The sequence below is a fragment of the Elaeis guineensis genome, chromosome 2 (genome assembly GCF_000442705.2).
Source record: "Elaeis guineensis isolate ETL-2024a chromosome 2, EG11, whole genome shotgun sequence".
NCBI classification, from domain to species: Eukaryota; Viridiplantae; Streptophyta; class Magnoliopsida; order Arecales; family Arecaceae; genus Elaeis; species Elaeis guineensis.
Window position 1 is genome coordinate 107,584,713 of NC_025994.2, and position 133,801 is coordinate 107,718,513.

The 133,801-nt window shown below is 40.0% G+C and overlaps 8 protein-coding genes, 1 long non-coding RNA gene and 1 pseudogene across 16 annotated transcripts; 5 read left to right on the top strand and 5 right to left on the bottom strand.

Moving 5' to 3' along the window:
- Positions 1–5,675: 5,675 nt before the first annotated feature.
- LOC105047478 (uncharacterized) lies at positions 5,676–7,084 on the top strand. Its single transcript, XM_010926413.4, has 2 exons — positions 5,676–6,036; positions 6,512–7,084. Exons 1-2 carry the CDS (start codon positions 5,854–5,856, stop codon positions 6,866–6,868), a joined length of 540 nt encoding a protein of 179 aa, XP_010924715.1. The 5' UTR covers positions 5,676–5,853; the 3' UTR covers positions 6,869–7,084.
- Positions 7,085–42,241: 35,157 nt separating this feature from the next.
- Positions 42,242–42,752, top strand: LOC105047486 (uncharacterized). The gene has a single exon (XM_010926425.4). The coding sequence runs from the start codon at positions 42,347–42,349 to the stop codon at positions 42,575–42,577; it is 231 nt and encodes a 76-aa protein (XP_010924727.1). The 5' UTR covers positions 42,242–42,346; the 3' UTR covers positions 42,578–42,752.
- A 933-nt stretch (positions 42,753–43,685) lies between these two features.
- Positions 43,686–46,642, bottom strand: LOC105047494 (uncharacterized). 5 transcript variants are annotated; one of them, XR_012139050.1, is made up of 6 exons: positions 46,383–46,642; positions 46,168–46,258; positions 45,977–46,056; positions 45,508–45,740; positions 44,287–44,601; positions 43,963–44,154 (listed from the first exon to the last, which is right to left on the bottom strand). XR_012139050.1 is itself a non-coding variant. In XM_010926436.4 (5 exons), exons 1-5 carry the CDS (start codon positions 46,491–46,493, stop codon positions 43,942–43,944), a joined length of 552 nt encoding a protein of 183 aa, XP_010924738.1. In that variant the 5' UTR covers positions 46,494–46,630; the 3' UTR covers positions 43,686–43,941. The 5 variants fall into 5 exon arrangements, 4 of the variants coding, with proteins under 4 accessions (XP_010924738.1, XP_019704752.1, XP_073108699.1 ...); XM_010926436.4 differs by lacking the exon at positions 44,287–44,601 and having other exon boundaries at positions 43,686–44,154; positions 45,684–45,740; positions 46,383–46,630; XM_019849193.3 differs by lacking the exon at positions 44,287–44,601.
- An 18,029-nt stretch (positions 46,643–64,671) lies between these two features.
- LOC105047503 (uncharacterized) lies at positions 64,672–65,381 on the top strand. The gene has a single exon (XM_010926447.3). It carries the CDS (start codon positions 64,768–64,770, stop codon positions 65,215–65,217), a length of 450 nt encoding a protein of 149 aa, XP_010924749.1. The 5' UTR covers positions 64,672–64,767; the 3' UTR covers positions 65,218–65,381.
- Positions 65,382–71,242: 5,861 nt separating this feature from the next.
- LOC105047513 (oleosin) lies at positions 71,243–72,057 on the bottom strand. Its single transcript, XM_010926458.4, has one exon. It carries the CDS (start codon positions 71,969–71,971, stop codon positions 71,492–71,494), a length of 480 nt encoding a protein of 159 aa, XP_010924760.1. The 5' UTR covers positions 71,972–72,057; the 3' UTR covers positions 71,243–71,491.
- A 507-nt stretch (positions 72,058–72,564) lies between these two features.
- Positions 72,565–80,569, bottom strand: LOC105047521 (protein CHUP1, chloroplastic). 3 transcript variants are annotated; one of them, XM_010926478.4, is made up of 10 exons: positions 80,418–80,569; positions 80,136–80,290; positions 79,872–79,963; positions 78,994–79,758; positions 74,623–76,020; positions 74,409–74,540; positions 73,898–74,079; positions 73,534–73,645; positions 73,106–73,249; positions 72,565–72,956 (listed from the first exon to the last, which is right to left on the bottom strand). In XM_010926478.4, the coding sequence occupies exons 2-10, from the start codon at positions 80,230–80,232 to the stop codon at positions 72,858–72,860; spliced, it is 3,021 nt and encodes a 1,006-aa protein (XP_010924780.1). In that variant the 5' UTR covers positions 80,233–80,290; positions 80,418–80,569; the 3' UTR covers positions 72,565–72,857. The 3 variants fall into 3 exon arrangements, with proteins under 3 accessions (XP_010924780.1, XP_019709921.1, XP_073108700.1); XM_019854362.3 differs by having other exon boundaries at positions 80,414–80,557; XM_073252599.1 differs by having other exon boundaries at positions 80,136–80,519.
- Positions 80,570–85,113: 4,544 nt separating this feature from the next.
- LOC140855488 (uncharacterized) lies at positions 85,114–87,976 on the bottom strand. 2 transcript variants are annotated; one of them, XR_012138406.1, is made up of 4 exons: positions 87,873–87,976; positions 87,314–87,584; positions 86,471–86,579; positions 85,114–85,278 (listed from the first exon to the last, which is right to left on the bottom strand). It is a non-coding gene; the product is annotated as an uncharacterized lncRNA (long non-coding RNA). The 2 variants fall into 2 exon arrangements; XR_012138405.1 differs by lacking the exon at positions 87,873–87,976 and having other exon boundaries at positions 87,314–87,855.
- Positions 87,977–90,736: 2,760 nt separating this feature from the next.
- Positions 90,737–96,022, top strand: LOC105047538 (cyclin-B1-2). The gene is made up of 4 exons (XM_010926497.4): positions 90,737–90,948; positions 91,142–91,242; positions 95,007–95,104; positions 95,745–96,022. Exons 1-4 carry the CDS (start codon positions 90,829–90,831, stop codon positions 95,843–95,845), a joined length of 420 nt encoding a protein of 139 aa, XP_010924799.1. The 5' UTR covers positions 90,737–90,828; the 3' UTR covers positions 95,846–96,022.
- Positions 96,023–97,422: 1,400 nt separating this feature from the next.
- Positions 97,423–104,789, bottom strand: LOC105047545 (uncharacterized). The gene is made up of 4 exons (XM_019849459.3): positions 104,395–104,789; positions 103,414–103,872; positions 101,919–102,803; positions 97,423–98,250 (listed from the first exon to the last, which is right to left on the bottom strand). The coding sequence occupies exons 1-4, from the start codon at positions 104,557–104,559 to the stop codon at positions 97,879–97,881; spliced, it is 1,881 nt and encodes a 626-aa protein (XP_019705018.1). The 5' UTR covers positions 104,560–104,789; the 3' UTR covers positions 97,423–97,878.
- Positions 104,790–109,698: 4,909 nt separating this feature from the next.
- Positions 109,699–119,283, top strand: LOC140855785 (mitogen-activated protein kinase 9-like; annotated as a pseudogene).
- Positions 119,284–133,801: the final 14,518 nt, after the last annotated feature.

Consider the following 133,801-nt stretch of genomic DNA (forward strand, 5'->3'; position numbering starts at 1 on the left):
ATTTTACCAAACTATCCCTCATGGGTCCCTCCATTATATGGGTAATTCTTTTTTGATTGGAGATTGCCAATGGTGTAAATGGGTGGCTAAACTTCAAATTTTCTTTGGTTTTTGCAATAAGATAGAAATAAAAGCTTTTAGATCCATAAAAGACAATAGCTTTGAATTTTAATTGATGCTGATCTAGTGAAAACTCAACTGGCCTTATTTGTCTATCTTTATAAGTGTACAGTTATTTTCATGTTCAATAATATTCTTTTAGTCTAAGTTTTGCTCTATGATTGAAACAAAAACGGCCAATTGCTAAATTTAAAAGGTACTACTATATTTTTTGGTAAACAAGATGTATTACTAGTTGCATAATTTATAAAATTTAAAGAATTAGAATGTATAAATTTTTGACTAATGGAAGTTCCGTATCATATGCATCACATATTTCTAGAACTAGGGGTTGTAAATGTAATAAGGTTATAAGCATGTCTAAAACTTAAATGCTGGCAAATATTATATCCAAAATCCTGATTTGTACGTAGGTGCATTGTGTATTGATAACATGGATTGTTCATTTGGTATAAATTTCTGAATTTTGGAGAAAGCAGGCCCATCCCACTACTCCAAATAAAAGATAAAAATAAAATACCAATTAAATTAGTCTATCCATGAATCTCCATAATTTCGAGCAAGTAAACACACCGTAGGTGTGACCAATGCATGTATGGTGCAAATAAGGACACCATGGTTATTTAATATTGATCTCGGGAATTAAAAAATAGAGAGTTAAAGTATTAAATATGTTCTCAAATGTCTATATAGTTGTAATAATCCAGATTAAAAAAATATAATAACAGAGGAAGACTCCTAATCGGAGTCTTCTTCCTTTCCGTTTCCGATAAAATCGGACTCGAGGAGTCCGACTAGGATAGAAAACCTCCTCTATAAAGACCCCCCATCCTCCCTCAGGATCTTTCAACAAAAATTTTCGAAAAAAATTTGAGGAATTGTGGAATTTTCTCAAGAGAGGCACCGTGAACGTTGATCGGAAGAGAAGGGCCGTCAGAGCTGTTTTTGGCCACCGAAACCAAGGTAAGGTCCCAATCCTTCTTTTCTCTCTCTTGCTCATCTTCTCACAACCCCAGACCTCACCGCCGGCCATCGATTTTGCTGGAAATAAATTCCAAAGAAAATCTCCTGTTTTTCGAAGAAAAAAAAAATCCGCCGACCGAACCCCATCGCCGACCGGCTTCACATGGTCGGCCGTCGTTGCCGGATCTCCGGCCAAACCGCCGGAGCCCGAGCCACCGAGGGGGGGACCTCACGGTCTTCCCCCGTTTCAGCCAAGGGAGGCCGCGGGAAGAAAAGAAAAGAAGAAGGAAGAAGAAGAAGAAAAGAAAAGAAAAGAAAAAGGAAAAAAAAAAGAAAAAGAAAAGAAAAAGGAAAAAGAAAAAGAAAAGAAAAAAAAGAAAAAAGAGAAAGAAAAAAATAAAAATAAAAATAAAATAAAATAAAAAAGAAGAAGAAGAAGAGAGAGAATTTTTCTCTCTCTCCTTTCTCTCTCTTTTTTCTCTCCTCTCTCTACCTTCTCTCTCTACATTTTCTCTCTCTAGATTCTCTCTCTAGATTCTCTCTCTAGATCTTTCTCTCTTTTTGTGAATTTTATCTCTCTAGAATCTTTCTACTCTCTCTGATTGCATCACAGACCTTAGGATATATTTGAATTAAAATTATGATGAATTGAGATTGCTCCGAAATTCGTGTAGTAGATCTGATCCTAGTCCGATCCTATTCGAAATTTGTAACACTTGATTCATATTGAGTCACCTTGATAGGATCTCTGATGATCTCGATCATGACTGCCTCATCGGAAGGATACGAAGGTTTCTCTCTCCACTTTCTCTCTCTACTTTCTCTCTCTAAAATTTTCTCTTTCTTCATGGATTTTATCTCTCTAGAAGTCTTATGGATCAATGAAGGATCCTGATACATAGACAAGTCCTAATTTTGGTTAATCCTAAGAGAGGTCCTCGATCTGTGTTATTAGGATCGATTATAGGTAATTTTCTCTATATATGATTTTTATATTTGATCAGGGTTATGAAGAGATGATTGTCTGCATATGATATCGAGTGGAATATTTTGTTAAAGAAATTCATAAATCAAATAAGAATATTGATTTTTGTGCTTGGATTAGTCACCGATAAAGATAAGAATCTCTGTACATGATCACTATTATATATATGCTATTTTACTGTTGGTCTTGCATTATTGGTTTTGCATTGTCGGATTTGAGATCGATGAATTTATTATATCTGAGATACTGTTATTTGATTTTGAGCATGAGTATGTTATGTCAATATATATGTATCAGAGATTGATGGCATGATTATATAGATATGACATATCTGAGTTGATCATAATGCAAGTCGAAATTGATTTGATGAAATCAATACATAATGATTAAATGAAAAGAAAGAGATATATGGTATGGACTAGTCTTGTCATATGGAACAGCCCGCCAGGAGCTTATGCCTGGGACAGCCCCCACTGACTTACAGGTGGATCAGCCGGTCAGGAGCTCATGCCCTCTCACGGACTTTCGTACGTGGGACAGCCGGCCAGGAGCTCATCCTGGGACAGTCTTGAAAGACTTTTTAAGTGGATTCGATCCGGATGATAACTGAGGTATAGACTTGGATAGTCCAGAGCCAGAAAAAAAATGTTAAAAATTATGTGATTATGAAAAGAGAAATGAAAGATAAGGCATGAAATAATTATTGAACAAAAGCATTTCACCTGTTAACATATGATGATGCATCTATTTTAACAAGACAGAAAATTTATGAATATTTGCATTATTCTGGACATTGAACATGAATTTTATATTTTATTGCTTATCCTTATTTTCAGACTATATTACTATATCAGTGTGATATGGGAATTCTTACTGGGCTGTAAAGCTCACACCCCTTCATCTTTCTTTTTCTTCTCAGAGTTACAGGATGCTTATGATTGGCTATGATCTGGATTTACGGGTGAGCAGAAGGATAAATAGAGTGTCATAGTATCTGATCAGAAAATTGAAGAAATTTAAATTATAATTATGCAAGATTTTATGAATTATTATTAAAATTAAATATTATGGTTGATGAGATTGTAATGATTTAATTTGGCCTTGCATATTCTTTAGGGCTTGCTCTAAGGAGTGTGCGACCATCACGTATCCGATCTGGGTGTTGGGTTCGGGGCGTGACAATAGTAATATTTTTGAAATCTTGTTTATGCATCAAATGTGCTCCACGGTCAGTAAGTTATATCATCTTAACTTTGATATTTGATATAAATTGATGCATAGCTTGTATGTAGGGCACTCTAGGTATTATGTATGATATCTAATAATTTAAATGCATCATTCTTCTTTTTTTTTTTTTTACTGCTGAATCAGATGTTTTAAATTCATCTACTTTGAGCACAATTCATCATATTGAAAAACAAAATATTTCTAAATTGAACAAGAATAGAATAATAACACGTCCACACAAAATCATCAGAATGAACCACCGTTTTATTCGTCTTACAATACATATGAGTTGCGACATAAGCCGCTATCAGAGCTCATATATCCACGATGACACTTCATTAGAATGAGGTCGCGACCCAATTAATAACAGTGGAGTCTTCTTCAAAAGGATATGACTAGCTTTGTTTTTCTATTCAGTAGGCATGGCAAAGGCAACCCAGATTCCCAGCCGGAATGCCGAATCCTCTTTTGCCCTTTTTGATCTTCCAAGTACCAATAATAAATCATCAAATTATCCTTCTCAATACCTTAGCTGGAAAAAAAATAATTAAACAGAACAAAAAGAAAGGGGATTTACCACTTCCTTTTTGTCTTTTTGTTATTCCATAACTAATCATTTATAGTTATTCACCTCAGGTTCTTTCCCTAGACGCACTTCCACTGTTCCCCACGTTCTGATGATCCTGTACGACTCATCATTTATTGAGCTGCCTTTTCCTTTTTGTCTCCTCACGGATCCGAACCGTCCTCTCGCCCTACCATCTCACACCCCCAATACCCTCCGAGGCTTTTCACATTATTAATCTATAACTATTGATTATAAGTCTCTTTTTATAGATCAGAATGAAAAAAAAATCACACCGTTCGATCATTAGGTATTTGTATCACTACCATAAAAACTTTCTCTAATAATTTATTTAAATAAATAATTAAATAAATTATATTTTTAATTTTTAAATTATATAAATTTTTTTAAATAATTTTTAAACTATAAAAATCAAACATTTAATCTCCAAACTTTTTGAATCATTTTAATATTACCCTTCTAACGATTTTCAGTGATTTTCTCTCAGCGATTTACTTCTTCCATCCTGAACTGATGCTTACGTGGACAATCAAACTCAATCACACTCTGCACGGATCGTAAAGCATAAAAAAAAAGAAGAACGAAGAAGACTCCTGTAAAGAATCTTTTCTTTCCTCCCGACTGATCCCTCCGACTGCACCCCCACTACACCCCCCGTCCGCTCAAGTGCACAACCCACCAGCCTGCCCTGGTGCTTGCCCCGCTGCACCCCCTCCGGCCAAACTCCCGCATGCCTCGACATCGGTGGGTTGTGCATTGGTGCCCCCACGGCCCCACCCCGCCCCCATGTGCTCCCATAATTCCCACTGCCACCCCCCTCCGATGGCAGTAGGTTGTGCATTGCCCTCCTGCCTCACCCCTCGTCACCATTGGTGGGTTCTGAGCTCCCCCCAAAGGCTCAACAGAATGAGAAGCTAGTTTGGAGCGATGGAACAGGAGCGATCAATTTGAAGGTCCTAGAGTGCACTGACGGTCAATCCTCCGTCCTCAGCCTCCACCCCAACTCCACGCGTGCATGAGTTCCCATTGCCAACCGTCGGGCCTCCATCTTCAATCATTGGGGTACACAGTAGCGGGAAGGGGTCGAGGGGGCCAGTACACAATCCACCGGTATCGAAGCGGACGGGGGTGCATTGGGGTGGGGCAGAAGCCTTGGGCACCAGAGAGAGGGTCGGAGGGGCGCCTGAGAGGGGGGGTCAGAGGGGCGGACCGTTGGATGGTATGAGGGTAGAGAAAAAGAAGAATGAAAAAAAAATCGATTTCAGCCAGTGCCGATGCCACTTGTTCAAATGAACGAAATCATGTAAGCATCGATGACTGTCACATAATTTTTTCGGTGTAAGAAAGTTGTCAAAAATAGATCAAAGGTAATATTAAAATAGTTTCGAAAGTTTGGAGATTAAAATTTAAATTTTTATAATTTAAAAATTATTAGAAAAATTGATATAGTTTAAAAATTAAGAATATAATTTATCCTAAATAATCCTTCGTAGAGGCGTTCAGGAAAAAAATTTAATTAGATTTATAAAGTGGACGACTAGAGATGTACTTTTAAAAAGTTTTTATCCGCCGCCAATGACCTTCTACACGTGCATACGAAAATAATGAAAGATCTCCACTCTGGTAACCCCTAGTAAGTTTACGTCCTCTCCTCTCTGCGATCAGGTGCCGGCACGTTTGTGCTCAAACCAACGAAACCTGAATATTAGCTCTCGCTGGTAGGTGACCATATCCGGAATTCACATACAATTATAAAATAACAATAGTTGCCGCCATAGAGTTGGCAGGTGCGAACCCATGGCTTGAAGGTCACATAAAACCCCCCTTATCCCCTCCTCTCTCTGTGCTCTGGTTTTCACCCTGGGGTTTTCCGTCAATGATCTCGCCGGCGTCAGCGGAGCCTTCGATAAGGAATTGGTGATTTCGGTTGGACCTCCTAGACCGGGCGACGACGATCGACGGCTACGATCGCATGGAGGTTTTCAAGCGCTATGCTCGGAGGAGGAGGAGAGTGAAAGAACCCAAGAAGAACTCGGCGTCAGCGGTTGCGGTGGTGGTGGAGGCGGCGATGGGCTCGCTTGATCCGTCCAGGGTGTGCGCAGAATGCCGTACCTCTCAGACCCCGCTCTGGCGGAGCGGCCCTAATGGCCCCAGGGTCCTTTCCCTGCTCCAATTCCTCTTTTACCACCTCCTCTGTTCTTTTTATCTCTTATTTTTGTTAGATCTTCTTACCATTCTTTTTTAAATTTCATATTATCTTGATCGATGGTTTAATTCATCTTTCATGTATCTTGGTGACTATGTGTATTCAGATCACTAATTCAACAATTTTCCATTTTCTTTATTATTGTTTTGATGATTGTTTATATATTTTCTCTTTCTTGTCGGTGTTTTGATGATTTCTTCTATAGAAATCACTATTTGAGAATTCCATGTGCCTGATCTTTTATTTTGATCAAATTCTTGGGGTTTGATCCGGTATTCCGCTTGGTGGGTTTCTTTTGACGTTAGGGTTAGCGACAAGTTTATCAGCTTGTATTCTCCTTTTTTTTGCGCTATAAAATTGATCCATGTCGTTAGTTATATGTTATTTTGTGATTTATTTGGGATTTTTTTGTTGGAAATTGCAGTCTCTGTGCAATGCATGTGGGATCAGGTACCGGAAGAGGAGAAAAGCTGAGATCAATGGAGAAGATAAGCATCGAAAGACTAGTGCTTCCACGGCTACTAGGACTATTAAAGGAAAAAATGGAAGCATGATTGCTTCTTTGGAGGTGGTGGGAGAGGAGCTGAGGCGGAGGCAGAAGGAGAAGCAGGAGAGGATGCTGCTGCGGCTTTTGGAGCGCCAGAAGCAGAGGAGCAGGGGGTTGACGGCGGCAGCTACGGCAGCCGCCGGGAGAGGCGCCGGCAAGGAGGAGGCGGAGGCGGCGCTGCTCCTGCTGTCACTCTCCTCTTCGGGCATCTTTGTCCATCCTAGTACTGGGTGACGTGCCCCACCACTCCCTCTCCGACCTCTCTCCTTTTTTGTTTTTTTTTTTTTGTCTTCTCTGTGGTGCACCAGAAGAGAGAGAAACAAAAGAGATAATTGAAAACAGCTTTTCTTGTTTTTTTTTTCTAATGTTGTTTTCTCTTTTTTAAGTTAATAGATGATGGTGATATCATAAGTAATTATCTTGTTAATGGAGTATTTGTTTATCGAGAAACTCTCGTACTCTCTTTGGCTTGCAATGGCTGCAAAAGAGAATTTTGGCTTTTGAGCCGAGAGCGAAGGAAATTGAGGGAATGTGAATTGTAAAGTTGGTTCTCTGGTGGAAGAACGGTTTGGTATTTTTTTATCACGTGTTTGAGCTATTTCGTCTCTTTCCTTTTAGGTTGTGTTTTGTTTTAGTTGGATCAAAATAGGAGTAAATGGGTTTATGGCAGTCGTTATCTCTGCCAAGTTCTAGAAGCGAGAATATTACTGTATTACCCTGTAGCGCTCTCTCGGAGCAAAAGTGATGGCTGCAATTCTGGGTTTTTTTCGCTTTTTGGGTGCTAGCAGACAAATAAATATTTGTTGGGCAATATGTGTACAATTTTATTATATAAAAGGAAAAAGAGGTGATGGTGGTGGTCAAATATTGGAGTACTTTTTCAGGATAATACAAAAAAAAAATTTAAATATCAAAATAATTCAAAAGCAAACTTTTTTACCAAACTAATGCAAAAGCGAAAAATACTATTTTGAATGGTGTTTTTCCCCCTTCCATGTCACCAATTTTTTTCCACGATGGCATCGTCCCAAAAAAAAAAAAAATGAAACGTCAAATGAAATGGCGTCTTTAAAAACACCATTTTCAATATGGCGTTTTCAATTTTTCCCACAAAAAAAAAAAAAAAATCGTGAAATAATGAGAAATTTTTTTTTAAAATTTGAAATTAATAAATAAATTAAAATTTTAATTTGGATTTAAATTTAAAATATAAAGATTTGAATTTGTAATTCATTAAAAAAAATATAGATTTTTTTTTCAATTTTTTTTAAAAGTTCTCAAAAAAAATCTTAAGAAATTAAAAAAAAATATCATAGAAAATGAAAAAAAAGAGAAAGAAATATGAAAGAAATAAAAATTTGAAATTTAATTGAAAAACATCATTTCAAATACTTGTCCCAAAATTTTTTTAAAAAAAAATTTATAAATAAAAATTTTTAAATAATCAAAAAAATAAGAATTATAATTTAAAATTTAAAAAAATAAAATTTTAAAGATTAATTGAAATAAAAATATTATTTCAAATTACTTTCTCAAATTAAAATTAATTTATTTTAAAAAGATTCAAAATACATTTTAAAAATAGCTTAAAAAAATTTCATAAAAACATAAAGAATTAAAAAAAATAAAAATTATAATTGTAATTGAAGAACAAAGTTTATAATATTTAATTTTAAGAAATAAGAATTATAATTGTAATTGAAATTAAAAATAATATTTTAAATAACTAAATTAATTTAAATATAATTTTTTAAGAAATATTTTAAATAAAAGAAAAAAAATACGTAATAGAATGTCAAAAAGATAAAAATGGAAGAAGACTAAAATTAAAATTTAAAATTATAAAAATTATAAATTAAATTAAAAAATATATATATCATAAAATAATAAAATTAAATTAAATTAATTATAATTTCTTTTTTAGGATATTTTATAAATGTGACTTAAAAAAAATTAATTTGAATTAAATTTTGATAAAAAAAGAAATACATTAAAAAGTTAAAAAATGAGGAAAAATATGGAAAAATAAAGTTTGTAAATTGAACTTAAAAAAAATATATTTTTTTAATTATTGTAAAAAATTATCTCAAGAAAAGAAAAAAATATTGTAAAAAAATAAAAAATACCCTAAAAAAGAAAGAAAGGAAAAAATAGAATTGAAAAAAAATAGGAATTGTAATTGTAATTGAAAAACAAAATTTTTAATTTTTAATTTTAAAAAATAGAAATGATAATTATAATTGAAATAAAAAATACCATTTTAAATAATTAAATTGATTTAAATATAATTATTTAAAAATAATTTTAAGTAAAGAAAAAGAATACCTAATAGAATGCTAAAAAGATAAAAATAAAAGAAAACTGAAATTATAATTTCAAATGATAAAAATTTTAAAATAAATTTAAAAAAAATATCATAAATAAATAAATAAATAAATAGTAATAAATAGGAATTATAATTATAAATTAATAAATAAATTTTAATTTTAATTTTGATTGAAATTTAAATTATAAAGTTTTGAATTTGTAATTCCAATTAAGAAAATAATTTTAGATATTTTTTTTTCAAATTTTTTTTAAAAGAATGTGTAAAAAAAATTTTAAAAAATAAAAATAAGGAAAAAGTTTGAAAAAAAGAAATTTGTAAATTAAATTTCCAAAAAAATAAAAATTTTAATTATAATTCAAATAAAAAATATAATTTCAAATTACGTTGTCCATTTCAAAATACTTTTTAAAAAATAATCTGAAGAAAAGAAAAAAATATTGTAAATAAATAAAAATACCCTAAAAATGAAAAAAAAAGGAAAAAATAGAATTGAAAAAGAATAGAAATTATAATTGTAATTTAAGAACAAAGTTTATAATTTTTAATTTTAAGAAATAAAAATTATAATTTTAATTGAAATAAAAAATAACATTTTAAATAACTAAATAAATTTAAATATAAATATTTAAAAAATATTTTAAATAAAGGAAAAGAATTACGTACTAGAATGTCAAAAAGATAAAAATGGAAGAAAACTAAAATTATAATTTTAAATTATAAAAATTATAAATTAAATTAAAAAAATATATCATAGAAGAAGTAAATAAAACAGAAAAAATGGTAATAAAATAGAAATTATAATTATAAATAAAAAAATTAACTTTAATTAAAATTAAAAATTATCATTCAAATTACTATCCTCATTAAAAAATTTAATAAATTAAAAAAATAGAAAAAATAATTAAACAAATTATGAAAAAAATTTTAAAAAATTAAAAAAAAAGAAAAAGAATAAAAAAATACCGAAGGGAATGGCGTTTTCTCTTTTCCCCCCTTCTTCTCTCCTTCTCCCTCTTCTCCCTTCTCCGGCATCTCTCCGGCAGCACGGCGGTGAGCTGCCTCCTCTCTCTCCCTCTTCCTCTCTCTCTCCTTCTTTTTCATTGGGCACCGACGTCAGAAGGTCGGTAAAAAAATATAAAGAATAATTTTAATTTTTTTAAAAAATATATAATTTTAAATGAAATAAAAAAAATTTCAACTTACTTTTGTCATTTAAAATTAAATTTTTTAAAAAAAATATAAAAAAAATTAAATTTAAAAAATAAAAATTACAAGAAAGAAAGCCAAGGGGTCGACTCACAGAGTGTGGCAGCCAAAAATTTTGCGTGCCGTTAAACCCTTTTAGCCATGAGTCGATTCATGGGGTCGACTAAAAAATATAAACCTATTTTTCTTACAAAATATGCTTCTAAAAATGTTGAAATTGCCTCCAATAAATTATACATCTTTTGTTCTTGCTTTTGAGACTTCAGAATCATATCTGATAAAATTCCGATTTTATCTCTAAAATACAATAAATCTTTTTTCAAGCCAAAATCATTAGTAATCCCCTCAGATGCTTTGTAACCATCAAAATCCATTCAAAGAGCAACATTCGATATATTATTATTTACGTTATAATTTTTGTAGTCCTTTCAGCATAACTTTTTCTCTCCTAATATTTTGAGACACGTTCGAGTATGTGTATCCATATGCACAAATCATAATATCCGATCATTTAAAATTAAATAATATAAAATAAAATCAACATTTAATATTATTAAATAGAATAAAAATGTCAAACGTATAAAAAAAAATAGTACAATAAAAATGTAAAAAATACTAAATACAAATATAACAAAGACTAAGTCCCACAAGGACGTCGCGGCGTCCGTGGTCGCTTGGACTTTCTCAGGAAGGTCCTCGCCGGCTGCTCCTGCTGTGATGGCTCCTCCCCTATATCAGTAGAGGAGATCTGCTGATCATGCTGCTCAGGAATAACTGATGCTGTCGGATCATCTACAGACTGAGAGACCCGCTCAACTCTCTCATCTGGATACGCGGATGGACCTGAAAAAAAAATATCATATTCATGTGGCCAACTGGTACCCGATGATGGCATCTGAGAGATGTAGGAAGAAGAAGACGCTGCCATCTGTGGATGAAAAGGCGATGGCATCTGTACAGCATCGAATGATGACATATGCGGAATATGCGGTGATGGCATATGTGAAAATAATAATTTAAATGATAATTTTTAATTTAAATTAAAATTAAATTTTTTTAAAATTTATAATTATAATTTTTATTTTATTACTATTTATTTATTTATTTATTTTATGATATTTTTTTAAATTTATTTTAAAATTTTTATCATTTAAAATTATAATTTCAGTTTTCTTCCATTTTTATCTTTTTAGCATTCTATTACGTATTCTTTTTCTTTAGTTAAAATATTTTTTAAATAATTATGTTTAAATTAATTTAATTATTTAAAATAATATTTTTTATTTTAATTATAATTATTATTTTTATTTTTTAAAATTAAAAATTATATTTTTCAATTAGAATTATAATTTCTATTTTTTTTAAATCTATTTTTTTTCCTTTCTTTCTTTTTTAGGGTATTTTTTATTTTTTTACAATATTTTTTTCTTTTCTTCAGATAATTTTTTTACAATAATTTAAAAAAAATTATTTTTTTAAAGTTCAATTTATAAATTTTTTTTTAAATTTTTTCTCATTTTTTAACTTTTTAATGTATTTATTTTTTGATCAAAATTTAATTCAAATTAAAATTTTTTAAGTCACATTTATAAAATACCCTAAAAAAGAAATTATAATTAATTTAATTTTATTTTATTCTTTTATGAAATATTTTTTTAATTTAATTTATAATTTTTATAATTTTAAATTTAATTTTCTTCTATTTTTATCTTTTTGACATTCTATTACGTATTTTTTTTCTTTTATTTAAAATATTTCTTAAAAAATTATATTTAAATTAATTTACTTATTTAAAATGTTATTTTTAATTTCAATTACAATTTTAATTCTTATTTCTTAAAATTAAAAATTATAAACTTTGTTCTTCAATTACAATTATAATTTCTATTTTTTTCAATTCTTTATGTTTTTATGAAATTTTTTTAGGCTATTTTTAAATTTTTTTTGAATCTTTTTTAAATAATTTAATTTTAATTTGAGAAAATATTTTGAAAAAATATTTTTATTTCAATTAATCTTTAAAATTTTATTTTTTTTTAAATTTTAATTTATAATTCTTATTTTTTTTGATTTTTTAAAAAAAATTATTTTTTAATGCTACATTTTATTTTTTAAATTCTTTTTTAAATTTTTTTGACAAGCATTTGAAATGATGTTTTTCAATTAAATTTTAAATTTTTATTTCTTTCATATTTCTTTCTCTTTTTTTTTCATTTTCTATGATATTTTTTATTTTTAAATTTCTTAAGATTTTTTTTCACATTTTTAAAAAAAAATTTGAAAAAAAAATATCTGCATTAATTTTTATTTTGAATTACAAATTCAAATCTTTATATTCTAAATTTCAATCAAAATTAAAATTTTAATTTATTTATTAATTTTAAATTTTATAAAAAAAATTTCCATTATTTTTCGATTATTTTTCCTTATTTTTTGTGGGAAAAATTGAAAACGTCATTTTGAATGGCGTTTTTAAAAATACTTTGTCATCGTGGAAAATAGGGGGATTTGGAAGGGGGAAAAACACCATTCAAAATGGCATTTTTTTCTTTTACATTAGTTTGATAAAAAAATTTAGCTTTAAATTATTTTGGTATTTAAATTTTTTTTTCATATTATTCTGGTAAAGAGCTCTCAAATATTGGCTAAGGTCGGCGGTCGGAGGGATGTGATGTTTATTAGTTGGGCGAACGGAGAGAGAAAGGGAGTAATCAGCTGTCAATATACTATAGTAGTCCTTGTCATTGTGGTAATCCTTTTTCCGGAAGAAGTCGGATCTCTGTTGTCTCCACTACCCTGGGAACGGAGCATGCCAACATTTCCCGATGCATTGCAGTCTCGGGATGCAAAAAGTGAGGTCTCCGTCCTAGCCGTTGAATCTCGTGAGCCAGCTAATTAGCAATTAATTTTGGCGGCGTCGCACTCGGTTATGGAAACCTTTTCGAGTGAGCTGAATTTTGGATGTAACAATTGTACATTTATCTATTTATTTATTAACCTACGGTTCTAGTTATTATATATATAGCTTATCGGGCGATAGCCCATACCCGTGAACCGCTTTTGAGCAGGGGCCAAGGCCTTTGTCTTGGCTGCATGACAAGACGCATCGATTACCATAATCTTACCTTTATCAAAAAAAAAAAAAAAAAACCATAATCTTACCTATCAAGCTGGATATTGCGTTTTCCAGGCAGCAAAAATGGATGCTATAACATTGGCAGCAGTCACTAAATCACCCGTCATAGATAATTAATAATAGCAAAATAACAGCATTACCCATGATTCACACAATATGAAAAATCAAGCTTGAAAATATTTTATATTCAAATGAGGGAAGCAAAGATATAAAATTAAAGCCACTATTTTTAGTTTTTTTCAAAACAACAGCCATTTGTAACAAGATCAAGTTAGATAATGACTCTTCCGTGGATTTGAACACAAGACGTGTCAACTAATGACTCCCTTCAGTTAGGGCAGATCTGCCTTGGGTCTGGATCTTAAGAAATACCACTTACCCAAAGAAAACCGAGCGGGTTTTACTTCACTCTTGATCTGGTTGTAGGCTTACTAATGTCACTCAAATTCTTATTAGCCTCTGCAATAATTGTCTTGGCATATCTTTAGGTCATGTTCTATGGTAGACGTCCGAAATGTGGACCTTTGAGTGATAAATTTTCGTTTTTCGAGTCGTGTATGATCAGCCCAAACAGCTCTAATGGGCTTTTAGTTGTGCTACAATTTTCAATGTAGGCAGGTGTTTAAAATTGGGCTTGAGAGCCTAATTTGTTTCTATTTTGAATCTACTCAGGCTTCAACCTAGGCCACAAGTCTACATAGACCTCACTAGCTTCTAGAAGATTAGTTTAAACACTGCTTTTGTGAATGATTGTTTTCACCAAAATCAAGGTAAAAATAGATGGTCAATAAAATGAACATGTTCATGCCCAACTTCCATGCTGGGCCTGGTTCTGGCCCAGGCTGTACTTGTTCTGACAAAATTGGCTAATCTGTCATCCTTAGGAGAACAAAAATTAGGCATGGAATGGGCCTATGATTCGTTAATTCTTGGCTCAGTGTGGTTGAGTTTGCATGGCCTGCTATCAACCGCTAGCTGGACCTAGTAGTCCAAGCAGTCAGCTCTATTTATGCCACATTTGTAACCACGTCTTGACACAGGATTAGATGCCTCAGTCTCCATTAGGTTACAATCATATACATGGTGTTAAAACATCACCGACAAATAATGTCATTTTTATTATTCTTTTGAGAATTAAGGTGGGAGCACGGCCAATCATCCCGCACAAATGATGTGGGTGGGGGGCTGGGGGTTGTGGGGTGTGTGGGGGAGGAGGGTGTGGTTGGTGGGCGCGCACGAACCTAATCAAATAGCTGAGTGAACCCCTCTAACATGAAACCGTCTCCTAATAAAAGATGGGTGCAAACCCTGGGCTATCACTATGGTACTGTGAACGAGAACCCTCGTTATACGTTCAGGGCCCTTCTAGGCACCTATTAATTGCCCAGCTTTCTTTTATTTTTTTTTATTTTTTTCCGTAATAAATCCTAGCTTCCGTGAATTACATGACTTGTATGCTATCCTGGAAGGCATTGAGTACGTTTTATATCAGAGGAAGAGTAATACTAGTTGAATCCAAAATATACGAATTCGTATAGTTGGCAAATACAAAGCTTATATATCCAATCAAGGGTTAGCAAGTGTGCAACCGAAGAGTGACTATGGGACTGTTTTGGTTTTTTCCACTTCGAGACGGTGGAAGATGCATGCACGTGGGACGACAACAGTAGTAGTTGCACGCAGGGATGATTTTTTTGTTTGGACGCATGCAATTGTAATTTTTTGAAGTCAAATTTTCTTTGTTTCGAAGGCCGCAATAAAATTTGCAATTGTATAATACTTGGTCGAATCGACATCAAGGAAGGCAACGCTCAGTTCTCCAAATCTTGGATAATGATGGGTGAGCTGCAAACATAATGGAGCTGGCGCAATGGGTCTCAACCACACGGTCATGGATGTCCTTACGGGGACTAAGCATACAGAGGGCAGGATAAGCTTTGAAGGCAACGGCCAAAGGTGAGCTGGTAGGGCGAGAAGTGGCACAGAGGATCGCGTTCCACAAGGTGTTTCCTTGGGGAATTTTATCGAACAACTTGTGGGCAGGCTCGAGACGAAAAAAGCCTGAGAAGCATTTTGAGCCGAGTTGCTCTCGCTCTAGAGGGCCCTTCACTGAAGCCGGTTGCCGGCGACTGGGAGGTGGAGGGACTAGATCGCCAATTAAAGCATCCGAACCCAAGCGAGGAAAAGTCGCGAGAGGCGGGGAAGAGAAGGTGGAGGGGAGGATAAGCCGGGACCGCTTGCGGGGGCGTAGTTGGCTCGACCCGGGACGCAGCATCTCGCCACGTAGCTAACTTGCACGTGGGATGAGTTGCTGCTCCTCGGCTCGATTTTGCGACTCAAGTTGCTGAGCCCGACGTCCTGTTCGATCCATGCAACCAAGTCAAAGGCAGTAACTTCATTGGGCCTGCAGACAGCCCACTTCCAGGAAAACAAGCAGGCCTTACGATGAGTGCAAACTGACAGAAGAGTAATACTAATTTCATAAAAAAAAAAAAAAAAAAAAATTCCGGAAGAATAATACCAAAACAAAGATAGACCCCTACAAAAATCTCAGAAAAAGAGGGCTGAGCCCACCTAAATCCTTCCTTATTGGAGGGTATGCCAACCAACCAACCAAGCACATTACTTTTCAGCTCTAATTTCAATTGCTCAGTGCTAGACTCGGTTTCCTTTATTTTATTTACTTTATATTTTTACTATTTATTATTTTATTTTATTTTATTTTTAATATTTATAAATTTATTTATTGTGAAGAATATCAGTGATGCCATTACCACGGCTAAAAAAAGGATGCCGCTTATATGAACGAACGGTTACAGAAGACTCAAAGGCTCAAGACGGTCCCCAGGTAGACCCGCCAAATCCCACGGTGGATAACACGCCACTTTAACCGTTGTATGTCACGAATTTCCGATTGCGCATTATCCATTGCGCGGGTCTACCTGGGCGTGGGTCGGGCGATAATTTCTCCTCGGGGCGTTGTTCGCTTGGTACCTATATCCTTTCCGCGAATGGCCCATCGTAGGGGTGCCAATTGCAGGTAACACCTAATGGCATGTCAATCATAATCATGGCCGTTCATTGTCACGATCAGTAACTGGTAATGTGGAGGACCACGGCAACTGAACTTCGCGCGGAGAAGCTGGTGACCAGCAGCTAGCATGTGCGGGGCCACCCTGTACAGCTTAGTTTATCTCGACTTGGTGACTGCGACCGTGACCTTGCACCAAACTGCAGTACATGACCGACTACTCTCAAAATTAAAAATTAAGTGCGCCGAATGGCGATATCCTATTGCAGGCTCTTTGTTAGGTTCTTCAAAGTTTCCCCACTTCCTTTGACCTCCAGGGTGGTTTTAGAATTACATATTAGTAGGATTCCCTCTCCACCATACTTTGCATGCATTCTTAGCATGGTTCTCATCACGGAAAGGAGCGGCAATTTCTAATCCGACCAGTTACCTGCCCCGAACGAACTCACCTAACCCGATCTATGAGGCTCATAAGCAAGCATAGATCTGCTATCTCTCTCTCTCTCTATATATATATATAGACACACGCGCACTTTGTAAACGTTCTTAGCATGGTTCTCATCATGGAAAGGAACGGCAATTTCTAATCCGACCATTTACCTGCCCAGAACCAACCCACCTAACCCGATCTGTCAGGCTCATAGGGAAGCATAGATCTGCTAATCCTATCTATATATATTGATATAAAATATATAATATATAAGTTATTGGACCGCTAATCCAATGGCTTAGAAATAAAAAGCATATAAGTTGGAGTACAAACGGTCCAAAAATAATAAAAAATAGCCGATCTATTTAATATAAAGTTTTTCAGCAGGTCGGCCAGTCAGTTATGGGTTATTGTGTTGGCTGTGGGTTGGGTTAATCGAGGTAGGACATTTTTAACTTACTCGAGGATCGCGTTGGGTTCGAGTTAGGCCCTATAGATCTGACCATATGAGGTAAACTTAACCTGGACTTGACCCCACCTAGTAATTACCATCCCTAATTTTTGAAAACTAATAGTAGGAATCTGAGTATCTTTACACACACAAACAACACTTTCTACCTATTTGCAAAATATTTGCTATATGACTGGGAAACATGACATAAAGCCTTCAATTTCGATAACAAAGAGAGGTAGATATCAAAAAAATTACGAAGGATTGACAAGCTATTAATCCTGAGATGTACAGGGTAAACGTTGCACTACACTTGAAGAGCACATTCCTCGATCCAAACGCAACGTTGACAAGAACGTTCCACCGACGTAATGATCATTTCCAGTAAATTTCCCTTGGTACTTGGACTAACCTCAAAATGATATGGAAAAAATATGTTTCGTTATGTCTCGCCGACTCTCGCTACATAATAATTTATTTAAAAACAATATATGTTCACGCAACTCTTCTTTTACCAGCTCCTACCTCATGTGGTCAATTCAATTTCCAACATGCCATGGTTTTAGAATCCTTGGAAAAAAGAAAAGAAAAGAAAAGAAAAGAACATGAATTAATGTCAAAAGATAACCAAAAGTAAAGTACTTTACACATCATTAAAGCAGCATTTTCTCTTAATACAAATTTTTATTTTGACGTAACAACAAAGAAGGAAATAGTCTCCTCGAAACTTCCCCGCCAAGCCACCTTTCTCCCCTCGCCGATCACCTTCTCTATTATTCAACTTCCACTACATATACAATCTATTGCAAAAGACGATGAAAAAAACACCATCTTTCTATAATTATGCATTAACTAAACTACTAATTGTTCTCCAAAAAAGTAACAGATTAATAGCAGAAAAACACTCCATATCGACTAACACAAAAGAAATCCCAATAACAATGCGAAGGAACCAACGAATGCTGCGCCAAGATGAGCGAGTACTGAGGGAGCCGACGAGTAGGGTGGCTGCGGGGACTTATAGTAGAAAGGGAAGTAAGGGAGGATTGGATTAGGAGGAGGAGGTGCAGGGAAATTGTTATAAGGTGGAGGGTAGCTGTACGGTACATAACCTGAAGGTGGAGGGTAGTACTCAGAATTCGGCGTCCCAGGCGGCGGAGGGTAGCCGGCTTCGGGCTCTGGTGTTGTGTATGGTGGTGGTGGAGGGCAATTTGTGACAGATGTTGGCGGTGGCAGGCACGGATACGGGCACACTGGCGGTGAATTGTCGGAGAAACTGGATCGAGGGAATCTGAATAGTATTAGAAAGAAGAGCAAAGTAGCGATAAAATTAGAGGGCTGGGAAAGCATGGCTGATGTGAGAGAGTACAAGGAGAAGAAGAGAGGGGGAGAGGGGGGTGGGGAACGAGGAGGAGGAGGGAGGTGCAAGAAAAAGATTGAGGAGAAGAAGGGAAGCAAGAGGAGATGCAACAACTACAGTGATGAGCCTTGGGAGAGAGCAAGTTGGAAGTATTATATCAGCAAAATGCCTTCAAAATGACCTTCCAAGAAGAATGCATCTCAAATAATATGCATTACCTAGCTGTAGGGCCCACGAACCTTTGAGTTGTGTGAATTTGCTTGGGTTCTTTACCTGCTGTCAAGCATTCATGTATAGTTTTTAATAAGAACGAATAAAATGTGATGTCTACGTGGTGGCGTCCAATTGACGTAAAGGCATCTTCCACCTTCTCGCTTCGCTACTTTGGACCGAGGGGCAGGATGACTCGATCACCGCGACCCCCGTGGGAAAACAGCAGCCTTCACCACGTTTTAGCTCCGGTATATTTTGTGGTATGAAACTGATTCCTTCCTCGAATCTCTTACTCTTAACAAGCTTGGAAGAACGTTCCAAAAGGATTAGAGGAAAGACTGCTTTTGCCCCAAGCATATTGGTGGAATCGAAATGGTTGTGCCTTTTGGAATGGTTGTGCTGCAAGGAAATTAAGGCTTTATGCCAGGAATAATCTGCGCAAACTTCTCAAGAGATATCTCTTTCCTCACATACGCAATGTGATCGGAATAATTCCTTCCATCTTTCATATTTGCAAAAGATTTTTTGGTAGGATGAAGCTTGTTCTATACCTCTTATGAAGCCCAACTCATTTGGGCCAATTTTGGATTGAACTTGACAAGCCTTGACAACTTCAATTTGAAATTTGAAAAAAAAAAAAAAGATCGAAATAAGGGAGTTCATAATCCCTTCTCGATCCTTGGTGCTTGGTATTAAGGCCCTCAAACGATGGACGATGCGGATTCTCCGAACCTGTATGAACAGTCAATGGCCGTTGGAGGCCAGTATAATCAGCAAATGGCCGACATTAGACCAGTCTTATCCCCTCCCGACCATTTCCTATTTAAATCCCCCTCCCCTCGTTTGGCTTCACCAAGCCTTTCACTCCCATCCCCCTCCTCTCTCACAGCCGACGAGCCACTATAGTTAAGCTCAGCCACTCAAAACTTTCTCCTCTCCCTCTCTCTCTATTCCACCATTGCTCTATTTTTAGCTTGATTTTGTACCATTTGAACCCTGGAACCTGCTATCATCAACCAAGATTCATCGCCTCCATTGATCGCCGGTGAGTCTTTTTCCCTCACCCTCTTCTATTTTTCCTCAATTGGAGCTCAATCCCTACAATTTTCAGCCAAGAAAACACCTGTTCTGTGGTGTTTTCTTTTAGGTTTGAGCCATCCTGCTTGGCCATCATCACCGTCGGCTATTTTAGCTAGCTGGTGACCCACCCCGTAGCCACAGCCTGACAATCACCAGGGCCCCCTCTTCTCCCGCTTCTCTCCTCTCTCTTTCTTTTCCTTTCCTTCCTCTCCATTATCACCCTCTTCTACTTTCTTTCTTCCCAATTCTTTCATTAATTAATATTCAAGTAAGCTTCTATACTCTGTATGCATTAGTTTTCATTTTTATTTTTTCATCTATACCTAGATATTGCTAGTATCAGCAGAATAAACCTTGACTCTGATCCAATTTTCTCTTTACCTCTATGTCTATTGATTCACATAGACTAAGCCTAATCTGCATTAATTAGGTTAATTTTTTTTAATTTATGAATTAGATCTGATTTAAGGACTTTAATTTGATCAAGTAGAAACATAGATTTAGATATCGAGAAAGCATGATTGTCCCAAATCCTCTGCATGTAGGTAACCACGAACACCATTATATAATTATTAGATCCAAAGTTGGTCAAGACCCTTGGATATACGGCCGAGTTTGACGGTTCGGACTAAAACTTGCTATAAGATAAATCAAACTGTCTATTGCTTAAGAATCTCATGGCATGTTTAATTATATTAGATTTTGGTTAATATTTAGGGTTGGTAAAGTTTCATGAAATTCTTAGATGAAAATTTGTAAATTGCCTCAACTCCTACTATGTTTTACCTCATATGTGATTTGATTTCTAAATTTATCTAATGCTATGATCATTTATTTAAATTATTTTATATACTCTACATAAAAATGCTTGTGAATTGTCAAATCAAATATACTTGATATATTTGGATATGAATTGTATTTCATATGTTACATATTGATTCTACTGTTCTCTGATCTAACTATGATCATATGGATTCTTGATGTAATCTTTTTCTGGACCTCCAGTGGGACAATCACTAATATATATCAGTTGACAGTGTATTATAGTTATGAACTAGTTTTCTTTTGGATTTAGTCAGATGAGATTGATCGCTGGCACATCATAATGATAGTATATTTTTTCGTATAATATCAAAGTCAATTTTTCCTCCAAACCTCTAGTGGGACGATCACTGATGCATGACTGGTGGACAATATGTTGTAGTTAAGTTTTAGTCTCATTCGGGATGAGCCATGAGCCAATCCTGACCATAGATAGGGGAACTAAGAGAAAGAGTGGGTGGTCGACCATTGTTTGTTTGAAAAATTTATTTTGTTCAATTGCATATATATTTTAATTCTATGTTGATTAATATGATATATTTTTGTACTCAATGAAATAATTTTTGTGAAAAATCATGCAATCTAAAAATTTATTTTTCATATAAAAAATATTTAATTGAAATAGATGTTTTGGTAACTTAGCCAAAAAGTGCACTTTTTTTTTTTTTTTTTTTTTAAGATTTAGAAGAGCATACGAGTTTTGGGGTCAAGCAGTGAAAAATATAAAATTTTAGATGTAATTTATTTAATTTAATTTTAAAATAAATTTTGATTTATCCTTGTTAATCCCTGTGAATCATTTTTATTGAACAAATATATTAGAAGTTCATTTTTATTACTAATATCTAAGATTGATATTAACTCATATGAATAAAAATACATGTCTTATGGGACAATCATAAGGATGTGTGGCTGTTTGTCGCATGCTTGGCTTGGACCATCGGATCAAGGACCAATCTAACTAGGTAGATGTACCAGAGCTAAACTCTAAGCCTGTAATCATGTCCTTTTGCAGGGCCAATCCATCTTATACAACTCCACCAAAGTTACAGAGAGTAATTTCAAAGCGGTAGCTTTTGGTGGCAGGTAAGCAACTGTCGACCGGGTTTTCAAGCTAAAGCCTAAAGCTAAGCAGTTGCAACGCGGAGTCTCTGAATGGCACTCTCTGGGAGCAGGTGCGAGCTCGCTGGAGATTAGTGGTATACCGGAGCTCAGTATGTTTAAAGTACGGCGTTGAGTTCCGGCATAATTGTATTACCTGAATAATTATACGATCAGTTGGTAATGGGGTAATAAAGAGACAACACCCTTTGGTTCCATGTTATTGCTTTTGTTTTGGAAGTAATTAGCTGTATCCAGCCGTGGGGAAGCAATAATTTATTAAACTAACAGGAATAAGAGTGTGATTGGTGAGTCATATCCTTAATGATCAAGGGCTTGTTTGATGGTTGGGTCCAAAATAAAGAAATCCGGGCCTTTGCAAGTAGCAAAATAAAAATTGTGCTAGAATACTCGCTCTTCCCAGTTTTGACCGGATGTCATTTGAATCTTGACGAGCAGGCGACAAACTGGAGGCAATACATGTGCAGCTAATTAATAACATTTTCAATTTTTTGGAGACAAAAAAGATCTCACAAAATTATTCTTACATAAATAATGTATTGCCTCTCTCTCTCTCTCTCTCTCTCTCTCTCTCTCTCTGTGTGGGTAAGAACAAGGAGCTAAGGCAGTATTAAAAGAGAACACCAAAGCATTTAAAGGACAACATACAAAGGAACTCCAAAATAGGCCCAGCAAAAGGTAAAGGCCATACAAAATGTTTAGAAGGAACACAGAAATATGCACAGTGAACCCATTGATAAGGGAGTAAACTGAAGAAATTAAACCAATGTGATACATGAAGCAGATGACAAACAACTGGCTGTATAACCTGGAGGCAATAAGGAGTGAAAACCTGAGCAAGAAGTGAGCAAACGAGAGCATATGTCATCGAAACCCCACAATAACAGCAGAACCCAACATCAGCTGTGTGTAATAGAAAGGGAGTAGATAATCGAAGAAGAAAGAACAGAGGCCACAGTAGAGAACATTGAAGAAGAAATCCGCAGAGTGAAGTTTGAAACAGCAAACATTGAAGGTGTAGCATGATAATAACCTACTTGACTGACAATATAACCCGGAAAACCAAACATGGAGAATTTAGTACGATGATATTCCTGCTGATTAGAGCCATAAACTGCAATAAGAAGTTGAGTTGAAAGTGCCATAAATACGGATGCTTCCTGGAGATAAACCAATAGCATGACGTTTGGTACTTGAGCAGAAAACCATAATATAGACAACCTCATAACTATTGAGTATGATGTAGCCAACTAACAGTAGCTCAAAGAAGCTCAGATGATGGAATAGATGAAAGAATAAACGTAAGTGAGGACGTACGCATGAAAGTGAAAGAGTGATCCCACAGAACAAAGAAAGCCTAAAGAGATGGATAAGTGGAATCTGTATATTGCTGAGTATGCAGATGTCATATGACTATAAACGAAAATACTAGATGCACATAGCATCAACCTGGATAAGCCTATTCAATTCTCCAGAAATGGGACAGAAAGGATCAAAATGGACATCATGATTCCAAGCATTCTTTGCAGTCCAATCAGCCACTACATTAGCTTCCCGAAAAATATGGCTGACAGAAAACATCGTGAGGACTTGTTTATGGTGCAAATATCTTTTAACCTGCATATTTGGAAAAAGAGGAAGAGTTAATGCAAGCAATAACAGTAGATGAATCCCCTTGCTAAAACATCTGACCATAACTAAGTGGCTTCATTGCAGTACTAAGACCAGCCCCAGCATCGAAAACTCAATAAACTCACAGAAGTGTTATTGAGTTGAACTGCCCCTACCTAATTCAAAGGCCTACCAGCAGCATCACCAATAACATAAGCAGCCGCAGGTTGACCATTCTGAAGTTGAAATTGATGTTAACAGCTCCAAGAGGTGGTGAAAGCTGCCTAAGAAAAATGGAAAAAAGAACTGAAGAAGAGGAAGAGAATGGCTTGCCCCAATACCTTGAAGGAGCTGTTACAAGATGTGAACCAGAAGATATAGAAGTATCAGATAAAAAACAAAGTAACTATTGGATTAAATGATGTGACGATGTATAGTTGCCTTCAAACATACGCTGGTTCCTAATCAAGCAGAGCAACCAGAGAGTGTTTATGTCATTACAACCTTAATCCTTTGCTCTACCAAGGCCTTGGTGAAAACAAACACTAAGACCGACAAAGAAGGGAAATGAAGGTTATATTGCAAATCCTGGCTACTGCTGACCTAACATAGGCTAGCAAGCTGACATTTGATAAATACGTGTTCCACATCCTGCTGCTGGTCAATACAAAAGTAACGACATAAGTATTGCTTATCTTTTACTGCTGAGGTTGATAATAAGCATTGGAGCAGTATTATACGTGTCTTGCATAATTTTTCTTTGTGCAATTTGTGTTGCACTATAGAGACCGATAACAGGCTACATTGCTAAAGGTACAAACCCTGTACTTCAATTTTTGTCCAAGCTTTCATTCGTCATAAATCTTAAAGAAAACATTGCTTATTAAAAAAATAAAAATAAAAGTACATAAAAATTGTACAAAATGGGTGCAAAACAAGATTTTTTTTTGATGAATTCTTACAACACGAGGTATTTAAATCTTGAAAACACTCCAACTCACCTACAACCTATGACACCAGAGGTCATATACTCTTTGGACATCATTGGTCCGGAAAAATCAGATTCTAAACTCTAAATTGAGATGTCACGTAGGCCTTGTCATCCATACGAGACATAGACAGGCAACCTCTACTAACAGTAGCATTGAATTAGGGAAGCTGGAGTCGAGATAAATTTGAGCACCCACCAATATGGCGAATTCAAACCCATTTTAATAAATAAATTAAACCTGGACTGCCTTTTTTTCTAAATGGACAACATGACATAACCAATTAGGACTGCATATAAGTTGAGCAAACTTCACAGCCATTGGCTTTAGATCCATTTTGATGATTCCGAGACAGCTTAACTATCACTTGGTGCATCTAGCTTCGATGTCCTTTTAGGTCAACTTGTAGTCTAATTTAATGTAATTAAAATTACAAAGATGTTGGAAATTTAGGCATTAAGATGAGTAAAAAACAAAAGACGTCCGAGAAGCATCCGATAAAGGGAGCAAAGGAGTGAGAGCCTCGCCGTAGGCTATGGAGCTGTGTTGAGCAAAAACAATAGATTTTTTTGACCTTCACACAGGTGAAGAGTCGACCGCTTCCGTTTGATGCAGAGCTTCAGATAAAGTTTAAGGCCTATCCCAACCCAGCCCATTAATACGAGTGTCCATGTTTCCATTTCGACTTTCGCTTTTCCTGTCAAACTCGCGAACTAACGAAGGCTTGCCTGTGCTGGTGTGCTGTCTGTTAATATTGACACTGGGAGGTCCTTGATTCGTGATAAAAATTGGAAGTGAAATACTTTGGAATTGGAATTGAAATGGTCAAATTCTTTGAAGCACTTGATTCGTTATCGAAATTATAATTGGATTAAAAATTTAAATCCATAGAGAAGAGTAGGGATTAAGGTCTATGTAGATTGGATCATTCTCATTCCATCTAAGAATCGGAATAGGACTTCTCCCAAATAAGAGTCAGTTATTCTCATTCCGATTTCAAACACCGACTCTCTCGAACCAAACACCTCCTAATTCTTTTGCTTAGGTTCATAAAAGAGTAACATGATCTTACTAGCTTCCCGCTACACTTAGCATCCTAAGGATGCATTTGGTTAGTCATTAAAAAAATATTTTTTTATTTTTTAATTTTTAAAAAATAAAAATCAAAAAATAATATTCAAAAAATCAAAATCAAAATAATCAAAATAATTATTTTATATACAAAATAAAAGTTTTTTGCTTTTCAAAATTTATTTTTCTGATTTTTTTGCTTCCACACATTTAAAATGTCAAATCAAAAAGTAAAGTGCCCGAACCCTTCTCTATCGAGCTCTTTACCTCCCCACCCCTTTCTCCCTCTCTTTCTGAATCTTTCTCTCTCATCGAGCTCTTCACCTGCCGTCCCCAAATGTTGCTTTTTGCTTTATAACAATGTAGTTATCAAATATATTTTTTATTTTTTTATTTTTATTTAATAATAAAAATTTTAAAAAATTAAAAATATTTTTAAAAAAATTAAAAATCAAAAAGTATAATCAAATGCACTCTAAGATAATGCGGATTTGTATTCAACTAAGACGACATATGCGAAAACAAGAAGAGCGATAGCATGGAGAATAAAGTGAGACATGCAAGTTATTGTGGCGACAGTGAGGTGTTAGAACGTGATCGTCGAAGTCAAACAGAGATGGAGTCAGTTGCAGCCTTCTCAAGCTCCGCTCAATGTTTTTGCCTGGCCAATTCCCAATCTCAACGAGAAAAGAAATCCATATTATAGAGCAATAATGCATGAGATAATAGAAAATTAAGAGTACATCAGGCGTGACATGGTTATGTGCAACTCTAAGCAAACATTCTACATGATCTGATTTCCTGCACTATAATTGTCCAAGTCAGGATGTTTGGAGACGCAGCAGTCAAGTATCCAGCCCATGGTCCCTTATATTGCCAATGTGAGATGTCTCACCATTTGCTAAGCCCGGTTTAGTTAGACATCTTTACATACAACCCCCGTTTACACCCTTTTTTAAGTTAGGATTCTCTCTCGCAATATCTTGCTCTGTGGAAAATAAAAATATAAAATTGAATAGGAAGTAGATTTATATGCATATCTTTAAATAATCTTGATGGTCGAGATCTTTAGCCATCTATTTGTTGTTCTTTGTCATTTGTAAACTATATGCAAGGCATGTGCAACACTATATATGTTTAATATAGTAAAACAAATTGTAAAGACTCTAGAATTTATACTAAAGTTTCTCTTTGGGAAATAACTTATGCCCAAGATTGGGTCTAATATTTTGTGATACGTAGATACGTACATATATTGACATGTTTCCACATGCAGGATCGGCGATAGGGGATTGGACAAGGTTCTATCTTTTGCAAAGATAGATACAACTTTTTTTTTGTACAAATCCACGGTTGGAATACCTACCAGTAGCTTTAAGCTTTATACACGTAGATGAATGACGGAGTTTAGAATGCTTTGAGACCTATGTGATGGGCAATCCAGCATCGGATTCATATAGAGGACCTTTGCGAAAGATACAATAATCGGTACCCAGGCTGATAGGATGGTAAATTGTTTGAGTTCTCCAATACCCATAGCATGTACTAATTTCCTTTTATGGACATACATTTGTTTTCCTTCTCCATGGTTGAAGAGGGAATTTTGGTTGCTTTTCTTTACACCCTGTAAGGGTTTAAATCGGCGCACCACGCTTTTCTCTTTTCCGCAAAGGAGAAAATTCCATCCCGACGATAGAAGTATATAATGGGAGATTCAGATGTTAATGGTTTTGTATATTTAATTTGTTTTAAAAAAGATATTTATATATTTAAGTTGCATGCGCTTGGATTCAATGCCTTGATGGGGCAGGTTCAGACTTCCCAAATTGAAAAACAGAGAGTTGGTCTAACATGTTGATTTACATGTGGTAGCCCGAAAATTAGTTTGGGTCCTCTCGGCAGGTCTGGCTAAAATTTAAGCAGTCCAAAATGTTGGTTGTTATGGATACATATCTCGATCTCGGCTGTAACATCTTCGGCACCGACCAAGCTATGGAAGATGAGCGCTCATCAGATACAGATACACGACAGAGATGAAGGTCAACGAATATGCCCCATCAGCAGTGATTTTTGACTTTTCGACCTTCGACAATCTATTTTAGATCATCCTCGACCGATCTATTCCAGATCGTGTGAAACCAACACGCACTCTACAATCTCCACGATCTCGATTTTAGATGATCTACTGTAGCTCGCCTACAGTCGAGCTATGTTCTCCACCAATAGATTCATCTTTTCCTCTCCTAAATTGGGAAGGTCCAAATAGATTGAAATTTCTCAACGATCGAGTCTCTCGTAAAAAAAAAATATCTCATCCGAATCAATCTATGCGACAAATCTGAAAAAGTATCAGAACTCCAAGATGGATATGACTCCAATTCCTCTCCTATAAATAAAGAGACTCTAAAATTTTTAAAGTAAGTTCTCGACTCTCAACTCTCTCCTTTCATTGTTCTCTATCTCCTAATTTGAGTATTGAAATGTCTTTCTCGGGAAACATTCTGATGAGGATTTCTTGTAGGTATTTGGGTGGAGCTTCAGTAGCAGTCTCTTCTTCGGCCATCTCCATCTCGGTAGCCAACTTCAAATGAAAAAATTAAGAGCAACATAGGTAATCGCCATTCGACTTATGCCCATTCCGGGCTAATTACTAATTTTTTTTTCAAAAAACGCCAGCACCAAAACTTGACCAAATAAATTTTTTTTTGTACCTAAGCTTGAACGGACTCGGGTCTTTTTTTGATAGATTTGGGCTACACTAGCTAAATTGGCCTGGCCAACTCAACCAAACAATATAATCCAGGCGTTTATACTCTTTAATGTTTCTAGAAATAATCATAAATAGGTATATTCCTTTCCCTGTATTTTTTTTTCCTAAATCCAATATCTAGTATATTTTAAAGATAACCTTAATTTTGATATTTAAAAATTTACTATAATTAACAATTACAAGATAAAAAATGAGAACTAACAACATGATCCGAACACAGTCCCAGCGTTACATTAGGCCTCAATGTTAGACCTCACATGCCCATAACCCTGTTTAGTTGGCTTGGTCCACTCACTTATCTAACTATCATCGGCAAACTGGTGGAGATATAAAATAAAGAAGAGCCTGTACTATTGAATCTATGTGCGACAGGAATTAAGGAGAACCATTTGAAGTGGATGGAACTAGAGATTATACAATAGGACATCTAGTTGTCGGTGACTCAAAAGTTCCACTGCGAACCGCCTGTAATGTTCCTCTCCCTCTAATCATTGCTCAAAAACAAACCGGATTGAGAAAAAAAAGCCGCGACCAGCACATTTATTTATTCTTATGTTTCAGATATTTAAACACATTGTAGACTAAAAGACGGATATGTTAGATCACCTGGCTCCTACCAAGCAGCTTCTATACCAGACCTTCTCCCTTGGTAATCTACACACAATAGTCACAGAAGATAAAGATGTTACCTTAATGTGGACTCCTTTCCATCCCTACCTATCTTTTTCCCCCACAACTGGTGGGCTATGGGTTGGAAATGGGTGTGAGAGTAGTCTACGCTTTCTTGGGTTGGAAATGGGTGTGAGAATAGTCTATGTTTTCTTAGTTCAAACTTTGTGACATTCCTTCCAATTGAATCTTGCCAACTACTCATTAGTAGTAACTGGAATCATCAACTAGCCGATAAGCCTACAATCACACTAAAAAAAGGCTTGTAATCAATGCACGGCTATAATGTAAGCATGCACACAGAGGGAGATGAAAAGCCAGAATATTTATCCGCAATAACCATCCACGGAACGATCGAGATCTATTTCATTTAAATTTTCTCTTACAATTAGAGCAGAAGGAACACAAATACAAACTATATAAACGGATGGATTAAAAAGCCACACAACTGAAGATTCTAGCTAGCTAGGAAACTCACAACGACCCAAACCCCACAAAGGTTAACAGCCCACACATAACAAAGACCGGCAGCAGTTCAATGCAGCTCCGACGAGCCCCCGACGTGTAGAAGTAGGGTTCCAATGGATACAGATTCGCTTTTGGTGGACCCTCTGGATAAAAATATGGAGCTGGTGGTGGATGATCACAAGGGTACTCTGGAGGTGGATGAAATACCAGCGGAGGTGGCGGTGGGCTTTCCATGCAGCCACAGGGATAACACGGGCATTTCATCTCCGAATGAGGCGCTGGTGGAGACTTGGTGACTTCCTCATGCCCTTCCGCTGCCGAGCATCCCATCAATATCGAAGCCGCCACAGCGACCAGTAGCAACAGTTGGAGTGGTGGTGGTGGCGTACGGCTAGCCTGTCCCATCTTTTCCCGAGGTGTTTGTCCTAATTCTCAAGAGATAATCCTCGGATGTTTCCTTGCTCCTCTTCCTTATAGTGTGAGGCCTTAACTGGGTTGGTTTGGGGAGGATGGGCGAAAAGGAAAGCGTGCAGAAAAGATGTTGGTAGGTGTTAGGTTTTTATATTTTTCTCCTACGTTATAGCGCGTGGAGTGGAAAGGTGGTGCGTGGCTGGAAAGAGTCGTTTAGAAATGGAATGATTGGCGTTTATGCGCTGTTCTCTATTCTGCTCGTTCGTCTAGAAAACGATCCTCAGGTGGGTGCTCTAATTACGCGGACCCATGGTCAACCCGTCAAAGCATGCTCTAAGGGTGGTTAGTTAGGTGTGACCCAAAACAAAGCATGAATCCTACGACCCTAATTCCTAGTTTATGGGAGTTCATGTGCACAACCAGAACTACTACCACATGGTTCCTCTACGAGATTTAAAAGGGTAAGCTAGATGGTCTTTGTATATGTCCAACCTTCATGGCTTAATTAATGAGCAAAAGAAAGAGACCAAACTGTTCATGCTTGCTTTAGAAATTTGGCTTTAAAACCAAATAATAGAAGGGATGCACCGAACCGTCCATTGTGCATGGGGCGCAACATTCTCGCTTGATTACACCTAACATGTTTCCACCCAATCGGCCATCGATCTTATTCGTTACACCTTCTTGGTAAGGCGTTGCCGGCGGTTGGATCTAGGTGCATTAGTTGGCCTGAGGAAAATTGATTCCATACCTTCCAGTGTAGCCACCCCTAAATAATTATTTTATGATGAACAAACGTCTTCTCATAATCAAATCTTTCACCATTAGAAAGTCTAACCTAACTTTATGACGACACTCATCCTATGTTTTCAAGGCATTCCTCCTGCCTTTTTATACAGTTGTTCAATTAATTAGTCCTCCCTATGAGTTGCTAGGGATTAGATTACCAATTCTTAAAACAGGGGCAGTGCAATCTAGTATATCATTGCAATTGGTACAAGAAATTAACAGGTCAAAAGCAATTAATTGGTGAATATAGAGTGCGCGTTGCGCTCTAATGGCATCAGCTATTGCTCTCCTGAAGGACAACATAAAAAACTGGAAGGGGAGGGAGACCCACCACCCACCCGCCCGTTCGTCTGAGGACGGAAAGAATTGAGAAACAACATGCAGGTGGGAGTGAGGCAGGGATGCGAGGGCATCAAGACATGCACCGAATGGTGATAGAGAATAGAGGGCTAAGACGTGCTCAACGCCGTCTTGGAAACATCTTCTGCATAACCCTTACGAAAATGTTTTAACTCCAAAATTCACTAAAATAGTCACTCTGCTGGTGTCTGGTCCCATTGATTGGTATCACCAAGTGCCATTTGGTGAAGCAAAGTTATTGGTGCAAGACATGAATGACCTTTTTTCTTTTTTTTCTTTTTTTTTTGTCTTTTTGGATAACCTTTCTGAGTTAGTGTAGCATTGCTATATCCATTATCTTTAAAGTCATGCAGGAATATTCAAATTGGGTTTGAATTTTTATCTATAGAGTTTTCTATTTTCATGCTGGCTGTCTCCTGGAAAAGTTCGATCTCTTTTCTCCAGGAACACTCTCTTAGAACCATAGTTAGTAATACTCTTTGAATTGTTAAAAAATTCATAAGTTATTCTCGGTTTTTTTTCTTGATTGAATATTTTCTAAAATTTTCTCCAAACATAAGTTGATCAAGAACTAGTCAATGTTCTCTTGATATACATGAATTTTAAGATTTATTCATGAATTATTGATGATTAATTTAAGAATGCCATTTACATGATCCTTGGATTTTCATATTACCATAGTTATGCAACAACTCTAATCTTATGTGTAGGCATGTAACTTGGATTCGGCTCAATGTGAACCTATCCATCCAACCTGCTTATTTGGTAAGGTTTAACTCGGGTTTTACAAATTTGAGTTGGGCTTGGCCTCAAAAATTCCAACCTGACATTTTGGTTGCTTGGTTGGTTAGTCAATCAAATCAGGCCATCTGAATCAAATTAGATAAGGGTTGGATAAGAAATTCAAAATAAGGAAAATTTTCAAAATGCTTTTGTTGATTTGAGACTCAATTATATATGAATCTGAATGGCAAGAAAATATATAACCCATACAAAACATACGGCATGTGTGTAATATTATTTATGATATATATATATATATATATATATATATATATATATATATATATATATATATATATATATATATATATATATATATATATATATTAGGTTGGGTTAGACTGGATCGAGATGTTGGGTCTGAGTTGGGTTAGGATTCATCCTCAATCTGACCTAATCGAACCAAGTTGTGGCCTTACCCAGGTCAGGCAGCCATATAAAAGAGTTGATCTCGTTCCAACTCAGTCATGAGTTGGCCCGCAAAAAGGTTAAAACGCCGAACACGGGTAAGGTCACGTGGATGGTCGGTTCAATGCTTATATGACCTATTATTAGATTAAAATCGTTACATTTGATTATTTTAAGAAGGCACCATTTTGTGAAGGAAAAAAAATATCTTCGTTTTACAGAAAAAAAGAAAAAAAAACATAAATCTTTGTTGAAGTGACATATTTTTATCTTAAATTTAAGAACGATAACTTCCAAACCAGTCCCTATTGGACATTCTTGTCAATTCAGTGAGCTCATATAAGAAGTTTGAAAAATCGAACATGCATGAGATTTTCAAATTTGAAACAATTGTACCGTTTAACGTTCGAGGTGACACATTAATTTCCACCTCAAATTAAGGCTGGACAGGTTCTCAACCAGTCCCTGTCGGCCTTTTGTCGATTTAGTGCGCTCCCATAGGATTTTTTTTTTTTTTTTTAAATTAAACACGCACGAAGTCCGCAAATTTGAACAATCGGCATCTCTTAGGCTCAAGTGGTCTTCAAAGTCTGCTAGTGACCATCGAACCACTTCAAAACCATGAAGCTTGGCAGAGAATCCTAGCATCCGAAGCCTTGCAGAAAAAAATAGTAGCAGTGCACTAGTGTCAGGCCCACTTAGACGGTCGATCCATTGCATTATTCTGTTCCTTTTGTTATTCTCAAACGCTAAAGAAAGGTTGCACGACGTATATTCTGCTCATGGATGATTCTGTTGCCTTCTGAATCCCAATATCTTCGATCATTGAATGATCTGTAACCCCTTGTAGTCTGTAAGCCTTCCCTTATTTTGGCATATCTCTATAGGAGATGAACTCTGGCTGTAATAACTCAGAATTAAAAAAAAAAAAAAATAGAGGAGGAGGAAGACTCCTAACCGGAGTCTTCTTCCTCTCCGTTTACGACAAAATCGGACCGGTAGAGTCCGATCAGAGGTAGAAAATCTTCCCTATAAAATCTTCTTTCCCTCCCTTATGTCTCTACAATTGGTTTTGGAAAGATTTTTTTAGAAATTTGAGGGATTTTTTCACGAGGATCCGCGGGTTCTTAGATGGGAAAAAGGGGTTCGTCGGAGCTCTTCTCAACCGCCAGTGCAAGGTAAGCCCCTCTCCTTCTTCCTCTTCCTCTTCCCTTTCTCCCCTGGCCCAAAGTCTCGTCGTCGGCCAACCAACGAGGGGACCTCACGGTCCCCTGTTTCGGCCCAAATGAACCCACGGGAAAAGAAAAGAAGAAGAAAGAAGAAGAAGAAAAGAAAAGAAAAGAAAAAGAAAAAAAAAAAGAAAAGAAAAAAGAAAAAGAAAAAGAAAAGAAAAAAAAAAGAAAAAGAGAAAGAGAAAAATAAAAATAAAAATAAAAATAAAATAAAATAAAAAGAAGAAGAGAGAAAAATTTTCTTTCTCTCCTCTCTCTACCTTCTCTCTCCAGTTTCTCTCTCTAGATTCTCTCACTATTTTCTCTCTCTAGACTTTTTCTCTTTTTATAGATTTTGTCTCTCTAGAGTCTTCCTCTCTCTCTGATTTCATCACGGACCCTAGGATAGAATTGAGATGAAAATAAGATGATCTGAGGTTGCTCCAAAATTCGTACGGTAGATCTGATCCCAGTTCGATCCTATTCGAAATTTGTAACACTTGATTCATATTGAGTCACCCTGATAGGACCTCTAATGATCTCGATCATGAGTGCCTCATCGGAAGGATACAAAGATTTCTCTCTCCACTTTCTCTATCTACTTTCTCTCTCTAAAATTTTCTCTCTCTTCATGGATTTTCTCTCTCTAGAAGTCTTATGGATCAGTGGAGGATCCAGATACTTAGGTAAATCCTAATTTTGGTTAATCCTAAGAGAGATCCTAGATTTGTGTTATCAGGTCGATTATCGATAATTTTCTCCATATGTGATTTTTATATTGATCAGGGTTACGAAAAGATGATCATCTGCAAATGATATCGAGTGGAATATTTTGTTAAAAAAATTCATAAATCAAAGAAGAACATCGATTTCTGTGTTTGGATCAGTCACCGGTAAAGGTAAGAATCCCTGTACATGATCACTATTATATATATGCTATTTTACTGTTGATCTTGCATCGTTAGTTTTGCATCGTCGGATTTGAGATCGATGAATTTATTATACCTGAGATACTGTTATTTGATTTTGAGCATGAGTATGTTATATCAATATATATGTATCAGAAATTGATGGCATGATTATATGGATATGACATATCTGAATTGATCATAATGCAAGTCGGAATTGATTTAATGAAGTCAATACATAATGATTAAATGAAAAGAAAGAGATATATGGTATGGACTAGCCTTGTCATGTGGAACAGCCCGCCAGGAGCTTATGCCTGGGACAGCCCCCACTGGCTTATAGGTGGATCAGTCAGCCAGGAGCTCATGCCTGGGACAGCCCGCCAGAAGCTTATGCCTGGGACAGCCTCTCACGGGCTTTGGTACGTGGGACAGCCGGTCAGAAACTCATCCTGGGACAGTCTTGAAAGACTTTTTAAATGGATTCGATCCGGATGATGACTGAGGTATAGAATTGGATAGTCCAGAACCAGAAAGAAAAGGTTAAAAATCATGTGATTATGAAAGGAGAAATGAAAGATAAGACATGAAATAATTGTTGAATAAAAGGGGTTTCACCTGTTAACATATGATGATGCATCTATTTTAACAAGACAGAAAATTTATGAATGTTTGCATTATTCTGGATGTTGAACATGAGTTTTATATTTTATTGCTTATTCTTAATTTCAGATTATATTACTATGTCAGTGTGATATGGGAATTCTTATTGGGCTGTAAAGCTCACACCCCTTCATCTTTCTTTTTCTTCTCAGAGTTACAGGATGACTTAGATTGGCTATGGCTTGGATTTACGGGTGAGCAGAAGGATAAATAGAGTGTCATTGTATCTGATCAGAGAATTGAAGAAATTTAAATTGTAATTATGCAAGGTTTTATGAATTATATTTGAAATTAATTATTATGGACGTTAAGGTTGTAATATTTATTTTGGCCTTGCATATTCTTTAGGGCTTGCTCTAAGGAGTGTGCGGCCATCACGTGGTGCGGACACCAGAGCCATTAAAAATCGGCAACATAATTTAAGTTTGATTTGGATCGAAGAAGCCTCATTAAATTGATTCTACTTCAGTTATTTATTTTCGGTCAATAAATTTTAATGCATTTGGCTTTGGGTCCATAGGGCCATACTTGGATTTGTCCACGTCACCTTTGGAGCCACCACTCTCCACATGCCAAGAGAAGAAATATGCATGCCAGCATGTGCCGTGCTCATGCCAAGTTGTGTCAAGCATCAAGCACCCACATGGAATTCCATTTCTTCTTTAGAATTCCTTAAGAGTTCTTGGCTACTTACTTATTTTGTTGAAGGCTGATTTTTTCCTATGGTAGATTATAATGCTTTACTTTTTTGTGGAGGGTTGATTTTTTTCCTTGTAAAAATAAGAGATTCCTAAACAAATAGGACCCTTAGAGTCCTATATAAATCCTTGTATCTTTCATGAAAGAAAACAATGAATGATTTTACAAACTTCACAAATACTTGTGTCAATCGCTCCGAGAGGGAGAGGGTGTGAGACCCAAAATCGCCCCACAAGAGGAGGGTGTGAGGCCCACTTTCTATCCTATTCCGTCTACTTAAGATTCAGTATTCCTGCGACTCTGATCGACTCCACCATCTACCCACGCAAGCATATTCCGTCAAGAGAAGATCTGTCTCCTTCAGAATTTTCATCTGTCGTGCTGAGAGAAGGAGTGATTTCTTATTCTACAGATCATATGCTGTCAAGGACCTTCGTTCCTTAACAGTTGATCTTTGATTTTTTTTTTTTAATCCGATGTTGGTAAAGACCTAGTTCTTTATCGATAGATCTGTTTGGTTAAAAGATTAAGAGCCCTAATCAGAGTAGTTTCTTAACTACTACGATCCGGATTCTTATCATCTTCTTGGATTTTCTCACGGGTTTAATGTTTTATTTTCTCTCATTCCATTCTTATTTCTTTTTTTGCATTTACTCGTGAGCATGTTTAATTTTTGATATCTGTTTATGAAATTTTCTATTGCTAATTGTTTACTGATCTCTCGAATGGCATTCGTCTGTATCATTTAGATTGATCTCGCTTTAGTCTCGTATCAATCAATCACGCCTCCTGAGCAGAGTATAGGCAACTATACTGTCTGTCCTGGGAATAATGAGCCCCTGGCCGGACGTGATTTGTTGTTGATGAACAGAAGAGAGCTTGATTATTAGGATTGATTTTCTTTTTTGGATTGTCCCGCATCATCACGTATCTGACCCGGATGTTGGGTTCGGGGCGTGACAGAATGGTATCAGAGCTTAGGTTGAGATCACCAGAGATTATAAAGAGATATTAAAATTTTATGTAAGATCAGTAGAATGTGACAGAGTGGCATTTGAGCTTAGAGCTTATGTTACGTTTATTCGGAGACAATGATACAAGTGATTAGGATATGACAGAACAATACTAGAGCCCAAGTTTAAAATCACTAGGGATTGTCATATAAGTGATATCAAAATTTTGGGATTATAATCACTAGAGTATGATTGATAATATCGGAGTTTAAGATTTTGATCATTAAAGGTATGATAGAATGATATTAGAGTTTAGGTTATGATCACTAGGAAATATGATTTAAGTGGTATTTGAGTTTAAGGTTATAATTATTCAGAATTATAATTCTAGTGATATCTGAACTTAGGTTATGATCATGAGGAACATGATAGATATAAAAGAGAAGTTTCAATATTTAGATTTTGAATCAATAGATATTAAGATGAAATTTATGCATAAGTGGCATATGTTATCTACAATAAAATTGATGAGTTATATCTTGGATTTCAATTAGTAGGATGGCCTGAATATAAGAAGAGTTGACCTTAGAATGAAGTGGGAGGTATTGATATGTAATGTTGAGTATACTCGCTGATTTTGGAATGCTAAACTTATATGGAAGAAAATTATGATAACTTTTCTGATTTTGATGTTAATTATTTGAGCATTATAAATTTTTGGACTTATCAAAAGAAAATTAATTAGAGAATGGTCTAAGAAGAAATTTCATCATATGAGAGAGAAATATTTTTGAGCATTGAATCTATAGGAGGATCATATATGAAATTCAATCTTAGATGAAAAATATACTTGAATTTTATTATGAGAATATGAGATACACATTTTGGTGAAATATTTGGTTACTCAAAATATCATATTCTGAATATGATTCCTTGATCTTTCAAGTTGTATTAAATTTCAAGTCAAAAGTTTACTTTTCTAAGTGGATCAAAAGTATTTTGATATTATTGTTAAATTAAAAAAGAAAATTTATTTTGTCAGAGTATGATATACAGGTTATGATGAAATCTTTAATAATTCGTATTACTATCTTTGGATTAGAATTTTTTTTTAATTTTTCTTGTGATTGTTGAAGATGGTAAAGTGTATTAATTATTCAAGTCAAAGTTTGAATTTTTTTTAAATTGAACTAAGACATCTTGCTAGTGCTAAATTTTGAATGACTTATACAAAGGACAAGATTTTGTATGGATTTATTGATTAATATTAAGGATTGTGATAAAGGGAGCTCTATAAGAAATAATCAAGTTGATTCTATTTAAGGATGTTGGCTTGAGTTCTTTTAGTTGTCAAGTTAGAATTAATTCTTTTAAAAAGAAAGATTGATTTAGAAATTATCTAAATGATTGTAAGATAAATTTAAGATTAACTCCAATTGATTCTAGATATGTTGGATTCTTGAAGAGTGATGAAACTTATGCAATGATTTCAAATAGAGGAAGTAGATCAAGATTTAATTTTTATATGCTATGCCCAAAGGTAGTAAAGATGAAGAAACTTAAAATGTTGTTCTAAGTCTTATATGAAATTTGAAGGTTGGATCTATCCTGGATCGATCTAACATATAAGGATATTTTTATCTTTGATATAATTATATAATTTGATAAATTAAGGTCAGAGTGCGCAGCAAAAGCATGGTGGTTTAAATCGATTAGAAATATTAATTCTTTGATTCTGAAGATATTATGGAATATATTAGTTGTAAATAAAGAATAATTTTTAATCTGATCATAGTCGGATAATTTTTGTTAGTAGGTTGCTTCATTGTAGATAATGCCAAGAAATCCTAGATATCTCAAGTTTATTAACAGCTTGATAGTTCTGTTATCAGTTCAAACTTAAAATGTCCTGACATAGATCTCATATTTTTTAAAAATTTAATATTATTACTTGGACTGATATAGAAGATTGAGATTTTCTTAAGATGAGAGATTACATATAAAAATTGTTGGAAGGTCAAGAGAAGAAAGAAATCGATGATTGTGAAGAGTGTCCGATGTTTGACCTTTATTTATTTTTCTATCAAAGGTAGTCTGAGACAATTATGAATTTCAAGTGAAATGTATTAGACAAATAACGGCGGTATATTAATACAAGTTCAAAATGTTACAGTTCTTCAAAAAGTTGAGAAATCAATAAGAAGGGATGAGTTTGAAATTTCAAATAATTTTTTTTATAACAAGATAATGAGAAATAAATAATATATATGATATTATCGTAAGTTTGAGAATGACATGAAGAATGTATACTTTGAAATAGGTATCTCAAACGACATAACCTAATTTCGATGACGAAATTATTTTAAGGAGGAGAGAATGTAATAACCCAAAATTAAAAAAAAAAAAACAGAGGAGGAGGAAGACTCCTAACTGGAGTCTTCTGCCTCTCCGTTTACGACAAAATCGGACCGGTAGAGTCCGATCAGAGGTAGAAAATCTCCCCTATAAAATCCTCTTTCCCTCCCTTATGTCTCTACAATTAGTTTTGGAAAGATTTTTTTAGAAATTTGAGAGATTTTTCCACGAGGATCCGTGGGTTCTTAGATGGGAAAAAGGGGTTCGCCGGAGCTCTTCTCAACCGCCGGAGCAAGGTAAGCCCCTCCCCTTCTTCCTCTCCCTCTTCTCTTTCTCCCCTGGCCCAAAGTCTCGCCGTCGGCCAACCAATGAGGAGACCTCACGGTCCCCTGTTTCGACCCAAATGAACCCACGGGAAAAGAAAAGAAGAAGAAAGAAGAAGAAGAATAAAAGAAAAGAAAAGAAAAAGGAAAAAGAAAAAGAAAAGAAAAAAAAAAAGAAAAAAGAGAAAGAGAAAGAGAAAAATAAAAATAAAAATAAAATAAAATAAAATAAAAAGAAGAAGAGAGAAAAATTTTCTTTCTCTCCTCTCTCTACCTTCTCTCTCCAGTTTCTCTCTCTAGATTCTCTCCCTATTTTCTCTCTCTAGACTTTTTCTCTTTTTATGGATTTTGTCTCTCTAGAGTCTTCCTCTCTCTCTGATTTCATCACGGACCCTAGGATAGAATTGAGATGAAAATAAGATGATCTGAGATGCTCCGAAATTCGTGCGGTAGATCTGATCCCAGTTCGATCCTATTCGAAATTTGTAACACTTGATTCATATTGAGTCACCCTGATAGGACCTCTAATGATCTCGATCATGAGTGCCTCATCGGAAGGATACGAAGGTTTCTCTCTCCACTTTCTCTCTCTAGAATTTTCTCTCTCTTCATGAATTTTCTCTCTCTAGAAGTCTTATGGATCAGTGGAGGATCCAGATACTTAGGTAAATCCTAATTTTGGTTAATCCTAAGAGAGATCTTAGATTTGTGTTATCAGGTCGATTATCGATAATTTTCTCCATATATGATTTTTATATTGATCAGGGTTACGAAAAGATGATCATCTGCAAATGATATCGAGTGGAATATTTTGTTAAAGAAATTCATAAATCAAAGAAGAACATCTATTTCTGTGTTTGGATCAGTCACCGGTAAAGGTAAGAATCCCTGTACATGATCACTATTATATATATGCTATTTTACTGTTGATCTTGTATCGTTGGTTTTGCATCGTCGGATTTGAGATCGATGAATTTATTATACCTGAGATATTGTTATTTGATTTTGAGCATGAGTATGTTATGTCAATATATATGTATTAGAAATTGATGGCATGATTATATGGATATGAAATATCTGAATTGATCATAATGCAAGTTGAAATTGATTTGATGAAGTCAATACATAATGATTAAATGAAAAGAAAGAGATATATGGTATGGACTAGCCTTGTCATGTGGAACAGCCCGCCAGGAGCTTATGCCTGGGACAGCCCCCACTGGCTTACAGGTGGATCAGCCGGTCAGGAGCTCATGTCTGGGACAGCCCGCCAGGAGCTTATGCCTGGGACAGCCTCTCACGGGCTTTGGTACGTGGGACAGCCGGCCAGGAGCTCATCCTGGGACAGTCTTGAAAGACTTTTTAAATGGATTCGATCCGGATGATGACTGAGGTATAGAATTGGATAGTCCAGAACCAGAAAGAAAAGGTTAAAAATCATGTGATTATGAAAGGGGAAATGAAAGATAAGACATGAAATAATTGTTGAATAAAAGGGGTTTCACCTGTTAACATATGATGATACATCTATTTTAACAAGACAAAAAATTTATGAATGTTTGCATTATTCTGGACGTTGAACATTAGTTTTATATTTTATTGCTTATTCTTAATTTCAGATTATATTACTATGTCAGTGTGATATGGAAATTCTTACTGAGCTGTAAAGCTCACACCCCTTCATCTTTCTTTTTCTTTTCAGAGTTACAAGATGACTTAGATTGGCTATGGCTTGGATTTATAGGTGAGCAGAAGGATAAATAGAGTGTCATAGTATAGAATTGAAGAAATTTAAATTGTAATTATGCAAGGTTTTATGAATTATATTTGAAATTAATTATTATGGATGTTAAGGTTGTAATATTTATTTTGGCCTTGCATATTCTTTAGGGCTTGCTCTAAGGAGTGTGCGGCCATCACGTATCCGATCCGGATGTTGGGTTCGGAGCGTGACACTGGCCGCCTCCATTTTCATAATAAAATATCTCACGTTTTGGTTCGCCAAGCATTTTCATAGTGATATCGGTACATCTGTTAAAAAAACTGTATGGTCATTGGAAGGGTAGCAAATCTTGTGTAAACGCGGTACATGATTGCCATTTTTTCTAGTCATTATTCTCACGTAACAATTATAACAGGCCCCCATTTTGAATAATCCATTTTCCCATGCCAAATTTGACTCCATAGCATGGTTTCCAGTGCCTGATAAGTTTTTTTTTTTTTTTCCCCTTTAAATTGAAGGTCACAGTCATAAAATAAATGATCGATTTTTGATGGGGGGCTTGCTTAGAATTTCTGACATGCTCTTTTCAAGGACATGCGATTCTGATAATGTAGGATGTCAACACTTGAATTAGTTTGGATTTATAAAAAGTCATTGACACGCTGGCTTTATACTCAAAACGAAAGCTTTATAAAGAGAGAGTTGAGGATTGGAGCTCACAAAGCAATCAGCTATTTCGCGGCAATCTCTTCATCATTTCATATTAGATGAAGCCAAATTGAAAATTAGTTTGCTTTTTTAAACTCGATTTGTATAGTTATCTTATAATTTAATAAAATGAATAAATATGCTCCGGATCCTCTGTAGGAATTTGCACCTCTCAGTAACCAATAACATTTGGAAGGAGATTGTTCTGGCTGACGTACTTATCAAGACTCAAATAGTTCCAGTCTCCTTTTCCTAGGTCCTAGAGTTTATCTATATCAGATGACGGATGAGTAGTTGACGTGCACGTCCAAGACAAGTAAGCGTATCAACGGCTATGATTGCTCTTTCTTTTGGAGGGTGGCGGTGAGGGAAGGGAATGCAGACTAGAATCATTCTTCCTGGTCGGTCATTCTGCCGCAAAACCTGAAACGTGGCAGGGAAACATTTGCCGTGGCAAGCACCAGGGAGCTTCTCGCTCTTGCAACAACACGTGGCCATACACGTGCCACCAAGTCGCGTCACGTTTCGCCCGTGTTCCACCCATAAGAACCCCGATCCCCTGTTCCGTGGACCTCCCAAACGGTTCGAGAGATTGTACCGTTCCGTCATCGTCCTCTGGTTTTCATTCGTGTCGGGTCGAGCCGAGAGGCGGTGGTCGCAATGGTGGGTGCATTCGTGCCGGTTTGCGTGCAGTGCGGGACGAGGAGCAACCCGTGCCGGTGCAAGGTGGTGGGGTCCACGCTGGGGTTCGTGGCGTTCGCGGCGGCGGCCGTGGTGGAGTGGCCCGTGGGGGCGCTCGTCTACCTCTTCCGCCACATGAAGGGCCGCCGCATCATGGCCCACCCGGCCACTGTCGTCTACCCTTCCGTCTCCAACGCCATCCCCATCTAAATGTGCATTAATTGAGTTGAGTGCTTTCGTTTCGTTAATGCATCGAGTTGTTTGAATGCCATGCTCTCTTTCTCTCTCTCTCCATCCACAGTGTAATTAAATTTATGGTGTTGCTTGGATAGGTCATCCGTGTGACACATTTAGTTATATAATTGTTGCTAATCTGTTTCCTTCATTTGCCTTTAGTTGAGCACACCGCATCAGACCCGCACTTATGTAGAAAGAGACACATAATATGAAAGACGACAATATAGATACATTACAAGCAATAGGACATTTATGAAGACATTGCACTAGTGGAGGGCCTGCCAGGCCTAGCTACATGCCTGGCGCTTCCAAAACGAATTTCTTACAGATCATCAAACTTCTGGAAGAATTTTAACGATCTACAGAAGTTTAACGTCACCAAATGTTATAGATCGTCTAATCCAACTTGAGACTAAAATCCATTTTATCCCTCCAGTTTTAAAACTAGGATATACTCGTATGCCATAATGGGACTGAAGCAAACTTTTAGACTTGAATGGGAAGATCAGTATTGAACATGACGGCTCTGTTGACACAAAAAATGTAGATGATGATGCCTCAAGGCAGGAGGATCTTATGCTTGCAATACAGTTAACCTGGCAAGAGTTTCAGTTCGAATCAGTGATAGAAGCAGAATTGCCATAGAAATAACGTAGTTTATCTTGGAAAAGGAAGTTCGTGTCTTCTGATGAATCCACATGGAGGAGATGGGCAAGTTGTTGCCGACGCCCTTGCTTAATTTGCCTCTTTTAACAATCGGAGCTCTTGGAAGCTCCGCCTTATCGTTCAACATCCAAACATAACGGTACCATATAGGGCACCACAATATCTTTGAACCAAAAGTTCCAGGGACACTTGATCATGCGACAAGCCGTAATTTAGAGAATACAAGAAATCGCAGATTCAAAGACACCTCGTTTCTGCCACACCTTATAAAAGAGCCTTGTCGCAGGACAGGAACGTGCTTGTATTTGCTTATGCTAGGATTCTTGATGAAAACTAACGAGTCAAATGCTTAAGTTGAAAGTCCAGCATGTGTACAAAGATAAGAGAAGAGAGGACTCAGAGCCCACGTTAGACCTAAACATCGAACAGCCATGAAACGCTGGAAGAGCACTGTTCAGTAAGTGGTGAGGTAGCATGAGTGCATGACACACCCCGACCACCAATCAAAGAACCATACAAACACTCAGGCAATCCAAACAACACAACAGTTGATGCAACCAACGCTAAACAAAGCCTGAACTCAACTCTTTCACTTCGAGTCTCAAAAATCCTTCTATCTACAGCCTGCAGGGCGCCGATTTCTCGGCACCAGACAACACAAAAGTAAGCCCTCAGCCGTAACCGGTGCTCCCGAACAACTCCACGCTCGACACGTGCATGCGACGTTTCCTCGTGTCCGTCGGATCCGTGTCCTCGTGGAACCTCTTCGAACTTCTGGAAGCTCCTCCAGCGTCGAACCAAGGCGGCTGCGGTGGCAGCGTGGCAAAATCCTGTGCCATCTCGGCCAACATACGCTGTAGCTCCTCCAAATTATATTCCTTTTCCTGTGATCTCGAGACCACCAGCATGGGGTACACGTTAAGCGAACCGACGGACAGCAATAAATTGTAAAAAAAATATAAAAGTACAAATTCGAATAAAACGCCTCAGTTATTAAAAAAAAAAAAAACAAATACCAGCTCTGCTGCCAGCGACAGTGGGAGGGATGGGGAATCGAGAGAGCCGTGCCGTCTCAAGGGACAACACGATGTTTTAGTAGAGCGACAAAGGAATCTATGTGATGTATGAACTGGCTCATCTCAAACTCTCCTTTATAGCGTCACTACCAAGATAAAATGACGCTCTGTCACGCCAAACGCGTGGTGAACGACGGTTAAGCGTATGCCCCAACGGACACTCAGTCCGAGATGCGCCGTTCGAAAGGACTTCGACGATGCCTACTGCAACGGCGGCGGGGGAACGACAGGAAAATATCTTCAGCGTCTGTGATTCTTTATATTTTTTCATCATAAAACGGCAGGATAAGTGGTTATTGAGTAACTGCCCAATTTTTTATATTTTTTGATTTAATTAATTTTAAATTTTAATTAATTTTAAATTTTTATTTTTATTTTAAATTTTAATCTATTATCATAAAATTTTTAAAAAATAATAATTTTTTTATAACCACTACTTCCATCCAATGATCATGATACAAACGGTCAGTCACATGACTACAGTGAAAATTGATACATTATGAATTAGTTGGCATAATATTTTTATAATTTTTTTAATTAAAATTTATATTTTTTATTTTATTTTTTTATTATTATTCCTTCTAAAATTTTATTATTTCGTACGTCATTATTGATATTTCTATCTTTATCATCATCAACTCCAAAATCTCCATCATGACTATCATCAAAATTATAAAAATTCTTCAACCATACTAAATCAATACATTTATCTTCTTAAATATCTAAAAAAAATATAAATGATGCAGATTTTAAAGAAAATAGTGATAGATTAAAATAAAAAAATAAAAATAAAAATCCTACCTACAAAAAAAAAGAAAAGGAGAAAGAAATAATAAACTTCAATTAGAAAAAATAGAAAATAAAGATGAGTTAAAATCTTAAATAAAGAGAAGAAAAATAATTAAGAAGAAATTTAAAATTTCACAACAGCTAATTCCACATCATATCAATTTTCATCGAGTATTATATAATTTCCATCATAATTTTTAAATTAAAAATAATTAAAAAATAATAATATTTTAAAATTTTAATGATTTAAAAATTGAAGTCCAGTAAAAAAAAAATCGAAATCTCAAAAAAAATCTGAAAATTTTAAAATAGTTAAGCTATTTTGGAATGCAAGCAAAATTTTAAGAAAAAGATTAACAAAATCAAACATACCATGGCTAAATGTAAAAGAATTCCTTTCTAAATCGTATTTGCCGTCCAACAAAGACCGTGAGGTCAGAAGTAACCAGGCCATCCTCAAGAACTTCTCCCGCGGAACCAAAATATTTACTGTACCAAAAGAACAAGAAAAAGTATACATATACGAAGTTGAAAATAAATAAAATTACCTCTCTCCTCACGTTGGCCATGAGCGTCAGCATTTCTTGAACGAAGTCATGAAATCCCTTTAACAAAAATTAAAACAAAGAAAACTGTGTCAGTATACATGAGATCATGATGAAATTTTCACAGCCAAATCTCCTCCACTCCGTTTAATTGATTCTCTCCGGCGCTCTCCAAAAGGAGAACACGGAAAATGCGAACAGAAAACAGAGGAGGCCTCTTCGTTTTCCATCATCTAATAGCCTAATATCTTATATTTTTATAAGGAGGCTCGAGAAAACATAATTAGAATCCGTACCTCGACTTCCTCTTCGTCGTCTTGTACTGGATCGTAAAGGCCTGCATCATGCAATGTTCTCCTCTTTCCATCCGACAACACTACCTCCGCACCAAAAAGATCAAATTTAATTATTACGATCCAAGGGAAATTTTGTACGGTACGACGATCATGAGGAAATAACCATCAATGCCACGTATATAATTCATTACCTTGGTAGGCCTCTTGGATCTGCTGGAATCTCTTGTTGGCCTCCTCTACCAGCCATGGCTCCCTCCCCCTTCTTCTATCCGGATGCCATTTCTGTGATCATTAAACACCAACCCACCAATTAATCAGTTAATAATTTACGATTACCTATTAACCCTTTTCCCCGCATAGAAAGCGCAGTTACCAACTCAAGATTAGAGGGAGGAGAGGTACGAACCATCGCGAGTTTCCGATAAGCGCTACGAATCTCCGTGGCGGGAGCGTCCGGACGGACGCCCAGCACGGCGTAATAAGATCCCGGTCGGCCGCTACGATGCTCTGTTCCCATCCTCCGGCGACACCGTCACGTGGAATGGAACCGTTTAAGATATCTGATGGTCATCAAATGAAGCAATTACATATCTAGCATTTATATAGAGAAAGATACAGAGGGGAGCATGGAATTTAGAAGAAGCGGTAGGGGAGAAAATATCTCGGTAGAGGAATCGAGAATGGGTGGGAAGAGATCGGGTCTGGAAAGTTCTGGAGGGGCGTACCGGAACGATACGTTTCCAACGTGGATCGTGTCAGAAGATATTTTCGACCACACGGAAGCGGAGTTTAAGCCACGTCACCCTCAATCTATGCAAAATCATTAAAAGCTAGAGGCACCAACAAGGCGACCCCTCCCCCAAGGAAACACCAGGGCCCACTTTGTGTTCAATGAAAGGGTGCGGCGTGAGGTGCAGTTGGAGTTGGTGATATAAAAGGTGATCCAAACACCGGAACAGGGTCCGGACGACAACGAGATTGACGTGTCGATCCATGGAGTTTATGCTGACAATCTGCAATCAGGACTCCCCGGGAGGCATGATCTAGAATTTACTAAGCGAGCGGCGGCGACGCGTAACGCTTGACAGTTGAGAAGAGCCGCGTGCCTGCTGGCTTCTTCTGACAAGCATCCATCCTTTGGAGCCGGCCAAATGATCACACTGGTTTGATATGGAGTGAACGGTTAAGATTTCGTAGAGATTTGTCATAAGCGTTCCCTAGTCGTGCACGTTTGCATTTTTATACCATGTGGCAAGGAAAATTTTGTAAACGGTGGGAACTGCCACGATATACAGGATTGAGTAAGGCCAATGGTCGGTCCTGAAAACATGGACCGGTAAACATTCCGAAGCATTTTCCTTTGGGGATTCATATATTTGAAACCCCTTATTTTGCAGAAAAATTGGATGATCATAGTTAGTCATGGACTCAAACGAGTTATGTTGTGCTTGGGTACTGAATGATCAACCACCTCTAAATGATTTTAGCCATTTGGTGTCATTATTTATGTAGCTCACTAGACCGATCTGCGATCCTTCATATGGAAGGAGATTTGCTCCCGTGCTCCTAAGATATTGGCCTTGATGTCCTGGCATGTGAAAGATGCCCTCTCAATTGACATCGCTCAGGACTCGTGGGTAGCCGATCTTCCACTCTATCGGTGGCCAACATTTATTAGCACTGAGGTTGGAGAGATGATGTGGGTTTGGAATCTTCTCCAAGCAGAGGAAAGTGGATGGGATGTGGAGCGGGTGACTCTTACTTTGGAGATCAACTAGTTGAGTAAGTTCTGGCCTAAGCAATCCTTGTCCATAGTGGATCTGACATAAGAGTTTGACAGTCATCTTGCACATCGAGAGGAGGGAGTTGTATGACTTACATGAGAGTGGGCCGACCAGGTGACTCGAGAAGGCTTGAATATGGAGGATCAAGACTTACCCTAGTGTGAGTCTATTCCTCTAGAAGGTTGTTTGGAGCCGTTGTCCTACTAGGATGTTATTGAGGGCCCGAGAGATGGATATCCTACCTTATTATCTAGGGTATATTTAGGAGATGAGACGTTGGAGCACATTTTCTTTGTTCCAGAGCTATACACATTTGACAGTTGTCCACTATTTTTCTTGAGGTGCTTTGCCTAGCACAGTCGATTCGCGACTTCCTGCAAGTGTATGGTAGAGTACAATGACTAGGATTTCAGATCAGCCAGCATTGAGATTGTTTACGTTACTTATCATATCTGGTTGGCTCAGAATAATGATATTTTTAAGACAAGATGATTGCTGATGAGATTTATTTTGATCTAAGCCATGATCCAAACTGCAAAGATCATTGACCTATTATCCATCAGCTTGATTTTCACCACTCAAAACATCTAGGATTCTCCTCACACTTATGTAGCACCTCAATAAGTCTTCACCACTTGAGAACCTTGACCCCCAAGTTTTCTCTGAAGATCAATATTGACAATAGTATTTCTAGCAACAGAAGCGGAGTTAGATTTATGATTTGGGGGTCAATCTCTAAATTGATTGTTATTGGTGGGACCCACCACTATAAGTCCACCGTGTCAGGTGCAAAGCTGCAAGTGACCTGAGAGGGCATCACATATGTGAAGTGGATTCTAAGAGCTAGCCATCTAGTGATCGAGGGGGTCTCTGCCATATTGATAGGCTGGATGTAGAGCTAGAGTAGTGGAGTGGCTCATCACCCTCTCATCTAGGATATTTAAAGGCTTTTAGAAGGGCGCAATGCTTTTGAAACTAGATATATTTGTCGAGAGATTAATAACACTGCTAACTGGATTGCTAGCTTTGTTGCTTAGTACTTAAGAGAGAGCCTATGGACCGGCTTTTCTGTTTTTTCCTTTGTCTTTTTGAGATTTTTTTTTCCTGACTTTTTAGACTGTATCCATGTTTATGTTATATGACTCTTTCAACTCATCAAAAAATAAATAAATAAATAAAAGAAGTGAGAAAATAATAACAAAAAGATAAAAAAGTAAAAGTTGGATTAAATGTAATCCAATTATCCATCTTTTTGAGCCATTGGCGGGATATGACTACTTGCCTATTTTTATATTGGCTAATTAGCAAGACAACCTCCCGTTGTCCATCTTCTAACTAATATGAAATGTAGCCTTAGCTCTTAGGATAACTTTCTGATGAGCCGGCCAAAAAAGACGATGTCACAAATCTGCAATGGTACAAAACAACTTAAGACCAATATGATTGGCATATTGAAATCCTTTTTGCTTCTATATGATGATCTAGCCTTGATAGTTATTTGTTGGATAACGTAATATGAAGTAATTGATCAAGCTTTTTCACTTTACCAAGCTATTAGTCACTAACCCAGTCGCAATTTAAACTATTGTATGAGGCTTCCACCGAAAATGAAAATAGTGACATCATGCAGCAATATCATAACATTATGGGAAACACCGGCATCGTTATTAGAAATGAATATATCATCTTGAAAAATGAAATAGGAGCACAATGACTATTAAGTTTATTAATAAACAATTAATATAGAAATATTAAAATTTACTATCTCCAAAAAATTTAATTTTGATTCTTTGTTATTTGATCACATAAGTTGCATCTTGTATGTCCTCGTTATATCTATTCTAGGATTATATTATAACATTGTCGTCTATGTGGATCATTCCCATTCCATTTAAAGTGTTAACAAAACTATTGAACATGTTCAAATATATCAGCAAATTGTTGTATCTGAAATAATGCTTTTGGTTATTTATTTTATGAACAATTTCACTTTAAACATGGTTCTCCATCCCAAGGTTTCCATAGTAATACAAGACATCTTTTCTAGTTAAAAAGACAAAAAAAGGGAACAAAAACCCAAATCAAGTGCAACAATCTCACTGCTTAATTATTTTACAACTTATATACCATACATGTTATTTGTTAATAGAGAAATTATGGACCGATCGTGCAATCGGATGGTCTGGAGCATTGTCGGTCTTGATCTGATGATTCAAGGACCTGTTTGGGTGCTGTGAGGAGTCCATGACTCCTTGTTACATGAATGAGTGTCTATTAGTTATTGTAGTTATTAACCATGTGTAGCAACCATGCAGATGAGTAAAACAATGATCAATTAAGAACAAAATTGCATCCTATAATAGGATAAAAATGTCTTGGAAGAAGATGTGCAAGTAAATTTACAATTTGGTGGTCTTGAGGATGCAGCATGCCATATCAGCCGTTCAAATCAAAGTCAAAGCTAAGTGCTAAGGCCCAATGGCCCGATACCCAAAATCATCCGGACAACTCGACCCTCCAAAAATCTATCCAGCCCTTTTACACCCTACCCAGCCCTCGGAAACCATGACTTCTCCCTCTTCCCTTTCTCCCGTGAGCAGACCCTCGCCTTCTTCTTGTTCCTCCTGCTCTTCCGGCTAGTGGGTAGGATCAGAAATGGGCTCAAGCTGGCTCGAGAGCTTTCTGGCCAGGATGGTTTCGTCTAATCCTTTGGGCTGAGCCCGATAAGATCAGGTCCGGCTGGGAGTTGACATCAAGGCCGCAAAATTCCATGTTGGGCTCAGGACTCGCCTCGGCCCGATATTAGCTCGAAACTAAGCCCACCTTGTTGCGCCCGTTCCTCTCTCTCGCAGCCAGACAACGTTCTCTCTCCCCTCTCTGCTCTATCCCTCTCTCTCTTCCCTGTTCTCTTCTCCCTCTCCATCTCTCTCTACCTCCCGATCTTTCTCTCGGCTGGCGCTCTCTCTCTCTCTCTCTCTCTCTCTCTCTCTCTCTCTCTCTCTCTCAAATACCCCCTAGCTCTCGCTCAATCTCCTTCTCCCTCCCGATCTTTCTCTCGGCTGGCTCTCTCTCTCTCTCTCTCTCTCTCTCTCTCTCTCTCAATCTCCTCTCCTTCCCAACCTCTCTCCCCTCGATCCCCGTCTCTCTCTCTCTTTCTCTCTCTCACGCGCGCGCGCGCACATATCAATGCATCTCTCCTCTCTTCTCTCCTTCCTCATGCCATCTCTTCCCTTCTATCTCGTTTTGCATTGGGGGAGAAGATCGGGTCTACTCGGGCCGGTCAAGACGGCGTGGCCTGGAATTTTAACTGAAGTTTGGATCTCGTATGGCCCGAAGCCCAAAATTTTTACAATGAAGGGCCCCCGGGAGCCGGGGTTTCTGCTGGCGCTGTAGGGAAGCCCGGGGAGGGTGTTCAAGGTGGACGCGGACGGGGGCAGTGCGGGCAGTGATATACATCAGAGGGAAGAAGAGGCTGCGTTGAGGAGTGACGAAGGGGCGGTGATGACCGAAGGATGTGAAGAGCATATTAGAATTTAACGTCTCCAGATTTGATCTACATTGAGCCCACAACAAGGTCCACGACGACAAACGGAGTCTAACGAGCCCAAGATCAGCCTAAATGGAGTCCGGATGAAGGAGATATGTTCGATAGAAGATGGCACAGAAATCGGAACAGTGAAGGCCGGCGGCGGCCGGTGGTGGGCCGGCGAAGGCCGCAATGGCGCGATCGCACGTGGTCCAGTGCGCGAATGCACGGACGCTCGCGGTGTGCGGCCCAGGCCTGGGCGCGCGCACACGTGGGCAAGACCCAGGCCCACGCAAGCGCGCGCTGCGCGACCCACGCGAGTTTTTTTCCATGCGGTCCATGCATAGTGCGTGGACTGGTAGTCCACAGAGACCCACGTGGATCGAGAGGGCATTTTTCCTTGGTTTCTCATGGTCTACCATGGACCGGCAAGCGTTTTCTTATAGTTTCTCGCAGTCTATAGGGTTTTTCATGGACCGATCGTGTGATTGGATGGTCTGGAGCATTGTCGGTCTTGATCTGATGATTCAAGAACCTGTTTGGGTGCTGTGAGGAGTCCATGACTCCTATTTTCACTCGGATTCAAGGCTATAAATGCTCCTATTGACATAACAGAGATGTGAGCGTACACTTGCTTGTTCGGCAGATGACCCAGAGCAGCAGAGGCGAGACGTCGACAGAGAGCAGGAGCAGAGTACATCAGGCAGACTGTCAGGCAGCGGACGTAGTCGTTTTAGGGGTTCAAGAGGGTCTTCTCAGAGAGAGAGCTTTTATGAGAGAGAGCTTCTTGTGAGGGAGAAATTAGGTATACGAGAGTTGAGGGTATAATTTTCTCTTGTAATTTTTCTCTTTTCTCATAATGAAGCTAGCATGCCCTATGGAGGTAAGTCTTTTTTGGCTGATCTACGTATTTGATTGTGTTTCTATTTTATTTTTTCTTTCTTCCTACTATGACGTGTAGTATCGAAAAAAATCCTATGGAGATGGTGTCCTGGCCAGACATTCCCAACAAGTAGTATCAGAGTGAGGCGGTACCAAAACATAAATTGCGGCAATGGTGAGCAAGATTGAAGATGGAGAAAATAGGCTTAATCAAAATGAAGATCAATAGATTTGATGGAAAGAGCAATTTATGCTTGTGGCAGGCAAGGGTGAAAGACGTGCGCATCTAGCAAAGGTTGATCGATACTCTCCTATGCAAAGAGAAGCCGACTACCATGGAGGTGCCGAATTAGAGGCGGCTCCAGATGCAGACGGTGAGTACCATCCGCATGTACCAGCGGATGAGATGGTGATCCATGTACTTGGAGACACTTCTCCGATGGTGTTGTGGTCGAAGCTCGAGGAGTTGTACATGACGAAGTCTCTCACCAACACCATCTTCCTTTGGAGGCAATTTTACCAGTTGCGGATGACTGAAGGATAGAGCATGCAGGAGCATCTCAGCCACTTCCATAAGATTCTTACCGACCTCCTCAGCGTTGGTGAAAAATTTGAGGAGAAGACTAGGGCACTGGTCTTGCTAACGTCGCTTCCCCCTTCGTATGAGTTCTTGGTGACTGCTCTTCTAGTAGAGAAGAGCACCATCAAAATAGACGAGGTCACCGCAGTGATTCTTCAGAACGAGATTCTCAGAAGGGAGAATCCAGCTTCGAACTCAGGTGGTAGCTCAACTTTGGTGGTTTTTGGAGGAATAGAAGGCGGTAAACGGAACGATAGGAGATTGCGACAAGAGCGGTCCAAGTCAAAGACGAGGGACTTGAGTAAGACCAGATGTTATCAATGTGATGAGTTGGGATATCTAGCCAGAGATTGCTCTTAACTTAGGGATCGGACGATGACTACTGCAGTGATGGTCAGTAGCAAGTCAGAGGGTGATGTCCTGGAGATATCTGACGAGATATCTACTTCTCTCCAATAGTAAATTTTAGATTCTGCATGCACCTATCATGTATATTGCAGAAAGGAGTAGTTTGACTCCCTCGAGAGTAGTGAGGGCATTGTTTATCTGTCGGATGGATCGAGCTATGCAATTAGAGGCATCAGAACGGTCAACTGGAAAACACATGATGGTATAATGAGAAGATTATAGTAGGTCCGATATATATCCGATTTCAGACAGAATCTCATCTTACTGAGCAGACTGAATTCGAGAGGCTATGGGACGATAGCTGATAGAGGAATCTTGAAAGTGTTGCGCGACAATAGGATTATGCTAGAGAGGAAGAAGAGGATAAGAGGACATTACTATTTGGTGGGAAGCGCAGTGCGAGGTGGAACTTCAAAAGTCAGAAGGAGCCCGAGCGAAGTGGAGCTCCAGATGGAGGTAGATCGAGCATGAGATGCGAGACTTGAAACGATGAGAGACGATATCGTAGGGTGGGATTCTTATTGCCACAGGATGATATCCTGATTAGATCTCAGATCAGAAGAAGCACAGCATGCGACAGAGATGGGATCGAGCGATCTGGCTCGACTCACATGTCTATCCATCCATGATCAGCAAGCGATTACCCCAAAACATGGGGGTGAGGAGATCCAAAAGCTCTCAGAGTTAGAAAGAGGCCAAATGTCGAGGTGAAGATTATTCGGATTTCACGTTCGAGATTCGATCTATACTAAGCCCACAGCGAGATCCATGACGATGAACGAAGTCCAACGAGCTTAAGATCAGTCCAAATAGAGTCCGGATAAATAAGATACGCTCAATAAAAGATGGCACAAAAATCGAAGTGCTGCGGCGGACTTGCAAGTGCACGCGGTGCATGGCCCAAGCCCAGGAGCGTGCACGTAGACGTGCGGGTGCGCACTGCACGGCCCGCATTAGTTTTTTCCACACGATCCATGGTAGTGCGTGGATCGGCGATCCATATGGACCCGTGTGGACCGAGAAGGCATTTTCCCTTGGTTTCTCGTGGTCCATCGTGGACCGACGGACGTTTTCCTATAGTTTCTCATGGTCTATAGGATTTTTTATGGACCGATTACATGATCGGATGGCCTGAAACGTTATCGATCTTGATCTGATGGTTCAGGGACCTGTTTGAGTGCTGTGAGGAGTCCATGACTCCTATTTTTGCTCAGCTTCAAGGCTATAAATACTCCTGTTGATAGAACAGAGACGTGAGCATACGGTTGGTTGTTTGATAGAGGACCCAAAGCAGCAGAGACGAGATTTCGATAGAGAACAGGAGCAGAGTGCTTCAGACAGACTGTCAAGCAGCGGACAGCGATCGCTTCAAGAGTTCAAGGGGATCTTCCTAGAGAGAGAGTTTTTGTGAGGGAGAGCTTCTTGTGAGGGAGAGATTGGGTGTATGAGGGTTGAGGGTGTGATCTCCTCTTCTAATTTTTTTCTTTTCTTATAGTAAAGCTTACATACCCCATAAAGATGAGTCTGTTTTAATTGATCTGTGTATTTGATTGTGTTTCTATTTTATTTCTTCTTTCTTTCTGCTGCGATGCACGGTATCGAAAAATATCCTATAGAGGTGGTGTCCTAACCAGACATCCCCAACAGAGTGGTGGCTGACAAGCTGGGATGGGCGGGCAGTGGCGGCGGTGAAGGAGGGGCAAGCCAGAGTGGTGGCAGGTGGGAGGGAAGGAGGGTATGCTATGTCCATGTGACGCCGGAGGAAGGAGAGGATGGAGTTATTTGAAAAGGTTTTACTATGGTACTTTTTAAATATTTTTTATTACGAAAGGCAATTTAGATATTACACTATTATATTTTTTTATTTTATTATTTTTTAAAAAATAATATTTTATTATATTTTATCATCCTTCACCCTCTTCTTCACTTCTCTGCATCTCCCACCCGCCTCTCCACCTCCCACCCACCGTCCGTGTCCTCGACGGTCTTCCCCGACCCCCTCCTTCCCCCTGTTGTTGCCCGTGCCCCCCACCTCCCCGACTATGGTTTTTGATGAATTTGACAAGTAATTAGGTAGCAACTTAATTAAATGGAATCAATTGTAGACTAATATGAGAGAGAGGACTAAAAAGAAATATCATAATCTAAAAATACAAACTAATTTATATTTGAGGAATTTTTATATTTGGAGATATTAGATCAAATACAAATAATTTGAACTAGTTTTCTAAAGTTTTATATGCTAAGAGCAGCCTGTATTTATTCAAATATAACCTTAGGTCCAATCTAATGCTATGCGTCGCCCTCAATTCTCAGGTCAGAAGCTGAAACGATAAACAATTAATACAAAAGAATATGTTAAATTTGGCCAATTATGTGCAATCTTCAGAATTACATACAGTAAAACGTAGTTACTATTAGAATTTGATGTCTCGAGATTTGATTTATATTGAGCCTACAACGAGGTCCGCGACGAAAAACAGAGTCCAACAAACCCAAGATCACCTCAAACGGAGTCCGAATGAAGAAGATACGTCTGATTGAAATTGGCACGAAATCCAAAGCGATGAAAGATCGGTGGCAGCCCAGTGCGCAGAGCGCGGCCCAGGCCCAGGCGCATGCGCATGGGCGCGGCCCAGGCCCATGTGCGCTCGCGCAAGTTCAATGGCTCAGATAGCCCGGTCCATGGTGGGTCGGGTGGTGCACAGAAAGGTATGTGGACTGCGAGACCGTTTCCTCTCGACTTCTCGTGGTCCATCGTGGATCGGAGCCATTTCTCATGTGTTTCTCACAGTCCACGACTTATTTCATAGACCGATGCACGATCATATGGTTCTAGGTGTTGCCGGTCGAGATCCAACGGTCCAGGATGGGTTTTTGGGCAGTTTTAGGAGTCCTAATCCTATTGTTTCATGGATTTAAGTCTTAAAAAAAGCATAATCCATCTGTGAACAGGTGTGCGTGTGCGGTGGCTCCAGCAATGAATCCAGAGAGAGAACAGAGGAGATGCGGCGCCAACAGAAACAGGAGCAGAGGCTTCAGGGTGGTTTCTGGACAGCGATCGCTTCAGGGGTTCAGAAAAGTCTTCTTAGAGAGAGCTTTTCTCAGGAAGAACTTTTTGTGAGGGAGAGATCTGGTCTACAAGGGTTGAGGGTGAGATCTCCTCTTGTAATATTTCTTTTTGTCATAGTAAAATTTGCATGTCCTGTGTAGGCGAGCCCTTTTTTGGCTGATCCACGTATATGATTGTTTTCTGTTTTATTTCTTCTTTTTTTTTGCTGTGATGCGCGGTATCGAAAAGGTCCTAGGAGGTGGTGTCCTGACCAGACATCCACCTACAAGTGGTATCAGAGCGAGACGGTACAAAAACGCAGATTGCAGTAGTGGTGGGCAAGACTGAAGATGGAGAAGACAGGATCGATCAAGATGAAAATCAACAAGTTTGATGGAAAGAGCAATTTCTCTTTGTGGCAGGCAAGGGTGAAGGACGTACTCATCCAGCAATGGTTGATCGATGCTCTCTTGTACGAGAAAAAGCCGACTACCATAGAGGTGCAGGATTGGAAGCGCCTCCAGATGCAGGCTGTGAGTACCATCAGCATGTATCTAGCGGATGAGATGGTGATCCATGTGCTTGGTGAGATTTCTCTGACGAAGTTATGGTCGAAGCTTGAGGAGTTGTACATTGTGAAATCTCTCACCAACACTCTCTTTCTCTGAAGGCAGTTCTACTAGCTGCGAATGACTAAGGGACAAAGCGTGCAGAAGCATTTCACCCACTTCCAGAAGATCCTCACCGACCTCCTCAGCATTGGCAAGAATATTGAGGAGAAGATCAGGATGCTGGTTTAGCTAGCATCGCTTCAATCTTCATATGAGTCCTTGGTGACTGCTCTTCTAGTGGAGAAGAGCACCATCAAGATGGACGAGATCACCATAGCGATTCTTCAGGATGAGGTTCTTAGGAGGAAGAATCCATCTTCGAGCTCAAGTGGCGACAGCTCAATTTTTTTTATTTCTGGAGAAGCTGGAGGCGGTAGACGAAGCGACAAGAGATCGCAATTAGGGCGGTCCAAGTCCAGGAGAGACTTGAGCAAGACCAAGTGTTACCGGTATGACAAATTGGAGCATCTAACCAGAGATTATTCTCAACTTAGGGATCGGACGATGGCTGCTGTAGCGACAGCCAATAGCGATTCAAAGGGAGATATCCTTAAGATATCTGATGAAGAATCTATTTTTTTTCAGCAGTGAATTTTAGATTCTGCATGCACTTATCATATATGTTGCAGAAAGGAGCAGTTTGACTCTCTAAAGAACAGTGAGGGCACTGTTTATCTGTCGGATGAATCAAGCTATACGATCAGAGGCATCGGGACGGTCAGCTGGAGGATACTTGATGGTGCAGTGAAGAGATTGGGGGAGGTCCGATACATATCCGATTTCAGGTGGAATTTTATCTTACAGAGCAAACTGGATTCGAGAGGCTTTAGGACGGTAGTTGATGGAGGAATCCTGAAGGTGCTATGTGATGATAGGATTGTTCTAGAGGAAAAAAAGAAGATGAGACGATATTATTACCTGACAGAGAGCCTAGTGCGAGGTGGAGCTTCAGGAGTCAGGAGGAGCCCAGAGTGAGGTGGAGCTCCAGGTGGAGGTGGATCGAATACGAGATGCGAGACTCGAGAGGATGAAAAGTGATATCACAAGGTGAGATTTCTGTTACTGCAGGATGATGTCCTGAGTAGATCTCAGATCAGGAGGAGCACAGCATATGACGGAGATGGGATCGAACGGTCTGGCTTGACTCCCATGTCTATCCATCCATGATCAGCAGACGATTGCCTCAAGATATGGAGGTGAGGAGATTCAGAAGCTCTCAAAGTTAGGAGGAAGTCAAATATCGAGTCGAGATGGAGATTGTTAGGATTTGATGTCTTAAGTTCAATTTATATTAGACCCACAGTGAGGTCTGCGATGAAAAATAGAGTCCAACAAGCTCAAGATCACCTCAAACGGAGTCCGGATGAAGAAGATACGTTCGATTGAAGTTGACACGAAATCCAAAGTGATGGAAGACCGGCAACAGGCCGGCGGAGTCGCGGTGGCGCAGCCTAGGCATGCAAAGCGCGGCCCAAGCTCGGGCGCATGTGTGCACCGGCATGGCTCAAGCCCAAGCTCGTGCGCGCACGAGCGCGGCCCTGGCCCACGTGCGCTTGCATGGGTTTAGTAGCCCGGATAGCCCGATCCACGGTGGATCGGGTAGTGCACAGAGGGGTCTGTGGATCGCGAGATCGTTTTCTCTCGGTTTCTCGCGGTCCACCATGGATCGGAGCTGTTTGTCGCACGTTTCTCACGGTGCACGACTTATTTTGTGGATCGATGCGCGATCGTGTGGTTCTGAGTGTTGCCAGTCGAGATCCAACGGTCCAGGGAGGGTTTTTGGGCAGTGTTAAGAGTCCTAATCCTGTTGTTTCACATATTTAAGTCTTTAAAAAGGCTTGATCCATCCGTGAACAGGTGTGCGTTTGCGGTGGCTTCGACGGTGAATCCAAAGAGAGAATGGAAGAGACACGACGCCAACAGAAGCAGGAGCAGAGGCTCCAGGGAGGTTTCTGAACAGCGTTCGCTTCAGAGGTTTAGGAAAGTCTTCCTAGAGAGAGCTTTTGTGATGGAGAACTTCCTATGAGGGAGAGATTGGGTGTACCAGGGTTGAGGGTGAGATCTCCTCTTGTAATATTTTTTTTTCTCATAGTGAAGTTTGCATGCCACGTGGAGGCGAGTTCTTTTTTGGTTGATCCATGTATTTGATTGTTTTCGATTTTATTTCTTTTTTCTTCCTACTGTGACGTGCGATATCAAAAAGATCTTGAGAGGTAGTATCCTGACCAGATATTCATCTACAGTTACTACAGCGGAAATCAGTCCATTATTCAACTGCCAGTACAATCACACACACCAAAAAAGAAGAAGAAGAAGAATGAGAAGGAGGAGAAGAAGAAAAAAAAAAAGAAGAAGAAAGGAAGAAAGAAAAAAAAAAAAAGAGAAAGCAAAAATGGAAGCTTTTCTATAAGAATTGAATTTCTGTGGGTCAGAAAAGGAATCCTAAAATGGAATCAACGAGGAAAGTCTGAAACTATCTAAATTGTGATCCCATCAGCTTAAAAATGAGAGCTCATACACTTGATTCGGGTCTAACATTCTCCTAGTATGACTGAAATTTCCACTTAAATTAATATACACAGAAACAACTTAAATTTCTTTTATGGCTAAAGAACTAAAATTCAATACGTTCTACTATTTTTTTTAGGGTCCATCCCAACTGGAACAACGATGCTTAAATGACATGTTCCATGCCTTAATAAAACTGGGGAAGTGCCTCACTTCCTCCACATTCCAACAAAAAAAAAAAAAAGGGACATTCCATGATGACCTTTCACAAATTTGGTTACACCTTAATGAACAGCGATAAACGTGAGAACTTGTTATTGGTTCTCGTCGGAGTGACCAACCTGCTTTGGAAGCTGAGAGGATTACCAAGATACGAGAAAAAGATAAGACATATCCTAATTCTTGCATGTGAGTAGGATTGAAAGTGGGCTCAGATCGGACCGATTTCGAATCAAACTTTGAGCTCGGCCTGAAATCATTCAAATCGAGTTCGGATCAAAAAAATGAGATCCATTTTGCTTTCGAGTCGGACTCGGATAGACTTTTGATCCGGCCCAGGCCCGACCCAAAATTTAGCCCGAATATCCGGCCCGATCCAATCTCCTACTAAAATTGATTTAGCCCGATTTCTAACTTGAGTTAGCTCGGTCTTAATTAATTAATACTAATTAGTTTAATCTATTAGATCCAAACCCCAATCCGGTGTTTCACTTCGCCTCGATCTCCCCCGATGTTTTCTCATCAAAAAAAATAATAACAATAAAACCAGAAAGCCCTTGCTTAGAGCTCCTGGCCGTCTGGTCCGTGGCCACCGTGAATGGCCACTGCGACGCAACCACCGCCTCCTCCTCCTGCACTGCCGATGGAGATCTGGGTGAAATACGCAGTGGCGGCCATCAAGGTGAACATGCGGCAGCTAGTGAAGGAGCAGTGCGGCCGATCGGTAGGCTCGCAGGTGGGCTCTCCAACAGCAACAGGTGGAAGCTCCGACGGCATCGATCGCGAGGTCGAGGAGGTGGGGGAGGAGGTCACTGGGCATTGTCGGGGTCGACGACGTCCGAGAGGTGGGAGCTTCGATGGCATCGATCGCGAGGTCGAGAAGGCAGGGGAGGATGTCGAGAGGCTAGGCATCATCGGGGTCGGCGTCGGTGATGTCGGAGAGGTGGGTGCTCTGGTGGCATCGATTGCGAGATCGAGGAGGTCGAGGAGGCCGAAGATGAGACGGTGTCGGAGAGCCGGAAGAGGTGGGAGATGGTAAGGGCGGGCTCGGGCTGGCCCAATTGGGCTCGAGTCTGTTTTTTCTCAAAATAATCGGCCAAAGTCCGGCCCGAAATCTGAAAATTTTTTTCAGATCAGCCTTGGGTAGAGGTATAGCCCGACCCAGATCCAACCGTACATGTGAGTGGTCCTGTATCTCTAAGTGATACTTATCTTCCAGTGATGTCTATATTGAATATGCTGAAGGGAGTATTCTTCTCAATCTTAAACATGGCCTGTGATTCGATCTGCAAATATTATCTTGTTTTCATCAGAAAGAAAATGTAATCTTGTTGAGCTAACACCAAAAAGTAATTCTTTCATATAGAAGGAGCAGAATTTCGAGACATATAATGTTATACACATAATGCAAGTGCGTGTAGTTATTATAATGCAAGAAGCTTATAATGCTCTGATCTAAAATTTTCTAAATATGAATGTTAACTAATTTCGATCAAAATATAAATGTAAATGTGAATTATGCACTGTGAATGTAACCACACACTGTAGCAAGATGCAGATGGACACTGGTGGAGAATATTCAAGAAGCATCAAAACTCATGGTCTCTCGACATCTTGAGATCGAGTGAACATGCTGACTGCGTCGGTTTCAGTTGCATGAATCCTTTTAAGTCCAAAAACATACATACATGATTTCTTGGATTAACCAATGACTCATCACTGCAAAGCAAAATTTTTGCTTATATTTTACCCTTTTTTTCCCCGAACCTTCTACTGTTATTTTTTTTTTCCCTTATAAACTAATGCTTTCTCACTTCATTCACGGTTATTTCATCACATAAATGTTTGATTTTTTAATTTTATTAATATTTATGTCCATCAAGATAGAAACACCTTTCTTAGGGCCCATGAAATTAATAAATCTTAGGAGATATTTAGTTGGAAGGAGTTAGGATCTGGAACTAGAATAGAAATGGGTGATGTCCATTCCAATCATTTGGTTAAAAAGAGTCCCATTCCAATTTCAATTCTGGGATGGAATAAAAATTGTACAATCTAGATAAAATTCAATCTCTATTTTTCTATAAAGATTTAAATTTTTATTCTGATTTTGATTCTGATTTTGATTTCGATTTCGATGACAAATTAAATATTTTGAAAGAATTTATCTATTTTGATTCTAATTTTTATTTATTTCAATTTCGTTTCTGATTGCGAATCAAGCATTCTCTTAATATCTTTTGAAAGAATAGATCTCAATATATCCTATAGCCATCAATAAAATGGAATATGGGAAAAGGTTTTGCCTCATTTTCTACGTTCCAGCTTTACCTGTCGCTTAGACACGTTTCCAAAATAAATAAATAAATAAATTCATCTTCTTGCCAAATAATTTCTGTTGTGAATTCCGTCTAACCACTGCACTCAAACCATACGGTTTGTTTTTCAAATCGTATGCAACTTGTAGGTTGTAGAATTGACCGCTACCTCGGGCATGTCGTCCAACGCAAAAGAATAATGTGTTGATAGGTATCTGTTTTATACTTGTGGCTACGCTTCGACTTGATGACTCTGCTCTACCTTGTGGACTGAATCAAACCATTGGCTACCTTTTTTTTGTTTTTTTTCTGGGGTAAAATGGATAATCCAGAGCTTTTGAGACAAGTCAGTGCAAATGTACTAAATTCCAAGAAGACTTCGCCGAGGGGAGAACCAAAGAAGGGGTTGCCAGCCAGCTTTGACACCGACGGTATTTTCCTGGTAGTCCGAATTGACCAACATGGAAAGTGCATTGGGAGTGGACCGGTCGGACGTGTTAGAAAGGTTAGACATCAACGGGAAAAAAGAAATCATCTTTAGATATCATAAATTTTATTTTTATTATATATATTTAAAATATTTAAAATTATAGAAGATATTTGGTTGAAAAGAATGGGAGTCTAAAATCAAAATCAGAATGGATGACTTCCATTCCAACCATTTGATTGGGAGGAGTCCCATTCCAATTCTAAGGGGTGTTTGGTTGAGGAAAATAGGGGTCTGAAATCGGAATCGGAATGGGTGACTCCCATTCCAACCGTTTGGTTGGGAGGAGTCCCATTCCGATTCCGATTTCAAAGTGGAATGGGAATGGGTCAATTTATATAGAACTCGATCCCTACTCTCCTCTATGAATTCAATTTTTCATTCCGATTTCGATTCTGATTCCGGTCACCAACCAAACGCTTCGGGGGATTTGGCCATTCCGATTTCGATTCCAAGCCATTCCCATTCTCATTTCTATTTTGGTTCCGATTACGAACCAAACGCTCCTAATTTCAGGATGGAATGGAAATGGGTCAATCTATATAAAACTCAATCCCTACTCTCGTCTATGGATTCAATTTTCATTTCAATTTCGATTTCGATTTCGGTCACGATCCAAATACTTCGGAGGATTTGACCATTTCAATTTCGATTCCAAGCCATTTCGATTTTCATTTCTATACTGATTTTGGTGACAAACCAACTACCCCTATTTAAAAGGCCGAATCTAATGCATTTGAATTTGTTGAAAGATTATTGATAGGGCATACTTCCTACGAATTCGTAGTTGTCGTTGGTTTTTTGTTTATGACCATCTTTATACTCTCTTATAACTAAAACCATCTTGTGTCCTCATCTATCTAATTAAGACTGAACACCGTTTCTTCTTGCACCATGCTGGAACTAGATATATAACAGTTACTTCAAGTTCCACTTCATACTCTCTGTGTCTCTCTCTCTCTCTCGATCTCGCTAAAAGAGAGACGCTGGTCCGGGAGATTGAGTTTTTGCCTGGGCTCCCCAGCCTGTTGTGACCAAGCGGGACCCTCCGCAGCTTTTTTCTCCTTCTTCTCCATCCCCTTCTAATCAAGTATATACAGACGGCCGCATAATTAACTGTTCTACCCTGTCATGTAGGGGTCTTTATCGATGAGCTGTATTACCTACTGTGTTAACTACCAAATCAAATAAAGTTTGAGCTTATGCTCCGAGCATGATATCTAATACTCCAGATTGAGTGGTTTTCAGAAGGCAACATTACTTGTGTGACACGGAATAAAGGTAAGAGCCTAGTTAAGATGTCCTGAGCCAACTAAAACCAGTTGGGTGGGTCGGTTCCCTCCTCCCCCATGCTGAGGTGCTGCCAGGTGGAGGTATCCTCACCTATTTTTGCTAAGAAATTATCAAGTTATGCAAATAAGAAAGGTATTCTCACCTATTTTTGACAACAAAATTATCAAGTTATGGAAATAGAACTTTTTTTTTCGATTGGATAGGCATCGCAGCCATCCGTGCTCCCTCCCCATGCACCACAAATAGACAAGACATTTACCAATAAAAAAAGATATCTGATGGCACTTCTATAGACCAAGAAAGTGCAAATAACATTTAAATGGCGCAATTTATTGATTTATTGTTGTATAGATTATGTTTGCTAACACGGAGATCTAGACTTTTCTTCAGCTTCTTTCTTTATCCATTGTCCAAGTTAATAAATCATTTAACTTACATAAGCATAAGTGACATTTTCAAAAAATATATATAAACAGAAATCCCATCAAACAATGTAATACAGCAATATTTTTTTTCTTTATGTCTAGAGGATGTCATGAGTTTCCATTCAATTAAATATTCTAGAAATTGGGAGTAGTTATAGATGAGGTATCCGTGTCGAGCCAGAGCATAAATGTTCACGAGGCCATCTAAATTGGGCCATTGCCAGGATATCATCCTATCCTGTACCCGAGAAAAGCAGGTGCTTTTGCATCACAACCTTAAACAACAAAACTACGAGCCAACACACTGACAAGCACAATTGAGCTAAAATCCAAGACTTTTCTTCGAGAAAATACGTTCTTTGACGTCCACTCCTTTGTGTGGCTTACCCTTCTTCTAAGTTCCAACTGTTTGCTCTCTGTTTCAAATCCAAATCAATTCAAGCAAGCAGACCAACGACCTCGGAACTTTCCTATTGGTCAGGGCAAAGAATAAACCATGCCAATAAATAAAAGGCGACGAAAAATCGCTTGAAGAAGCCAACCCTTACCTCCAAACCGGGTTAAAAGTCCACCTTTCCCACTATATATATATATATCATTCTTGGAGGCATCCAAACTCCACCTCCCAAGAAACAATTATGTGCCTGCAGCCTGATTTACTATCGCAGCGCCAGTGGTAGCAGCAGCCTGCGACGGACATGGCCATCGGCGATCTCTTCCACACAGTATCGGTGCTCGTGAACACGTGCACCAAGCACATGTCACGTGCCACCAGAAGGATCCGGAGCCACGGGACCTTCTCCAAGCTGTCTTTCAGCAAGAGTAGGGCTGCTCCCTTCCTCGCGCGGGGTGCCAGCTTCATCCCTTTCCTCGACGCCAAGAAGAAAGGCGTCGAGGGGGAAGGGGATGACGACAAGACGAGCAAATCATCCGAAGAAGAGGAAGAGATCGAAGAGGAGGAGCGACTGTGGCAGAGGACGATACTCATGGGGGAGAAGTGCCAGCCTTTAGATTTCTCAGGTGTCATATACTATGACAGCGCCGGGAGGCAGCTTAAGGAGCTCCCCTTCGTTCCCCGCTCGCCACTTCGAAGCCCGCTGCCTTCTTTCGCCACCCATAACGCCGTCGTTCACTCGGAAGAAGTCTAGTTCCTCTCGGTACCTACAAACTCGGCTATGTTTGTTCTGTTTTTCTTTTTGATGCCTTTCTTTCTGTTTGTTAATGGTAATGATCTTTTTTCTGTTTGAAATTAGGTGGGTTTTAGTTGAAGTTTTGTTTAATTTGTTCATGAGTAAATGAAAGAGGTTCATCATTTGTTGTGTTTTAGGACATAATTAGTAGGGGATTTTATTGGTTACTAGCTTCTACTGCCTTGCATGGCCTATGAGAATCACTCAGAATGGGAGCTCGTGGGTTGAAGTGAAGGGAGAGTAGGTTTTAAGCTCTCGTTAATTTAGATGCACCTCCAGGAGGCTATGTTGTATATCATGACACGCAAGAGAGAAGGAGAAGCGCGTGGTGGTTGACGAATGGATTGCGGTGTGGCGTGGCTGGGCAAGAAGAAACCGCTGACCGGTTCCGGCCTCGCCCTGTTTGGAGATAAGGCACCGATAGAGAGTTTGGATATACTTGCCAATGGGAGGAACCTCGGATTGGCTCGAGCTGGTGTTTTGGTGAAGCCTTGATCTTTCCGAGTCATGACCATCGACACTCATCAAAATAGCATGTAACGGCGTTGCACCGAAATGGCATGAAATCTTTGCTCTGTTGCGTCATCTCATGCATCGGTTTGGAATTAGCGGAAAAGGTTTTCCTTTTTAAGAGCACCACAAAATTTGATGTCAGGAGACCCGGTTTGGTCTTCATTTGGTCCAGTCCTATACATTACTTTTATATAGAAAAACCGATGAATTAACCATCCTGAAAACCATTTCGTCAAGTCATTAGATGGAGCAGGATCACCGCATTGATAGATTTGCGAATTTAAAAGCAGATATAAAATTTTGAAGAGGAAAAAAAAAATCTGTCAAGTAGGATTGCGCAAATAACTGAAACATGAAGAAATCCATCCAATCTAATTCAATAAACATCGGTTTCGACCGTTTGAAAGATATAAATTTAATGGAATCGGATTGAGATTTGTTAAAAATTAATTATTTATGATCAAATTTAATTTTTATATTTTTAATCTGTATAAAATCGAACCCAATCCATCTAGTATTTTATAAACTCACTTTCATTTTGATAACGCGTCATTTAGACTTCAATATTTCAATACTTCATTTAGACTTCATTCTAAAGATTTAAATTTTTTTTACATTAAATTAATAAAAAAATATAAATTAATTTAAATAAATTAATATTGAATCTAAAAACAATATTGGATCAACATTGAATTCCAAATCGATTAATCCATCCAAATCTACTATAAATCAAATAATTTATATATAATAAATAGTTAATAATGAATTAATTTTTTTTTAATTTAATTAGATTTGGTTGGATAAAAATTTTTTGTTGATCCAACGATACGTGCTCAGTCCTATCATCCAGTGCTACCTACCACCCCGTGTGACTGCTCGCTGGGTCATCTGGTTTGATGTCGCAATCGGGGATTGGCACGATATACAGGGGTTAGGATTTTGTCTACCAGGGTCACTCTCTTGGGGCGTCATGTCATTGCGGAAAGGTAAGCAGGAAGGTTTGGCATTTCCCATTGGCAATCTATCTTGTACTGATTTCTGGACAGGTCTTTACGTACGCACCTTGCATCATCTCTTTACATCTGGCAATTAGTTTAGAAATATATATATATATATATATATATATGAATGACAAATATGCTCATCTACGGGGGCAATTACCTGAGTAGTCAGACAAACAATTGCAAATGTGTCGGCTGTCCCAGCTAGAACATGAGATGTTGTCATTGTATATGCTAGATGAGATTCCAGCTTTGTACTCTACCTCTTATACTTGACACACCTGCTAGTTATGGTTAGATGATAACTGTAGAGGTCCTTTCCAGCCAAAGATTAGCTTAGTGGTTTCATAGCTTAATTGTGGAGGAGTTTGACGGGCTTGATCCTGGTTATGGATTTGTTCATAAAATTATCAATGTGAGAAACTCACTTGTAAAAATGATTTTAAAAAAATGGAAATATAATTAACATGAATTAAGATTTTTGTATTTTTTAAATCTTACAAGTTACCGAACAAGGGATGAAGGAAAATCACAGAACATTCTGTCTCTAATGAACAAAATGCAATTTAAAGAAATTGAGAAGCAGAAAGATTTCCAGTGGTAGGATACATGTAAGAGGATACCTTCAAATAACAAAGGTATACCATCTCCTCTTCTTTAGATACAAATTTTGGTTAGCCTAGGCTAATCTTTGTAGTTTCATTATTTTGTTTCATAAACCTTTTTTCATAAAAAAAAAATATATATATAATTAGAATGGATCAGCATAAAAATCTAAAATATGGGTCAAATATAGTTCCAAAATGGGAGCATAAACGCAACAGCGAGTTCAAGAGAATGAGCAAATTTAAAGCGGTAGAGAGAGTGGTAACGGAGCCTATAAAATATATGGCCAAGATGAACCCATTGGCTGGAAAATTCGTATATCGTATTTAAATTATTGCACAAGGCTACCCAAATCTCTCATCTAAATGGGCACAATCTTCTAGCCTGATATCATTGCTAAATTATCCCTGGCTGAGGAACCTATAATTGCCACTGGAGCGAATCAGAAGGACCTCTCAAACTCTAGATTGCAAGCTTTGTGCAAGAAAGAAATCGACTGCTCTGGTCTATGTTGCTTTCCTACATCCTAATCTGAAAAAGTAAAATTAAACTATAATGGTAAATGGATTAGCTTCAACCACCTAGAGGCCTGGATTCGATCGAGGAAATTATTAGAGCATCAACGAAGAGCAATATGTATCTATGCCAAAAATTGCAGGGCTAGTTCATCTGTAGAAGGTCCTGCTGGCTGTGAAGCGTTCTCGTGCAGTCATGCTGGGCTCCGTAGCTGATCCCCCCACTATGATGCCTGGCCACCCAACTCGCAAAAATAAAATCAAACAGTTCAGACTCCTGCAAACCTTGTTGGATTTTGAACCGTTTGAAGTGGCATATGATGGACGCCTGTTTATACTTCAAACAGGAACTCTAATTTGCGCATAAGTCATAAAAAAAAAAATAAAAGAAATAAACACCATCATGATTTGGGTTCTTTCACAGATTATTTTTTTAATATTTATTTCTCAATATATCTTTTTTTAATTTATTTTTCAAAATATGATAGTTCAGAAGAAGTGACAGTGACGTCGGAAAACTGCATATTCAGCATGCGGTTTCTTCTTGAAAACACATGTTGAACATGCGGTCTCAAATAACATGAATAAAATATTTAAAATTTAAATTTAATTTAAAATTTAAAACTAAAACTATATGTTGAATATGTGATTTTGATTTTTTTAATAAAATCGTATCTTCAAAATACGGTCTCATTTTTTTTTTTATTGATGTACTTTTTTTCATTTTCTTACCAAACAACTAAAAGCATGAGTGGGGGCTTTGTTGAGATCGGAGAGGGGGCGCCATCGGTCGGCTGGGGTAGTGAGCGAGAGGCGGGGGTGGTGGGGTGCGATGCTGGGGGGTCGTAGAGTACGGACGTAGCGGCCAGGAGAAGGCAGAGGGGGTTGCGGGGTAGGGGGCAGCTTTTGTGTTCGCACAGACGGTTGTCGGAGCCCAGAGGGGAGGGGGGTCGTGGTCGCATGTAGCTGGAGGTGGATGGCAGATACGGCACGGACGGCCGCAGCAAAGGGGTGGAACGAGCGCGGACTGCTACAATGGAGGGCATGGAGGACGACGGTGGGGTGGGTTCGCAAGTGGTATGCCGAAGAGAGGTGGGTGCGGGTCGGCTGTCGGCAGAGAAAGATTGGCCAGGAGGGTGAGAGGAAGGAAAGGGAGAAACGAGAAGAAAAAAAGTTAAAAAATAAAATATTTTTATTATTATTTTATGAATAATAAAATATTATTATTTGATTAATAATAAAATATTATTATTTGATTAATAATAAATTATTATTATATTATTTGATTAATAATATTATTTTAAAATATATTTATCACTAAAAATAATAATATATTTTAAAATATTAATAATAAATTATTTTTTTTGTGTTTCTTCCTTACCTTCTTCCCACCCCTCGATCGACCCTCCTCTACCAATGGGCGACCCGCACCCACCCCCCCTTCGGCACGCCACCAGCAGCTCCGCCCCCCGCCGTCCTTCGAGCTACTGCCACGGTCGTCCCTCTCCTCTGCCACAGTCGTCCGCACTGCACCCACTGCGGCCCCATCCTGCCACCATCCGCGCTGCACTTGCCATCCACTCCTAGCTCCACACGACCACCACCCCCTCCCCTTGCCTCTTGGGCCCCGACGGTCGTCCGCACGAACACAAAAGCCCCCTGTCCTGCAACCCCCTCCGCCCTCTCCTGGCCACTACGCCCGCACCCCACGCCCCACTCCCCTGACACCACACTCCACAGCCCTTGTCACTCAATCACTGCCCTAGCCGACCGACGGCCCCCCTCCCTTCTCGATCTCGATGAAGCCCCATTCTGTGCCTCCGATTGTTCGATACGAAAAAAAAAAAAAATACCAATGGCAAAAAAAATAATAAAATCACATCTTAAAGATACGATTTCATCTGAAAATTTTTAATTTTTAATTTTAAATTAAATTTAAATTTTAAATATTTTATCTATATCATTTGAAACTATACGTTCAACATACGGTTTCAAGAAGAAATTGAACCTGCGGTTTCAAAAAGAAATCGTATGTTCAACATGTGATTTCACCACATCGTTGCTATCTCATCCAAACTATCGTATTTTAACAAATATATTAAAAAAATTAATTTAAAAATAAATATTAAAAAAATAATATTTTTAAAAAAAATCCATTCTTTTACGTGAAAGAATGATTGATCCGCGGTCAATTGTTGAATTACATTTCACATGGATCTCAAACCACTCTATATTTCTTTCATTGGCTACGCAGATCTTGAAGTACCTATTGTACAATCGAACGGTTGATGTTGCGGAGGAGATGAATCATTCTTTCATACAAAAGATACTGTCTGGACGCTTATGGAGATATTTTTTCCCACTAGTCTTTTGAGTCATGATTTGAGACTGTGCACTTGATATTGCAAAAATACCCTTTGCTAGCATGAGATGGGTTGCACTCGTGTTTCAAGAAAGGATAAGCTTGATCGTTATGAGCGATGCTGCTCAAGATCTATTGAGATGCGACAATGCTTGCATAACATGTGTCAGACGGACTCTATCCCTTCAAAGCCTTTTCCTTAACCATACATAAATATTAAAAACGAGAAAAAGGGAAAATTCATGCTACCGCGAAATTCCCTACGCTAGAATGTGTCGACTCTCTCCATTTTCTTGCCTTGTGCCTTGCAGTTCTGGAAAAGGTTTCCGGGCACGCATCCCAAGCAAAGACATTAGAAGAAGAGCCCCCGGGACTGTACTTTAGAGAGAGAAGAAAAAGGAAAGAAAGCCCTTCGCAACTTGCCACTCCAGGTATCCGAGAGCATCTCCGGCTGGAAATTACATCAATGTGGCTCTGTGTTGAGGATCCCTTGAATTTTGTGGTATTCGTATCATAGCTACACTCATTGATTGCTCTGGTTTGGACTCATGTTCATAGCTTTCTTCATAAATGGAATTTGCTTGAAAACGAAAAAGGAAATTTACTTTTGTTTTTTACCATAAATTTAATGTCAAATTTTGTTTTAATCAAACACACGCTTTCGATAAGAAAAAAATGGATTTGTTGAAAATAAGCTAGTTAGGTGACATAAAAAAATTTAAGAAGAAAACTGAAAGGCAAAAGGCAAGAAGATTGAGCCATTAATAGGTTCCATTCATACAAATTTGCTATTTGCTTGCAATTTGGCAAATCAAACACTGGACCCAAATCTTAGATCATAAACCAATTACAGAGACTCTGCACCAAGTCATACTTCATTGTAGATCCAATTCAATATATATATATATATATATATAGATATATGCTAACTCACTAGATAGATTGGGTACAACATAACTAAAACCATTCACGCAAACGTAAAATCGTCTAAAAATCATACAGAACTTCAGCGTTTAATCTCCACCAAAGCCCCAACCATCACCATTCACCAGCCCCAACCCTACTGCCCATGTCATCACTAAAACCCATATAACTCCAATCAGTCATCTAACACCAACTCAAGGCGCACATAAGAAACCAAACCAAACAGAACATACAGAGCCGGCAATAAAACAGCAGTAACTCGATGGCAAAAACTCCATCAAAACAACAGATCCCCACCAAAAGATCTGAGCTCAAGCTCCCGGCGCCGCATCCTTCAACCGGCTGTGAAGATACCCACCATACTCCCGGGCATAGTCCTTCATGTGGCTCGCCGTGTCGGCGACCCGGCTCCGCGCATAGTCGACCCGGTCGCTCCCCAACGGGTGGCGGCCACTGAAGTAGCGGTACAGCCACGTCGCACCCGCCACGACGGCCACACCAAACCCGCAGAACGACAGGAATCCGGCGATTGCGAGGAAGACGACAGCGGCGACCGGGAACCATATCGGGCTGGTGAGCAGGATGATTGGGCCGAAGAAGACGAGGCCCGCGACCGTGCCGGTAAGCGTCAGCCCGGTGAGGAGGAGAAGGATGCCGCCGGAAATGACGAGCGTCAAGAAGCCCACGACCTGGGTGGAGGTGGGGGCGCGGTCTTGGAGACGACGGAGGAGGGCGTGCCCGGAGGCGGGCCGTTGGGCTCGTGGGCCTGCGCCGGGGTGACGGTCCGCCATTCTTGTTGGTCGTGGTGAGGAGCGGTGGTGGCTATGTGTAGTATGGCTTCGGAGAGAGCGAGGGAGAGAGAGTGGAGGGCAGTTTTGGGGGAGGAGTGATATAACGAGGCAGAGGAGGTGGCGGCCGGGTGGGAGGTGAAGAGGGGTGAGGTGACACGTGGGGATGGTTCATTCTAGACGGGCATGCAGGTTACACGTGTGAGCAGACTGGGGGTTATGTGGGGAATCTTTTTTTAACTCGGGGGAGGGATGACCCCTTCTTTAGGGGGTGAGGTGTGGGGTCGGAATGGGATGCCTGATTTGTGGAAACCGTGGGTGCGCATTTGCGTGCGTTCATTCGGCCGGGTCTATCAATGTTTGGAGGGATAACGGATGGAAGCCAGATCCGGACCATTAGGATTGCAAGTCTTTGCTTTGGAGCCCATTTCGGATCAAAGGGAAATTGGATCTAGTAACTTTGATTTGAAGGGCAAGGTTGCCATTAGAAACTATATTCTACATATTGCTTTGTTTGAATTCTTCTACATTCAATTGAAGCATTGAGCGATGACAAAGCCATACTTTGCACTCCATGACACAAAAAAAACTACAAATATCTCAAATTTTTTGATATATCCAATTACGCAGAATAGATGAGGTAGTTTCTGTATACAAAACAATACAACTATGATCATCTTGCCCGGCTTCTCTGGGGTGCCTAAATAATTAGCATTGTTCCAAGCATTATAAGCCTCGAGATAACTAGAGTAAAAGCTATACATGCATGAAATGATAACCAACAAAACCAATATATGTATCTTGACATGTTTCATCTTTTACATTCGGAAAATGAGATGTACAATACATGATTGAAGACAAATAATAGAGAATGAAATGATCAAGCCACTCATGTATCAGGCTTCTGAGGCTCGGTTGTTTGTGTGTTGACCCGGCTTCTTAGCTCTTCAAAAGCTCTCATGCTTTCTGCATCAAAGCCTCCAGCAAACTAAAAGATACCAGAGAAAACATTTGACTCAAAAAACTAGCTATCGATACAATAATAAAGACTTGTCACTTCTTAAGTTATATTGCTATTAGTCTACAAGTATACAGACTAAAGATGTAAGAGAAGGTCAGGAATTCGTAAAATCTCACCTGATGGACCCTGAAGGCAAACCGCACACCTTGGAGGAGCAAAAATTCCCTGTTTGGCTCTTTCTCGGTACCACTCAAAGCATCAAGCTCTGAGGCAACCCTCTTCATGTACTTCCTCGCCAGCTGAACAGATGACAGTTTAATCTGCCAAAAATATCAATCTGTAATTTAATGATCTTTCTTACAGTCAGTAAGATTGACAATGTATCAGATATCAATAAGCACGAAAGTAAAGTGGCTGAAGGCATATTCTAGGCTGAAAAGAATGTCTCTCCCGGGGAGGGAGCAAAGGATTTTTTCCATTTTTCCTTTTTTTTTTTTCCTGATTCATCCAGTCAAAACCAACTATAGTTTGTAAAACAGATACAAGGGATGACTGTAGTTGTATATTGCAAGGGTGAATTGACTCTGTAGAAACTAATACATACCTTGCCCACTACACCTGAGTCTGACAACCAATCAACTGGAATCCCATACTCTCTGTAGCGTGAGATAGCCATATCTCGAGTACGTAGCAGTGCGTAGACACTTTGTTCCATCCTGGAAATTCCAACATAAGGAATAATTAGAAGACGCAAAAAATTATTATATCGCTCCATGGGGAATCTATATTCTGCTTGTATCGTCCTAGGGCGCATGCTCGCAGCAAATGCTAGCCATTCAATTTCTTCTCCTCGGTCTTCAATAGGAACAGATATAGCCATTGATGTCACCCAAATCATTGTGAATGATAAGTGGAACAATTTAGACAAGACATGAACAGATTAGCATCTTGGCGAAGCAGAAACTTACTTTTCAAGCAATGAATACATTTTCTTGAGAGCAGCTTCGCAAGGAATTTTTGGATCATCAACAAAAGATGAAATTTGTTTCTCTAGCTTCATCAGGTCTTGATATTCAAAAGCTGCCTCCCTCAAAGCATCAGCTTTACTTTCAGGCCAATCAAAGTGTTTAAGAACTGCTCGTTCATCAACCTACAAAACCAAAATGAAATTGACCAACAAGAGTAAGATTCAAATAATGATTTCACTGATCACTTGAATGCGAATTATAAGACATTTTCTCAAGCAAAAGATCGGATGAGAGAATAATGCTTACAGTTAAATCATCAACTGGGCAAGACAAATAAAAAAATGGCCCAAATTATCAAAATTGCATTTTAAGTTTGTTTCTTTAAGTGCAGAAATAACAAAGTCAAATTTGACTGATGTTCAGAATGAGAGCTCTAAACGTTAGTTATATATTAAGGCAAAATATGCATTATAGTGTTTTATAAGCTTGACAAGATTGGCTTTATCCTTACCAAGAAGGAGAGTTCCTCGTCCAACCAGTTGACAAATGAAACAACATCATCAATATTTGTAAAAGTTCCAGCTCGAACCTCAGTAGCCAAGGACCGGACAAAATCACCCTGTGTCTCCACATCAGCTTTCACCTGAAGCAAACTAATCTGTTCAACATCCCCCCATAAAAAGAACGCAAAGAAAAAGTCAGCGTGTGGAGAAGAAAATGCTTACAGCTAGAAGAAATGCTGAACGGTTTTCAATCTCCCCAATCATACTGCTTCTAATATCTGCAGCACTGGATGTCGAGGAAGCCATGTTTGCTGTATCCTTCTTTGCTTCACGCTTCATCAGAGATTGATAGAACTCAACCAGCTCAGGGGCGCGGTGAACTTTATCGCCCCCCGATGGACCTTTCAATGGAACTCCTGGAGGAGGAGGAGGAGGGCGTGGTGGGCCACCAGGCACCCCAGGTGGGGGTGGTGGTGGTGGTGCACCTGGGGGCAATGGTGGACGTGGAGGTGGCGGTGGCGGTGGCAAACCACTCGACGGGCTGTTATGGCCAGGAGCGCCACCTGATCTCGTAGGTGGCGGCCTGGGCATCCTTGGAGCCCTCTTCTCAATGTGTGAAAGTTTTATCTTGCTAACTATTGGGCTATCAACCTTGCTATCATTGGACTTCTCGCTTGAATCAGTAGGTCCAGGAACTTTCTCCTTTATCTGTGCAAGTTTAGGGGGTAAAGTTACGGGTTTTTCCCTCTCTGCCTTAGCTCTAGACTCGAAGTTTGAACTGAAAGCTGAACCATCACCAAATCTTTCTGCTCTAGCTTGCTGTGCCTTCTCCTTGATTGCCTTCTCTCTCTCCAATGCTAGTTTGTGCCGGTCCTTGAATGCAGGATACTTGTCCTCGGCCACACCTTCAACGGATCTGGACATCAGGTGGAAAGAAGCAGCCACGTTGTTTAGTTCATCGCCAGAAGAAACCTGGGTTCTTATGCGTGGAAGATTCACTTGGTCTAAGAAGTCATTTGGATCTTGGTCATTCTTCCCAAATGTGGTGATGGCAACACCATCTCCAGCATTTCTTAGCATTAGAGCTTCCAACGGGCCCCTTGATCTTCGGTTGATGCTCGTCCTCATTGGCGAGCTTGCTCCTATAGACCGTGTTGGTGAGGCTAAGACGCTTGCATCATCCTTGCTCTTTCCCCATTTCTTGAGCTTCTGAATTAGACTCGGCTTCTTGCTCATGGAACTGTATCTACTGGACGAGCTATCGATGGAAGCATTGTCAAAGTCTTCGCTACCAGGTGAAGAAGGAATGGAGGAAACACTGTCGAGATCAGTGTCACCTTGTCCACGTTCAGATCCTGCATACTCTAGCATCAGCCGTTTAGCTCTCTCTTGGGACTTGGGGCTCAAACTCTTGCTAAGATCGCGTGCTGAGATCTTCCCAGATGGTGTTTGATAATTCCGAAGTTCATATCTCAAGCATGCATTTACCCAGCGTAGGTACACCAATTCCTCTACCTCACTGAACCTGTTAATCTGTAGACCTTCCACTTGCTTTGTGAGATCTTCGTTGGCATGCCTTAAATTATTAATCTCCTCCCTTGCCCTAGCAACCAAATCACTCTGCATCATGAAGGGAAAAATATGTCACAAATAACTTTCATGGCTGGTCAGATGACTATTGACCCTAATCTTAGTTGATGCCATAATTGTTTTTTCTGGTACATATAGACATATAGTGCACACTGCTTCTTCAGTCTGGTATGGCGCGCATTAGACCTAAGAAGACTGGACGGACATTGTAAGCAAGAATTTTAGTTACAAAGTTGAAAGCAAATATCTAGGGCTGATAAGCAATGGTATTGTCCTCCCAGCCACTGGAAAATGTTCCTGTTTCACTGAAAGATGTTACTAATTTTTCTTCATTTAAGCAATCATTCCTGTTTTGAGTATGCTGCTATTAGTAATGTCGGCAAATGAAGTGTTTAGTACTTCCATCTCCCAAACCATTCCACAGACACACTTATCAAACAATAACTACTTTCTTCTATTGAAATGATCCAAGACTCGCCTCCCTTTTCAACAACAGTTTTAGTAAATGAATACAAAAATGTTATCTTCCAAAATATCACAAGATTACATTGCCAAACCAATATTACTGCAGTATAAATGTTAGGTTGCTTCTGCTAATGTAACCTAACATTTATACTGCACTAATATTTCTGGGTTGGTACAGAAAAACTATGATATTTTTGGAAGATGATATTTATGTATTCGTTCACTAATATTGTTGCTTCAGCTGATGCTAATGCCTTGGTTTCTTGAATCTAACACTACGGACAGAGAATGGAAAATGCTGCGCTTTCCACATATTTTCTTACATAACATTTTCTTGTTATTGACCTTTTCAGATTTGCTGTGACCTCTTAATTGAAAATATACATTTATAATTTCACAGCTGATGCATGATAGGATTTTCTTATTTGGCATATGTCCTGTGTAAATGTCAGTGTTGCGTTTTCCCATCTTATAATGGATTGTTCATTGACAAGAAAAGACATTTGTAATGTTTACATATTGAGATTATTCTAACTTTATGCTAACCTTTTGACTCCATTTTTACTACTAAAGTTCACATATATTTTGCTCTTCATTTAAGTCCAGGAAGGATTAACACAAACACTTCTCTTAATTTAATAGCAAGATTTTCTTTGACTATATCTACTTTTGCACAACTCCCAAAGTTCATTTGCAAGAAACATCACCCTTGGCATAGATTCTTTTCTTGTCTCTAGATAGTGTAAAGTTATTTTTCTTGGTCAATCACCATTTCCTGTCATGAAGTATAATTACTAAATCCATGATTGTGTTTACCAAAAAAAAAAGCTTCGCATGGTTACATGATTTACAATCTAATTTTCTTAATTTTTGCTCTAAGAAAGACACACTGGCAAATCTGTAATTGATGGACAGCAGTTGTCAGATTTCTATGTATTGTGATGTTTGGACCTAATCTTGATTTTCAAGGAATATTCACATTATTTTACTTTTTTATTTTGTTCAAGTTCAAACTAGTATTATGTCATACTGATCATTTGTAGATCTGTAATGCAAAGGCAATTGACTCATCCTTTTCCATCTTGAAGTTATTTTTTTTTAACTCTTTTTATCATGTTTTTATGTTTAAATCATTATTGATTTTAGCAAACCTACTTGTTTGTCAGATATAAAGTTTCCTATGCAACTTCATGTCAGTCTTCAGTTTAACTTATTGCTTTCAGAAAATCTCTCTATAAGCAGGTATTTGACAACAAATTTAAAAAGGATTAGAGATTCTCTATATTCAATTTTTCCAGTAATCAATAATATGGAATCAACCATCATCAAGAACTTGAAAAACTCAATGCAGGGTGCCTAAGTAAGATTAATTGTGCGCGCTAGATGTAGGACAGCTCAGATACAATAATTGTGAACTGATGATGCTTGGTTCAATCTGTCCATGAAGAACTAAATCTCTTTGTACAAATTATAAGCTGAGAAGCACCAAATTGACAGATGCTCTCTATGTTCACCATCTCCTCAATCTGGTATTTACTATTATGTTGATTTGCCAAAGCCTACAGGATTATGTTACAAGCCTCTTGGTTTTGTTATGAAGTCAATTAACTTGACAGTCGAAATGCAGTGATCAGTGCACAGGTGTACTAGAAAAGAGAACAACTAAAACAATTAGATATATGTTGATACAATGATGATGAAGATGACAATGACAACGATTGTTGAAAAACTTCTCCAATTACTTGGCACATTTTGACAACAATCATCAAAATATGGGAAAGATATATATGTGATGTAAATTCTGCATGTTCAAACCAGAAGAGACTACCATAAGTAAAATCAACATGTTCATTGGCTTTATAATGAAAAAACGGAGGACATCTCAGTTTTTCTCCCAGGAATTGCTCTCTTTTGTCTCCAGTGTTGTCAGAAGGTGGCCTGATTCAAATGCTATAAAGCAAGAATGAGAAAAAGATGGCAACATTTTTGGTAAAGAGAAAATAATGGTACTTCTATGTGAATGGAAAGAGGAAAGAGTGAAAATTGCAGTTGGATGTTTGCAGGACCAGCCATCACATGCATAAAGCACACATTTTTCCCACAATTACGGACTTAATTATTGCAAAAAGTGATACAGTAATTTCATACCTATCATAAAATAAGATATACAATATATATCTGTCCCATAAATCCAGAGCTCAATGATTGTGGGCAATTTATAGCCACATATTTGTTCCACCACGGCTAGATATGCCATGCCAGAATAAGAACAGGCGACCAAGGAAGAAAAAAAGGAAAGAAAGGAAGAGGGAGAGAACATAAAGGCCTCTGGGCGATTATTGTAACATATAGATCATACGAACCTAGAGCAAAAGAACAGACACAAATATCTAACCATTTAAGGTGACCAGGCCTATAAGCCATCTTGATCCTCACCCATCAGAAAGTGGAGATTGCACAAGAATCAACCATCCTATTAGTAATAAATACTCCATATTATTATTACCAAACTATGTAATTCTCAAACATTTCACGTACCTCTGTCATGTTGGAGAGTTCTGCCACTCTGGTTTCAGCTGCATCCAGTTTTATCATTAGCTCTCTCTTCTCATGCTGCAGTTCTTTGTTTCTCCTCCTCAGCTCAACTAGCTCCACCTCCATCTCCTTCACAGCTTTGAGCTTCTTCTCCACTTCAGCATCTTTCTTCGAGGCTGCCTCCTCTTTTTCCTGGAGGCTGGTAACTTGCTGTTTCAGCAACAGCAAGTGCCCTTTGGTCTGGCTAGCATCAAGCTCAATCTGCCGCTGAAGCTCCTTGATCTTATTTCTTGCCACCTCCAATTCCTTCCTTGCTAAAGCACCTAACGCAATCTCTTCTTGGAGCTTCTTCCTCTCAGCTTGTAATGAGTTAATAGTAATGTTTAGCATGTCAATCTCAACCATCTTAATCTTTAGTTGCTTCTGCAACTCAGCGATATCTGATTCCTGTTCTTTAAGGCCATAATACTCAAGTAATTCTCCTTCAAGCTTCACCTCACGCTCCTCCAATTCTTTCACCAAGTTTCGTAACCTCTCCAATTCAGAGTCATTGTTGGCCATCTCAATATCATATTGGGATTTGTCTATGAAATCAAATTTATTGCTGGATAACGGGAATTCTATCTCTCCAGATAGAAGGTTTTCAAACTCAGGCAGCACGTCATCTTCATCCTCAATTTGACCAAGGGCACGAGCTGCAGGACCCTGAGCTGGGCTAATGAGATTGCTAATTGTTTTGACCTCTTCCTCCTCCTCTTCTTCCTTCCCCTGCAATTATCAGAGAGGAAAATGACCATATTCATCACCAAAATGATTTCAGAAGCTAAAAGACAGATTTAACCACAATAAAACTAATATAAGTATTCAATATATAAACTTACATGATCCTTCCTTTGATTAACATCAGAATCTGGGTCCTGCTCACCCTGCCTTTCTTCTTTCCAATCAGGCTTTTGGTTTGCTTCCCCATTCTCTAAGTTCACAATTTACAATTAGAGTAGAAATTGTTTCAATAAATCAAACTTCTGGAGAAGCAGAGCATAACTAGCTAAATTAAGCTTTATTGAATTATGAATTTCACCTGCTACTATTTACAACAACAGATACTTCTTCTATTCTATTGATGAGAAAGATTAAAGGGGTACCTGAAGGCTTTATGCGACATGGCCTTGCACAGTTAACCTGCTTAACTGTATAAGCTGCGACGGAGGCAGCAACCAGGAAGCCTAATCTAACAAGCATGAAGAAATGTTATCCAAAGCTTCCTTCTTCCTTCACTCATCACTTCTCACCACCCCCCCTATCCAATCCAAATCAATGAAAGAATCAAAACCCATGAGCCAAAACATTGGATTGTCGAAAAGTTTGAAACGTCAGAAAGAAGAAGAACGAGGTTATCCTATCAAGCCAGACCAGGACGTACTAACATGGGGAAGCTGTTCTCTCCAAGTTTAAGATGGATACAAGACCAGAACTTTTCTTCTTGGAATAAGGAAGCACCACCATAACATGTGGCTGCACTTCTCTATCCAGTTTTACTACATATATCCAAATGCATTATCTCTTTAACTTGACGGCTGCTCTCCATGAGAAACGCCTGTCAATAGAACCAAACCAAGAAACTGACAAAATTTCTATTTGTTGGAGGAAAATAGGAGGCCAATGGTCGGCTAAGGAAGGTTGGACAGGCTCCTTATCAAAGTTTCATGTGCTCTTTGGCGATATACGCCTCTGGTAATACATGAAGTTAGTCATTTCCTGTTCACATAAATTGTGGGGCTAAACTTGTGGGTGTTGAAAGGTGGGAGCCATCTTCTAATTGTCAGCCATCCGCTTTTCCGATGAGAGGGAAGGGAAAGTCCAACCAACAACAAGATTAAAAGGCAGCAATTCCTAGGGAGATCATGTATCATGCCCCACCATGCTACAAGGACTAATAACAACGGTCTTTGCAGGCCTCGTAACATGCTACGACATATACATAACGCCATTATTTATGGATGCATGCATCATCATGTTACATATGCAAATGAATAATTTCTTTAAGAACAAAAATCAATTCTCCATATCAGCTCGCAAAATAATAACAATAATAATAATAATTTAGTGAAGGGTAATATAGTCACATAACAACGTTAAACTTCCATGAACTTGCTGTTTTTTCCTAGCATAATAGTTAATAGCGACCTTTACATCAGCCATCATTTATTTTCAGATATATCCAGTACTCCTGGGCCAAACAGGGCAGAAGACGGCTGTTCTCTTCAAACAAGGCCTCCCAATATGTGCAATTATACCATAATCACGGATATAACCAAATTATAACAGCCTTGCCAGTAAATGCACTGAAAAAAAATATATATTTCCAAAATCATCATCACTAAAGTAATCGAATCCATCATTCAAAACCACGGAAATACGTCTTTTGATAATTATTTTAATTTTTAAAATGAAGATAATTACAACTACATGATACCAAATATCTTTAGGCAGTTAACATGAGAACTTTACGTTGTACCTGCGCTTAATTAACTGCCATATAGACCCTGAACTAGACCTTAACTGATGAGGTCCGCAATAACAAACAGTCACGCATCTCCCTTCAGCAGAAGAGATGGAACGGACGGCCCATATATCAACATCATACATCTATGGTTGATAGGCACACAGAATAAAATTATGAGGTGCGCTCCGCTGCGCCACAAGCACTACGTTGGCCGAATTAGGATTATGCGACCGCAGGAAGTTGGAGCCACTCATTGATGAATTTTGGTGGGCCCCATTGCTACAGAACGGAGCCAATCTATAACGGGGGATTCTCGTGGCCATCACCGGTCCCCAATCCAAGCGACCAGTCCATCTCTCTGGCCTTTTCTTTTCCTTTTTCTCTGGACCAGATGGCTTGTAACTTGTAACAATCTGTCTAAGTTGGTTGGGTCAAGTCCTATCAGGTTCAGTGACCTTGAGTACATAAAAGCCTGGTACCTAGGTCCAGGCCCAGCCCAAGGATCAAGGCTCCTTTGCCTGTGGTGTGCAAATCGACCAAACTGAGATGCTTGCCATAATGTTTTCATACTTGACACAAAATAACTAGACCATGGTGCATTTATCTCCCAGGACTAACAAAAAGTCAGGCTGGTCCGCCTTGGTTTAGATCAACCCGGCTGGAAATAGACTCGGTTTACTTTCACTGTGACCTCCATTTCTAGATAGCATAAGATATCAGACGGTCCATGTTCGCAAATGGTATTACATGTTACAATTTGTTCAGGCCGTTGAATCAATTGATTCCCTTCACAACTCAGACAGGTATATCTGTGGTCACAGAACGCTCTGGGCTTAGCTCTTTGGTTTGTAGTCTAGTGAGGCCGGACTAGCGTCTATTCTCAAGCCCGTTTAGGTGACAATGGATCTTGTTGCAATGGATTTGAGTTCCCATCCAGCACTTCCTATTCTGCAAATACTGATCTTTGAGTAGTTAGCAACAGTGCAAAGCATTTCTGTAATCTCCATTCTTGATAATTACCGTTTAACACTCATCTAAGAAGAATGATTTATGTTTTTTTTTTTTTTTTTTGCCGCAAAAGGAAAATCTAAACTGTAAAGCGGTCAGAAATTTGGTTTGGGTTAGAAAAATGGAGTTTAATAAAATAAAAAGAGAAAAGCAAAACAAATCGGAATAGAATGCTCGGCTCCAATCTAGGTTCTGGTTGTGAAACCTTTCTAGTAAGATTTCCAGGTAGGTACTGAACATTTAAGGGGACATAAATATATAAGTTATGATCATTGTTGTAAGAATTTAGCAGATGCGAGCAAACTTCTGTAACACAAGCACAAGACACACTGTACAATTTGATTGGTGATGTTTTATAATGACAAAGGCAAATCATTGCAAGATTAGAGAAGTAGAGAGCCGTACTTGCAATGATCTAGTGGATAAATAGTCAAATTGAAATGAACAAGCAATTATGGATATGTTCATTCAACAATAGGAGTAGAATTAATAGAATACAAAGCGAGCTAATCACCATTTAGACGTGTAATTTCAGTTTATAACTGATGATAAAGAAGATGAAAATTATGATGCAAGCAATAAGATGGATACTGAAAGTAATTTTTGAAACCTAACTTGTGGTGAGATTCTTAGTTTGAAGTCAAATGGTCGAGAAAGAAGTCGATAAGAAGACAAATATGATGAAAGTACTTGCATGGGATTGAAGTAACTTCTGATAAATGTAGGGTAGATCTTTCCTTGGAATTCCTGACAAATGATAGAAAGCTTGTCGATTATGTCTTAAGGTTGGGATCTCTATAGTTTTAGAATAGCATAAATATTTCTAACACAGGTGATGAGTCCCACTCCAATCTTGGAGGGAAACAGAATAACAGCCTCATGCAGAAAAGCCTCTTCAGTACATTGCATATTGGATCTGTTAAAAAAAATACAACCACTGTTGGATCTATTGCTTAATTTTCAAAATCTAACAGACAAAACAAATCCACCTAAGCAGATATAGTAAAAAACCTTCAATGTCTCAAGACTTTAGCAGCTGCTTGTAAACCTAGCATAAAACATAAACCCCGATGAATTGGTGCAGAATGTCTAAAAGATAAAGATATGACATGCTTCTGAAAAGGGCCCTTATTAATATTGGCTTTTTCTATTAGGAAAAAGAAAAACTCTCTTCCAGTCTTTCTTTCCTTTTCAAAAGCACCTTCTATCCATTCTTTTCACCTAGACACTGGCTGCTTCAATTTGAAAGTTGGGACACAATCAGTGAGGAGATTAAAGTTCCTGGAGTAGAAAAAATAGAACATGGTGCAAGAAACTGTGGCAAGAAAAGGACAACCAATAATGGTTGGACATGAGAAACAAATTCAGGAACGCGGCAACAAATTCAGATCTAAATGAGTTATGCCATGACTACATCAAAATTTACCCTCAAGATATAGAAAAGGCGGTGACCGTGATAAAGGGAAAAACAATCACCAGTCCCAGCTGCCTCAAGTAAAATGATGGTGTTGATATTGCAATAACATATTGAATCAGTTGGGCACTGGCTGATCTTTTCTTTTTCCTCAAAAAATGAAAAACAATGATATTACAACAACACAAATCTTTGTTAGTGATGCTCTCTTAAGCTTTGTCAGCCTTTGTTCAGAAGGTTTTTCTCAGAGACCACCTTTTCTCTTTTTTTTTCCTTTCTTTTTCTTTTTTCTTTTTTCTTTTCTTTTCTTTTCTTTCTTTTTTCTTTTTTTCTTTTTTTTTCTTTTTTTCTTTTTTTTTGATGTAAGAGACTACTTTAATGGACAGTTTCTGGAGTGGTTCTGGTGGCAATATCTGACTGGAATTTGTTACAGTCTAATTTTAGTAATCATGTTTCTGTATAGGAAGTTGAGTATAAGGTCTACTGCACATGTACTGGCTTTTCAGATAGTAGTGTTGATCCCAGAGTCAGTCAATTTTGAGCTTTAGTTTATATCTGAAAATTACCTCACCATAATGCAGCTTCCTTACTCAGATTGTTCCCCTTCATTGATAGAAAACAATGCTCCTACTCTTGCCAAGTTAGAGCTTTTACAATGGCAGCAGCATCTGTAAGGTATATTCAAACAAAACAGCAAAGGAAATTGAAGGAATTGCTTTGTTGTGAAATGCAGGATGCATGGGGAGTAAATAAAGAAGGGAAAGAACCCTAGATTCAAGCGTGGAGATGCCATGTCCAACAAAATATACAGATTTTTAGGTAGAAATATGATGAGAATTCAGTAGGTAATGGACAGAATATCCAATACCCTCCTAGTTCACTTCTCAGGTATTTGTTCAATTGTGCTTACTCATAATGAAATCCTAGCAAATCCTAGTCAGAAAGAATGTATATAAAGGGAACCATATAATGAGGAGAAGGATTGATTATTTAGTAAGCAACCATTACCTTGAAAATTAGAGCAGAGGGCACTGAGATGATTTCCTGCTTTATCTTGGTAGAAATTAAAGAACATCTACTGATGGGTGAACCTGGTTCTTTTGGATTCCAGCTCCATTAATTTAGTCTGCCGGTAGCTATGTGCCATACAACAGCATGGTTCCCCATCCATCATGAAACTAATCAGTACTGATCACAATATTACCCGTAAATTTCAGTTTCAATCCAGATTTTTACTAGCAAAAGAATGGCAATCGTAAGTATAATTGAGATATATGAGCAACATTAAACACCTACCGTCCAATGTAAATTTTGAAGCATAGGAGAACTTAAGCAGTACCTCATATACTGGCAGTATTACCTGTAAAATTTTCAGTCAAACTGTTGAATTAGTGAAAAAGACAAACATAAAAGAGCTAGGAATAAAATGCATTAACATCTTCTTGAAATCTATAGTCAAATTAAGATTGGTGAAATATAAGGTGACCGAAGCAGCAACTTATCCACTACATTGCCCAGAGTAACCTTTCCAGGTCTGCAAAAAGGTTATATTGTTAGAGGCTTTGTAGGACCATAACTCCAGGAGCAGTTTAGGAAACTAGAGGCGTGGAGGAAGCAAACAGAAAGAGAGAACTAAAGATAGCAAAGAGATCGTTGGCAACTTTATCAAACGGTTAAGCACCGTATGTCAAATAAAGCACTGAGTGCCTGCTGCAAAGGGTTGATTGTAAAACCAGCCCTCTTCTCCTTAATCAGGCCTTGCCAACAGGTGGTAGCTTAATCAAAAGGAGCAGATGTAAATAAAATATTCATCGAATTAAAAGCCTAGCATTTACAAAGTAATAGTGAGTACAAAAACAATCTGCTCTCGTTAACTACTACAAAGATAGTATATTCTTTTTGGTGTACTTCTTTTGCACTTAATAGTATATTCTTTTTGGTGTACTTCATTTGCAATTAACTAACTCCTTTGATATCCATACAAAGAACCAAAGTACTTGACAGGATTGAGATACAGAACAGGAACCAGAATCCAAGGTAATTTTAATATATAACCCAATGCTTCCGGAATAAGCATCAAAATGAAAAATATTCCTGAATAGATTCATTGATAGCAGCATGAATCTGACTGAGCAACCTCTTTTATGAACTAAGGGTTAAAATGATATCAATTATGGGGCAACATGTATATATTATCATATCCTGTGAGATTGCAAGGCATCTAAAAAGTTGTTCTTATATTATTATTAAACATTGCTGGAGAATCTTTCCAAATGTCTCCACTCAAATCTATTTGACATGGTACAGAAGCCCCAAACTAATTCTTCCTGCAAATACAACAGGCACTTAATTGATTGGTTTTCCATGTTTCTTAACAACCGCATCCCAAAGATTCTGAAAGTACATCATTCATGAATAATCTTTTTCTGACCATTAATCCATCCTGCAATTACAAGTTTTTGATCGATTCCATTGGATGAACATAGATAAGGAACAAAAAAGATGCAAGAGTGATAAGCTAATTTAGTTTGATGAATTTACAAAGCATGTACCTGCCAAATAACAGTTTCTCTATGCAACATGAAGTTCATATTCCAAGAAGTATTGTAACACCATGACATCAAAAGCAAAATCTCCTGCAGTAAACTTGTATAGTTGTACCTGAACAAAGTTAAAGCAAAATTACTCGCAACTATAACATTTTGAGGTTGGTTACCTTTCTGATTATGATATGGATTTGAATTTCCAACAATATCTTACCGATTATGTGTATCTTTGATAAATCCAATGGAATCCTATGGGGAAACATATTGTTTGAAACATACATAAGGAACCAAGTGTAGGCTAAAAAACATACATAAGGGAGAAAATGGAAAGATTAATAATTAACTTGGAAGAAGGGGGTTGTTTGCAATGTTCGCCAAAGTGATGATGAATAGCCTCACTGCTACGATAGAATAATTCTTGCGGAAAACTCTTGCATTGTGGTTATACATAAAATTGTAACTTGATCTCTGATAGCGACACTTTTGTTATCCTAAAGAAGGTTTTACACCCTTAAACAGCACAAGAATCGATTAAAAAATATACAACTATCCATGTGAAAGTCCCTTCTGTGATAATTTCATGACTCTAAAGAACTGTGACATATGTCACGGCAACCTTTTCATGATGCACCTTCAGCATGAAAGATTACATGCATTAAGTCATCATTTCTTAATTATTTGTAGTTTGTAGACCCACCAGAAATTTAATACAATAGTAGGGAATGATATATATGACTTGAAAAGAATATAATGTGTTATAAATTGCTACCGAGGTGACTCAAAATTATCCACATAATGTGAAATCAGATAAAGAAAAAAAATAGAAAGGAAATAAATGATAATACTTACAATTTACAAGTAGACATATTTTCTCCCCGTTATTCCATATGCTCTCATGTGCTTAGGATCCACTCTCTAAGACTTGACTTTTGAGGAACATTGATGACTGGAAGAACTAATGATCCACAACGAGGGCTGTCCTGCTAAAAGGGAACCAAGGCTCAAACTTCTTGGTGGTAACGGATTGGTTATATTCTCCGGCTTAATTTATCTCGTAGTAGATCTCATCTTCTAGAGGTGAGAAATATTCGTAGTGGCCAGAATGCGGCTCCAAATAACCCTACAGCAATCGAAGATTGGTACCGGAAACAAAGTTGTGTTTAGAAATACACGGAGACCTTCAATCGAGACATCAAAGCTCGCCGGCACATTCAATACAGTATCATCGTCAACCAACAGAACCAAATTAAATAAGGTTAGAATAGAATAAAATGCCTCTAAGATTATCGAGTCAACAAATAGTTCTTGAGATCACAACGCATGGCAGCAAATAGGACAAATGAAATTTTCTACCGAACAAAAGAATAAGAACGATGCCGGAGAGGCTTAAGAAAAACTATTAGATCACCTTGGGAAAGATTTTGGAGCGCTTGATGGAGGGGAAAGAAAAGGCCAAGGGGCACATGAGCAAGGGAGAAAGAAAAGGCGCCAGGCAGGAGTTTTGAGTTTTCGGTTCTTTACTCGGTGAGAAGGCCAATAGGAGCAGGTCTTCTTTGTGATCCTTTTGACCAGGTAAACTACTTTTTAAAAAAAAAAAATTTATATATATATATATATATATATATATATATATATATATATATATATATATATATATATATATATAAAATTTAAATTATTAAAAAAAAAACCCCTACTTCCTGAATCGAAAAAACATTTTTTTAATCTAAAAAAAAAAAAAGGTGCGGGCCGAGACCATCCGGAATCGAACCAAAAAAAGATGGTTGATTACCGTAAGCGGCCTACTACTTTTTCTTTTTCTTTTTTTTTTTTTTTTTTTTTTATTTATTCGATTGTGTGCTCGTCTGCCAGTATGCCACCTTTAAGTTCGAGTCTCGATTTTCTTTTTGCTGGTTTTTGGGGGGGGGGGGGGGCGGCGCGCGGAGGGGTGTTGGGGCGGGGCGGGGCGGGACGGTAGTGGGGTTGTGTGAATAACCTCGAAGATTACTTCTGATAGGCTGAACTAACTGCTGTGGTTAAGAGATCTGACGCACTTCAACCAGCCATTAGATGCATCAGATGACGAGGCCAAGGGTTGCCTCTTAGCATTTGTACATAATTTAAGTCCGTTTACCAGTTCGCTGCAATATACCCCTAATTAAAGAATTTACAGAAGCAATTCACAGTGCCATAATGATGGCCAATGACAAACACGATCTCCTGGCAATGTAAAAAACAGGTCCTACATGAAGAAATTTTTATATATTTCATAAAAATTACATAATTGTTTAGATTTCTCATGCTTTGCTTTAGTACTTCGTGCATATTTAATTGGATGGAGTTGAACTCCGAAATGGAATTGAAAATAAGTGAGTATCATTCTATTTATTTGAAAAAAAATTCTATTTAATTATATTTTATGAGAGAATGAAATATTTCAATCATTCAAAATTCAATTTTTATTCTTTCTTTATATTCAAATTCCAGTCCAACAATAGAGAGACATGCACAAAAATTGTCAAAAAAAAAAATATTAGGAAAGAGAGCAATATCTGCATATTTATGTATGTCCTTTTGCAGTTGAATTGGACCTAGTCTAACCAATAATTTCATCCCTCCCTTGAGGGAAAAAAAAAGGAAAATACAAAAAATCCAAATCTAGAAGTTTAGGACCAAAAAATGAGGGAGTGGCTGAAAGCTTGGGATCTACTTTTCTTTGGTACACTAAAAAATAGAGGACTGCCTTTTAGCTTTTCAATAGTGGATGATTGGTGTTAAGTTTTTCTATTATTTTTATATTATATATGGTTGCTGCTCTAAAGTTAGAAGGCTTGAATCTTGATAGAGAATTTTACTGCAAAATTTACATCTTCATTCATCAATTTTATTATTCAATATTTTTTATATATTTTTAAATATAATATTCTGATAAAAATGATTAATATTAAATTAGTACTTTCATAGATATTTCAGCTCTTATTTATTAATATTTTGATCCTATCAACTATAGTAAAGGAGCTGAAGATGAGGTGGGATGAAGAGGCCCGATCTATCAGTTGAACTAAATCAGATAGCTTTAAATACAACACATAAGGAAGAATTATCTAAATTAAAAAATCAGTGCATGATTTCTGCTATTGTCATTGTCTGGATCCAGAGTATTACGGAGCAATCTACAGTTCCCTCATTGATTCACGACATCTGGAAGTCTCTTCTACACTTCTTTGTGACGACTGCTTAATACGTCTACTGAAAGACGAACAACATTGCAGATTAGATTGTATCCTTTGTTGTCAATTATTCTTATGAATGATCCTAGTACCAAGATCAGAAGTGTCTTAGTACTCTGTGTAATATTTTGTATTTTGATCTTTCGGACTATACTCATATGAGAATAGTATGAATGTCTGTTTATAAAAATTTAAAAAAAAAAATGCATGGTGCAAGTGACATCGACGTACCCAACGACCATAGGTACCAAGTTAACTATTTGGTTGGGATCCAAACCCTACTCAAATTTCAAAACTCTGGGCCAAGTACATGTCTCAAGGCTAAAGCTGTATTTTAGAAACCTTTTAAAATGTTGTATGGATATAAATTTTCATGCCCAGAGCTACATAACTCAATTATACTCGATAAAATGCAATTATACTGGATTCAGATCCTTTATACAAAGTTTCATTTCTGTTTGGCTCCAGATGGACTGAAGATACCGTAAACTCAATAATTTATGTTCATTAACACTACATCATAAAAAGATTCATGATAGAGACTAGAATATAATACTCAATATATATATATATATATCTTCGTTAACACCACAGCTCCTGCCGCCACCGCTTGCACGGCTCTCTCTCCACAGATGAAGCATTTAATGTTTGAGAGGAGACTATATTGCTCATGGCTCCAACGAAGAAGAGGACAATTAAATCTTCTAAGGAATAGAAATCGAGTTGCCGAATAAAGTCAATGAATGGGCAAAATATTCCAGCTTTTTCTTCGATCTTTGGAGAGAAGAGGAGGGTAGACGAGTGACCGATCGCACTGGGATGAATTCGGGCCAAATCTCGGGCTGGTTGGTTGCTGGTCGGGTTGGGTGAGGTCCCACCGGACCCATGCAGACGTGGCACCTAATTGTTAAATTTAAATTTATCCTGTCGAACTTTTCTGCATTCCACGTGTCAATTATCTATTTCGTTTTACGGTATCCTCTGCGGTTAGCTACGCAGCTGATCCCTATTTTCTTGATCCCAAAGTTTCTATGTGGCCTCTCTCTCAGGATCCGGAGGCAAACAGATCGTAAAGTAGGATTCCCTCACGGAGGACAGAGCAAGCGACCCAGAGAGCGGAGGAGTGGGAAAAAAATGTCATCCAAATCTATCGAACACGATGTTGCAGCCAATCGTGACATCCTGCGCTTCGGATTGAACGGCATCAAGGGCGACATCGTCGGATATCACCCACTCGAATCCCTTCGCGAATCCGTAAACCTCTCCCTCTCCAATCTTTTCGATCTTTTTTTCAATCTCTATGGCTCGACTTCTCCCTGATGTACTCTCTGCTCCTAGTTTTATCTCTAAATGTTGTAGTTTCTGAATATTTGAAGTTTGAACTCTAAATCGAACCCAAATCTTCGTCCTATTCTTTCTTTTTTTCTAAAAAAAATATATTGTTCAGGCGACTAGATTTTGGGGGGAGAAGAAGCGGACTGGGTTAGCTCTAACCTATGGATCTGCTTTTAATTTGAGAAAGGATCTTGATGCGCAAATCCTGTCGAGGTACGGAAACCCTTATCGTAGTGATTCTTGTTCTTATCTTCCTAAAATTTTTCTATTTGTTGGCGAACCCTAAGCTTTTTTAACTGGTAGTAGCGGCGGTGGTTCACGTTTTTGTGGCTTAATCGAGACATTGGTTTGGGATGTAGTTATTTTGAAAACTAGTATCATGTTGACTGAAACATCCTGGCCAGCGCATGGCTCGAATGTTCGCTGAATAGATTGGAAACTGTTAATTAAGTGTGATAATTAATGATTATAAATAAGTTGCTATTGATGATTGAAACCTGGTCAACAGATGCTTGGGGCTTGGATTTCATAAGATCTATGATCTCTGGTGTCTTGAATGACTTTTTTTCACCTCTTTTCTTTTCTTGAAATTGGCACCTCACTAACAGTCTGTAATAGGGCGGATATTTGTCGGTACAGAATAACGGGAATATATATCTTGTTTGGTTGGGGCGGGTGTGATAGAGAGAATGGAGAGGGATGTGGGCGTTTAAGATATCTGAATATTAAAGAAGGTTTCTCTACCCAGTGATTGTTGGGATTGATGGACTATGAAGGAGTTGACGACTAGTGTGCTAGCTTATACAAGACCCAGTATAATTGTTAAATAAAGGACTGGTGGTGCACTTTTCAGTGCTTGATAGATAATCAAAGCAGAGAGGAATGCTCTGATGTTGTGCTTCACTACTGCATTTTATTGCTTTTAAAATTTAGAGAAATCTAGAGTGTGTGGCTGGATTTTGTGGAGCTAAAATGAGATGCTGTATTTGTAGCACGTAGAAAAATGGTCCACCTCGCAAAGAAAAGGAAATAGGTGGGACATTGGAAACAAAATTGAGAATATTAAAAATATTGTGTTCCTTGTTCATGCGATAAGTGGGAAAACGAACAATACGAAAATATCCTGTGATGAGAAGTGACATGGAAAACAAGAATAAGAGGTTCATGAGTGCTATTTTCTTGCTTGCAGATCTCAATGAATATCATTGTTTTAGAACCCTTACCAAGAGGCATCCTTATATCTTGAAAGTCAGTTGAAAAGACAACTTAGCATTTGAATTATATCTACGAGGTTCCGGGAATTTTGTTGTTCCATTCTTGTCGAAATTTTGATACCCTTGCCTGTAATATTGGTTACAATACAATGGCTTTGAAAATCTGATATATCTCGTGATTTTTTCATCGGGACTTCCTATAGACGTGGAACTGTAAACTTCTCTTGAAGTTGGCTGTCTTTACGCAGAAGAAAAGATGTTCTCTGACAGTTAAAGTATATGTTTTAGTGTCTTAGTCAACAACCACATTTAACCTATATAGGCTTGACATATGCTGTTGGTGTAATTGTTCTTTTTCATCTTGCTGCTAATGACATCTAGAAAAAATTAATCCAGGAACTTCCCTTTGCCATGTCAAGATTACTGAAAGCATTGTTTCAACTTGAGCATAGCATACCATGAGAATTGAGAACTCTGCGTACCGTGCCATGTCAACCTGTGTTGGCTCTCAGTTATGATCTAGTTCAGCAAACCACCAGTAGATCCAGGGGGCGTATGCCATGCCAATTGAACTTGATTAATAATAATGATACCTCTGTCTTTGACTTTTTCCTCCATGTTTTTGGCACTTTAAGTGCTCAGGTTCAAGAGACTAGGCCATGAATGAAGATGAACAATTGATTTTTTGCAGTTACATACAACAATGAAGTAGACCAACATCGTCACCTGTGTATCACTTGCGGAGACTTATTTGGGTAGTTCTTGTGCTTGAGTTTCCTTAGGCTGTTTATATGTTAAGAACTTAACTTTATCTTGATAAGTTTGGGGTTTTAAACTCTCTTGGATCCATGTCTCAATAATCATTGTAGCTATCACAACAATGGGTCATACATGAGTTACATATAGCAATCAAATTCTTGCTTTTCAGCACTCATGAGATATATAGTATTTAGCTTTTATTTGTCCTTATAATTTGGTTATCAAGAAAAGCAAATGAGGTCTTAGCAAGGTCATAGTAAATGTCAAAGTCCTTTTGGCAAAGTCATATCATTTGCTATTGCTTAAAAAGTACTGTGATTGAAAAAGTGAAGTTCTAGTCTTTTTGGAAGGCCATATTAACAATATATTACATAAGTTAGATTAAGGAACTTCCATCAGTAATTAGCACTATGTTTTAGAATAGTACCTCAGCTTTTACAAGGGGGATCGATGGTCCTTTGGTACTGTAATCTGATATTTAGTTATAATAAATAAACTTAACGACAGAATGTGATTATGACAATTGCTAAGCTGGCTGATGATAGGAAGTGCCAAGGATTTTGCACGTGTGGTCCCTGGAAACATTTATTCTTCTGGCTTTGTTAAGACATCATGCAGATGAAGTAGCAAGTATTGACAAGCACTTGTAGTTTAACAGTAGCTCAGTATCTCCCATTCTAGGCAACCTGTGACATATAGCATTCATAAGAGGGATCATCAGTAATCAGAACAAACTTCCTGAGAGTCAAGCTTGCAAGTTGTTTTGACAAGTTTTCAATGGTGCTGTCATGTGTATATGTGATGAAATAACTGATGAAATAATAACATATCATACTCTTCCCCCATGGGAAGGATTCAACATTCATTGCTTAGGAAGTACAAAATCTGCAACTATTGGCTAGAGCTGAAAAATTGTCAGTTATCTACCATCCTGTGATGGGGGTCTTGTCTTAATGATCCGGGTCTTCTTAATTTGCAGGGAAGGAAAAATTAGGCCCAATAAGTACTTAGATTCAGAGAACCGTTTTTGTTCTTTCTTCTATTCCTTAATTCCTTGTTGTCTTTGAATAGAAGTCGCCATAATACTTCTTTATCCTCAGGATTTTGTGCACAGTATTATTCTTGTTTTTCAATTTCACTTTACCCTTTTAATTAACGGGAATTGGTAATAGCTTCTCATACTGTCTTGAAATTTCCAGTGTGCCCTTCAGTTTTGCTGCGATATGTTGGTTTTTTGTTCTGGTTCTTTGATTAGCTTAATCATTGGTTAACCAAAATAACGTACAAAATAGGGAAGAAAAAAGTTAGATCAAAATGTACTATGTTTGCTGATGATTATTCTTGGAATGGTTGGTGGTGTTATTTTCCATGCTTTTTCTTAGTAATTCATGCAGTGAGAGTTCTATAATCTGGATGCCAGCATAGCCTAGTTTCCTATTCTATGAACAATATTGCTGATACATCCAATCCTTTTCTAAGCCTAGCTGCCATTCAGTTTCTTGACAATAATTTGCAAATTTTTCTCTTAAATATTTAATAAAATGGAAAAATCACATATCAATGGTGTGTTTATAAATGTATGAAGATATAGATAATTCTATCTCCTGCAAAGCCCTTTGGAGCATCTCTTAATTTTGTTAGTATCAATATAGCTAAAGATTGAGTTTTGTGCCATGAAATTTTCCTCTAGTCATAAAGTATTCTTATCAAAGTAAGCTAATATATTTTATCAACACCCCGGTAAAGTGCATAGATATTATTCCCTTTTATACCTGCAGATCCCATTTTGGAGTACATGAAAGCCTCATGAAAGCAATTCTTCTCACCAATATATTACTTATAACTTGGTATATCATGAAATTTCTACCATTGAGCTATTGAACTCAAATTCTCGCCCCCCAACCAAACACACACACACACACCCACACCCCAAAAAGAAGAAATCAAATCCAGAACCATAGTATCTCACTTAATGTTCTATAGTATAACCCATGTTATTTGCAGATTCCAGAGGCCTCCTGGGTTGCTGCCATCATCCATGCTTGGATTTGAGGCTCTCACTGGTGCCTTGGATGATTTTGGGTTCGAAGATTACTTGAATGGTATTCAATTGCTTTTACTTCTCTTCCCTCATCTGGATGTTCATTATTTATTGCATGAAAATGGCATGCGTACCAGCATCCCATGTTTCTGAAAACAATCCAATGTTAAGACTACTAGTTCTTGAATATAAGTCCTGCTATTCTTTTCTCATTATTTTGTCATCAAATTCATCTTGAAAATGCAGCCGACTGTTTGGTGTCCCTGATAGTAGTCATCAAGCTACATGGTGCATGAAAAGTATGCATGAGAAGTGCATTCATCATTGCTGCATCTACAATTATGATCATGAGAAAAAAGTTTATGTTGTTTGAGATTATGAATGATGTGATGCAACATTGCTGCTATTGATGGCATATAGACATTTTCATGCATGATAGAGAACTTAGCATGGTTTAAAAAAAAGGTACTTTGTGATAAGTAGGTTATATGCAAGTGTGACTATTCAGATTTGGTGACTGGTATAACCTAAATCCATGATGGTTATTGTCATACTTCATCCTGACTCAACAACTGCATATTCTAGTGCCAACTTCCTGTGAAGCTGAAAGTCGGCATTTGTTTCTTGGTTTATAAGATATTTTCTTCTTTCCATTTTGTGATGATGATCATTTTTTTAATGACTTCCTGACCATCTTGCAGTGCCAGAAGACTCAGAAATCTTCCAACCTCCAGACATGCACCATGGGATGGAAGTCCGCCTTGGCATTTCCAAGGGGCCTGTTTGCCCAAGTCACAAATAAGTGTGCAATTTGCTGTTTTGAAAGAGCTATACCTTACTACTGATTCAGAAATAGAAATTGTTTCTTTCATTATTATGGATCAGTATGTGTTCTTTGGAGTTATACTTTGGCTGCATGTTTAGTTGCACTTATTCATGAAACAGGTGATAACAGTCGAAAATTAAGACATTCTTGTTACGGTGCTAGCATATTTGCTGGTTGCTTGGATTCTCCTTTCTGGGAAAAGCATAGATCGCTGTGGTTGAGACAAGAATCAATGAAATTTCGTTGCAGACTGCACCATGTAATCAAGGGAATATGGGATCAGTAGCTTGGTAAGCGCACAGGTTGAGGTAGCATAAAGGCGAACGACCATGATCTTCCACACCTTCAAACCAGCTGTTTAGGCTGGAAAACTGGGAATATGGTGGATAATTGATTTGCAGATGATTAGTATGGCATGGATTAGAAAAATATTGCCTCCAAAGGAACCTTTTTAAATAGATTCAGCTGTGACTTTTGGGACATGGTTATGTCAAATTGTCCTCTTTAGACACATTATATGGATGTGATCCCATCAACAGATGAGATGTTTGAAAAATTATGGAACCTGAAGGCATGTATTCTCGCTCCTATCTCAGAAAGAGAGGGGCCGGAACCTCTGGGTACCTTTGAAGAATCTAAGGGCGATCACATGTTAGTTTTTAGCATACAATTAAAATATGGTAACTGGAAGTCCCACCATGAAATCATAAATTTCTCACAGCCTATAGCTTTCGTATTCTAATTAATCTTTGAGATTCTTTTTCCCCGAGTCTACCACGGATGCTAGGAGAACGCTTGATCATTTGAGACACCAAACTAAACTAAAATCATGACATTTGAATGGATGACTTTGTGATTCCGCAATATGATGAGAACAGCGAGCCGTGAATTGCGGATGCTACGAGCAAAAGCAGTCTTTTGCGATATTCAGATTTTTGATCCTTACAAAGACATCTATGCTGTTGTTGCCCAAGCACAAAGCATGTGAGGATTTACTTATTTTTTATCTACAAAATCTGAGTTTGCTTGAAAGCTGGAATCTTGCGTAATTAGAATATCTATACAGTCAACCCATTCGAACTACTTTAAAAAAAAAAAAAAAATTATGATTTGTTCCCCTGTAGACAGACATAAGATCAACTTCGCTAACAAAGTTTATTTTCAGGCCTCTCTGGTTCCTCTTCCATATAAGGTAATCTGTGCTCCACATTCCAATAAAGATACATCCACCAGTGCCTCTTTTTCTTAAATAGAAAAAAAAAATTCTGAAATTTTCGTGTATATAAAACTAGGAACTACCAGCTCTTCCTATCACTGCTATCAACTTTAAAAATATTATTCATCACATGACCTTAATAAACCAGATACCGATCCCCCAACGTCCATTTAGTGTTATCGTGAATTATAGACATAACAGGTATGATATGCACATAGCCTTGGCAGCATTCAAGTAGGATTATGCATATGTGATGGGAAAAAAAAAAAAAAAAAAGTCCTCCTTGCCAAAATGTTGCAGTCGCACTCATCCTTTTCTGCGTAGTCTATGAGAGCAATTAGATGAAAGTGGAAACTTGATCTCCTGCTTAGTGCTAGTTCAAGAATTGCAGTGTCATAAATTTACAACAAAATCCTTTACATGTTGGCAACATCAGAGGCAACAGTCAATTGCACCAATAGCAGCGAACAAGCTCATTAAGATGCGGTGGTACATAAGAGAGTACCGACCACATAAGATGCCCATGCTCTATCAAACAGTTGATTGCTGTTGGTGCTTCATTTTTCAAAACCAAGAAAAAGAGCATTATTCTTAACAAAATGTTTCACCTAAATTTATCAGCGCTCCTGCAATCAACTCCTCTTGCTCTGTAATTTTTTTAATTCTTTGTACAGCATGACGAATTCCACCCAAATGAAATGCAGGGTTCTGATGGTCTGCTAATTATACCTCATTTGGTGTATTAATGGGCTTCTGTTGCAATGAGAATACATTGGCTGTTTGTTTAAACTGATCAACATTCATTCTCAAGCTCTTCAACATACCCAGCAGCTTCAGATGACATGTAATCTTCATCCCTAAAGCGGGATAAAAATTGTGCTAGCCTGTATACATCACCAAATGTGGAAATAGGACCAAGTGATAGACGAACCACTTCAAAATTGTAAGTGGATGCATAAGAACTCACACCCTCCACCTGCTTGTCTGATTTCTGGTCCAAAATATTATACACGCTGAGATCCTCAAGGGTGCCAACACCCAAAAAAATGTTAGTCTTCACTGCTAGTTGCTGAACAAGCCTAGCTGGGAAAATATTTCCAGTCGGATCGAGGATATTGAATGCCAAAATTGAGCCTCTATACTTCAGATCCAGAGATCCGTACAACTGGGCAGCATAACAGTCTTCGTTATAGCATGAATCAATATATCAAAAAAGAAACAACGAAGGCAAAAGTTATGAGCATGGAACAACAGCTGAAAATATCACGAAATTTAGATGAATTGCGAGTCTTGCAAACAAGTTGTTGTCCATTTAGTGGATGTTTGCTAATTTAATAAGAAAAGAAAAAAAAAAGAACAGATCTAATAATCCAAGAACTTATTTGAGGATTAACCCTTGAACTTATAATAGTTTTCATTTCAGTTTTCGTTTTCTTTGTGAGATACCCTAGTCTTGTCGTTCTGGTATTGTTACAGAATGACACTAGGAAAATGCAACATATTCATGCGATCAAGACTCAAAGATCCTTTTGGAGATTTTAGTATGTTGGAAATCCAATATTGCAACATTCCTATAGAAGATATCTTATGTTTTAGTCTAGGCAGGTATCCATTTTTATACTCATATATACACACACACACACACACACACACACACATATGTACATATGTATATATATATATATATACACATGTACATATGTATACATATGTATACACATGTACATATGTACATATATATACATATGTATACACATATACAAATGTGTATATATATATACATATGTATATATATACATATGTATACACATATACAAATGTGTGTATATATATATATATATATATATACACACACACACACACACACACACATATGTATACATATGTATATATATATACATATGTACATATGTGTGTGTGTGTGTGTGTGTGTGTGTGTGTGTGTGTGTGTGTATGTATGTATGTATGTATATATGTGTGTGTGTGTGTGTGTGTGTGTGTGTATGCATGTATGTATGTATACACTTATTTATTTATTACGTGAAAGGGCCACAAGCCATTTTGACTACATATACATGGTTATTTTTGTGATATATTGTATGCTATTGCATCTAATCGGGTTTTCCACCCAAGTTTCATGAATCAGATCCTATATCAGCATGTAATGACCATCATACTGCTTGAGAGACTTATTGACTGTGCCAGCTCAGTAGTCGCCAAGTCCACCATAGGGGATGATTCTGTCAGAAGCTATGTGGAATACCAGTCCAACATTTTGGCCAAATCAGATAGCTGCCACCAGCCACCTCCGATATAGCTTAAAGCTAAGGGTCTAAACAATCAATAGAGTATTCTAGGCCTTTTGCTTAATCATTGATTCACTGCTAGAATTTGGTAAACTGACTGAGGGAAATTTCAAAGTGTGAATTGTGTTTGCAAACAAAGTTCTTAGTGGATTTACCTTTTTTAATCATCTTCTCTATTAAACCAGATGAGGACAGTGTCAAATAGCTTTCTGCATAACTCCCAAACAACTCCAGGGCTTTGACAAAATAAAGTAACAGCGGCTTTGTAGCTAGTTGCCTATACTTGAGCCAGGCTTTCCAGAGTTGCCTGGATTTTCATCACATAAGGTTCATTTTCATTTTTTCACCCCCCTCTCCATTCTTTATTAGTTAAATTTTATTTCTTGCTACCCTCTTCTTTTTAAGCTCCGGGCTCCATGCCATTCGGGTTTGACTTTTCTCCCTCAAGGTATATTCATCTCCCTTGCCTTTTAGGGTAGGTTCTTTTCTGAGTGGTGGTATGTTCCTTTTGACTCCTTTAACATGGATTATTCATCCAAGTGTGCTCCTCCTGCTTTCTAGCTATGCGCTCACTGGTTTGATTAAGACCTTGCTTCTTCTCCCTTGTCTCTTTTCTCTTTCCTGAATGAGCATCGTATTCATCTTTCCCCACTTCAATTGTCTTACATGATAGCATAATAGTAACTTAGGTTCTTCTTCATGATGCCATACAAAATTGCCTTAGCACATGGACAAAAATTTCAATTTGTTCATACAAGCAACATAGTCATTTGTCTTGTCATTCTTGCCCATATTACTACATGAGAAATTTGTCTAATTGTCAACCTGAACTACAGTTTTACCTTTGAATGTCATCAAGTAGATTCCCTGGTGCATTCCTATCTGTTGATTTTTCTAGATCTTGATATCTGGATCATCCTCTGAGCACTTTTTTCCACATGGCTTAGAAGATATCTAAATTGAGATGGATGCTGCAACCAACAAGCAAAACTACCTTTCATTTCAGAATTCATGGTATCCTTATGGCACTAGCAGAGGTTTCTCAGTCAGAAGCATCTGACTCATTAGATTTTCTGTGCACTGCTTATGTGTGCTTTTGCTCTGTTATTGTGCTTAATCTATATTTAATCCCACTAAAAATGATCATACTTCCTAGTTGGTACTAGTTCAACGCATGCACAATGAACTACTCTTTTTGGGTATATGAGCTTTGTTCTTTCTCCTTAGTGACACATGCAGGCCAAAGGTTTCTGCTTGGGTGCCCAAGTTTTTGTTCCTTGGATATAGCGTTGAGCACAAAGCACCAGCAAACGTTCCTTGCTCGTTTAACTTCATGTGTTACTTCTGGCTTTTTGTTGCACAACACAACTGACTCCATTTAGGAAATATACCGTAACATGGAATTAGCCCCTGTGAGGGGGTGGCTGGGACATACTTATGATTCCTTGTCTGTAATTTAAGGACTTTTCACAGTTGGATTTCAACCCTCTTGTCACAGTCAAGACCCTCTTCTGAACAGCTGCTATTAACAGGGATAGGTTTCGCATAGAAGATCATAAGGAACCACAACTCATATCAACTACTAGCGTTATGGAAGGTGAAGGTGAAGCTGCACAGCTCTGATAAGATCATCTGCTCATGCTTGCGTCTTAGTGGACAAACATAGTGGTACTTGATCGGAAAGGACTCCTCTAGCTAGGTTTTCTGCTATTTTTGTTTTGTTTTTAAACACAAATGCATAATGTCACAATAGCTTATTCTTTCTTCGGAAGGTAGGTTTACACTTTACAGGTTTGTGTCCTCCCACCTCCCACACTGTTTGATCCTAAGCTTTGCGACTCTGGTTTCATCTACCTTTCCATGAAAGGTTTATATTGTATTTTTCTTTTGGGCTTTAATTTTTCTTTTGGAATAAACTTACCTATCATTAAAAAAATTAAAAAGACTTATATAGCTACAAAGACATCTTCTATGCATTTCCTATGAGCTGTTTAAGTAGTGATAGTGAAACTTACCTATGGGAGAACCAAGGGATGTTCTTGAAAGGCCATCATTATCTCACACCCTAACCTGTGGAAGCTCACATCCTGAGAATTTTCTGAATGTGAATGTAGCGGTCATTGTAAAAATGACCTGGACACTTTTACTTTCCCTCTGAAAGCATCATCTCTTACTGACTAATGGCTGGCTTCTAAATTCTCAGTATTGAATAAATAATAATCTATTTAACAAAAAACCCTACTCTAGATTTACACAGAATTTGGAAAACTAAATCAGAGGAGATCTGAAAAGGTTTCAGTATCAATTGTCAGACAATAATGCCTTATCTTAGAGTTCTACATATTATTAGGGACAAGCATATCTTCATTACAAAGCAAAAGAATTAAGGCCATTTACATTGAATGTAATTCAAATCAATTTTAACAATTCGAAGCAAATCATAAATTCTTGCTTACTGGAGAACGACTTAATGCAATATATATTGATATTGATGCACCATGAGAGAACAAAAGTAAGATCAACCAACCTGCAACAAAGGCTTCTCTTCCAACTTGTGCTTCAATGACTTTAGAGTCCTGACCAGCCAAGTGATCAAGCTTTCTACCCGCTTCTGAATAGCTACAATGCCAATATTCTCTAAATGTTCAAAGCCAAAACTCAAAGCTGCAAACATATGGATATTCAAATTTTCCCCTTCTGTTAGAACATGAACACTTTTTCCATTATCAGGCACTTTGGCTAATTTTACTTGAGCTGATCCCTTCTTGATACATACAGAATGAGAACTCCTTCGGACTAGAAGAAAAGCAACACCAGAAGGATATCCAAGCATGTGGTGCAATGAACCAATGACAAACTCAGGTTGATATAAAGAAAGATCAATTCTAACCATCGGAAGGCAACTGGAAACATCTAAAAGAACTTCCCATCCATTTTGTTGTGCACCCACAATCCAGCTCAGAGGGTGGCACATACCAGATAAGAACGATTGGGCAGGGAGCAACAAGAGCCCACATCCGTGACCACTAGAATTTTGTTTTCTGAGCAACTTGTGCATATCATTTCCATGGACATACAGATCCTTGCTTTTAAGAGGTATTGCTGCTGTTCTCAACTTGGACTGTGATGCTACACGAATAAAATGCTGAACAGACATATGATGGTCATGGCTAGCAAGAACATGAGTACCTTTCTTAAAGTTATGCATCTGGCCAAGCAGGTGATAACAGGATGGAAGCCCAGGAGTAAAAATTGTGGTATATTCATTTTGGGTTGTGTTCAGAAGATTCAAAATGTGTCCACTTGCAATATCAACATAAGTATCATGCAGTACACTTTGTTTTTCAGTGGCATAGTTGGAACCTAGGAACGCATCAGTCTCTTCAAGTAGGAATTGCATGTGCTGCTCCACCTGAGTAATAGGACAATTAATTATCATGCACAAGCAAAAATTTAAAAAAAAAAAAAAATGAAAGATGACAACATCCTCTCCATGCAACCTTGAATTCATTAGATATGACAAACCACAAAGGCACCCAATGATCCAGGAAAGTTTAGCATATATGAATCATTGGCAGATGCTTGGAATTGAAGATCCTTAAAATTTTGCAGTATATCTGCAACTGCTCAGACCCTAAACACCAGGTCAGTAAGAATAAGTACGTAGGCATGGCTGAGAACTTGACTTGTTTACTAGGAAATGTAATTTTCTTTTAAAGACCAAGAAGCCAGTCTTCAGATATGATTTTTTTTTTTTTTTTTCCCTTCCTTTTTCACAGGATCTGACAGAATATGAAGGTGCCCTCTTCAGGAGTAAACGAGCATCGACACAAGAAGCTCTATTGAACTTTCAAAAACAGGCTTAATTACATCTCTCATAAACTAATTATGAGAAATAAGCAATAGCTGCAGAAAGATAACAAAAACCAATACATCAAAACACCATAAAAGAAATGACAAGCACGACCATGTCATGCTTTGGAAGCAAAGCTATAAACATTCTGCCAGTGAAGGACAGATACCTGATACCGCGAGTACAACGGGCAAGATGCATAATCCAGGTAGACAATTCTTTGCAGCTCAAGTTTAGGGTATTGATCCTTACGTATATTGTCCACCGACAGGTGCAAAAAGTAACCTTCATGGTCTTCTAAGAACTGCTCTTCAGCATCCTCATAGGGAAGCAATACAGAAGGGACAGCATCAGTTTCCTCAGATAAGACCGAAGTGGTTTGGCTTTCTTTACCATCATATATGGCATATTTTCGGAAGGAGCCCACGCTTGAGCTCCCGTCAGAAATATGGGTTACTACAGGCGAGGCATCAGAATTTGGCAACACACTTTTCGCATAGGATGCTTCAGAATCTATTTTATCATCTTGTATTGGTTCCGATAAATCATAAGGTATATTCGACTTTGAAGTCAAAACCGCTTCTTTAGAATGAGCTTGTGAACCAAATCTGTCGTATTGCTTTCCCTTCTGCAACAAGTGGATGAAATCTTTCATTATCATCAAAGAAGTTGTCATGATACAATTAAAACTCATACATGGTCCCTTTTCTGATTTAAGAACGAACAGCAATGAAGATTGAAACGCTTTAAACATCTAAATAACTGTATCTCATATACTATATATCAAGTTTGTGCAGTTGTGTGTACATATATACATGCCAAAGACTAAGAATTACATGTGAATATCATACATAATGGATCATATATATCCATTAAACTACATGTAAAGGGGAAAAAAGATTATATAATATCTCTATATGGATCATCTCCTGGGAAAGCACAAGACATAATCTAGTAATACAATATTAATAGACCGCAAGTGCCTTGCTTGCCCAGAGCCCCCAAAAAAAAAAAAAAACTCAACGGTCACCGTATTGAGAAACAATTTTAACCAATTACGGGCTTCCAAATCTCGGAATTAGCTCAAAAAACCCGGAAAAGAGATCACCTTTTCGTCGCTTAAATTGGAGAGGAGCAAATAGATGGATACCTGCTTGGAGGTTCTCCTGCTCTGGAAAGTCGCGAACTTGGAGAGCATGGCCGCTGCCGGTTCGATCCCCAGAGCCGTGGATGCGTGAGAAAGATAGCGCGAGATGGAGGACCGGGTGGTAGCAATGAGAGCAGCTTTTGGCGGTGGGTCCCGCTCCTTCGCCATGGCGTCTGCAACTACGTCAGAGCAGCTGAAAGAGATTTGGAGATGAGATGAGGCTTTGACGACTTCTTCGTTTGCGGGGAACCTTAGACCAGGAGGAATTGCAAAAGAGATCTCTCTTGATGTGTGGTTTAAGAAGCAATATTAAGAAACCGTGGCCATGGCTATGTTGCCGCCGGCTCCACCCAGTAACAATGATTTTTTTAAAAAAATTTAGAGAAAAAGGTGAGAATACCCACGTCATATCTCCCGTTTGTCACGCCAATGCTTCGAATTTTAAACCTGGCCGTCGAGAAGATACTTCTTTGCAACCGGAGGATATGGTCAGCCAGGGCCTTCACATTACGAGGTAGCACCGCCCCCGATTTTGTTCTCCATTCGACACGGTCATGGTCTCCTCCACACGTGCGAATTGAAACGGACCGCGGGCTGGGGCCATGGTCGATGGCTTTTAGGAGTTACAGCAATGCGTCGTCATTTGTGTGCATGTGATTTGAAGTGGAGTACAGTGGTTAGCTTCATAATTCATTCAGCAGTTCTCTTTGATCTGCGGTGATAAACACCATCCTCCGAAACATTTTGACCCTCTATTTGCTGACCAAATTGGCTGTTAGTTTCTCTCATCGAGGGCAATGCATGTTTTATTCTTAATAACACAAAATACATCCACATCCATGAACTAAGTACTTTCCCCTCCCAGGTGCCAGCCTTTTTTATTAGTCCGTGTGAGACTATGATGATCTCTCCCATTCAGTCTCAAATCTCGATCTCATAATATTCTTGCCATGATTAACTCCTACTTCAAAGAGGGGCAATCTACGGCCCAGATCCTCCTTGACCATTTGACGAATAAAATTAAGCAGTAATGCTCTGGTACCATTTGTCAGGGACTCGCAACTCAAAATCTGAAATGTTGGGAGGACTGATTCTGGCTCATATATCTATGTGGTATCTTTTTTCTTAAGCAATGTAGAACTATGACTTTGTACCAAAAAATATAGAACTATGACACATGGTACTCCCAACCTTCTTGCTCCACCTCGTAACTAGTTTGACGTCTGTCGGGACCAACATTTGTCAGCAGCTTTCTCAAAAGCTACCAAGTTGAGCTTGATATGGCCGCTTATGTCAAGCAAAATAATTTGTGTTTTGGTGATTCTGGCACTCAAGAGCGCATCACTTGATCATGGTTTGTAATGTGAACTTTTACATCTTTTTTTCTTTTTTAAAAAAATTCTTCTTAATATGCTACTTAGCTAAAATTCTATATCTTGTATTAGATTTTTTTTTTTAATCGATAACAAAATATTTTTCTTAGCATTAAAATGAGGATTCTAGCGACCCTAAAACTTGCATATGTAAAATATAAGAGCACGATGACGACGTTTTAGTTGGTCAGATCATGGATATCGAAAAAATTTTATGATGCTTAAATCAGTCACCATAAAGTTGGATAATTCTGGTTCGGGGGTCAGTCTAGGCCTTCACTTGGTTACCTGAACTCCACATGCTGGGCTATATCGGCCACGTTGTATGCCAAGCTATCATCATTGCAATTCGAGTTTGAGACACATTAACAAAGCCACCTAGCACCAAAACTTACCATCTAGTGTCTGCTAGTGCGCTATTTTGTCAAGCCAAGTCGGACCTGGCTATTGGGCACGGAACTCATCATTGCCAGCATGAGCGTGGCCTCAACTTAAGTGGATATCAAAACATGAAATCATTAAAGAAAAATTTATGTGTATCAGTTTTTCTTTTGGTTTGCCTTGGGTTAGTCCATATTCCAACATGCTGAGGTAATATAGTGTTAGTTGCTCTTGAAGATATCATCAAATACGTGGTTATGATTTAGAGATACCGTGGAGGATGGCAATTGGCCGATGTAAGCATTATACGGATAAGTGTATTTATCTTGGGGTGGGGTGGAGCGGGTAGAATCTTGCGCTGAGATGGATAGAATTAAATGGAATGGATCGAGCAGACAGAGTCCGGCAAAACTATATATATATATATATATATATATATATATATATATATATATATATATATATATATATATATATATATATATATATATATATATATATATATATATATATATTCATGCAGATCAATTTTTTTGCATTAAGGAGAGTAATTTGTGAAGACTTATGTATATCCAGATCGGATTCAAAGCATGTTCTATCATTACTTGCATCTACTCTGGATTTGCTATGGGTTGGATATCCAACGGGGCTATCTTTATTATTTGTATCGGGATGAAGCTTTTATGCACTACGTGTAGTGCAATAAAAGTGACATAGAGGACACCAACCAATCATCTTGGAGCACGTAGCCACTGTTTTCCAACATATATTTAATAGCACATTTAATACCTATAGTTTTACTTTTTCATTTAAAATTTTGAATGATAAAAATAACCCTCCTATTCTGAAAAAATTATGACATCTTATAGTCATATTATGGCATCATGCAGTCAATTTATGACTTCCTGTACACAAAAAAATATTTTTTTTTTTTCAAAATCATAAAGAGAGATATTTTTGTCATTGAAAATTTATGAAATTTTTAAATGATAAAAATATCTCTTCTTTCCTTATATATCCTATGACCAAATTATGAACAGTAAGTCATAATTTGATAGCAGGATGTCATAATATGATTATAGAATGTCATAATTTTTTTTAAAAGAAGAGAAATATTTTCGTCATTCAAAATTTCAAACGATAAAATAAAATTATAAAATTTAAATGTGTATTAAAAAACGATGGCTACATCACCAAATCAGATGAGATGGTGTATTTTTTCTACACTACATGCACTATATACAAAATTACTCTTTGTATCGATATTTCTTTTGATTTGAAGCTGGCCCAACTCAATATGCTAGACTATCCATTCCTAGTTGCTCGTGAAAATGCCAGCATAAGACGTGGAAGGGAGGAGGAACTGGGAGAGACTTTCATCTGCGTCAGTATTTCTTTTGGTTTGCCTTGGATGGGCCGGCCCAATATACCCAAAGAGTAGTTGCTAGTGAAATGCTATTAAATTTATGGTTTATTATTTCACTTTGTCGTGACTCGTCTTTCTTTAGAGAACCAACAACTTGAGATTTTGGACCGGGGACTGGAGGGCGTGTGATCAATTTTGATGGAAAATTTTAAAAAATATTTCCATTCTCGTCAAAGATTGTTTTTTCTCGCTGGTCCATTTTCAGGCTTCACCGCGCCACTACATCCTCATCCTCGCGACCATTTCTACGTGTGGATCCACTCCAATATGGACAAAACAAAATAAATATATTTTTTAAAAATAATGTATCAATTATAAAAATTATTTTAACACAAAGCCAAGCAAAAAGGGGCAATACCAACATATAATAGCAAAAAAATAACGACTGCCAAGTCCATGCGACATAATTAGTGTGAACTTTGTTAAAATTTAATAAAAAGTCATAATTATTATAATAAATTTATTATCATATATATATATATATATATATATATATATATATATATATATATTTTATGGAAGAGCATGGAGTGTTGCCAATTCAACTCCTCAAATAAATTTGATTGTGCCGCCCAGATAGAAAAACATTGAAAATCTCCATCGATTTAGAGAAGCACCCTACAAAATATCACGATTTCAACCCCCGCGGCTCTACACGAGCTCCAGCGAACCTCAATTCGGCCACTCCAAACTAGCGACCGTGGGAATATCAATAACCACCGTGGCTGGAGTTGGAGAGGGGAGGCGAGGGGGTTGATGGTGCCGGAGCCGGAGAAGGGGAGGGGAGAGGGGTTGACGGTGTCAGAGTTGGAGGAGGGAAGGGGAGGAGGGTTGGTGGCGCTGAAGCTAGGAGAAGGGAGGGGCAATCATCGGTGTTCGCACGGAGCGATGGGGCCTCAGGTTCGTTGGGACCGGAGGAGGGAAACAGGAGGGGACGGCGATGGAGTGGAGCCACGAAGGAGAGGGTAGAGGGTTTGGTAGTGTCGGAGCTAAGAGAGGGGAGGGGAGGAGAGGAGAGGGGGTTTGGTGGTCGCACAGGACTGGGTGTGGCACAGATGGTGGGTGGGATGGGGTCGAGTTAGTAGCGCTAGAGCCGGGAGAAGAGAGAGGTGGTCGCCGATGCTCTTGCGGAGTCAGGAGGTTCAAGTTCATCGGAGTCGAGGGAGAAAATAAAAGGGGACGATGACAGGACGAGATCACAAAGGGGGGAGGGGGGTTGGTGGTATCGAAGTCAAGGGATGTGGTGGAGGCGGCAGCGAGGGGCGGGGGGGGAGACGATGGGAGGAAGGGGAAAAAAGAAAAAAAAATATTTGAAAAAAAGAGAAAAAAATATTAATATTTTATTAGTAATAATAATTTAAAATATTATTTTTTAAGATATTAATTTAAAAAATATTTGAGAAAAGAAGAAAAAAATAAAAAATATATTATTATTTTATTATTAATAATAATTTAAAGTAGAAAAATATTAATTTTAAAATAATAATAAAATATTATTTTTTAAAAAAATATTATTTAAAAAAAATTAATAATAATAATAACATACTGCAATGCAAATTATCCAAAATTTTTGCATGGGATTCACTCACACATCACCAGGACTTTCCTTTTAGTTTCCCGCCATAACCGAATCATGCCGGTCATTATGTGTATTTGAAACTTTCTATCTGTTAATATTTTATACATAACATCTCTCTTTAATAAAATATATTTTTAATATTTAAATAATAAAAAGATATCTTGATAAAACTACAATGTGAATGATAGTCATTCAATTTATCTAACATGTATATGTCAAAAATTTATATCTATATTTATTTAAAAAAATATAAATATAAATATAAATATAAATTAAATAATTAAAATTTATGATTATAGAATTAAAAAATTATTAAATAAAAAATAAATCAAATTAACAATATATTAATATAATTATTTATTTTAAAAATTTTATCTAAATTATATATAAATATAAACATAGATGAGCATTTTGATATTTATTGTATAGTAGTTTATCTATATTTATATTTATTTTTTTATTAAATATGTTAATATTTGTACGGTGCTTAAATTTTTCATTAATATTTAGATGGGTTTGGCCACGGAAATAGATTTGTGTGGGCATCACGTGGTCCGGTTTTACCCCCAGCCACTGCTTCCTTTCTCGGTTTTTTTGCGCGGCGTGCAGGGACCTAAAGAATACGATCGCCCTGGTCTCTCTCCTCGTTCCGCGTAGGAGACGAGCCCGCGGTGGCGAGTCGCGCGCGAAGGTAGGGCGAGGGAAGGCGGGCAATGCCGCGATCGCCCCGCCGCTCCGTCGCCGTCGACTTCGCCTTTATATGGGGAAAGAGGCCTTCGTTCGTGGCGTCCATCGCTGGTTCCACCGCCGTATCGCCAGCGCCTTAGCCGTGAGCAAGAACGGGACGAAGAGGAGGAGGAGGAGGAGAAAGGGGATCAGTTTAGAGTTATAGAGGGCCCCGGCATCTCTAGTCTTGGATTCCTCAGGTTTCCCTGCTGGTCGCCATGGATGCCCACAAAAAGGTCCGTTCACATCACCTCTTCTCTTTACGATGATAAAGCTCGAATCTTTCGATCTCTTTAGTCCAATCCATCTTCTTTACGTCACAAGTCTCGTTGCTTGCTAATTTGACGCCGTCCACATTTTAATCCTTGTTAAATACCAAGTTAGGGTTTTCTCTCTAATTAACCGATGTCATTAAATGAGTTTTCTATTCAACGTTCCGTTTTTGTCTTCTTCTACTTTAGATCGTTTTGTATCAATGTTCGATTAAAAAATTTCCTTCTTTTTGGCGGATCTTCTCTCCAAAGATCGAATATTTGCCTTTTTCTCCTTCATTTCCTTTGCTCCATGCCCTTAGGATCATGAATCTTCTCTCCTCATTTCAAGAAGTCTTCTTTACAAAGTTTTATTATGGGGTATTCTCCTTTGGATCACTTTTCATTAGAATGCCATGGAAATAATCAGAAAGATTTCTTGGTTTGCAGATCCAATTGCCAACTTCTTTCCGAAAAAGATTGAATTTTTATTCTTCCGCGTTATTTTGTGAGTTCCATACTGCCTTCTTTTCAAAGAAGTCCGGGTTATAGGAATACTTTTTCGGGTTCTTCTACTTCATATCACCCTTCTTTCGGATTCCGTAAAAACCAACGTTTTTTTTTTTAATTTGTTTAAAAGTTTGGCTGCCAAGTTCTTTTTTCTTTTTTTTTTTTTTGCAAGATCTGTATTTTTTTTTCTTTTCCTCCTGCTTATTTTGTTTGTTCCATGCTTGAAATTGCTCATGCATTTTAGTCTCATTTTTTCAATAATCTGTCTCTTTTTTCTCCATTTACTTTTTCAACAAATAATCGATGGACTTTCTGGATATTTAGATCCTTCATGTAATCTGCGCATCTTCATCTTTTCTGGTTGGTATGGATTTTAGCCTTTTCAATTGTTAATTTATTCAGAACATGCTTGAGACTGAATTCTTCACGGAGTACGGTGAAGCAAGCCGATATCAGGTACAAGAGGTCATCGGCAAGGGAAGCTATGGGGTAGTTGGGGCTGCAATAGACGCCCATACTGGAGAGAGGGTGGCGATCAAGAAGATCAACGATGTGTTTGAGCATGTTTCTGATGCCACTCGCATTCTCAGGGAAATCAAATTGCTTAGGCTGCTTCGCCACCCTGATATTGTAGAAATTAAGCATATAATGCTTCCCCATCTAGGAGGGAATTTAAAGACATTTATGTTGTTTTTGAGCTGATGGAATCAGACCTTCATCAAGTTATAAAGGCAAATGATGATCTCACACCTGAGCACCACCAGTTCTTCTTATACCAGCTACTTCGAGCCATGAAGTATATTCATTCAGGTGAATGTTGCTTCTTTATTTGTTTTTGTGCTCGAAGCCATTTTGATTTTGTAACTCTGAATGTTGGCCGTCATTTGCCTTTTGTTTCCTCTGCAGCTAATGTTTTTCATCGGGATTTAAAGCCAAAAATATCCTTGCCAATGCAGATTGCAAATTAAAAGTCTGTGACTTTGGCCTTGCCCGTGTATCATTTAATGATGCCCCATCAGCTATTTTTTGGACTGTATGTGATTTCTTATAGTGCAATAATTCTTTATTTCTTTTTTTCCATTTCTTTTAATATAGATGGTGGGTGGTGGTGCTCAATGTAGGTCTCTTCTTTTGTTATGTAATTCAGTATTTGTTTGCTAGAAACTTGCATACATGATAATAATGTTTTTATTTCTTAAATACTTTGTTGACAGTATTTCACTATTTTCATTAGGATTATGTGGCAACAAGATGGTATCGTGCTCCTGAATTATGTGGCTCTTTTTTCTCCAAGGTGAGATGGTTTGAAGTTTTTTTCCCTGTGGTTGGTTAATGGGCTCAACGGCTCTGTACCCATCCACACCACACCCACCAATTTTTTTCTTGGGATTTGGGCTTTTCTTGAGTAGGACATAGGCTTACAAGTTGCATATAAATTTAGCATGAGTTACTATTATGATTTGTTATGTTTTGCATGTACTTTTGTTCAATCCAAATTTAGTTTTTCCCCCCTCTTTTTTTTTTGACAAGAGGCAAGCCTCACACCCTACTATCTCATAAGAACCCACAGTTTAGGGAATTGAAAGCAACCAGGCATTTAGTTCAGAAGGGTATAGACCCTCCCAGCACTGTGGCCTATTGATGTAATGCAAGTGTAGGTTATCCACATGTATGCTTGTATGAACTGCAATCCAGGTAGAGGTCTGGCATCCATACAAACTGAACCTATTCTAGTGTCACTCTGCTACACATGACAGGAATTGTAAATGGCAGTAGCAGGTTTTGATGAAGCTTCTTTCAACAATTCTGGCTTTATGTTTTCCAAATGTTCCATACCTTTTATGACTGAAAGTACCTTTTCTGAGGTGGCAAACAAGTCTCAGTTTTACAGGTAACCATGGAGCTTCTTTTCAGTTCCATCAAGCTTATCATACCTTGAGAGCTTTGCAGCTAATGTGCATTCGTTTATTATGTACTGTTAGCATTAGTGCTTCAAGGAGGTGCCACTCCAAGAAAGGGTAACAGCATCTTATATACGCTATATCCTCAAGTACTCCTGTAGTTAACTGCTCTGATAATCATTCATGGACCTCTTTCATGAAGCATATTAACAATCTCATCGAGGTCCTCTATAGACTCATAATTTTATCATCATTCAGGAACTTAACCTGTCAATACTTTTTAATTTGTGACCAAGCAAAATCAAGAAAACATGTGCTCTTGGCATCCTAACTTGCAATGCTTCATTTTCACTGTAGCATGAACCTTTCTAAGCATGAATGGTTTTCCTTGTGAAGCTGTTGTTTTATGTAGCATTAGGAAGTGACTGGCCATTACTGGTCTAGTATTTGCAAGGGCCCTTAATCCTTGTTTTGGGTATTTATTAGAATTAGGTTGCATCACTTGTATATTTAGATTGGATTTCGAAGTGTGCTTATCTGTGATCTGACAAGTTTGTTACACATTGGCAATGATACCGATTTTATTGATAAATCTGATATAAAGTAACGAGTTACTTGTATGCTTTTGTGTCTCATGAAATATGCTGCATATGGGATTCTAATGATGAACTATGTTTATTTTACTTGTTCAGTACACACCTGCGATTGATATTTGGAGCATAGGGTGCATATTTGCAGAAATGCTTACAGGGAAACCATTGTTTCCTGGCAAGAATGTGGTGCATCAATTAGATCTCATGACTGATCTGCTTGGAACTCCTTCACCTGAATCCATTGCTAGGGTTGGTTCACTTTTGCTGTGTTTATAGTTAGCATATGCCACCCCCCCACACCCAACAAAGAAAAAAAAAAAAGAGGAAATATCTACGGAACCTCAAGCATATCTTTATTAATGGTTATTTTTTTTATTATCTATTTGCTATACATGTTGATATTCCCACTTGTGTTCATTTATTTAATTAAATTCTCATTATGAATGAAGAAAAAATAATTTCTTACTTTTTCAGTTAAACACTTTCATGTGACATTTAAATTGTTTCTGTTGTTCTGCAGATTCGAAATGAAAAGGCTAGAAGATATTTAAGTAATATGCGAAAAAAACCACCAGTTTCTTTCTCACAGAAGTTTCCTAGTGTGGATCCTTTCGCTCTTCATTTGCTTGAGCGCCTACTTGCATTTGATCCTAAAGATCGACCAACTGCTGAAGAGATAGGATTCAGTAACCCTGATGGCTTGTTATAGATATAAAATTGAAGTGTGATTAAAGTCTTGGAGTGCAAATTTTATATTCCAACCCTGTTTTTCTTATGCTGCAGGCACTAGCCGATCCATACTTTAATGGTCTGTCAATGTTGAGCGTGAACCTTCAACGCAGCCTATATCAAAACTTGAATTTGAGTTTGAAAGGAGGAAATTGTCAAAAGATGATGTAAGAGAGCTGATTTATCGAGAGGTACTTCTCACAAATTGTTAAGACTGGTTGCTGTATGATTATCACTTTTATTAGCTACCTGTTTCATGTATAATGGATTATTTCTTAAAAGCAAGCAGATATTGGAGTACCATCCTCAGATGCTGCAGGAGTATCTGCGTGGTGCGGATCAGACTAACTTTATGTATCCAAGGTGAGACACTTATTTGTACATATCAGGAAAACTATTACTCTACAAAATAATTCCATCATAAAAAATGATGAGCAAGGGTTTTTATTGCCAACAAATGTTTTATCTCATTTTTTAAAGTAAATAGTGGACACCTATGATTATGCATTATCAGATTTCAACTTAATTTTGAAGATGTAAGAGTGATAAAAGAAAATGAGCAACCTGAGAGCAAAGTTGCCTCTTAAAGAAGATGCCTTTCTTGTGGAGACAAATAAACATGTGGAAGTTTATGTTCTTCCTCTTTGCAAAGTTATTCTGTACCTTTTCCAGGTTGAGCCCAAATAATTAAGGTATTGTTCAGATGAATTCTTATGGGACGATAATTAAGAGAAATGAAAATATCATTCTCTTAAATAGAAGGGGGTTTATTCTGAAAGCTGAGAGAGAGACAAGTAGTAGCAATCTCGATTTCTGAAATTTACTTTTATTGATATTTGGTAAAGCATCAATTACTATGAAGATCTGTTATTGTAGAAGACTATGAGAGCTCTTCGTGTCTTGGAGTTAAAAAATAAGTGGTAAGATGGAGTCTTTTTTCTTATTATTGTTGGTCACAAGCATCTAGCTTGATATGAGTTCCCAAGTTGCATTACGACTTATGACATATTGATGTCAATGTTCTGGACAACACAAGACTCTTAGAAATGTTATTCTATGTAGAATTGTGGTGGTTTCTAGAATTGGTTCTTTCATGTTGGCTGGAATTCAGATTCTTTTTGTAGGTTTCAAGTTTTCAGGTTCAGTAGCATGTGCTGTCTGTCTGTCTCTCTGTTTGCCTTTCTCTCTACTTGTCTTACAGCATGTAATTCATTTTAAGTTAATGTTTTCTGCAACTGTGGATTCAATTTGCTGCTTAATGTATCCTCTGGCTTACTCCGAATATGCTGAGACCATTTCCCATTTCTCATTTTTGACACCGACAATTTCCATCTTCCAAGCCTTATTCTCAATTTTGTCCATATCTCTGGGTTGCTACTGTTTTCTTTGGTTACCTAGTAGAAGATTGATTCTCTCATCTGTTTCTACCTTAGGTGGAGATATGCTACTTTGGCTTCTTGAATTCCTCACTAGTTTTTCTGAAAAGTTTTCAGCATTTAAAGGAGCAAGAACTTGGCCATCTTATTCATTTGGAGAAAATCATTTATTATAGGATTGTTTTTCTTCTTACCTCCAGATAAAAAGTCCATTCACATGTAATAAGAAAATTATATTAGAGGGTAGAGATCATTTTTGAAAAGCTTGTCTCTTTCTTGCATGGGCTTGAGCGCTCAGTTATATCTCAGAAGTCTTTTTAAGTAAAGATTATCAATGCTAGGGTTTCTTTCTTCTGCACCTCCTCACATGATTTATCCTCTGTGATAACTGATAGGAGTAAGACCTTATGGAAACAATTTTGTTATCTTGTATGGTAATTGTTCAGTTTGGCTTCTTGGCTTTGTATATGCCTCAGTGATAAATGCAATTTCCTTATTGAACCTTACTTTCCTTCCTTTTTGCCTATCATATTTGGTTGTGATATATCATAATCTTCCTATGGATCTAATGTTATGGAAGATCACATGGTGGTCTAGTTTTTTTTTATGTTTTTTGGGTGTTAGCATGATTTTGACTCATTTAGACTGGTCCAAACTTGTAGTTTCAATGTTATATCCTTCTTCAGGGACATTATGGTTATGAGACCACCGTAAATGTAATCCTCAATTGTTCTAGTAAAATCTATTATCTGATTTTCTTCTCTCTCTTTCAGTCTTCGATTTCTTATTCTTTACTTCTCCTCTTTCTTTTCTTCAATACACATTAATACTCTTTGGACAGCATCTTTGCATCAAAATTATGTTTTTGAGTGCATGCATGAAACAGATCATACTGATGCCTTGAGATTGCGAGTCCCTTCATATTCTTAGAGCATCTGTGAAGCTGATTTTTTCACTTCAAGGAATCCTACAATTCTGTTTTAATATTTTTCAGTTTAACAGTCTTGAGACCATTATATGATCCGAAATTTACTTTCTGTTTTGCTTTTTCATTATGTCTGAGGTCTACCTTGATCTTATGCTAAATTGTTACATTCTCATGATCTCTATGTTATCATAAGAGATGAATAACCGCCATGAAGTTCTTTAAAGGTCTGTGGTGGCTGGCTGGAAAGATCCATGTCTTTTAGATGAACGACATATTGTCCATATTAATGATTTCTTGTTGTCATCCATATATGTACTTATCTACTGCCCTTGACAAGCATCAGTAGTGTGGTTGCATTATTTGATTCAAAGTCATATCTGATCCAATAAGGATCTCAGGTACTTCTGTTAATAAAACGTTGTTACCACCTGTAATTGGTCAACTAATGCATGTTTTTTAAGGTCAAGCTACATTACCTTGGTTCATAGTGATGCCTAAATTATGACTTTAGTGTATAATCGCAAAAAACAACGACTTTCAATTAGTAAGTTATTAAAAAACCTCAAAAAAGAAGTATGTTGGAAAGACTGATGATGTATTCACTAAAGAAAATTGGGAATTTGAGCTGATCTCATAGATCTTCTCTGTTTTGCAAAGTGATTAGATTATTCCTGCATATTATCCTTGAATGTTTAAGGCATTGAATTTCTATGCACTCTTACCAGTGACACCGAAAACATAGGTAATAGAGGAGGGTTTTTTTGTGTGTTGCAAAGTTCCTGTACTGTCTTTCAACTTGAGGTGTGAAAATGCACAACCTTGTTGATGATACTTACCATGCCAACAAATCGTGAGCACTGTACAAAGGTGGCTACCTCTACGCTATTCCTGCCAGCCTGTAAATTACATGTATAAAAACAACAGAGTGTACATATCAATACATAGAAATTTAAATCTGTACCCTACTTTTACCATTTGAAGTCTATGCCCATTGCCAACTGTTGTGAGTAGCTTTAGTTTTATGTCAGACAGTCCAGAACTCTTCTTTGTTGATTGCTGTTTGCCTTCTCAAAGAATTTGAGGTCCCAATCCATACTTTGGACATTGTACAGCAAAAAATCGTAGTTTACAATGGAACAAAATCACAAATATTAGAATGAAAGAAACTTGGAATGCATAAGCTTCCCATCATATAGCTGAGCATCATGATGTTGGCATATACTGGAAACAATGTCTTTAGTGGTTACGTATAGTTGCATACTATAGTTAATAAGGAATTTTGAGTTATTTGTGCTGCTTATGTGTATACATCATGTTTTACTTACAAAAACAAGATGAACATGTTAAAACAACAATTTGCATAGAACTGTAGAAATTTTCATGACTAATGAATGCCAACGCCCAAAATAATTTTGTTGAGAGCAAGTTTCCTCCTCGTTTACCATGAAATTGTTTGACTTGATTGTTCTATTTCTATGCTATGTCCGCATGTTGAGCTTAACATATTTTAGTTGGATGACCATTAAATTCATTTAACAGTGGTGTTGATCGTTTTAAGCGACAATTTGCTCATCTTGAAGAACACTTTGGTAAGGGGGAAAGAAGCACTCCACTTGGGCGGCAACATGCATCCTTGCCCAGGTATGTCCAGCAAAAAGGGAACAATCTAGAATCCTAGATTTTCTTTCCAGAAATATGTGCCAGCAGTGTAACATTTTTCTCTTAATCTATTTCAAGTAGTGAATTCTAACTTGTCAGCAGTTGCAAATTCATTTTGTTTAAGTGTGCCTTGTAATCTGTTCATTTTGTAGGGAGAGGGTGGGTGCAAATAAAGATGAGATCCCGGATCAAAATAATGATTTCGAGAAGCGAAGTGCAGATTCTGTTGCTCGTAGTACACTTGAAAGCCCTACAAGGTCACAGCAGGGTGAGAGATCAGATCATGCATCAGTTACAGATGGCATAAACAGGCCAAAGTACAGTGCTCGTAGCTTGTTGAGAGTGCTAGCATCAGCGCTTCCAAGTGTGTAGTTGTCAAAGGAAGGAAGGATTCAGAAGTAAGTACACATCACTATATCTTCCTTTTGGCTTGTTCTTAATTCTCATTTCATTAAAGGAAAAGAATGATGCTGTATGTTTAGGTGGAGCTGATATGTTTCTTCTCACCGATGGCTGATTCACAGTCAGGTTGTTTATAAGTCTTTCTCTGGGCTAGCTACCCTTCCAGATAGACGAAGACAAAGCAACCTTGGACTAATGGCAGCTTTTTTTCCCCTTTTTTCTTTGTGTGCGTGTGCGTGTTCCATGATGAAATTCTTCTGTTATGCAAGCACAGGTCAACTGCTTCATGCTTTCCACCCTGTTCGATGTTCTTGCCAATTTAACAATCTTATTCTATTGTTTTCTAACTTCTTAATGAGCAAGCATCTAAAACATCCTGTCAAAGTAATACTATGCATTAGCAGTTGACATTTTCATGCCCACTATCAGATAACTTCCTAAACTTGTCTGTTTGGTTAGTTCTAACATCTACCCATAGCCTTAGAAAGTCAAATTTGGCTCATTTGACTTAAGGAATTGCTATGGACATTGGGAGCATGAAAGCAGAATCACCTGTGCTTCAGAGTTAATTGCTAATTAAGAATTTTCTATGGGTAAAGGGAAACAAGTACTACATAAATGTGGCTAGTTTTTTATTTTTTAATTTATAAAACCCATGAGTAATATGGACTTGGTCAACTGTTTCAGGAGGAACCGATTGCCGAGAACACAGAAGAGACGGCTGAGGGCTTGTCCCAAAAGGTAGCTGAATTATGTGCCTAACAACAAAGTTATGAGAATACATAATTGGATGATTAGTCACAGATTAGGATGTATGTCCTAAACTCCAAGTTTCAGGTCAGATTATCTAAGATTGTTATTAAACATGGCATTATCTTCACTTTTATTGCTAATAGGGGTGAATTTGTTGTTAATTATGATCTGGGGTTGCATCTGTTAGATCCCGAATGTTGTTTTCTCAACTATACTGTATGTTCCAATTGTTGCTGGAACATCAATGTGTAGCTTGCGCCTGCTGCTGGTATTTGTATTATTTGAGGGGGAAAATTTTTCTTTCATTCAGTAGGTAATTTCAACATTCCCCGCGTTTCGTTCATCCCAGATTTTTAATTTTGTTAAATTAATCTCATTTACTTATGTATTTTCTGTTCTGATAGTCTATGGAGAAGAAACATCCCTATGCTGAATCGCTGATTGCAGTAGTAATTTTTAAGTTTTGATGTTTAAGATGTGGAACCACTCTGTATGTATGGTTCTCAGCCCCCATCAGGTAATGAAGACCCCAGTTTTGCCCAGTTCAGGTTTTAAAACAATGCCCGGAGATTCATTCCGAGTTCCATTTCCATTGAATTAGTTTACCCAACATCAGCTGAGGAATATCAAGAAATGTCTGCAATTGTATTAGTTGCATGGCCTCAACATTGGATAAGTAGTAAGTCCAATCAAAATCTTAGTGTCCAAATGGGAATGTTAAACCATCTTTCTGGTATAAAGATGGATAAAATACGCGATGGCCTGGGCTGCCCTCGTCAAACTCTACAGAAATTCCCTCTTTTAGAGAATCTGTTTGATTGGATCTGCAGTTCTCCGGTAACCAGACTGTTTCCTTTATTCTAAGCAGTCTAAAATTTACTTCCTAATTGCCAGGCTGACATAGACGTTATTTAAAAAAAAGAAAAAAAAATTGGAGGACGGCTTCAAAATTAATATGCTCTCTGACCAACTGGAACCTTTTTTCCTCGCCAAGTGTAATTTTGCTTACATCTTCTTTTCCTTGAAACAATATTGATGATATGAAAGTTCAAGTTCTTCGTAGGTTAGAAATTATTTTTTAAACTAGTAAATAATTATAAAATATTTTGTGCGGATGCTGTAAGTTTCCCATGTTTACCCCCATCGCGAAATCTAAAACCTCTACTTAGTTTCAACCAAACCAAATCGAGAAGGAAAATGTTTAATTTTATGTTTAGACGTGCTGGGAAATATCGATCCCACTCATGTCGACTCATCATCGGGCCTACATGTCCGACGTCCGACTTTATCGATCGATCGGTCCGGCTATCGACTGACCCGAGGATACGTTGGTCGGATAGACTTTTTTCGCTCTCCCAACCGACTGCACTATGGAGTTCGATGTCCGACTCCAGTGACGTGCCCGATCTGACTGTCGGAGGGGTCCAAATTTTCACCCCCGACATCCCTCCAGCTGACTGCCGACCTTATGATCGGTCGGCTCCTCCAATCACCATACTACTTCGCAGAGACTGTCAGTCCTGACAACAGCATGCGGCACTGTCGTCTAGGGACGTTATCCCACTTAAGGTATGGGTTAACCCTAGCGATTTGACAGTCCCACGGTGATTTGACATCTTTACGACGAATTCTGACAGTCTTCAGTGAGTTGACAATACTTCAATTGTCCGCGTCATTAATGACGGCACCATACCAACGCTCCACTATATATATCGAGGAAGGTAACAGTGCTAGAGGTCCCTTCGAAACTCTTGGACTTTTTCCTCTCTCTCTATCCCTCTCTCGTTGAGCCTCCTTGTTTTTTTTTTCACTGTTGCCTAGTCTCCTCTCTGATTTGACTGTCGGAGGATCTCCGCTAGAATCACCTTCGGTCAGTGGTGAATTTTTTTTTTGCAGGCGCTCGTTCTCGGCGACCAGACGACGAGGAGATTGGCCTCAACAAGACGGTTATAATCCATGGTTCTCTACGTCTTGCTAAGGGCAGAGTTGAAATTTTAACCCAAATAAATAACCGAATCTGTCGCGCTAAAAGCCAGGCATGCGCCACTCAATAAGAAAGAGAAAAAAAAGGGGGAGCATGCATATTTAATGGTACCAAGACACAAATTCAGGTATCTTTCTCTGGCTCTTCCCCCTTGCTCCAGGACACACTCCAACGCCATCTCCCCATCACCTTTTCCCTTGCCAGAAATGGAGGACCCGACAAAGTTGATTCCCAGTGAGTGCCTCAAGATTTTCTTTGTTCCAGCCTTGTGATTTAGATCTTGTCTTCCTATGATGGACTATTTACTCTTGTTAGTTTTGTTTTCTTTGTCGTTTTTCTGCAATAGGAGAAATCTGTTGTTGCTTAGTTTGTAGGGTGGATGGCAAATTTCCTTTGAGATTTCATTTTGCCTTGGTTCATTGCAATTGAGATGGTTCATATCTTGAACTATCTTTATATATTTGAAAACTGCCTGTGTTTTCTGTATAATTTTATATATTAAAAATTATTGCCGAAGTGAGTTTTGTTATTGAGCTTTATCTTAGAATTTGAACAGTATATTAGGATGTCTCACTACGATAGAACGACTCTTTAATCGTCTCTCTCGTTCTAATAATGAAATGGGCTTTAATAACTGTTGGGGGATACCCACCGACCGACTGACTATCGGAGGGCCCGACCGCTGGCGGCCCGACCCGAGCGACCCGACTATCGGAGGGCCCGACCGGCTGGCGGCCCGACGACCGACTATCGGAGGGCCCGACTAACCGACTATCGGAGGGGCCCGACTGGCAGCCCGCTGACTAACCGACGCCCGACGGACGACTCTGACTGACCGATCGTAAGTCGGGCGACAGGCCGACGGACGCCATCAGCGGCTAACTGCGGCCATTCCACGGTCCATTCCCGACCGACTAACCCAGAGGTCCGGTAGCCGACCCACATGAAGCTCGCCGACCGACCGGAGGAGTCCGACGCCACTCTGCTGGCCACCGACCCTGGGTCGGCCGACTCCACCAACCGCCGTACGGCCGCCAGACGTTGTCAGCTCTGACACGGACATGCGGCACAGTTACCTAGGGGCATTGTCCCGCCGAGAACCGGGTCAACCCTGGTGATTAGACGGGCTACACGGCGACATGACATTTTCACGGCGGCTCTGACAGCCTACAGTGAGTTGACAGTTCCTCACTTGTCCGCGCCATTAATGATGGCGCCATACCCGTGCTCCACTATATATACCGGGGAAGGCAACAGTGCAAGCGATCGATCCGCCCCGTCTCTCCCACATACGCAGGCTCGCTTCTCCTCTCTCCCTCTCTCCCTCTCAGAGCTCTCTGTCTGCATTTCACTGTTGCCCAGTCACCTCTTGACTTGACCGTCGGAGGGTCCCCACCCGGAGCCGCTCCGGTCAGTGCGGACTTCCTTTTGCAGGTGCACGCTTCCCGGCGATCGGGCGACGAGGCGATTGGCCGCAACAGATTGGCGCGCCAGGAAGGGGTCAACATGACAAAGACAAGAGCTCAACGATCGAGAATCACTGGGTCGGCAAGGCGTTCTTCCCGCCGGGAAGAGGCCTCTCCACCCCCACCGGCGGCGGAGCCTAGCTCTCCGCGCCCTGCAGTGACTACGGAGGCGCAGATTGCGGCCATTGTACGGCAGATGACCGTACTAACCGACGCAGTCAAAAGCCTCCAGCAACAACCGGCGGCCCGACCTATGCCTTCCAGGAGCAGCCGCCGACGGTCGCGCCGACCCCTGCCGCCTCCAGGCGAGCACTCCCAACAGCGCTCCCACGGGGAGGAGGAGGGTCGACCTCGGCGCGACGACCGACGGTCCAGCGGCCCTCTCCTTCCCCGTTGGAACGGGCGAGGAAGGAAAAGCGGCCGCGCACACCGTCGGCCTCTCCTTCAGAGTCTTCCGGAGGCTCCACTCCTGGGGTCTCCCAGCATCGACGAGCGGACGACTACGAGCGACGGTTCGAGGAGATCGACCGCCGACTCGCCCAACTGCAGATGGACGGCCAGAAGTCTTCGAACGACGTCGACTTCCAGACCGCCCAACCTCTCTCCCGACTGGTCCTCGACGAGCCGATTCCCAGTCGGTTCAAGATGCCGCACGTGGAGCCCTACGACGGCTCCACCGACCCAGTCGACCACCTCGAGAGCTATAAAGCTCTCATGACAATTCAAGGGGCAACCGACGCTCTTTTTTTGCATCGGTTTCCCCGCCACACTTCGCAAGGCTGCCAGGGCTTGGTACTCCGGTCTTCGATCGGGCAGTATCCATTCCTTCGCGCAGCTCGAGCACTCGTTCGTGGCCCATTTCAGCACCAGCCGAAAGCCGCCGCGAACGTCGGATAGCCTTTTCTCCCTCAAGCAGGGGGAAAACGAGACGCTCCGACACTTCGTGGCGCGATTCAACGCTGCCACGCTCGAGGTCCGGGACCTCAACGAAGACATGGCGGTTTCAGCCATGAAGAGGGGCCTGAGGTCGTCCCGATTTACTTATTCTCTGGACAAGACCCTCCCCCGAACATACGCCGAGCTACTGGAGCGCGCATACAAGTATATGCGCGCGGACGAAGGAGCGTCCGACCGACGCCTGGTCGAGCCCAGGGGTCCGAAGGAGAAGCGAAGAAAAGGTCGGGAGCCCGCCGAACCAAGCAGGCCCCCGGCCGGTAGTCGGCTTTCTCCACCCCGACAGATCCAAAAATCACCCCGCCGACAGACTCCAGGTCGGTGCGTCCCAGGTATGACTCCTACACTCCTCTCTCCGCTCCCCGTGCGCAGATCTTGATGGAGATCGAAGGGAAGGAATACCTGCGACGGCCTCCGCCTCTGAAGGCAAAGGGCCTCGACCATCGGAAGTACTGCCGGTTCCATCGGAGCCACGGCCACGACACCGAGCGATGCATCCAGTTGAAGGATGAGATCGAAAATCTCATCCGCCGGGGTATCTCGGCAAGTTTCGAAAGGGTCCGCCGACCCGACCGACTGCCGATCGACGCCCCCAGCCGACTGAAGAGGCACCGACTAACCAGCCGACGGCCGGAGTCATCAACATGATTTCCAAGCGGCTGGGATCGGGGACGTCTACAGGGGGGGAGCCGACGAAAAAGCCACGACCGAACGACGTAATCACCTTCGCGGAAGACGACGTTCGGGGCATCCAGACTCCCCACGACGAGCTGTTGTTGTGTCGGCGACAATAGCCAATTACGATGTAAAACGAATTTTTGTTGATAATGGAAGTTCGACAAATGTTTTTTTTACTCGACCTTCTCCCGAATGCGACTACCGACGGATCGACTTAGTGGGGTCTCCACGCCCTTGATCGGCTTTGCCGGAGACACCGTCACGACAGAAGGAGAAATCACCCTGCCCGTGACGGTCGGTACCGAACCACGGCAAAGCACGGTCTCCCTCATCTTCGCGGTCGTCCAAGTCCCTTCGGCCTACAATGCCATACTCGGCGACCCGGACTGAACGCCTCAGGGCGATCGTCTCGACGTACCATCTCCTTGTTCGATTCCCGACCAGAAACGGAGTCGGGGAGATGCGCGGAGATCAACAGCTCGCCCGACGATGCTTTCAAATCTCCGCCCAAAGCAACGAGACAAAGGATCCCCTGACAATCGACAAACTGGATCAACGGGAGGAGGAAGAGCGGGGTTCGCCGGCCGAGCAGCTCGAGGCGATCCCGATAGGAGAAAATCCCGACAGAAAAGTTTGGATCGGGTCTCAATTGCCCGACGCCGAACGCCACCGACTGGCGGAGCTCCTGACGGCCAACGCCGACATATTCGCATGGTCGGCAGCGATATGTCGGGCATCCCTCCGGAAACAATGACTCACCGACTCAACATCGATCCGACGATGAAACCGGTGAGGCAGAAGAAAAGGTCCTTCGCCCCAGAAAGGCAGAAGGCCATCGACGAGGAAGTGGACAAGCTGCTCGAAGCGGGCTTCATTCGCGAATCCACGTATCCCGATTGGCTCGCCAATGTCGTCATGGTCAAGAAAGCCAACGGGAAGTGGAGGATCTGTATCGACTACACCGACCTCAACCGAGCATGCCCGAAGGATAGCTTTCCACTCCCAAAAATCGACCAGCTGGTGGATGCGACGTCCGGATTTCGACTGCTCAGCTTCATGGACGCCTTCGCCGGGTACAATCAGATCCAGATGGCGCCTGAAGACGAGGAGCACACCGCGTTCGTGACCCCCAAGGGCCTCTACTGCTACAGGGTGATGCCCTTCGGATTGAAGAACGCCGGTGCCACCTACCAGCGACTCGTCAATAAGGTCTTCAAAGACCAGATCGGCCGCAACATGGAAGTGTATGTGGACGACATGCTGGTGAAGAGCACGCAGATCCCGGACCATGTTCAGGATCTCGAGGAGACCTTCCGCACCCTTCGACGACACCGAATGAAGCTCAATCCGACCAAATGCGCCTTCGGGGTGACCTCGGGGAAGTTCCTCGGATTCCTCGTTTCTCGGAGAGGGATCGAGGCCAACCCTGAGAAGATAGAGGCGATCCTCGCATGCGTCATCCAAACACCAAGAAGGAGGTCCAACAACTGAACGGGAGAATCGTCGCTCTTAGCCGATTCATTTCCCGATCAGCTGAAGGTGCCTCCCGTTCTTCAAAACCTTGCGCCAGACGAATGGTTTTTCTTGGTCGGATGAGTGCGAACAGGCCTTTGAAGACCTGAAGAGGTACTTGGCTTCCCCGCCGCTGCTCGTAAAGCCGCAGATCGGGGAGACCTTGTATCTCTACTTGGCTACATCTTCTGAGGCGATCAGTTCGGTGCTCGTTCGGGAAAACGAATGCCGAACCCATCAGCCCATCTACTACATCAGCAAAGTGCTCCACGGCGCCGAAGCCAGATACTCGGAGACGGAAAAGATGGTCTTCGCCCTGACCGTCTCCGCGCAACGGCTCCGCCCATACTTCCAGGCCCACGCCATCGTGGTACTCACCAACCAGCCCTGAGGGCCGTACTGCGCCGACCCGACACATCCGGACGACTCGCTAAGTGGGCAATGAAGCTCAGCGAGTTCGACATTCAGTACCGACCGAGGCCTGCCTTGAAGGCTCAGGTCTTGGCCGACTTCATCGCCGAATGCCCGACGACCGACAAAGGTCGGGAGCGAAGGCCCGGGACGAGATTCGGTCTCTGAGCGGGACCCGATCTCCACCTGGGTACTTCACATCGACGGAGCCTCCAACGCTCAGGGAAGCGGGGCCGGGCTCCTGCTCACGAACTCGGACGGGGTAGTCACCGAATACGCCCTCCGGTTCGACTTCAAGGCCTCCAACAATCAAGCCGAATACGAGGCACTCCTCGCGGGCTTGAGGATGGCGAAGGAATTGGGCGTCGACAGCCTCCGGGCATTCTCCGACTCTCAGCTGATCGTGGGGCAGGTCAAGGGCGACTTCGAGGCGCGAGATCCGACCATGATCCGGTATCTTCAGAAGGTAAAGGATCTCGTGGCCCGCCTCGAGTATTTCGAGATCTCCCACATCCCCAGGACGGAGAACGCTCGTGCCGATGCTCTCTCCAGATTGGCAACGTCGGCCTATGATTCTTTGGGTCGGACGTTTGTCGAAAACCTCCAACAGCCGAGCATTGATCGGGTCGAAGAAGTGCAGCAGCTAACGTCCGAACCAAGTTGGATGGACCCGATCGTCCGGTACTTGTCCGACGGGACCAGTCCCAAAGATCCCGCGGAGGTCAAGCGACTCCGATGGTCGGCGTCACAATATGTGATCATGGACGGCCGACTCTACAAGAGGTCGTTCTCCCTCCCTCTGCTCAGGTGTTTGGGACCGACCGACGCCGACTACGCTCTCCGAGAGGTTCACGAAGGAATTTGTGGGAATCACTTGGGGGGCAAGTCCTTAGCCTTCAAGGTCTTGCGACGGGGCTACTACTGGCCGACCATGCGAAAGGATGCGGCAGAGTTGGTCCGAAGGTGCGAGCCATGCCAGAAGTATGCCAATATTCAGCGCCAACCGGCCAGCCAAATCGCTCCCCTTGTCGCTCCGTGGCCTTTCGCTCAATGGGGAGTCGATATTCTCGGCCCCTTCCCACCGGCGTCGGGCCAAAGGAAGTTCATCGTTGTCGCCATCGACTACTTCACGAAGTGGGTCGAGGCTGAGCCCTTGGCGCAGATCACCGAGCGGAAGATGGAGGACTTCGTCCAAAAGTCCATCATCTTCAGGTTCGGATTGCCGCACACCATCATCACCGACAACGGGCGGCAATTCGACAACCAAGACTTCAAGGACTTCTGCGCCAGGTTCCACATCCGTCATCGACTAACTTCAGTCGGGCACCCACAGTCCAATGGCGAGGTCGAGGTGACGAACCGAACCTTGCTCCATGGACTCAAGACCCGACTGAACGAAGCCAAAGGTCTCTGGGTCGACGAGCTGGGCTCTGTCCTATGGGCTTACCGAACGACCCCCCGTATCCCGACCGGGGAGTCGCCGTTCAGTTTGGCCTACGGGACAGAAGCTATGATCCCGCTCGAGATTGGCCTGCCATCTTCAAGGGTCGAGCAGTACCGCGAGCCGGACAACTCCGAAAGCCGGAGGGCCGACCTAGACCTCCTCCCCGAACTGCGAGATGAGGCTCAAATCCGAATGGCCTCATACCGACAGAGGGTCGCCCGGTACTACAACGCCAAGGTCAGACCAAAGCTCTTTAAACCTGGCGACCTAGTCTTGAGGAAGGCGGAGGTGTCGAAGCCCTTGGACCAGGGGAAGATGGCTCCCAACTGGGAAGGACCCTACAAGGTTGCTGACACCTTCGGGCCGAGAGCCTATCGGCTGGAAACCCTTGAGGGAAAAACCATTCTCCGGACTTGGAACGCCGACAACTTGAAGCTGTATTACCAGTGAATTCTGTAATTCAATCATCGGAATACAAGTTCAGTTTGAAAAAATCGGAGTTCTAACTCTTCGACTACTGATCGGCGCTCAGCCCCGACGCGTCGACGCGGACCTGGAACCGACGACACATCGGCCCCTTACTCGGACCGATGCATCTACGATGACGGGAGTTTGTACTCCTTCTACGGTCGAATTTTCGGGCAGAATCCATCGGCCGACTGATCGATCGGGCCCCGACCGAAGAAAGGCTAAAAGCCCACGCGGCTGTTGCCGCGACATTCCGACCGGGCTACGGCCGGTCGAGGGATATTCGGCTTACCACCGTCTATCACATGACACGACCTGCGGCCGGCTGAACGACACTCGGTTCGCCGCCGTCTGTCGAAGGACATGAGAACCCGACGCAAGTGCTTGGGGATCCGACTTACTATCGCTCCCCCGACACTGCGCCGGTCGATGTTCGAGTGAACGCATCTACGGAAGTCCGACTACCGAACCTTACCAGGTTCGATCGGATCCCGACTTAACAGATGCGCCCGAATAGCGACTACAATTATTGAAAACCCGAATAGCGACACAAGCTACTTCGGAGCTGTGCAAGCCGGTTGAGTCCTACCGACTTACCCGAGTTGGCGACTTCTCTAAGTTGGCGACTAGGGTTCGACATTACAGCGATAAGAAACATTACAAACAAGAAGCAAAAGAGAATACAATTTCATTCATTGATTAAAAGAAATTACAAAGTCGGGCCGAAGCCGATTACATGTGTTTTCAAAAAGGAACAAAAGGAAGACAGTCGGCTGGACCGATCATTCGTCCTGGATAATCTCTTCGACCGACGGAGGATCGGGAAGAATCGGCGTCTCGACCATGAGCGGCGCTGGGTCGGCGGCGGAAGGATGTCCTTCAGTCGGCAAGGGACCTCCGGTCGGCTCCTGCTCCGGGACGGCTTCCTCCGTTGGGATGATGTCTCCCGACTGATGGTCGGCCTCCTCTTCGGTTCCGTCCTCTTCGGCGAATAGCGGCGCGACTCGGCTGACGTCCACCTCCGGGTACAAGGCATGGACGGCATCCCGACCATCTTCGAACCCGACCCGGTAGGAGGCGAAGCCCGATTCGAGCATCTCCTCCTTGAACCGGTCGGAGGCCCGGAAGTCCTCAACCGCACGATCGGCCGACTCCCTCGCCGACCGTGCCTCGTCCTCAACGTGGGCCAGCTCCTCCTTCGCCAACTCCGCCTCGGCCCTGGCAATTTCGGCGTCGATTTGGGCGATGGACAAGTCCTCTTCGGCTTCCGCGAGCTTCCCCAGGCTGACCCGAAGTTGCTCGCGTTCCCCTTGGAGTTCGGAGGTGGCACTGTCCCGTTCGCGTCGAAGACGACGCACGACCCGGCCTTTGTGCTTGGCCTCCTTCTTGGCCGACTTCAGTTCGGCCATAAGCCGGGAGACCTCGTCCGTCAACTTGGCCTCCCGGTCGACCGACTCCTGTAGCTGGTCGACTAGCATCGTTCTTTCGGCCTCGGCCGCCGCCGACCTTTCCTTGAAGGCTGCCCGAACGTCGCCGAACCTTCGATATCCGGCCTCCAACTCGGACATGGTGAAGATCAGCTGCCGACGGAAAAAAGCTTTGTCAGAATTATGTGGCAAGCAAAAATTTTTAAGGGAAAAGGGGACGCGAAGCTTACCTCCACCATCGACGGGTAGAACCGCGACAGCATCTCGGTCACCTGCCGAGATCGCAACGACTGAACGTCGGTAGGGAGGAGGATCCCCTGGCACAACCTCCTCGCAAGGTTGTGATCGGCCAAGGCCGATGCACCCTCGGGGTAGTATGCGCTTTGGGGCATTGATCTCTCCTCCTCCGAGGGCTCCATCGGGGCTTTCCCCCGATCAGCTGCCCCGACCGACGGGGCTGGCAGCGATGGGACGCTGGAGTTCGACCCGGCGCCCCCCGTTGCGCCAGCGGACGCCTCCGGACGATGTTCGGCTTCCCGAACGACATCCGGCTCCACCCGCGGCGGCGAAACCGCCGACACTCCTTCGGCCACTTCCTCGGTCGGCCTCTCCTCGACTCGGACGGTCGGAGCCGCGAGGGCTATAATCGGCTCCGACCTCTCGATCGCCGACGCTTCCACGGTTGGCGGGACTGGGGCTGGTCTCTTGGAAGGGCGCGAAGGGCCTGCCCCCGACGCTGGCCTCTTCCTCGCGGCGGCAAACTGACGAATTTCGGCATCGGTCGGCCTCATCCTCGGCGGTGTCCCTGCAAAACCGACCACTGTTAAAGGCCGGACCGGAACTACCCTAAAGCCGAACAAAAAGAAAAGCTGAGGAATTGGGCGATACCTATTCGGGGGACCAGACTCAGGCCGGCATCATAGAGAGCTTGCTCGGTAACAAGCTCCCTCTGCTTCGGGACCAACATGTCTTTGAGTCGGTGGAAGTCCTCCCGGTCGTCCACGTCGACCCGACTGTTGTCGTTGGCCTCAGTTCGGGGTACACCCCAGCGAGAAGGAAAGCCCCAAGAGGAGGAAGAGGAAACAAAGAAAAACTGGTTCTTCCATCCATGAATGGACGATGGAAGATCGGTTATGAAGGCAAGACCCTTCCGGGGGTTGAAGAGCCACCACCCTCGGGCCTTAGGGTGGGGTCGGAGCACGAAGAAGGCCCGGAAGAGGGAAACGTGGGGGTTGGTCGGCAAGAGCTGACACAACAGCGCGAAAGAAATGATTAGCCGGACAGAGTTCGGCGCCAGTTGTGCCGGACAGAGTCCGTAGTAATCAAGCAGATTCCGGACGAACTCCGGAATCGGAAGTCGAAGACCCGCACGAAGGTCCTCAACGTACAGCCCCAGGTCGCCGGGCGGAGGGTTGTTGACCCGACCGCCGGCCCCTGGAGCATAGAGCCGAAACTGCTCCGGGATGCGATAGTGCTCCCGAAGCTGATCGACGTTCGGCCCCGAAAGCGAGGAGGCCTCATCTTCCGGAGCCGATCGGGTGTCGTCGGTCGGGTTCCCCGACCGAGCTCCCTGAGTCGGTTTCCTGGTCATTGTGCAGGAACCGAAAGAAAGGAAAGGAGGGAAGAAAGCAAGAAGGGGAAGGAGGACCACGAACCCGATGGACCCTCCGGAAGTAGAGAAGAGCTCTGCCCGCGACGACCGAAAAATCGCCCGGACAGAGTTTCCCCAGCAAATGGCAAATGTGGGTCAGGGTCCGGGAGGTCCTATATATATAGGGCCGACCGACGGCCGAGATGCTCCCGCGCCGACCAAGGTTCCCCAGATGCGCGACGCGTGGCGCCCGCCGGTTGGCTAAGGATTCGGCGCGCTTCGCCCCGGGACGCCCGCACCGCCTGCATTAAATGCCGGAGTGGGCGCCGGCCAACCACCTTGACACGCGGCGCGCGGGGGTTGGCTCCGCCGTCGGCCGCCCGCGCCGGTCCGCGTTCCCGATGGGACGCCTCATCCACGATCGGCGCCGAATATCCGATCGACTGATGCGGTATCGTCCGGCACCCGATCTTCTGGCACCGACGTGATGGCTGACAACGACAAGACGTGGCGTCTGACACCTGACGCCGGCGCGACTTCCGGCATCGACTAGACGTTCGGATCACAGGGATTCGTGAGATGTCTGACAACGGATCAGCCGGCGGTACGGTCGGATCTGCACATGCGACAAATCCACTCCCAGTCGTCCGGCCTTGCTACCCGAATGAAGGCATCGACCAGCTCTCCACCCGACTTGGGAGTGGAGGGGGGCAACTGTTGGGGGATACCCACCGACCGACAGACCGACTATCGGAGGGCCCGACCGTCTGGCAACCCGACCGACCGACTATCGGAGGGCCCGACCTGTCAGCCCGACCGACTATCGGAGGGCCCGACCTGGCAGCCCGACCTACTATCGGAGGGCCCGACCTGGCAGCCCGGCCGACTAACCGACGACCCGACGGACGACTCTGCCTGGCCGATCATAAGTCGGGCGACAGGCCGACGGACGCCATCAGCGGCTAACTGCGGCCATTCCACGGTCCATTCCCGACCGACTAAACCCAGAGGTCCGTTAGCCGACCCACATGAAGCTCGCCGGCCGACGGAGGAGTCCGACGCCACTCTGCTGGCCACCGACCCTGGGTCGGCCGACTCCACCAACCGCCGTACGGCCGCCAGACGTTGTCAGCTCTGACACGGACATGCGGCACGGTCACCTAGGGGCGTTGTCCCGCCGAGAACCGGGTCAACCCTGGTGATTAGACGGCTACACGGCGACGTGACATTTTCACGGCGGCTCTGACAGCCTACAGTGAGTTGACAGTTCCTCACTTGTCCGCGCCATTAATGATGGCGCCATACCGTGCTCCACTATATATACCGGGGAAGGCAACAGTGCAAGGGATCGATCCGCCCGTCTCTCCCACATACGCAGGCTCGCCCCTCTCTCTCTCTCTCTCCCTCTCAGAGCTCTCTGTCTGCATTTCACTGTTGCCCAGTCACCTCTCTGACTTGACCGTCGGAGGGTCCCCACCGGAGCCGCCTCCGGTCAGTGCGGACTTCCTTTTGCAGGTGCACGCTTCCCGACGATCGGGCGACGAGGCGATTGGCCGCAACAGATGGTATTAGCTATATTATAAGGTCTTGCTCTTGTTGCCGCTGGAGTCCAAGTTGTGAAGCTGAGGTCGGTAAATGACTAAGGTGAAGAGTTGAGGTCAATATTGAAGCGCCGAGCTCAGAAGTTAAGTTGGAGAGTTGGTAGAAGCTGTTAGTGACAAATGAACTTGAGCTCGGTTAGAATTCCTACAAGTAAGAAAAATGGTGCTCTTATCGGAGTTTGTCCTGTGGGAGATTCTCTTATTAAGTCAGTTGGATTCTAGAGACACGGGGAAAGTTTAGAAGGCAGGCAAAATTTCAAAAGGAAGAATTGAGAAAAGAACATACCTAGAGATTCTCTATTACCCCCTTTAGATAGAATGGGTTGGTGTTCATTACCGAGAATAACTGGATGCACAATAATTATTGGATAATGGTTCCCACGTTACGCATATGGTGACAACTATTTCTATAATAAAATACTGACCGAGCCGACATAACTATAGTTGGGATAATGGCTACGTTCTTAATGGGTGTTGGGTATAAAATACCCTCAGTCGAAGTTCTTAACAGGATTGACCCTCCTGAGACTCCTCCGGCAGTCGACCGCATACGGTATCTCTCCGGACTTCTCCAACAGCCGGATTCCCACAGTACTGACTAAATTTTTCCGACGGACGAACTCCCACTACACCATCCGAGCTCCTTCAACATGAGTTCTCCCAGTTATCTATTAAGCCGCCCTAAGCGCTCACTAAGCTCCGCCGCCAGCCGACTTTCTACGACTATCAGCTACTCCCCGAATCCCTTCCAGACTTCTTCCAGCCATGTTCAACTCCAATCCGAATTACCCCGGACTTCGCCAACGGCTGAACTTCTCCAACGGTAGATTCCTACAACTACCAGATTTCAGCTCGGACTTCTACGGGAGCCGGATCTCGTCCCCAACTTCGACTGCGGAAAGGCTTCGCCCAGACTCCTACGGGAGCCGGGCTCCGTCCTCGACCCCGATTGCTGGTAAACTTCATCCGGACTCTTACGGGAGCCGGACTTCGCCCCTGACTCTAATTGCAGGTAGACTTCGCCCAGACTCCTACGGGAGCCAGACCTCGTCTCCGACTCCGGCTACGGGAAGACTCCACCCGGACTCCTACGGGAGCCGGACTTCATCCCCAACCTCGACTGATGGTAAACTTCATCCGGACTCTTACGGGAGCCGGACTTCACCCCTGACTCTAATTGCAGGTAGACTTCGCCCAGACTCCTGCGGGAGCTAGACCTCGTCTCCGACTCCGGCTACAGGAAGACTCCGTCTGGACTCCTACGGGAGCCGGACTTCATCCCCGATC

Excerpts from the sequence above, each read along its gene's own strand:
- LOC105047478 (XM_010926413.4), top strand. The coding sequence starts at position 5,854 with ATGGAGGTTTTCAAGCGCTATGCTCGGAGGAGGAGGAGAGTGAAAGAA. Across the intron at positions 6,037-6,511 it reads GCGGCCCTAATGGCCCCAGG|TCTCTGTGCAATGCATGTGG; the intron begins GTCCTTTCCCTG and ends TGGAAATTGCAG.
- LOC105047486 (XM_010926425.4), top strand. The coding sequence starts at position 42,347 with ATGGTGGGTGCATTCGTGCCGGTTTGCGTGCAGTGCGGGACGAGGAGC.
- LOC105047494 (XM_010926436.4), bottom strand. The coding sequence starts at position 46,493 with ATGGGAACAGAGCATCGTAGCGGCCGACCGGGATCTTATTACGCCGTG. Across the intron at positions 46,057-46,167 it reads GATCCAAGAGGCCTACCAAG|TGTTGTCGGATGGAAAGAGG; the intron begins GTAATGAATTAT and ends GTGCGGAGGTAG. Across the intron at positions 45,741-45,976 it reads ACGACGAAGAGGAAGTCGAG|GGATTTCATGACTTCGTTCA; the intron begins GTACGGATTCTA and ends TTTTTGTTAAAG.
- LOC105047503 (XM_010926447.3), top strand. The coding sequence starts at position 64,768 with ATGGCCATCGGCGATCTCTTCCACACAGTATCGGTGCTCGTGAACACG.
- LOC105047513 (XM_010926458.4), bottom strand. The coding sequence starts at position 71,971 with ATGGCGGACCGTCACCCCGGCGCAGGCCCACGAGCCCAACGGCCCGCC.
- LOC105047521 (XM_010926478.4), bottom strand. The coding sequence starts at position 80,232 with ATGCTTGTTAGATTAGGCTTCCTGGTTGCTGCCTCCGTCGCAGCTTAT. Across the intron at positions 79,964-80,135 it reads ATGTCGCATAAAGCCTTCAG|AGAATGGGGAAGCAAACCAA; the intron begins GTACCCCTTTAA and ends TTGTGAACTTAG. Across the intron at positions 76,021-78,993 it reads AACTCTCCAACATGACAGAG|AGTGATTTGGTTGCTAGGGC; the intron begins GTACGTGAAATG and ends TTCATGATGCAG.
- LOC105047538 (XM_010926497.4), top strand. The coding sequence starts at position 90,829 with ATGTCATCCAAATCTATCGAACACGATGTTGCAGCCAATCGTGACATC. Across the intron at positions 90,949-91,141 it reads TCGAATCCCTTCGCGAATCC|GCGACTAGATTTTGGGGGGA; the intron begins GTAAACCTCTCC and ends TATATTGTTCAG. Across the intron at positions 95,105-95,744 it reads GTTCGAAGATTACTTGAATG|TGCCAGAAGACTCAGAAATC; the intron begins GTATTCAATTGC and ends ACCATCTTGCAG.
- LOC105047545 (XM_019849459.3), bottom strand. The coding sequence starts at position 104,559 with ATGGCGAAGGAGCGGGACCCACCGCCAAAAGCTGCTCTCATTGCTACC. Across the intron at positions 103,873-104,394 it reads GCAGGAGAACCTCCAAGCAG|AAGGGAAAGCAATACGACAG; the intron begins GTATCCATCTAT and ends CACTTGTTGCAG. Across the intron at positions 98,251-101,918 it reads AAGAGAAGCCTTTGTTGCAG|TTGTACGGATCTCTGGATCT; the intron begins GTTGGTTGATCT and ends TATGCTGCCCAG.